At 43.1% G+C, this 121896-nt stretch overlaps 3 protein-coding genes across 7 annotated transcripts; 1 reads left to right on the forward strand and 2 right to left on the reverse strand.

Moving 5' to 3' along the window:
- The first annotated feature begins 23973 nt into the window (after positions 1 to 23973).
- Positions 23974 to 46718, forward strand: LOC127582354 (thrombospondin-4-like). Its single transcript, XM_052037518.1, has 19 exons — positions 23974 to 24118; positions 25016 to 25098; positions 28572 to 28623; positions 29600 to 29772; positions 30215 to 30352; positions 30524 to 30601; positions 31242 to 31394; positions 32217 to 32321; positions 32621 to 32728; positions 33596 to 33755; positions 34180 to 34298; positions 35978 to 36030; positions 36399 to 36592; positions 38219 to 38397; positions 40611 to 40659; positions 43423 to 43619; positions 45160 to 45332; positions 45529 to 45668; positions 45972 to 46718. Exons 1-19 carry the CDS (start codon positions 24043 to 24045, stop codon positions 46019 to 46021), a joined length of 2280 nt encoding a protein of 759 aa, XP_051893478.1. The 5' UTR covers positions 23974 to 24042; the 3' UTR covers positions 46022 to 46718.
- Positions 46719 to 55855: 9137 nt separating this feature from the next.
- LOC127582586 (CREB-regulated transcription coactivator 1-like) lies at positions 55856 to 103061 on the reverse strand. 3 transcript variants are annotated; one of them, XM_052038010.1, is made up of 14 exons: positions 102935 to 103061; positions 92806 to 92922; positions 85995 to 86132; positions 83867 to 83928; positions 82527 to 82627; positions 77989 to 78074; positions 72658 to 72701; positions 72224 to 72444; positions 71668 to 71810; positions 67762 to 67974; positions 61349 to 61450; positions 58194 to 58274; positions 57609 to 57786; positions 55856 to 57020 (listed from the first exon to the last, which is right to left on the reverse strand). In XM_052038010.1, exons 1-14 carry the CDS (start codon positions 103058 to 103060, stop codon positions 56809 to 56811), a joined length of 1824 nt encoding a protein of 607 aa, XP_051893970.1. In that variant the 5' UTR covers position 103061; the 3' UTR covers positions 55856 to 56808. The 3 variants fall into 3 exon arrangements, with proteins under 3 accessions (XP_051893970.1, XP_051893971.1, XP_051893972.1); XM_052038011.1 differs by lacking the exon at positions 61349 to 61450; XM_052038012.1 differs by lacking the exon at positions 92806 to 92922 and having other exon boundaries at positions 102935 to 103060.
- An 862-nt stretch (positions 103062 to 103923) lies between these two features.
- klhl26 (kelch-like family member 26) lies at positions 103924 to 113098 on the reverse strand. 3 transcript variants are annotated; one of them, XM_052038014.1, is made up of 3 exons: positions 113036 to 113098; positions 111263 to 111445; positions 103924 to 106162 (listed from the first exon to the last, which is right to left on the reverse strand). In XM_052038014.1, exons 1-3 carry the CDS (start codon positions 113080 to 113082, stop codon positions 104683 to 104685), a joined length of 1710 nt encoding a protein of 569 aa, XP_051893974.1. In that variant the 5' UTR covers positions 113083 to 113098; the 3' UTR covers positions 103924 to 104682. The 3 variants fall into 3 exon arrangements, with proteins under 3 accessions (XP_051893974.1, XP_051893973.1, XP_051893975.1); XM_052038013.1 differs by having other exon boundaries at positions 103925 to 106264; XM_052038015.1 differs by lacking the exon at positions 111263 to 111445 and having other exon boundaries at positions 103955 to 106264; positions 113036 to 113065.
- Positions 113099 to 121896: the final 8798 nt, after the last annotated feature.

Below are 121896 nucleotides of genomic sequence, written 5' to 3' on the forward strand. Positions count from 1 at the left end.
GAAGAGGGAATGTCTGGGGTGGGTGGGGTCTTTGATTATGTTGGCCACTTTACTGAGGCAGCGAGAAGTGTAGACAGAGTCCAGGAAGGGGAGGCTGGTTTCCATGATGTGCTGAGCTGTGTCCACAACTCACTGCAGGTTCTTGCAGTCACGGGCAGAGCAGTTGTTATACCAAGCCGTGATGCATCCAGATAGGATGCTTTCTATGGTGCATCAATAAAAATTGGTGAGGGTTCACAGGGACATGCCAAATTTCTTTAGCCTCCCGATGAAGTAGAGGCGCTGATGAGCTTTCTTGGCTGTGGTTGGATCAGGGTAGGCTATAGGTGATGTTCACTCCTAGGAACTTGAAGCTCTCAACCCTCTTGATCTCAGCACTGTTGATGTAAGCAGGAGCATGTGCACCATCCCTCTTCCTGAAGTCAACGACCAGCCCTTTTGTTTTGCTGACATTGAGGGAAAGGTTGTTGTCATGAAACCATGTGACTAGGCTCTCTATCTCCTTCCTGTATTCCGACTCATCATTATTTGAGATATGGCCCACTACGGTGGTATCATCTAACAAATTTGTAGATGGAGTTAGAGCAGAATCTAGCCACGCAGTCGTAAGTGTATAGGGAGTAGAGTAGGGGGCTGAGGACGCAGCCTTGTAGGGCACCAGTGTTGGGAATAATCGTGGCAGAGGTGTTGCTGCCTACCCTCACTGATTACGGTCTGTTGGTCAGGAAGTCAAGGATCCAATTGCAAAGGGAGATGTTGCGTCCCAGGTTTAGGGGTTTGGAGATGAGCTTGCTTGGAACTATAGTACTGAAGGCAGAGCTGTAGTCAATAAAAAATAGTCTAACATATGTCCCTTTACTGTCCAGATGCTCCAGAGATAAGTGTAGGGCAGCAGGCATTTGCCTTGTAATCATATGCCAGTGAGTTCAATATCAGTAGTAGGGACATTTTGACGGAAAGGATTAGTCTGCACTTGGAGAGGCAGGGATTGATCAGGAATAGTCTGAGTTATTAGATTGTATTTTTCAAGGAGATGGCTAAGCTGACAATGAAGGTAGTGCAGTTGATGCAGTCGAAATGGACTGCCATAAAGCATTTGGCATCCACGTGGGACATGGGCCCATGTGGTGGTAAGGGAAAGGAGATTTAGAGGGGATTTAAGGAAGAAATTCTTCACCCAAAGGGTGGTTAATCTGGAACACACAGCCTGAGGGGGTGGTGGAGGCAGGAGCTCTTATTTAAGAGGTATTTAGATAAGTACTTGAAATGCCATAGCATAGGACACCACTGGCCAAGTGCTGGTAAAAGGGCTGCACAAAACGCAGTGGACCAAAGAGCCTGTTTCTGTGCTGTATGACTCTGTGACTCTAATGAGCAAAGGATTAGTAAGAACAGAAAAAAATGGAGTACAATATAAACATAGCTAGAAATACTAAAAAAAGATTTCTATAGATACTTTGTAAAGAAAAGTTAACAAGGTATTAGTCCAATAGAAAGTGAGTCTAGGGCATTAATAATAGAAAACAAGGAAATGGCAGCTGAATTAAATTAGTATTTTGCATCCGTTTTCGCAACAGAGGATATAAGCAACATCCCAGAAAAAGCTGTAAATCAGGAATTGGAAGGGATGGAGGAACTTGGAAAAATTACAATCACTAAGACAGTGCATCTGCGTAAACATTTGGAACTGTGGATTGACAGACTTCATTCGTGGGCCTTAAAAGAAATGGCTAGTGAAATTGTTGATGCCTTGGTTTTAATTTAATAAAGTTCCCTAGATTCAGGGAAAGTTCCATAAGACTAGAAAATAGCAAATGCAGCTCCTTCATTCAAAAACGGGCGAAGCAGAAATCAGGAACTACGAGCCAGTTTAGCCTAACATCTGTCATAGAAGCTATTATTAAAGACATTATAGCAGGGCTCTTAGAAAAATTCAAGGTAATTAGGCAAAGTCGACATGATTTTGTTAAAGGGAAATCATGTTTCACCAATTTATTGGAGTCCTTTGAAGAAGTAACACATGCTGTGGATGAAGGGGAACTGGTATGTATTGTTCTTAGATTTTTAGCGGCATTTGCTAAGGTGTCACATCAAAAGTTAATGCTGAAAATAAAATTTCATGGTGTGGGAGGTAACATTGGAATGGATGGAAGATGACTGGCTAACAGAAAACAGAGTAGACATAAATGGGTGCTCTAGTTGTCAAGATGCAATGAGTGGTGTGGCACATGGAATTGGTGCTGGGCCCTCAATGTTTTATAATTGTATGACTTGGTTGAAGGTATTATTCCTAGATTTACTGATGGTGTAAAGTCAGGAAGGAAAGTAAATTGTGAAGAGGATACAAGAAAGTTAAATAGGGACACAGGTTAAGTGAGTGAGCAAATAACAACTACAACACAAGCCTTGATGTTAATCTGTGGAGAATCTGCCCCATGATTAAGCTCTTTTTTTCCACATTTGAGATCTGGAGCTGAGTGGTCCTGGCAGATTGTGGGTGAGAAACTGCAGCTTGATAGCACTGTCAACAGTGTTGTCTAGCACTTTACTGATGATTGCAAATGGACTGATGAGACAGTAATTAGTGGGATTGGTTTTGTCCTGCATTTTTATGGAAAGGACATAGCAAAGCAATTCTCCACATTGCTGGGTAAATGGCAGTGCTCTGTCTGTATTGGAACAGCTTGGCCAGACCTCTGTTTAATTCTGGAAGATTTCTCTGGTACCAGAGCTAGAATGTTGTGTTAAGTAGCCTTTGTTGTATCCTGGCCTCTTGGGTATTTCTTGGTGTTATTGGAATGAATCAAATGGGCTAAAGATTGATTCTGTGATGATATGAACCTCAGGAAGCCAAGGTGGAACTTTCACTCAATACTTAGATGAATTTGGTTGCAAACATTTCAAACTTGTCTTTTACATGCACGTGCTGGGTCAACCACTGTGGAAAATGGGAACAACCTTGAAGCCTCCTCTCATCATTAATTGTTTTCTTACCCACCACTGTTGAGAGGACTGCAGAGTATCAACCTGATCTGTTGTCTGGGAGATCATTTTAGCTCTATCTATTGTTATTAGCAAAAGTATGCATGTAATCCTGTTTGTAATAGTACCAGGTCGGCAGCTCATTAATAGCTATGCTTGGTAATGCTTCTAGTAAATTCTACTACCACCTTTATTCAACCAGGGTTGGTCCCCTGGCTTGATGGTAAGAATATAAGTATGGCTGATTCTATGTCTCAAGTCCACTCTGCTGCTACTTCCCTATACCTTCTGATTGATTTAAGTGTCCAATATGATACAGAGAATAAAACTTCACGTGTTCTGATTGCTTTAAGTGTTCAAAAAGATCTGTTGATCTCAGCATTGAACAGACTTACTGACTGAACATGTACAGCCCTCTGAGATCAAGGAGATCAAAGGTTTACAACTTTCTGCGTAATAAAAAATCTTTTGATCTCAGTCCTAAATTGTCATTCCCCTATTCTGACAATGTGCCACTCCAGCCTGGGGAAAGAGCACCTACCCTGTCAATTGCTCTCAGAACCTTGTATGTCTGATGAGATTGCCTCTCTGTCTCCAAAACACCAGTAATTAAAAAAAAACAATTTTACTCATCCTCAGTTCAAAAGACTGGCTCCTCACCCCAGGAATCAATTTCAGGAATCCTTTTTTGTAAGGCAAGTATATCTTCCTTATGATAGAGTAAACAAAAATTCACACAGTACTCTGATCTAGTCTTACCAAAGCCCTTTACAGCTTCTCCTAAAGGTAATCCAATCTCCTTGCAATATAGGCCAACAATTCATTTGTTTGTTTATCTTCTGTGTCCTTTGAACCGTTACACCAAGATCTGACTATATACCAGCAATGGTAGAGTGAGGGATATTCTGGGCTAGAGAGGTGACAGGTGGGATACAATTCTGCTGTTGCTGATGGATCACAGTGCCTCATAGATGTGCAATTTTGAGCTGCTAGTTCTGCCTCTGTGTAGATGGATACCCTGTGTCCCCATGCTGGTCCATGGGGCAATCCTCAAACTCTGTAACTCTCATTCAAGCTCATGTTGAAACCTGCACTGTGTCAAGATATAGCTGAGGTTTGGAGGCAGCGATGTGGTTGCTATTGGTAACTGTGATTTCAATATGATTCACTGTTGTTTTGGAATTCAGTGTTAGTAATGGAGAGCATTTATCGTCTGCGTTGTTGTACACATTTCCAGCTGTCTGCTGCAGTTAAGGATCTGATTGTAAGCTCCAGTTATCGAACATCTGATTGCCGATTAATGCCAAAAATGTACTCATTTAATGTTACGTTTGGCGAGGGGAATTCATCTGAAGTAGCTTTTATTATATTATTTCCTGTGATTGTACCTCCCATGAGGCCTTTAATGAAATTCCATGAACATCCTCGCAACTCCAGTAGGAATTGAACAAATAATTGTCTCTATAAACTCTGAACAGGCAGCAAGAAAGATTTGGCAACTTGGAACCAGATCAGAGTACAGGGCTCTGAAGGTTAAGAGAGGTTTATAAACTTGAAAGGATTTGTGAGAGCACATAATGCACCATTCTTTTCTATTTGTTGGCTAAACAGTAACAAGTTACTGAGAGGATTATCACAGAAAATTAGGGAGATATTTTTGCACAGAGGGTTATTACAACATGGAATGCTCCTTGATAATTTAGTAGGGCTCTCACCTCCAAGTTAGAAAGTTATAGCTTGATCCCCATTCGACATTTGAGATATAACGCCAGGCTGCACTTTTGGAGGAACAGCACTGAGGCTATGTTGGTCTGTTGCACTCTTTGAGGGACGAGTACTGATGGTGTGTTGCACTGTCAGAGGGCTGGTATTGTAAGTGTGCCACAGTGTTGGGGTTGTGGGGGTAGGATGGGGTGTGATACTGAGAAGGTGTTGCAGTGTTAGAGGGACAATGCTGAGGGAGCACTGCCAAAGGGGCAGCATTGAGACAGAAGAGTCTAAAGCAAGGTTTTGTCTGCCTTTTCAGGTGGTTGTAAGATATCTCATAGGACTGTTTTGGAGAAGAACAGAACTCGCATAAGGCTGTGCCAAATAGGAAAAGGTTATTCAGCTCCTTGAGCCTCCTCTGTTATTCAGTAAGTTCATGGCTGATCCAAATTTCCTCAGGTCCATTTTAACCACATTGCTGCATAATCCTTGATTCCCTTACTGATTAAAAAATCTATCTCAGATTTGAATGGATTCAAAGATTTAGTTTCTGGGGTAAGGGATTTCAAAAGACTCCTACTTGCCATAGTATCATACAAAAAGAATTGATCTGCTCTTTCATTTACTGCTTATGGGAGTTTGCCGTGTGTATGCTAAATGAATAATAATTGTTCAAGAATGATCCTTTGAACATAAAGCATGTTGGGGTTCCTGAGGATAAGATAGGAACTTCAGAAATAAATTTGTATCCTTGTATTCTGCCATTCCAATGATGATGAATAAAACTGTTTTCAACTGCCATATTGCAATGTGCCTGAATGTTTCACTAGTGAATGGTTTTCTAGAGTGCAAAACAGAAGTTAGGACAAGAGGAACATATTGATCAATAGTTCAGAGTGTCCCCATCATTATCACCACCCTAAAACAGACCAACCTTTCAAACATTCATGCCTTGTGGCAGTACTTTTGAAGGAGATTTAATTTCAGTTGAAGACAATTATAGTGTGGTGGAAAAAACAGTGAGGCAAGAGAGAGATTTTGTATTTGGTGTTCCTATAGCTGTAATTGTGGTAGAAACTGTCTGTGTCAGCTGTCTGAAAACCAGCCACCTATTCACACAGATGAAAGTATGCAGCCCAAATAATCACTTATACAAGGGCACAAATTATAAGGAACAAATTATGTGAGCTTGGAGACTATAACATGGTAACCATTTCTGAAACATGGTATCATGACAGTTGGGATTGGAAGGTAAATGTACCAGGCTACGAGATTTGCAGAAAAGAAATGGAACGTAATTGAAGTTGGGGAGTAGATTTGTGGTTAAGGATTAAAGCACTTGTGTGGCAAGAAAGATTGTAACCAAATGTAAACTGGCAGTGGAAAGATTGTGGGTTAAATTAAGAAATAGAAAAGGATTTAAGGCTCTAGTGGGAATTGTGTATAGGCCACCAGTAGCATCTGGTTAAATAGGTACATACAGAGACTGGACAAGCATATAGCAAAGAAGGGGATTTCTAGGGGGATTTTAACTTAAAATAGCATGGGATAAGGAGGCTTATTCATTTCTAAGAGGTTCTGAATTTCTGCAGCTTGTCAATTTCATTAACCCTTCTGTTTTATTAAGTTCACCCCAACTCTGGAGGCTGGTAAGAATGAAACAGGGTGGCACTGGCACAGCTGGTTGAGCCGCTTCCTCACAGCATCAAAGACTCAGGTTCAATCTTAACCTGGGGTGCTGACTATGTGGAGTTTACATGTTCTCCCTGTGACTGCATGAGTGGTCCGGTTTCCTCCCATCTCCCAGGTTAGTAGGTTAATTGGCCACTGTAAATGGCACCTATTAAGTGGGTTAGTGTACAATGTGGGGGGGAATGATGGGAGTGTAGGAATAGCAAAATGGGATTAGTGTAGGGTGAATGTAAATGGTTGCTTGATAGTGAGCTGAGGGGCCAGTTTCTATGCTGTAAGACTCTATGTCTCTGTGTCTATCATTTATATGGCAAATTCAGTTAACAACCTAACAGTGTGCGAGCATTTATTTAATAGCAATTGTAACAAATAAGTTCTTTTTGGTGTTCAATAAGGAAAATGTGAAACGGCTCCTATGATTCTACGTTTGGGTGAAACTGATTTCCCTGGGATGCTCACGGTAAGTTGGGCAAATCTACTCATAGTTAAAACAACAGTAGATCAATCGGAAGTCTTCAAAAAGAAATTAATGAGGTACAGGACTAGTTTATATCCCTAAGGGGCACGATCTCTACTTGACAAAATAAATAGGCATGAATATCTTAAAAAAATAGGGAGCAATATAAAACTGAAAAAACACACACAGAGAGACAAAAACTTGTGTAGTTCCTTGAGGGTGAGAGAGATACAAAGAACAGGAAGGTGACAAAACAGGAACAGGAAAGCTACCGAGGAGGCTACAAACAGAAACTTATAAGAGATACCTGAGTAAACACAAAAACATTTTGTATTAGGAAAAGTAGTATAGTAAGGAGAAATGGGGTGATACTGCAAATGAAAATGGAAAAAAAAATCTTGGTTATTTTTTTCAGTATTTATGGTAGAGGAAGAGCTTGCTATTTGGTAAAATGAAAGCCAGAATGGATTATAAAGGGTCAATTTTACCTTCATAATGCAATTGAGTTTTTTGAGGAGGTGGCTAAAATAAAGGAGAGAGGAGAATCAATTGAAGTAATTTATATGCACCCACTAAAGGTGTTTGATGAAATCACTACTAGTTTGAGATTCAAAGAGACAGCTGAAGGAATTGAAGGCAATTTATTGAATCAGTCAGACAACTAGCTGAGATACAAAATATGGATAAGGAGAGAGGTGCTTAAATTGGCAAAATGTGATGTCGTGCAAGGAATTAAGTTGAGGCAATGTTTTACTGACATAGGTGGGATAGAAAGCCACGGATCTGAGCTTGCCAATGACATAAGGATATTTTAGGCAGTGTAAATAGCAGCATTAAAGCACAGTGTGATATGAATAGATTAAGCAAATGATCAAAGGTGTGGCAAATGTGAGATTCAAAGAGACTTGGGAGTCACGTACATAGATCATTAAATTATTTCAGGAGTGAAGGTTGGAAACACATCTGCATGCAGTGTGGCGGAAATTTGGAACTCTCTTCTGAAAATGGCCATCAATACTCGGCTGATTGTTAATTTGAAATTTACATCCTTAGTTTTTGTTATCCAAAGATATTAACAGATATGTGGATACATAGTTATTAGAGTATATATTGCATGAGAGAATAAAGCACAGAGCTGAAGGATCTCCTGCTCATATGTTTTGGTAATGGAAGATGACCCTGTGCAGTGCCAGACACTCAAGCAAATTCCATCCCCCCTTTCTTCCTTTCTCCCACGCAATGAGATGGTCACTCATTTGAAACGGTCTCGTGTGAGAGCTGCTGTACCTTGAGTATGTGACGCCCATGTAGATTTGCCTGAAAATCTCCCCTTGTCACCACAAGCCCCTTCTCTTGCATAACCCCTCCACCACCCCGATATGCCCATTAACATGGGTGGTGTAGGTGTCCATTCATTGTTCCAAATGATTCCATGCATCTTCTTTTTCATGCTTACTCTGAGAAGACGAGCAGTGCCACTATGACCTACTACTCTGCTTTTGTTTATGCATCTCCCTCAATCCAGCTCCTACTAGCCCCTCAACCCCTTCCCAGAAATTTCTTTACTTGTTCACACAAAGAACTTCTCATACAAAGTCCCCACACCCCCAACCTACCCCCATCTTGCAGGGAATTCACTTCCCCCTGCACCATTCCCCAACCTTCATAAAGAATTTTCCCTCTGCAACCCCTAGAAGAACCGTGCAGGCAGCTTGAGTTGCCAAACCTCCAGGATTGTCTTGAAGACTCAAGGAGTTAACAGTTAATATACTGGAGTCTCCTGTGGGCTACTGCTGGAAGAGCAGCATCAAGACAATGATCCCTACACCCTTCAAAGCATGTTTATTGGCTACTATACCTTTTGGGGTTCTTGAAATCGTTCAAGATGCTATGGTGTCATGATTTAATTTGGAACATGGGGGGGAAAAGTGATGCAGAATGATCCAAGAAGATAATCCATATACCAATTGGCCAGAAGTTGGTTTAGTACGAAGATGCACATATTTTGTGACCATGAACAGAGGTACTTGGGGGAGGTAGTAGAGAGTTGAGTGGTCAGAGGCAGAGGTTACATAATGAATTCTCCAGAATTATGCCAATTTGCTGATCAGATAGAGTGTTTAAGATAATAAAGGGTATTCAAAAAGTAGGTGGAAATATACCATCTCTTTAAAGAATTTGAGTTTAGAACAAGTGGTTGTAACCTTAAAATTAGAGCTAGTCCATTGGGAGTGATATAAGGAGGAGCTTTTTCCCACCAGGGGCAGAAGAAATCTAGAATTTTCTCCCCGAGGATCTGTGGATGCTAAGGGCCAATTGAAACTTTCAAGACTGAGATCAATAGATTTTTGTTGGGAATAGATATCAAAGGATGTGGGAGCAGATGCTCCCTTGGAGTTGTGTTGCAATCAGCCACGATCACATTGATTGGTGGAGTAGGATTGAGAAGGCTTTGAACTTGCATTTGTATATCTCATTCACATAATAAGTATATCCCAATTTGTTTCACAATCAATAATTTTTGCAGTAATGCGGACAATTTTTACACAGTATAGCCCTGTAACAATTGTAAGCAGTTGACATGTTTGAATTATGATGGTTGATGTTGGCCAAAGTAAACGCTGGAAAATCGTTCCAAACTTCTTGGGCATTTAAGTGGCAAATAAACTTTTAACATTGGTGAATATAAAGTTTATACTCTGAACAAATATATTACTGCACCTTGGCAAGTAAAACAAAGCATTTCAGAAAATAAGTATCTTGAATGAGGTTGGAGGGCAGAGGGATTGAGGGCAACAAAGTCACTCAAAGCATCACCTATGCCAGCGAAGCAAGTCAAAACCTTAAAGCGCCACATTTTATATTTCAGTGTAAACAATGGAAAAGTAGTGATCTTATGTTAAATGTATAAATGTACGGTGCTACAGTACAGCACACTGTTCTAGTCACACATGCACTGGAGCACTGGAAAAATTTTATAAGAATAATGTGAAAATCAAGTAAAGTTGGGGATTTTTCTTTAATAGAAGTCTTTAAGGTTATTAGTGGGACTGTGGACAGAATAATCCCATTTGTGAGCAAATCTGGGTACAACATCAGCAAGTCAGTTACTTCCTTTATTCAGTGAGTGGTTAGAATGTGGAGTTTGCCATCACAGGAGGTGGATGAACATGTATAGAAAATATTTGTAACTAAATAGACCAGTGCATGAGAGGAAAGGGAATAGAAAGAAATGCTGAAAATCTGAGATGAGATGAATAGAGTGGGAGGGGACTCGTTCAGAGTGTAAACACCACTTCAGAATAAAAGCAAAAAAACTGCAGATGCTGCAAATCTGAAATAAAATCAGAAAATACTGAGATACGCAACAGGTCAAGCAGCATCTGTGAAGAGAGAAACAGGCTAACATTTCAGTGGATGACTTTTTATCAGAACTGTTACCAGCTCAGACTGGTTGTGCTGAATGATCTAGATATTACATTTTATTTAAATGTGGTATTATAGGATGTGTGAGGTCCATCTGGATAGGTAAATGGGAAATACTTCTAAAGGCAACACCACCCACAGCACAACACTACCTCTGTACTGGTTGTCAGATGATGCAAAACTCCCTCATTAATGGTCTTCTGACAATACAGCCCTTCACTACTGTCCCCCTGAAAGTACAGCATTCCTTCAGTAGTGTACCTCTAACAGTACAGCACATCCTCAATACTGACCCTCTGACAACACAGCACTCCTTCCATGCTAGCCTTTTGACATGCAGCAATCGCTCAACACAGCCCCTCTGATGGGACGGTCTACATTGACCCTATATTTCTGACCTGCAGTGCTCCCTTTCACTTGCAGCTCTCCCCTTCAATACTGTCTCACTCTTGGAGGGCATTGCATCCTTAATACCATTTCTCCAACAGCGCAATGCTCCCTCAATATTCCTTCAGTACTTCCCCTTTGACAGTGCTAATTCTCTTATTGAAACACTGCTTCAGTACTAACATCTGATTGTGCACCATCTCTCAACAGTAGTCCTCCAACTTCTCCGATGTAATTCTCCCTCATTAATACACTAAGAGCATCATTCTAGACCATGCAATCAATTCTATTGATGGAGTTTCCATGAGGAATGTCAGCTGATATTGACTTTCCCAGAAATGTTGTGGAATTTTGTTCTCCATTTACCAAAATCTTGTCTATTTCATATGTTGGGAATCTGATGGATATGGAGTATAAATCAGCAAACAATGTACTTAGAAACGAGACAGTTAGCAAGTCTTTAATATTCTCCTGGGGAGTGGGGAATCAGACATTGTGCAAAACAACTTTCAGGAACCACAAGCATTTGAAAATTACCTGTACTTCTTACTCACTTCCTCCTTACACTGTGTCATGGGCATGGAATGGAATGTGGTATGTTTTTGGTTTGTTGCTGTTCGGGAAATGAAGGCTGGATTTGAACAGCAGTCTGAGGAAAAGACTGCGTCTCTGGTCTCTGCTAATAGTCAGCCACTTGTCTTTTTTTTACCCCTTTTCTCTCTCAGTTTATTGATGTTGTGGACTTGGATTTTTAAAAGGTCTTTGTTAAAGTAACACATAGCAGACATTAAGCAAAATTAAAACCCACAAGGTGAAAGGGGCAGTGGCAGTGTGGATACAGAACCGGCTAAGGATCAGAAACCAGAGTAGTGGTGGGCGGTTGTTTTTCAGAATGAAGGAGGTATATAGTAGTGTTCCCCAGAGGTCGGTATTACGAATCATGTTTCTTTTGATATAAATGAATAGCTGCTCTTGGGTACACAGGGCATCATTTCAAATTTTACAGATGACATGAAACTTGTAGTAAACAATGAAGAGGATAAAATAGACTGCAGGAGGATGGAGATAGACTGGTGAAATGACAGATGGCACATGAATTTCAATGCAGAAGAGTGTGAAGTGATTTATTTTAGTAGGGGAGATTATGAGAAGCAAAATAAACTAAATGGTACAATGTTAAAATAGGTGCAGGAACAGAGGGAGCTGGAGGTGTGTGTACTCAGATCTGTGAAGATGGCAGGATAGATTGAGAAGGCTGTTTAAAAAAAAGTACATGAGATCTTCTACTCTAATAACAGAGGTATGGAGTACAAAAACAAGCAAGTTATATTTATCCTTTATAAATTACTGGTTAGGTTTCAGGTGCAATGCTGTAGTTATATCCAGGTTTCACTGTAAGAGAATGTCAAAGCCTTGGGGAGGATTCAGAAAAGATTCACCAGAGTGATCCCAGGGATGAGGGACTGTGGAGTGAATGGAGGGGCTGAATTGTTCTTCTTAAAAACAGACTGATACAAAGAGAATGAGAAAGGGCAAGCAAAGTTCTGAATAATTCTGATATCATTAGAGAGAAAGTCTGGGATAAAACAAAAGGGGGAGGACCAAGTATGGACAATCCCTTGGACTTGACAGCCTAAATCCCAGATTTCAAAAAGAGTTGGCTCTTCTTAGACAGTCAAGGATGATATGCTTCCAGTTCACTCTGAGTTCACCAATGAGGCCAATGTAGGACCTGTGGACTCTGCTACAGGTGGAGCAAGATTTGGGAGGTAGTGCATTGCTCTTGCCACTTACACTGGGCTTCTGTGAGCCCTTGACTTGAAGACTCAAGGTTCTCAAAGCCGTCTGAATACTCTTTCTTCATGTTTAAGGGCCTTGTCCCAGGGATTCTTATGAGTAAGTGGGAGTGTTACATTTTTCAAGGAGGTTTTGGGAATATCCTTGAGTTGTTTCCTCTGTTCTAATAATCTCTTGACATGACTAAGCTTGGAGTAGTGTCTGTTTATGGAGCATGGTATTGGGCATGCGAACAACATGGCATACCCATTGGACCTGACTGAATGCAATTAGGGTCTTAATTCTCTAAATGTGGCCTGGGAGAGAAAGCTAACATTAGTTCACTCGGCCTGCCAGTGGATTTGGAGGATTTTGTGCAGCCACCATTGGTGGTATCGCTTCAGTGTCTTTGATGTACCTGCTGATTAGTAGTTCATGACTTTGAAGTATAGAGGAGAGCAGGAATTGCTGTACCCAGTAAACCATGAGCTCTGTGCCAGGTTTGAAGTTTTGATCTTCGAATGTCCTTTTTCTCAGGCAGGAAAAAGCTGTACTGGCTCATTGAAGGTGATGGCGATTTTTTTTTCGTCTGCCTTCATTGTTAAGTGGCTCAGATATGGGAAGTGGTCCACATTTTCCAGGTCTCATCATGGACTTTTAATGTCAGAAAGTAGCATTGTTCAGTAGCGTAAAGCTGGTAAAGGACATTGCACATGTTGAGTGTAAGGCCCATTCTCGTTTATGCTTCATTGAATGAGTTGATGATACTTTGGAGCTCATCTGAGTGTCCACATATACAAGCATTGTCTGTGTACTGCAGCTACATTACTGAAGTTGGGATGGCCATGATGATGGAGTGGAGGTAGCATAGACTGAACAGTTCTCATTACTCTTGCAGGCTAGTACCACTCCACAGAATGCTTGTTAGATGTGAGGTTCAGCATTGCAACAGGGAAAATTGAGAAAAACTATTGGGGTAATGATGCAGCCTTGTTTGTTCACAGTTTGCACTAGGATAGGGTCCATTGGGGACATGTTGCCATCATGAAGCAGATGGACAATGGAGAAAAACTCTGTGGGCTGCCAAATTTGGGAATAATGCTTCACAGTGCCTCACAACTATCAGAATAAAATATTTTAGTAAGATCCATAGTGATTGATGCTGCACCTTGTATTTCTTTTAGAGCTGAGTGTGAAGATCATGTCCATTGTGCCTCCAGATGGATGGAATCTACACTCTGATTTAGGGAGCAGCTCTTCAGGTACTGGAGGAAGAAGTTGTGACGATTTTACAGTAATCAGATTTGCTGATAGTCATGATGTCAAGATGGTCACAACTGAGGTATCTCCAGGGTCTCCTGGCATATCTTCATCTTTGTAGCTGTTGGAGTGGTGACCTTGGATTTGTGAACGATGTTTTTTTTCTCCATCAAGTTTCAAAACTTCAGCAGGGATCCCATCCACTCCCAAGGTCTTGCTGTTATTCTTTTGACCTGTGGTCTTTTTGACTTCTTGAGTGTCCCAGGCCCAACTATCTTCAGCTGTTTCATCAATAACCTTCTTTCCATCATTAGGTCAGAAATGGGGATGTTTGCTGATGATGGCACAATGTTTAATTCCATTTGTAATTCCTCAGCAAATGAAGTAGTCCATGCCTGCTAGCAACGAATGTAGTCAACATTCAGACATGGTCTAATAAGCACCACAAAAGGCATTGACCTTCTCCAGCAAAAGAGAATCTAAGCATCTACCCTTGACATTCAATGTTGTACTATCACTGAGTACCCTAAGATTAATATCCTGAGGGTCACTATTGACCAAAAAGTTAACTGGACTACCACATGAATACCATGGCTACAAGAGCATAGTGGCTGATATCCTATGGCAAGTAACTCACCTCCTGACTCCCCAATGCTTTCCATCATCCACAGGCACACCAGGAGTGTAATGGAATACTCTCCACTTGCCTGGAAAACTGCAGACGCAATGTCTCAAGAATCCTAACATTACCCAGGACAAAGCAGCCCACTTGACTGGTACGCCATTAACTATCCTAAGCATTCATTCCCTTCACCGCTGGTGCACAGTGCCTACAGTTTGTGCCTTGTACAAAATGCACTGCAGTTGCTTACCCAGACAATTCTGGCAGTATTTCCCAAACCTGTGACTTCTACCACAAAGAACGACAAAAAGCAACAGGTGCATGGGAACACCATCACCTGCAGATTCCCCTCCAAGCTGTGTGCCATCCTATCTTGTATATTGCTGGTCCTTCATCGCCATTGGGAGTACCTTTACAAGAAAGACTGCAGCAGTGCAAGAAGACGGCTCACCACCACCTTCTTAACGGAAATTAAGGATGCAAAATAAATGCTGGCATCGCGGGCAGCATCCAGATCCCAAAAATGAATATAAGTAAAGAATCTGGACCTGATAGGTTGCTATGGGATGGAGGCAAAGGTGTTCATGTCAAGAAGAGTTAAGCTGAGAAGTTCTTCAAAATATTCCTTCTAGCGAGCACTGACTGCCTCTCTATCTTTGATAAGTTTACCTCAATTCTAGGCACTCAGTGGAGTGAGCCCTTGGATGTTTGGGCCATGGATGGCCTTCATGGCGCTGAAGATTCCATGTATGTCATGGTTATCAGCAAGTTGCTGGACCTCCTGAACTCTTTCCACCCATTCAAAAGAGTTGGCTACAAGGATGTTTGTGTTTGTTTGTGGGGTGCATTTGTGATAACTTTTAAATTCTGGAACCACCCCTGCAAATTGGAAGTTAACTAATTTAACAGAACAACTAAAGAAAGAAGGGAAAGAAGAAAATAAGGAACCACAGACCTGTTAGCCTGACACCTGTTGACAGCAAAATGCTGTAATCCATTACTAAGGATGTTGCCACAGGACACTTAGCAAAGCATAAAATGATTACAGAGCCAACGTGCTCTTTTTTGAAGGAAAAGTCTTGGTTGACATATTCAATAGAGTTTTTGGAGGATTTAACTAGTTGGGTAAATAAGGGGGAGGCAATGGATGTAGTATATTTTGATTTTTCAATGAAACATCACATAGTTGCTAAATAAATACAGGATTGGGGCAACAAATTAGTATGGATAGAAAGTTGGTTAAAGGACAGAAAATAAACTAGGAATACATGTCCTTTTACAGGTTGTCAGACGTCTCATTAATATCAAATAACGCTAGGGAGGAATTAAATACCATTAACACCACCAGAGAAATAATATTAGGCAAACTAATAATGCAAATTGCTACTGAGATAGTGGATGAACTAATCATGATCTTCCAAAAATCCTTGGACTCTGGAGAGTGCCAGGGGGTTAGAAAATTGCCAATGAGACACCCTATTCAGAAAAAGAGCAAGGCCAAATGCGGGTAACTGGACTGTTCTCCTAATATCTAAAATGGCAAAAATGCTAGAATCAATTATTAAGGAAGTAATAGCAGCATTTAGAACATTTAATCCAGTCAAGCAAAGTTGGTATGCCTTCATAAAGGGGAAATTGTGTCTAACAAATTTATTAGAGTTTTTTAAGAGAATCTCGAACAGAACGGATGGGGGAAGTATTGTATTTGGACTTCCAGATGACGTTCGACTGGCTGCCTCATGACAGGTAACTGGCTAACAGGCAGGAAGCAGCGAGTAGGGATAAGGGGGTCAATTTCAGGTTGCGACAAGTGGAGTACCAGAGGGATCATTGCTAGAACGACGACTATTTATAATATGTTAATGACTTGAAGGAATGAAGTGAATGTACAGTAGCCAAGTTTGGGAACAATATAAAAATATTGTTCAATTATTATAAATATTATAAAAAATATTGGGAAGGCAAGTTGCAAGGAGGATACAAAGAGTTAACAGAGAGAGAGTGATAGTTTAGGTGAGTGGGAAAATAGTTGGCAAATCGAGTATAATGTGTGAAAATGTAATGTTCATTTTGAAAGGAAGAACAAAAGAACAGTATTATTTAAATGGTGAAAAGCTGCAGAGTGCTGAAACACAAAGGGATTTGAGGTTTGTGCATGAAACACAGAAAGCTAACATAAATGCAGCAGTAATAGAGAAGGCTGATGGAATGTTAGTTCAAAGGATTTGCAGTATAATACCAGAGAAGTATTAATGCAACTATGCAAGGCACTAATGAGATCACATCTAGAGTACTGTGAACAATTTGGGGCCCCTATTTAAGGTAAGATATTATTTCACTGGTGACAGTTTAGAGGATCCCAGGTATGGAGGGGTTGTCCTATGTGGAAAGATTAAATAGGTTGGGACTCTACTCACTGGAATTTAGAAGAATGAGAGGCGATCTTACTGAAATATCTAAGATTCTTAGAGGGCTAGACAGTGTAAATGGTGAGAGAGAGTTTCGTCTCATGAGAGAGTCCAGAAACAGCGGGGCATAAAATCTGAATAAGAGAGTGCCCATTTAAGACTAAGATGAGGAAGAATTTCTTCTCTCAGAAGATGTGAGTCTTTTGAACTGCTTGCCACAATGAGTCTAAATGGCCAACCCTTTATGGGGCAAAGTCCTTGGGTATATTTATGGCTGAGATAAACAGATTTCTAATTATTAAGGGAATCAAGAGTTATTGAGAAAGGGCAGGAAAGTGAACTTGAGGAATGTTGGATCAGACATGATCCTATTGAATGGTAGAGTAGACTTGAGGAGCTGAATGGCGTACTTCTGTTCTTTATGATATTATAGATGCCAAAGGGATCAGTAATGGACCTTCAGTCATTCACAATGTAAATAAATGACAGATGAAAAGACATTGTGCAATGTGTCCAAGTTTGCTGATGATACAAATCTGAGTGAGCTGTGAAGAAGATGCAAATGGATATGTGTGGATGGCAGATGGACGATAATGTGGGAAAATGTGAGGATAATCACACGGGAAGAAACTAGTAAATGTTTGTGTTCAAAGGGATTTTAGTGTTTGGCAGAAAGTAAATACACAGATACAGCAAGCAATTACAAGACAGATGATATGTTGGCCTCTTATGGAAAAAAAGGTTGGACTGCAAACATGGGGAAGACTTGCTGAGATTGTAAGTGGTGAGGCCTCATTTGGAGTACTATTTCCTGTTTTGATCTCCTTGCCTAAATAAAGATATATTTTCCAGATCAGAGTCATTTCAGTAGATTGAATCTTGGTATAAGGAGGTTGTCCCATGAGAAGATAGTGAGAAAAACTGCTGTCTACTGGCATGAGTTTGGAAGGTTCACAAGGCAAACATGATTCTGAGACAGACTGACAGGGTAAATGTCAAGGAGCTGTTTTATCATTAGGAAGAGTCTGGAGCTAAGGGGCATAGTCTCAGAATAAAGGGTTGGCCATTTAGTACCAGGAAGAGGAGAAATTTCTTTATGCGGAAGTTTGTACATCTTTAGGATAGGGCTGTGCCCCATCCTGACTTGGAAATATATCACTAGTCCTTCATAGTCATTGGGAGTACCTCTGCAAGAAAGGCTGCAGCAGAGCTGAGTTCAATGGATTTTTGGACATCAAAATAAACAAAGGGTGGGAACCAAATGGAAATGTGGACATGTGTCGGATCAGCAATTATTAAATGTTGGAGCAGACTTGAAGGGCTATATGCTATTTCTTACATTGTTATCATTGAGTAAATAAGGAGAAAATGTTTTCACTCACTGAAGGATTGGTAATCAGAGGATGCAGATTTAAGATAAGAGGCAAAGAACCAGATGGAAGACGAGGATACTTGTTTTTTAAAGATAGAAAGTGCTGGAGAAACTAAGCAAGTCAGGAAAGAGAAAAAGAGTTAACATTTCAGATCAGAGATCCTTTGTCAGGATTTTGTTGTTCTTTCAGATTTCCAGCATTTGCAGTACTCTTGATGTTCAAACTTGCTTTTTGGTTTGCACGGTTCTTGTGATCTGGGATGCACAGCTTGAAAGGGTGGCTGAAGCAGAATGGAGGCAGAGTAAGACTAACTGGATGATAGCCCTTTCACAAAAGCGGCACAGGCATGATGAGCCAAATTCACCCTTCAGCATAACATTCTATGCCTCTCACGAGGGAGTCAATTACATGCACTGGCTGGCCTATCGTTTCTTACAGTCCTCCATGATTATTCTTAATTTGTGAACCTGGACAGTGGCATTTGACAGCATGTTCAACAGTGGAAGGCATTACAGGCAGAGTTAACATTCTTTATTTTATTTTTGGGGTACTTTCCTGGTTTTTGCTGGTGTTCAACAAAATCTGTGTCTTCAGGATCTTTAGAAGGTCTGCTGTATGATGCACTGAAGTACATTGTTAAAAGTGGAGACGTGTATATCTAATTAGTATCTGTCACAAACAAAGCTGGAGGGGTTCTCAGTGCAGTATACAGAAGCTTGAATATGACACTGGCAGTGGGAACTGTTTTTCTGAAGTAGTGTTCAGGATAGGGAGAACCAGGTTAAATTGTGCAGTATTTTAATTGGACAATATTTGACAGAGTCAATGGGAAAGCTGTTATGACCCAGGCAGTGAGTCATCGGTTAGGCTGTGTTGTGTCTGGGTCTTTCATCTGGTTAAAAAATCTATTAATTTGTTGCAGATGGGTTTGGCCTGCTGAACCTTTCTTGACCCACAGAACATCTCTAAACCCAAAACCCATTCTGCCTCTGACTCTTCCTAGACCCACAGTTCCTCCGTGATTCCCAAACCTTCTCTAAACTTGACCCCAGCTCCTTCCCTGACCTCTGCCACCGAAAACCTCACCCTGAGTCGTGTTTCTTCGCTTGCCCCTCTCCGACCCGCAAGACCCTTTCATGACCCATAATCCCTCCCCAAGACCAATCTGATCTCTCCCCACTGATCCTTCACTGGTCTGTTGATGACACTCCGCCCCCCCCCCCCCCCGCCCCCGCCCTTCATCATAGCTTCCTTGCTGATCCCAGATCCCTCCCGAAAACCACTGACCCCTTCCTGACTTTCCAGACTCCCTCCAACCCACAAATTCCCCTCCGACCCCTCCCTAATCTTGGACCTGTCTCTGAATCCTGCTCCCTTCCTGATGCTTCATGTTTCTTTTAAACTCCCACAGTCTTGTGATGCCATATTCCTCCCCGATACTCAGTCCCTTCCCTGAACCCCAACAGATCACAAAAACCCTCCCTAATCCTGGATGTCTCCTTGTCCTCTCGACCCTTCAGTCACCCTGGTCTCCAGCACTATGGGGTTAACTGGGCTTTGTTTGCTCAGAGTGACATGTTTATTTCAGGGATTTGACCGCCTACTGTTTTCATCATGGTCCTGCCACTGGCAGAACGGATGCGGAATCTCTGGCTCTTCCTGCCCTGGGAATTATCCATCTCCCGGGCACGTCACACACATAAAACCCACGCAACATGGCCATTCTGGGTCCTTCAGCTTTTGCTGCAAACTCCTTCCAGAAAATTCTTCAGGTGTCTGGAAACTTCATTAACTGATCGAGATGGTGGCCAAGAGGCACTGGGCAGAGCAGCCAAGCTCCCAGCTAAACACTCAGGAATCTCTGGCACCGGCTGGAGCAGACTAGGTTTCAGAAAGGTTTTACAGATGCGCTAGAAGCACCAGATTCACCACCACTTCCCAGCTCTTTTCATCATCCTCATCCTCTTGCATTCACGGTGCTACAGATAATAAATCTCCATTCCCCTCTCAGTCTCCCCCATCCTTGCTCATCAACCTTCCCCACAGCTGGCATTGGCACACCCCTTTCGCATTTCTACTTCCCATTCCTGCTACACCCAAACCTCTGACCTCTCTACTTTAGTGCCTGGTTCATTCTGTTCCCTCTGTACACTGTGTCCTCAACACTTCTGCACGGTAGTGTAGTGGTTAGCGTAATGCTTTATAGCGCCAGCGACCCAGGTTCAATTCCAGCCGCTGTCTGTAAGGAGCTTTTATGTTCCCCCAGTGTTTGTGTGGGTTTCCTCCAGGTGCTCCGGTTTCCTCCCACATTCCAAAGATGTACATGTTAGGGAGTTGTGGGCATGCTATGTTGGCTCCGGAAACGTGGCGACGCTTGCGGGCTGCCCCAAAACACTCAACGCAAAAGACACATTTCACTGTGTGTTTCAATGTACATGTGTCTAATAAAGAAATCCTATCTTATATCAGAAGGACACACAATTCCTGTTATCCCACTGGGTTTGATGGCATAGAGTGGAGTCTTGCCATCTCTTATGGTGAAACATATGATGCTGAGAAGCCCTGACAGGGAAGATGCCAGGAGGATGTTTCCCCTTGTGGGATAATCTAGAACACAGGGCCATAATTTTAGAATAATGGGGTTGTCCATTTAGGACTGAGGTGAGGAAGGTTTTTTTTCTCTCTGAGGAATTCTCTATCTTAGTGAGTTGTAGGGGCTGACTCATTGAATACGTACAAAGCCAACATTTTTGGACTATTGGGGAGCTAAGAGTTACGGGGAACAGGCAAGAAAGTGGTGCTGAGGCCAAGATCCGATCACCTGTGATCTTATTCAATGCAGAGCAGGCTGGAGGGGTTGTATGGCCAACTCCTGCTGCTATTTCTTACGTTTTTATGTTCTTATGTCCTCTAGCTAGACATCCTCTGTACCATGACCATCCTGGAAGTTAAGGATACACCAAGGCTCCCCTCCACCATGATCAATCAAAGCCTCTTCTGCCCACCTCACCCAATACCAAAAGACCTGTGAAATTGTTTTCATCAAAAACATTCCTCTAACCTCAGTTCTCTCCTTTCATCATCTACCAACCATGCAATCCTGGCTCTTCACCACTTCTCAGTTTCTCAACCATATGCCCTCTTGTCTTCTCTTCCATGAGACCCCACCTTCACTGCATTTTAATTGGCACAACTGACTTGCATTCCAGCTGGGATTGGCACTATCCATCTCCCTTGCAAACAGTTGGCATCTTCATTGAGCCAAGACCCAGCCAACCATCCTGTCATCTCTATGCTCCGATTCCTCTAAGTTTCTGGCTTGTCTTGTATTTTCACCCCAGCTCCACACTCATCAACATTTAACACCTCTTGGTTCTAGCATGTGCTGAGTGCTATCTAACCAACATCTTGCATAACATCCTCTGTGGCATTGACTGTTTTGAGTTTGAGTTAGAAATAAATCCTGACCTTGCAAGGTACCAACACTTCTCCAACCTTTTCCACGCCAAAGACCTTGACTGTCCTATGCTCCATAAAATTGATATTATCCAAAACTCTGCTCCTGTGCTTGCTAACTTAGACTGGCTCCCATGGTCTGGGTTTCCCTACTTTGTAAGCTCCTGCTATTAAGATATCTATCCTCCTCTAATTCTTCTCCATTCTTCATTCCTGAATTTAATCCCTTCACAATTGTTGACTGTATCTTCAGTGCCAAGGCCATAAGCTCTGGAATTTGCTTGCTATACAAATATGGTGTAGGTCTGGACACAATCTCTGTTCTACTGGTGGGTTAGACCCACCAGAGATAGCACAATTGCAGTAAACAAAGGAGTAAGAGATCCTGGAAGTTGTCAGTATTGATTCAGGACCCCATGTGGTTCAGAGGCAAAGTAACCTCCTGATGATTACCAGCTACTGCCCTGCCTATGCTAATCAATCAGTACTCAGTGTTGAACTTCATTTGGAAGCAGCACTAAGCAATAAAGGAAATATAATGTAGTCTAAGTGGAGGATTTCAGTGTCCATCTCCAAGAGTGGCTTGGTAGCTCCACCACTCACTGACTTGGCCAGTTCCTGATGGAATTAGCTGGCACACTCTCAGCCTCATCAATATACTGCATTGTATTGTTAGGAGTGACCACCGCACATCACTCCCACCCTTTTCCTCCTGCAGTGCCGACACTGACCAGCACTGCCCATCATCTTTGTCCTTTGTTCCCTCCCTTCACCAACTCCTATCCATGATCTCACCTTTAGTGACCCCTCTGATCTCCTCCACCATAGACCCTGTCCTTCACCACTTGTCCCTCTCCCAATGGTCCCCTCAAGTCACCCCTGCCCATTGGTAAGCTCTCACTCACTAATCTATGTTGGTTTGCAAAGTGCCTCCATATGCTGTTATTGCTGTCTAACCTCCCCCACGTTTACTTTGCCTTCAAGGTTCTTTGGTCTCATGCTGCTCCCATTCTTTCTTCACTTCTATCTTCAACTCCTCAGATGATGAAGCAGTCAATGCCCGCATGAGGCAAGATCTGGAAAACATTCAGGCATGTGTCAATGAGTGGTGAGTAAAATTCATACCAGTGCCAGGTAATGGCCAACTTCCAACAGGAGTCTTGCCCATTTGCCCTTTCTATTCAATGGCTTTACTGTCACAGGGTCCCTTATCATCAACATCCTGGGGAAACATAACCATTTGAAAGCTGTGGCCACTAAAGCAGGTCAGAGGCTGGATATCCTGCAGTGAATGTCTCACCTTTGATTCCCCAGCCTTTCCCATCTGCAAGGCATAAGCCAAGAGCGTGATGAACTACTCTTCAACTGCTGGGAGTGCAGCTCCAGCAAGGCTCAAGAAATTGAACACTATCCAGCATCAAGTGCACCCCATCCAGCAGTGCATGATGCTTGTAATACGTGCCATTCATAAAATGCACCACAGCATCCAGCTCCTTCAACAGCATCTCCCAAATTCATGACGTCCCCATCTGGAAGGGCAGGTGGAGCAGATGTATGGCAACATCACCAAGTTCCCTCCAAATCATCTGGACTTGGAATTGTATTGTTGTTCTTTTGCATTGTCACTGTGTCCAAATCCTGGAAATCCCTATCAAACAGCAACGTGGGAACTGCTCACACAGTCAGCGATCCAAGAAGGTGGTTCTCCATCTCGTGGGCAGTTAAGGATGAACGATAAGTGCTGGCTTTACCAATCCCTGAATACAAATAGTTAGCTTAAGTTGCCTGGCAGGTAATTTGTATCAGTGAATCTTGCTGCTGTAATCTTTAAACGTGACTGGTTACTCTGAGTCTCAACAACTCAGTAGTTCCACCAGCAGAAGTAAAAATGAACCGCGGAGTTGGCCCTAAAACGCTAGATAGGTGCAACTCCCGGAGGTATCGTGTTGACGATGTTAAACCTGTGAGAAGGATGGAAGGAGGAAGACAGGCGGGCAGAGACAGAGAGAAGGGAGAGAGAGAAACAGATAAAATGGAGGTACAGATAGAGATAGAGAAAGAGACAAGGTGGCAGATCAATGGCGTTGAACTGCAAGCAAACGGCAAACAATACGAAATTATTCAGAATGTAAGAAATGGAAGCAGCATAGTAACGTTTGAGAGCGCATTCCCAGCAGAGACTGCGCCTTTAATAGAAAGGAGGAGAGGGCTGGTGAGATGGGGCAGGAAAGGATAGAGTGGTGCATTGTCCCAGACGCACTAATATGAGTTTTGTTTTTGTTTTGGGATAGGTATTCTGGACGGAATGCCAACACATGATGTCACTCCAGCTGGAATCATCGGCAATTTAAAACGCCAAGAGTAAGTAGCAGCAAACATTTGCAGCTAAGATTTAGAGAACGAGCAGGAGAGGAGAGGGGGTGCTTTCCGATTTACCAGTTGGCTGAGATTTGAGGCAGGCTGCGAGAGCTTAATCCAACAATCCGCAAAGGCAAAATGATGCTCAGTATGTTCTTCTTGATACTTAGTTTGCACCTCTGCTTTCGAATCAGCTCTTGTCAGCGAAGTGGAGGTAAGAAATTTTGCTCGTTTCCTTCCATTTGTGCAGAGCTCCTCTGGCTTGTGAGAGCATCGAATCTGCCCTTAGCCCAAAGGGCAGGATCCTCGGCCGTCCTGATCTCAGAAGCACATGGGATTCCGCAAACATTTATCTCATCATTTGAAACGTTTTGTGGAGCAAAGTACTCCAATTTACACACTGTTAATGCTGTAGTTAAATTGATTCTTCTGCCCCTCTATGTGAAGATTCCAGCCTATTAGCCACCTCCGACAAGCAGACCCAGTCTATGACTATAAAGACCCGCATTACTCTGTTATTCCTGGGTCAATAACAGTTGCAGGTCTGTCTCTCCGGCTTCAGTTGTCCCTCCTGGATATCCTGGATCTAATGCTTTCCTGCTTCCTGGATCTGTCCCTTCCTCGGTCCCAGCTCTCTCCCCGTTGAATGCATCATTCCTTCACTCCTGGTTCTCACTCCAGGATTCTTCACAATGTTACCCCGCCGCTCACCCCTGGACCCTCACTACTGCCTCCATTCCTTGATCTGTTTCTCCCTGCTCCGGCACCTGGGCAGAACATGCGGCTCACCATCAACTATCCAGTTAAAAACAAGGTATCAATACAGTGATTCCTGCAGAGTAAATTTTACTTTTTAATATATTTCTGTGTGAAGAGCGAATTCCGAGAGAATTGGATTATTATCAGTAGAAATGCAGTCATGACAAAGGATGGTGGGGAAGGGGTTTTATGTGTGACAACGTAGGGAGCAGAATTACGATCAGTGAAGATGCAACCTGTGGTGCAAGGAGGTGGGGAGGAGAGGTTATATTGTGACAGAGCTGGTTTAACAATATTTATTGGTATTGGTGGTAGAATCAACGGTGCTTTTGTCCTTATTCACTACCTTTAGGAGATTTCAACCATCAGATGCTTTCTCAGATGATGCTAACAAACCAGGAACTGGCAGAGATTAAAGAGCTGCTTAAACAACAGGTAAAGGAATCCTACCTGACCCATTGTGTGCAGCCCACCCTGCTGCAGAGCTTCAGTGTGCCCTTCTCCAGACCCTAGCTTTAACCCTTTAATGACCATAACCATTCCCCTGACCCTGCCAATCACCCATTTATCACTATTGCAGATCTTTTTAAGCCTTGTGATTAATTACTATTGCTGGGATATAATGTTCAAACTGTGGAGCCTGACCAGCTGTTTATCTGAAAGAGGTCATGGTACTTTTTAAAAATGTATTCATTTGCAGAGCTGGGCTTCGCTGATCAGAGTAGCAGTAAGGGCTCTTGAGAAAGCGGTGGTGAGCTGCTGCAATCCAAGTAGTGAAGATATTCCCACCAGGATATTATAGAAGGAATTCCAACATGTAGACCCAGCCATGATCAAGGAATAGTAATATATTTCCAAGCCAGTATGGTGCATAACTCAAAGGGCAATCTGCAAGTTGGGGTGTGGATTTTCCATGTACTTGTTGCTCTTGTTTGAGTTTGGGAGGTGCTGTTGAAGGAACTTTGTTAAAATTCTACAGTGAATCTTCTAGGTGGTACACACAGCATTCACGGAACACTGATGCTGCAGGGAGTGAATGTCCAGGGTGGTGAATTGGTTGCACTCACGAGGAGTGTTTTTTTTTCTGGCTGGTGCTGAGCTTCTTCCATGTCGTTGGAGCAGCACTTGTCCAGGCAAGTGGAGAATGTTCCATCAAATTCTTTGTTTGTGCCTGCAGATGGTGGAAAGGCTTTGGGGAATCAGGATTTGCGTCACTTGTAACAGGATACTTGCTCTGAACTGCACTCAAACCTCAGCATTTTTGTGGCAGGCTTAACTTGTAGTAAATAGTGATCACTCCTCCTGCCATGTTGATGGTTGGGGAATTGTCAGTTAATATCAAGTGAAAGTGGTTAGACTTTTTTGTTGTTGATCACTGATGAGTTTTGAAATCACCCACCTCTTTCAATAAATGGATCCTTATCATCCTGTATAGATAATGGATACTTTGGCTACCATCTTCCAAAGCTCTATAGATCCTGGAGTAGTTCATGTGGATTGGAGGATAGCATGACCCCGCTATTTAAGGAAGGAGGGGGAGTGAAAACAGGAAACTACCAACCTGTTAGCCTGATGTCAGTCCTAGACCAGCTAAATGTATACAGAATTTTATATTTTTATTTTAAAATTTTCCTCTCTCAATTTTACATTTCACCTTTTGTGTATGAAAGTGAAATACAGAGCCAATCTCTTTGTCCTGGCCCCTTGCATGCCCAGGGCCAACACACTTGGGAGATTGGAGGCAGCTGATTCTAATCAGTGTGCAGCACCTGCCCTGCAGTGTGTTGGAGGCTGGTGCAGGGAGGAGCTGGGGACAGAGGGTTTGCTTCCATTAACGTTCACTGATGAAGGAAGAGCTTTTCAAGATCACTGTTGTGCAAGTATGAAGTCTGGATGGGAAGACAGCTGGGGGAGAACAAAGACACGTTACATTGTTGGATGGGGCTGCCTGACTCAACAGGGAGGCTACCATCCTTCACACGAGGGAACCCCCTCCCCATCCCAATTGCCTGGCCCAGGTCAAGTTTTATACCTCGAATTTTGGAAATGCTGACCAATGTGATCTACTCCCACTGGCATCCCTCACGTCTGGAACCTGGTCCATCATTTTTAGAGGGCTGGTAGGTTGGGGAAGGTGTCTGGTAGGGTACAACACCAATACCTCTTCAGGGTTCTGTGCAAGTTTTACAGGCCACATTTCTGAGTCTAGGACTGACTTCTGTACACTGGATGTCTGACTAAAGTGAGTGGTCCTTGAATACACCCCTTCTGTTTAGAAGGGAAGTGCATCACGGATGTCCCCATGTGTGGCTAACTGGATAACTTTTGCTTGGAAGCAATCCTGTGTTATCAAATGAGGATGCTTTTGGATTTGGCTCTGCATGGGCCATGCATGGAGGTCATCCTCTTGGCTTATGCCATTCCTGTTCCTCATGGTTGAAGATTCCAGTGACTTGGAAGGATGTGTGAGCTCAATAGGACTTTCCTGCTACATCCTTCACAAGGATCAATAAGGAGAAATGTTCTGGACTCCTGGCAGGTCGGTGATGGATTGGTTCCCTGCATGAGAGAGAATATTTTCCACAGAGGCACTGCCTTCGAGATGACATGAAGTTGTCATTAGTGAGTGCTGTATGCACCTCTCTGAGGGAGTTGCTTGTCTGTTACTGGGATCTTTTCAGAGTCAGGGATGTGGTCACCTCTAGACAGAGTGCTCCTACACTGGCGAAGAGGATACTCAACCTGTCAGGGTGACTGGATGTGGGGATGCACCAGCGGACAGAGCCGCTCATAGTCAAAGCCTTCAGAACCCCATCGCAAGGGGGCTCAAAAGTATGATGGAATCTCAACTGAGCTGACCCTTCTTCAGCTGGAATTTGTCTTCCTGAAACTCCCCCTGGGAGCTGCCACCTCACGACTTAAGCTCTCTCTCAGAAATGCCTGCTCTGCCTTTCCACACTGCATAGAGGAGTTCCCTGTGCAGGTTGCTCTTGTATGTGTTCTATTTTCTTGCAATTGTTAGCCATCCGGGCACACTGTCTGTTCTGCTATCTGGCAATGAGACAGATCCCCAATGAGGCCCCTCCCCTTTTACACTGAACCAGGGTTGCAACAAGTTGAACAGAGCTGTCCCAGGCAATGTATTTTTTAGCTGGCTCACGGACTCCGAGTGCCTCTAATTTCTTGATGAGTGTGTGTTCCATGAAGTTATGTATTGCTTGAGGTTGCGATCCCTATTTGAACATTTATGGGAGACAAAATACTCAGCAGGTCAGGCTGCATCTGTGGGAAGACCCTTTGTCTTTGACCTGAAACGTTAACTCTATTTCTCTTCCCACGGATGTGGCCTGGCCTGACCCGCTGAGTATTTTCAGCATTTTGTTTTTATTTTAGATTTGCAGCTTCTGCAGGATTTTGATTTGCTCATTTAGGGAGCTGCTCCCATGGTTCCAGCTGCACTTCAGCCACTTGCTCCCGATCCTTGGGCAATGGAGAGGTTGGGGGAGGGGGGCGCGCGTGGGGAGGCTGGACTGATGCTGGACCTCCTTGTCGTTTTGTTCCTGGGTCTGACAAGGTCATTCATGGGTCCAGACAGTGGGCCTTCAGGAGGGCCAAACACCCTGACTGCCTGCCCCTCTTCTGATGTAATGTCCGTCCTGTGTCCTCCCTGGAGAGGGAATGCTTGGCCTACTAGGGGTCTAGTTGGTGGGCATCGTAGGGGATAGCGTGCATTCTGGATTCCGAGGGGAATTTATTAAAGTTACTTAAAATCAAAACACAATATGGGGGCTTGGGCATAATGTCACAAAACCCAAAGCATGAGTTACAGAACACACTCCCAAATACTCTCAACATTACATAAAATCTTGTTTCTTCCATATCACTCACGTTGCTGCACTTTCTCACAGATAAAAGAGGTCATCTTTCTGAAGAACACCTTGGCTGAGTGTGATCTCTGTGGTGAGTAAACTGACAGAATCGGCAGGAACTCTGTAACTCCCCCCAAAGTATGGGTGCTGTTTGGAAGGGGAGGCACTTGCGCTGAGAGCACAGGAGACCTCGGTCTGAGGGCATCAAAGGGGAGTATGAAGGTTCCAAGTTTTAGTCCAAATCCAGACATCTGAACACCAAATCTAAGCTGAGGTGTGCTGCGCTGTGGAAGGGGTAGTGCTGAAGGAGTGTGGGTGGTGCTGAGGAAGTGTCTCGCTGAGGAAGTGTCTCGCTGAGGAAGTGTCTCACTGAGGTAGGGATAATGCTGAGGGGTGCTGCACTGCGGGAAGGGCAAGGCTAAGGGAATGTTTCACTGTGGGAAGAATACTACTGAGGGAATGCCTCACACTGTGGGAAGAGTAGTGCTGGGGGAGTGCCTCACTGTAGGACGGGCATGGATGAGGGAGATCTGCACTGTTGGAAGGGCAGTACTGAGGAAGCTTTCCACTGGACCATGCTATCTTCCAAATCAGATGTTAAACTGAAGCTCCAAATGCCCCTCAGGAAGATGTTCCAAAAGTGTCAATGACACTATACTGTTTTAAAGGAGAGCAGGATGGTTCTCTCTGATGTCCTGGCCAATATTTGTCCATCAGCTAACACCATTAGAACAGATTACCTACTTACTATCGCACTGCTGTTTGTGGGAGCTTGCTCTGTATCTATTAGTTGTCATGTATCTTAGAACAGTCACTACATGACATAAGTTTTGCATTGGTCTTGAAGAGCTTTGGGACATTCTGGAGTGTGAAAGTACTGTGGAAGTGTGAGAATGCCTTTCTTCTCTGTTTCTAACCCTTTCCCAGGCCAGGTCCCTCCCTCTGCTCTGGATCCTTGTTCCTGATTTGTTTGTGGGCGCTCTGCAGATGCGATTCTGGATAAAGACTGTGGGGCCATTGATGATTCAGCCCCTGTTGATGGGTTCCTTTTATCATTCCGCCTCCAGGTATTCGACAGGAGGGGAAGCAGCCACCGATTACTGTTTATCCATTTGGAAAATGTGTTCCCAATCCCTGCTTCCCCGGGGTGCTGTGCTCTGAAACAGCAAATGGATTCCTCTGTGGGACCTGTCCCACTGGCTTGACAGGCAATGGAACACATTGCACTGACGTGGATGAGGTGAGTACAAGCGTGCGTGCAAGATGGGCAGCAGTAGTGTGGAGGTCAGGAGATCGCGGCTCTGGCAGTTCAGCTGGAGTTGGGCAAGGGTCTGCCAGGATGTTGGGAGGAGGGAGGGGTCGGGCAGTGGTGGGGGAGGGTGGACCTTGGGGATAATTTGGGTGCCGGGTCTTCTGTTGGAGTTAACACAAACTGCGATCAGATTATCTGTTTGGTTATCACATTAACCAATCAATAGGATACCTGCAAGTTAAAAGTGGGATCTGATTGTTTAAATGTGGTTGTTCTTCGTTCAATCTTCATCAAAAGTTCTGAAGTAAAGTGAGGGTTCTCAATAGTGAGGGTGAAGGATGTTCAGACCTTGATAGCCTTATTGACCTAGATCTCACCAGCAGGTTCGAACAGGAGTGGGTTGATGAGCTAATCTTTCTTTCCTCCTCAGTGCCAAATGCAGCCCTGCTTCCCTGGAGTCCGCTGTATTAATCAATCTCCTGGTTTTCGATGTGACCCTTGTCCAAGTGGCTACAGTGGCCCAAGAATCCAGGGAACAGGGGAGACGTTCGCCCGAACACACAAACAGGTAAAGGATCTTGCATCAGGACTGGGCTTTGTTAGACTACAACATTGGCAACCTGATCTCAGTGTTGGCTGTGTGGGGGGAGCGTGAGTGCCAAGTGTAAGCACTGATTGTGAGTGGGTGTGATGGTATGATGTTGTTAACGGTGTCTCATTCACTCTCCTTATTTTGCAGGTGTGCACAGACATCAACGAGTGTGACGATGGGCATAATGGTGGCTGTGATCCAAACTCCATCTGTACCAACACCCCGGTGAGAAACAACACTGGAGAGAGAGAGAAAGACACACACACACACACACACACACACACACACACACACACACACACACACACACACACACACAGAGGGGAGGGTGTCAGGGGGTGCGTGAGGGAGGGTGTGAATGGACAAGCGCTCTCGGTGCTGACAGTGTGTGCTGTGTGTTAAATGTGATTATGTGAAAGCGGGTGTGAGGGATGTCACCCTGAGTGTGAGACTGGACACTGGTGTCTCTGAGTTCAGTGAGAGCATGCCTGCAGATTGCTGCTCAGTCCCTCCAATGTGTCGGATGGAGTAATTTAATCGGTGATGAAATTTCCGACTGCCCCACGTTCATGTACAATTCTGTGCTGGGAACTCGTGCCTGTGAAACTGCAACACAGACAAAGAGCACTTCAGGGACGGGTGTAAAATGGAAGGGCAGGTCAAACAGGAGCAGCTTTGCTCCCTCAGGATTCAAACTTTGACTCCATGCTTTGTAGTCAAGTGTGAAAATGTTAGAGCTTCTTGGATTGGAGCCTAGACTTCCAACATCTCAGGACCTTTGTTTGCTTTACCTAATCTAAACCAAAGGGCAAGGAGAATCTTGGTGTTCTGTGTGTTAACTGCAAACTCCATTCTATTTCCATAGGGATCATTCCGATGTGGGCCCTGTAAGGCTGGATACATCAAAGACCAGGTCAGAGGCTGCCAACCAGAGAGGAGCTGTGCAAATGGAGCACCAAACCCATGCCATAAGGAGGCGCGGTGCATTGTGACGCAGAACAGCCAGATCAGCTGTGTTGTAAGGAAAGATGATGTAATTTGTCAATCACTGGAAAGGCAGAGCAGGAATTGGAGAGAAAAGGTGGAGGAGGGAGAAAGAGGCGGGGGAGATGGAAGGAGGAACAAAATAGAGAGAGCAGGGAGGGAGGGAGTGGGGGGAAGGGAAGAAGAGGGGGAGGAGAGAGGGCGAAGAGAAAGAAAGTGAGGGGCAAGGGGGAAAAAGAGAAAGACAGGATGAGAAAAAATAGAGGGTGAAGATGAAGAGGGGGATGTTACAGAGCGGAGACGGGGCGAGAGAGGGAGGGGATAGAGGGTAGAGACAAGATAGAGGAAGCAATGAGAAAGAGACGGGGAGAAGGGAGGGACAAGGTCATGGAGGGATTTGGAAGCATTTTTAACATCAAGGTGTTGCTTCGTTGGGAAGAGTGTGGGTCAGCAGGGAATATGGGAGTCGACTCGGGTGCAGCAAAAGAAACCTCAGATGAGCAAAGACGGGGACAGTCAACGGTTGTTGAAGACGTAGAAACAGGTTGTTGTTGTGATGGCGATACATGAGGCGCAAAGCTTATCCTGGAGTCAAATATGGCACGTTTACAAACCATTGATTGTCTCAAATGATCGCCCAGGAAGAGGGATGAAGAGGAAGAGGTAGGATCCAAACATGACAGCTTATGTCTTCCTGATATTTTTACAGTGGGGGAAACCATTCCTGCTTGTGTAATACTGGAATGCCAGGCAAACAGTCTGACAGTATAGAGCTAGTGGAGTTAACAGTCTGTTTGAGAGTCATGTCAGGTTGTGATATTAACTGCAATCACCTTTATTGTTTTCATTGCCTCAGTGTGGAATTGGCTGGGCTGGAAATGGCTACGTCTGTGGACCCGACACAGATATCGATGGGTTTCCCGATGCGACACTGGATTGTCCTGAGAGAAACTGCCACAAGGTATGACAGGATACTAAAAGGGAAAGAAGGAGAGATCTAGTGAGGGAAGAGGGACTGATAAGTAGAGGAAATGGATGTCACGTCAAAGTTAGTTTATTGTCGTGTGCACAAGTACACGTATGTGCAGGTGCAATGATAAACTGCCTTGCAGCAGCATCACAGGCACATAGCGTCAGATACACAACTTTCTCAAGAAAAACATAAATTGTACAAGAATGAACATGATTCGAGCACGAGAAAGCAAATGTAAATAAGTGAAGTGAATATTTGTTGATCGATGTGCTTTGCTGCTGTACCAGGATAACTGTGTGTCAGTGCCAAACTCTGGACAGGAAGATGCAGATGGCGATGGGATTGGAGATGCCTGTGACAATGATGCTGATGGTGATGGCATTCTTAATGAAGAGGTTGGTGTTTGATTAAATAAAATACCAGTGGTTAAAAAGAAATATTGGCCATATGCACTGAGTCAAAATATCATGGGTTCAAGTCACGTTCTGGAGACCTGAGCCAATAAACCAGACAACCTCTGCCAGAGCAGCACTGAGGGAGCTCTGTCCTTTGGATGTGATGTTAGACTAAGGCCCTGCCTGCTCCCTCAGGTGAAAATGAAAGACCCTGGAGTAGTACTTCAAAGTAGAGCAGGGATGTTCTTAGTGTCTGGCATCATATTTGTCTCTCTCTGTCACTAAAACAGATTATCCAGTCGTTATCTGATTGCTTTTTGTGGGAGCTTGCTGTGTGCAAATTGTTTGCCATATTTCCCACATTACAACAGTTAGCTCCCTTCAAAATTGTTTCATTGGCTGTCAGGATCTTTGGATGTCCTGGGTGGTGATGGAGAGATTAGTTATTTCTGGTATTCTTTTTAAAGCTGATTTGGTCAGAATACTTAAAAGGAGAAGTTGGGAGGTTTTTACTGTCTCGAATCAGGATGCCTTTAATATCAAGGATTAATTTTTTTTGGATGTAGGTGTCAATGCCAAGGCCAGCACTTATAGCCCACTCCTAATTGTCCTTGAGCAGTGGTGGTGAGTTGCTGCCTTGAAATGCTGCAGTCCATGTGCTGAAGGTACCAGTGGGTGGGCTGGACCCAGCAAACATGAAGGTCCGGCAATATATTTCCAAGTCTGGGTCGCACACAACTTGGAAGAGAACTTTCAGGCACTGGTGTGCCCATGCTGCCCTTGTCCTCCTTGGTGGTCGAGGTGGAGGATCTGGGGCTTGTGCTGGAGTAAAGTTGGTGATATAACTGCTGTGTCTCATTTCCACAGGATAACTGTGTTCTGATACCAAATGTCAACCAGAGAAACACCGACAAGGATAACTTTGGGGACCTGTGTGATAACTGCAGACTTGTCATTAATAACAACCAGAAGGATAGTGATGGTGACGGAAGAGGAGATGTATGTGATCAGGACATGGATGGAGATGGTAAGGGCTCAGAGCAGGAGTGAGAACCTTTTATGGATAATTATCTGCACTTACTCTGGACCAAGGTTAACACAAGACAGTTGGAGAGCAGCTTTGCTGAAACCCCACAGCAGAGCCCACAAGGCTGTGTGGTTCCAGTAAACCCAGTCACCATTGCTGGTTTGTGGCATTTGTGGGTAGGGCAGCAATTAACACTGTCAGAAGGTGTACTGGGGCAGAAGGATTGAGGTATGAGCTGGCCAGAGATTGGGATCTGGAAGCGTACAGATGGTGGCTGGCAGGACAAGTAACAGGATGGGTCAGGACTGATTGCTAGGGGGTGGGGTAAAAATTAGGAGTCAGGGTGATGGTTATGGGTCAGGGTAAAAGTAATTCATCCTCATTCAGTGTGCTTTGGACTTCAATCACTTCCCCCATTTTCCAGGAATCAGGAACCGTTTGGATAACTGTGAGCGTGTTCCAAACCGGGATCAGAGGGACCAGGATGGAGATGGGGTTGGAGATGCCTGTGACAGCTGCCCAAACATCAGAAACCCAGATCAGGTAAGTTTCAGGTAGCTTGCCGTCCTCGCTCAGCGGGCGATGTTCTCATTGCGGATTCAGACCTTGAGACCTGGCATGGGACGTGAATCAAGTTCTAGGCTGACGTACTCCATTTTGAAGTGAGTGGATGTGGGCAGGACTAAAAATAAAAACTGACACCAGCTCGTCCCTCGAGTCTAATGTTAGTGTCAGTTGTTAAATAACAATGGTCATCATTGATAAAATGGCTTAATATGATAAAGTGGCTTAATATGAGAGCAAAACATCATGTAGGAATGCATGCCAGTGACACAAGAGATTCTGCTGATGCTGGAATCTGGAGCAACATACACAAAGTGCTGGAGGAACTCAGCAGGTCAGGCAGCATCTATGGAGGGAAGTAAACAGTCGACGTTTCGGGTCAAGACCCTTCATCAGGACTGGAACGGAAGAGGGCAGAAGCCGGAATAAAAAGTTGGGAGGGGGAGGAGAGCACAGGCTGACGGTTGAGTCCAGGTAAGAGGGGGAAGGTAGGTGGGTGGGGGACGGGGGGGAGGTGAAGGGGAGTGATGTGAGGAGCTGGGAGGTGATAGGTGGAAGAGGCAAAGAGCTGAACAAGAAGGAATCCGATAGGAGAGGATAGCAGGCCATGGAATAAAGGGAAGGAGGTGAGGAACCAGAGGGAGGTGAAGGGCAAGTCGTGAGGGTGGGGGAGGGGAAAGAGAGGGGGGAGGGTGCTACAGGAATGAGGGAAACCAAAGGGGGGGGGGGCGGAAATTGGGGGAAGGGGCTACCAGAAGTTAGAGAAATCCATGTTGATGCCATCAGGTTGGAGACTACCAAGGTGGAATATGAGATATTGCTCCTCTAACCTGCATCTTGCCTCAAAGTGGCAGTAGAGGCGGCCGTGGACAGACATGTCAGTGTGGGAGTGGGATGTGGAATTGAAGTGGGTGGCCACCAGGAGATCCTGGCTGTTACGGTGGATGGAGCGAAGGTACTCGACGAAGCGGTCACCCAATCTGTGTCGGGTCTCACTGATGTAGAGGAGGCCACACTGGATGTGACACCCTCAGATTCGTGCATCTCCGCTTATAACATGGGATTCAATGTGGAAAGGGGGTTCTTGTTACAGAAAATCACGGCACAGATGGTTTTGTAAGAAAGTGACTCCTCCATAACACAGGGGTTTCCTGTACTGAGGGAGTGTTGGACTGGCTGAGGGAGCTCTTGAGTGATGGATCTGTTACTTTTTTTTGAATGAAATGTGAGATTGCTTGGCATTGTTAGAACCAGGGTTTCAGAGTTCTCCCCGATCACTATTTATTCGTAAACCAATGCCTAAAATAAATTATCCGGTCATTATCAAATTGTTGCTTGTGGGAGCAGATTGACTTCATTTCCTCAGACTTCTGATAGTGAAATGTCTCTTGCTGTCTCTCACTGCTGGCTCTGTGTCTGCGGTTCCTCTCTTTCAATATTTGTCTCCTTCATGGGCCCCTCTTCCTCTCTCTCTGGGGTTGTCTTGGTGTCACTTTTGGGAACCCTCTCTCTCGGACTTGTCTCCATTAGGCACTCTTTCCATTGTACTTCTACCTCTCTGCCTCGCTAGGGATCGGGATGTTGGGTGTGGGCTCCAATGATCTGGGAGAGCTGAGGTTGATGCCCTTGGTCTGATGTTATCTTTGATACTTTTCTAGTTGGATGCTGACAACGACCTGGTGGGCGACTCCTGTGACACCAACGCCGACAGGTGAGGAGGAAAGGCACCAGTTCTATCTTTCAAATGAGTTGGGGGGGGGCGGTGCTGCAGCATTGACAACCAGTAATAAGTAAGGCAGATGGAGTGAAGCTGACCAGCCCTGAGGTGTGAGCTTTTCACAGCTTGTTCATAATGAGTCCTCACTGGTGAGAAGCTGCAGTTTCAATAGCAGGGAGAAGGGCGTGTGTGTTAGAGGAGAGGTGTGGTTGGTTTACATGGGTGTTTGTAACTTTGTGTGAGAGAGTGAGTGTAGCCCTGTGTGTATGTGTGTAGGTTTTCTGGCTGGAGGTGCATGGGTATTGCAGGGCGGAGTGATCCGCAGTAACTAGAAAGTTCTCTCTCTCTCTCTGTGCCCTCAGTGACGGAGATGGGCATCAGGACACCAGAGATAATTGCCCAACAGTCATTAACAGTGCCCAGCTGGACACTGACGGAGATGGGCTGGGTGATGAGTGTGATGATGACGATGATAATGATGGAATCCCTGATGCACGTCCCCCTGGACCAGACAATTGTCGGCTTGTAGCTAATCCAACTCAACAAGACCTTGATGGTGAGTAGTGACTGTCAAGCTCCAAGCCATTGATTCAGGAGCATGGGCTGAGCAAGAAGGAGGGATCAGAAAAGCAAAATAGTGCAGATTCTGAAAATCTGAAATAAAACAGAAAATGCTGGAAATACTCAATTGGTCAGGTAGCATTTGTGGAGAGAGAAGCAGTGTTAACAAAGTCAAAGTCGAGTTTATTGTCATACACACAGGTGTGATGAAAAACTTACTTGCAGCAGCATCACAGGCACATAGCATCAGAGACACGACATTCACAAGAAAAAACATAGATTAAACATATTATACAAAATTATACAAGAAAGAACACAAAAAAGTCCATTGTGGTGTAAAGTGGTCACAGTGTCACTGTACTGAGCTAGTGATTAGGATTGTGCAGGTTGGTTCAAGAACCGAATGGTTGAAGGGAAGTAGCTGTTCTTGAATTTGGTGGTGTGGAACTTCAGACTTCTGTACTCCTGCCCAATGTTAGCTGCGAGAAGATGGCATGGCCCGAATGGTGGCAATCTTTGATGATGGATGTTGCCTTCTTGAGGCAGCGCCTCATATACTTCCTATGGTGGGGAGGGATGGGCTGAATCCACTACTCTCTGCGGCTTCTTGCGTTCCTGTGCCTGTGGATTGCCGTACCAGACCATGATGCAACCAGTCAGGACACTTTCAACAGTACATCTGTAGAAGTTTAAAGGAGTGTTCGGTGACATGCTGAACCTCCTTGGCCTTCTAAGAAAGTAAAGACGCTGATGGCCCTTCCTTGTGATTGAGATCACAAGATCTAAGAGTTTAGTTTGCATTTGATATAGGGCTAATGGGACAGAGAATGGGGCATTGGGATTTGGTTTGGATTTATTCAAGGGTATTGGGGAAGAGTAGGAAAGTGGAATTAGTTTGAGTTTGATACAGGGTTGTGAGAGAATTGAGCTAATCTTTAGAACTATTGAGAAATGATTTAACCTATGGACACTGCACTCCAGAACCAAGGTCTCAAGGTGAGCTGCAGTGTGCAGACAATGTTTGTATTTGCACACATGCAGAGGTTGAGCTCCTAGCTATTGTCGACTCGTTCACTGAAGCATACGAACGGATGGGCTTTACACTCAATATCCACAAGAACAGAGACTTCGGGGAGGTTTGATGAAAGTGTATAAAATTATGAGAGGCCTAGAAAAAGATGATCAGGAAAGGCCTGTGATCCTCAGGAGAGAGATCAATAACAAAGTTAATTAGTAAAAGGACCAGACGTCAGTTGAGGAAACATTCTCTTCACCCAGAGTGTGGAGGGGACCTGGAACCCCGCCACCTGAAAGGGTGGTGGAGGTTCAAACCCACATCACATTCAGGAAATGCCCTCACCTACAATCTTCATCAGAAACTGAGAGCTGAGTGTGGGAGCAGCTCTTTGTGGCACATTCCCGTTGGGTTTACTGGCCTTTTGTGATTAGATTGGATTTGACACAGTGTTGGGGAATCATTCAGCGGAATTAAGTTTAAGATTACTTTAAAATAAGGCTAATATAGACACACTAGGCCATTTGAGATGTAAGGAATAATTATAAAAGGTTTTGAGTTAATGTGAAATTATTGGAAGAACCTTTTGTGTGAAACATCTGACAGGTAATGGGATTGGAGATATCTGTGAAGGAGATTTTGATGATGACAAGGTGATTGACGTCATTGACGTATGTCCTGAGAACGCCCAGATTACACTCACCGATTTCCGAGCATTTCAGACCATCGTCTTGGACCCTTTGGGAGATGCACAGATTGACCCAAATTGGATCGTCCTAAACCAGGTACCTCATCATCCAATCATAAAGCACAGAGGCAGGCCTATGGCCAATTAACCTACTAACCTGCATGTCTTTGGGGTGTGGGAGGAAACAGACGTCTCTGGGAAGCCTGTGTGGTCACAGGAAGAACATGCAAACTCCACACAGACAGCACTGGAGTTCAGGACTGGACTTGAATCACTAAAGCTGTAAGGCAAGAGCTCTATCAGCTGTGCCAATGTGCTTTGAAAGACGTTCCCTGAAATATCATTGGAGTCATCTTCAGCTAATCTGTAATTACAATGAGACTCCGCAGGACAAGTGGGACCTATACATATCAGACAGATTACACTTAGCTGGACTGGGACCGATATCCTTGCAGGAGGGTTTGCTGGTGCTATTGGCATGGGTTTGAACTTGGTAAGGGGGATGGGAAGCTTAGGGAGAATTCAGAAATGAGAGAAACAAGGCAGGAAGTGGAAGTTAGAGAAATAGTAAGCTAAGTAAAGAGGCAGAGGCAACAAAAGACAGGCAGCAAATGGGGTCAAGGTATGGAAAAATGTTAAAATGGCAAAATTAAAGGTGCTATATCCAAATGCTTTTAGCGTTTACAATATGGTAGATGAATTAATGGCACAAATAGAAATAAATGGTTATGATCTAATAGCCATTACAGAAACACAGCTGCAGGATGACCAAAGCTGGGAGCTGAATGTTCAAGGATATTTGCCATTTAGAAAGAAGAGGCAAGATGGACCAGGAAGTGTGGTGGCACTGGTCTCCTCCCCTTCTTTAGTAGGGGAGGAGATCAGTGCAGTGGTGAGATGTGACCTTAGCTCAGTAGATCCTGATGTAGAATTAGAGTAATTTGGGTCAAGCTAAGAAACAGCAAAAGGAAGAAGACACCTAGAGGGAAATGTTGATAGAGCATCAAATAGTAGATGCAATATTGGGCATGGCATAAGTTAGGAAGGTGCATGTAACAGGGGTTATACGGTAGTCATGGGGGATTTTAATCTATGAAAAGACTGAATTCATGGAATATAGACCGGGGTTTACGAGGGAAAAGATTATTTTGTGCAATGAGAAAGTTAATTGATAATCTTGTTGTAAAGGGGTCTTCTGGGAACAATAGCCATAATATGATAGAATTTTGTACTGAGTTTGAAACTGATCCAAAACTAGGGCCTTAAATCTTAACAAAGGAAACTGTGAAGGTGTGAGAGAATTAGCTGTGGTTCAGTGGGACAATATTGAAAGATTTGACAGTGGAGAGGAAATGGCTAGCATTTCAAAACAAAATAATGCATAAACTGTGGGGAAAAAAAAGTCCTGTAATGCAGAAAAACCCAAAGGAAAAGTAATACATCTGTAGCTGGTGAGAAATTAATGATAGTATAAAATCAAAGGATGAAGCTTATGAAGTTGCTAGAAATAGTAGTTGATCTGAGGATTGGGAGCGCTTTAGAACTCGCCAAAGGATGACCAATAAATTGATTTTGTTTTAGAAAAGGCAAGGTAGGATATGAGAGAAGGGTGATGAGAAACATGTAAACAGATGTAAGAGCATTCTAGGTGCGCAGAAAGGAAAAGACTAGTGAATGGAAGCAGGCCATTTGGCCCATTTAAGTCCTTGCCAGCTTTATGTAGAAGCAATCCACCTCATTTTCCCCCCCCCCACCCCCTGCCTTCTCCCCTTGCTCCTCCCCGCCCTCCTTCTCTCCCCCTGCTCCCCCGCCCGCCTTCTCCTTCTCTCCCCCTGCCCCCTCACCCCCCCCCCACCTTCTCCCCATCTGTCTACAAATTCTTTCCTTTCAAATACTGACTTGGCTCCCTTTCGAAGTGTGTAGGATAATTGAATCTGCAGTGCATTCCAGGCCCAGAGTCCTCGCTGTGTAAAGTAAGTTTTTTCCCCTCATGTCACTTCTGGTTCAATCACCAGCTGCCTTCATTCTTTGTCCTCTGGCTCTTCACTCCTCTGCCAGCGGTAGAGCGTGCAGGTTCTGTTAACTGATTGCACAGACTGACGCTCTGATGTGTTTCAGAATTTATCGTGCCGTGACAAAAAATTATCGAACCATTTATTATAACTTACTTTGGGTTTTGAGGACTCGTGCAGCTGAGATTGTGACTCCAGCATTTCAGATGTGCCACAAACTCTATTTTGAAAAGATTTTCAAGTTATTTTGTTTGAGTGCTTAAGGGTTGTATTACTCATGGTTAATGTGATGTTGCAGGGAATGGAGATTGTACAGACAATGAACAGTGACCCAGGCCTCGCTGTTGGTAAGACATGCCATCTTTTAACTTTCAATATATTTAACCGAATGAGAGGTATCAATACCACACTGCCACAGATCGTTTGACCTGGCATTGTAGCAGGATTTAACTCCGTATTTAGTCCATGCGTTCCCTGCCATCGGAGTGATCGATCAGGGGTAGCATGGGTTAACTCTGCATCTAATTTTTTTTTTAACCAACTTTAAATATTCAAGTCCATTTTACAGTGTTTACTCAAACATACCATCTCAAACAATGTTCTGCATTTAGTGCAAACAAGGAAGACAAATGGTGTATTAGTCTTTCTGACAAGAGGATACAAATACACAAGTAAGAAAGACTTGTGTGATTATACAGGATCTTGGTGAGACCACACCTGCAGTATTGTGTACAGTTCTGCTTTCCTTACCTGGAGAAGGATGTACTTGCCAGAGAGGGAGTGCAGTGAGGATTTCTCCAAAACAAATTCTGTGTAATTCAGTCTCCATGTGTTGTTTTCAAAGAGTTTAAAGTCCTTTCTGTCAGCTCCTTGTCATCGGCCCAGGGCCCCGAACCGTGCGTCCCCTCTACCATAGTGAACATGGCCCTTGACTGCATCTCATCTATTTCCTGCACCTCTGCTCACCCTCTCTCCTGGACAGAACAAGATCAGAGTTCCCCTGGTCCTTACCTTCCACCTCACCAGCCTCCACATTCAATGGATCATCCTTGCTGCAACAAGATCCTGGCGCTTCACGGGGTTTGCTCCACTCTTCCATCCCCATCATTCAGTCACCATCTTGTGGCAGTTTCCCACGTAACCACAGGAGATACGACACTTGTGCTTTGGGCTCTTCCCTTCCCACTATCCAGTCACACAAACAGTTTTTCCAGGTGAAGCGGTGATTCATTTTCAGTTCTTTCAATCTAATGTACACAATGTGGCTCCTTTACATTGGCGAAACCAAACATGGATTGGGCGATCGCATTGTGGAGCCCCTGCGGCAGTCCCCTGGAGTGATCCTGAGCTTCCAGTCACCTATCATTTTAATTCTCCATCCCAGTCCCATTCTGACCCCTCTGTCTGTGAACTCCCACGCTGTTGCAGAGGCATAATGCAAGCTTGAAGAACTCCACCTCATCTTCTACCTGTGTACGCTGCAGTCTTCTGGACCCAATACTGAATCCTCCACCTTTAAATAATTCATTCCTTCTTTCTTTCTATCTGTATCAGAGCTGACTGCTTCTGCCTGTTATCATTTTGGCTCAGTTCTTTTGCTATTTGTATAGCTTGTCCTGCTGGGCGTATCCCACAGCCTCGCTATTAACAACACTTTACACAGACAAAAATGCTGAATATAATCCTTACTGTAGCTCTGCTGCTACATTTAGACATTTAGTCTCGTCCCATCAGAGATACTCTCTTTGTTCTACCCATTCTTCCCCCACTGTTTCTGCTACTGAAAACTGGCTTGTTTTCTCTCTTTCTGAAGGATTAACCTGAAACGATAACTGTTTCTCTTTCCACAGTCACTGCCTGACCTGTTGAGTATCTGCAGCATTTTCTTTTTATTAATGGAGAGTCTGGAACCAGGACACAGTCTCAGGGTAGAGAGTTAGGGATTTGGCACAGAGAAAGTAGAAGAGGAGTAGGCCCTCTGTTCCTCATGCCTGCTCTGACATCCAATGAGATTGTGACTGAATGTTTATCTCAGTAACACTTTCCTGTACTAATCCCAAATCCCTTCAACCCTTAAAAATCTATTCATCTGTCTTGATTATTACTCAGCAACTGAGCTTCTACAGTCCTCTTGGTACATAATTCTTAAGATTCTCCACCCTCTGCGTGAAGAGATTTCTTCTCATCTCTTTCCTAACTGACCTCACTTTTATTTTGAAACTGCAACCTCTGGTTCTAGACACCAGGGGAAACTTCATCCCCACATCTACCGTGTCAGCCCATTTATATAAAAAAAATCTTGTATGTTTCAATAAGGTCACCTCAACTTTCTAAACTCAAGACAATGGGGCCAGTCTGCATCAGAAAAACACCCAGTGAACCTTCAACCCTCCACCTTGGGTATGTCTTTCAACAAGACTTCGGGCGCAGGAGAGGAAATTTGGTCACAAACTAACAGCTCATCTCCCATGTTTGGGAAGAGGACATGCATTCAATGCCTCCTCAAAAACAGTGTAATACTTGTGGGAGTCCCTGGCCTGTGACCACCCAAAGTGGAGGCAGTTAGGGATGCCTTTGAGAATGTATGCCCTTTTGTCTGGAGAACACAAATCCAATGTGAAGGGCAGAAGGAACATATCACCTCTCAAACTATCCACCTGCCCGCTCCATAAAGCTCATCCTGCCTCACCTTTGGCAGGAGCTCCTTCAGACACCTTGGAGCCCCCAGAACCGGAGAGGAGGCAAGTCATCTTCAACCCTGAGGGACCGCCTAAGAAGAACATCAGCCTTCCTTGGGTTGGAAGACCAGATCTGTACCCAGCGTTTTTTATGAAAGGAAGTTAGTTTATTCAGAGGGTTGTGAATCCTTGGAATTCTCTGCCCTGGAAGGCTATGGGCCCTCATTCATTAAATTCAAGGCTGAGATCGGTAGGTTTTTGGATGCCGAGTTGTCCTTGGCAAGAATGGGGAGTTCAGGCGGAAGATCAGCCATGATCTTGTTGAATGACAGAGCAGGTCTGAGGGGCCGAATGGCACACTCCTGCTTCCATTCCTCGTGAATATTCATGTCGCCGATTCTTCTTCATAAGCAGCCTGTTCTTCCTCCTCAGGGTACACAGCTTTTAATGGTGTGGACTTTGAAGGAACGTTTCATGTTAACACAGTGACGGATGATGACTATGCTGGATTTATCTTTGGCTATCAGGACAGCTCCAGCTTCTACGTGGTAATGTGGAAACAGACAGAGCAAACTTACTGGCAGGCAAATCCTTTCCGTGCTGTGGCTGAGCCTGGGATCCAACTCAAGGTGAGCGATGTCCCCGCCTTGCAACACTGTACCACTCCCCTAGCGCATCATTTCCACTCTGTACGTGCTCCGCTGTATCATCTCTTCCCCTTATAATTCCAGGGTCCCACACTGTACTGTCACCCCCTTACTCTGTACATTCTACCTTGTACCACGCCAGTTTCTTCTCAGATTCTGTGCCACTCCTTCCCGTCTGTCAACCCCACCATCCATTACTCCTCCCACTCTCATTCCATGTCCCAATCCCCTCAAACTGTCACCCGTCTCCCACCCCCAGCCCCCATTCCCTCTCCCACTTCTGTTACAATACTTCTGTTGTCTGCCCAAAGCTCTCTATTGATTGAACTGACCCCTGTGCTTTTGCACTCAATCCTATCGGAATAAACACTGAGGATTTGTTTGCACTTGAGGCCTTTTCACTGTTTTTATCCCTTTAGTAATTTTCACACCTGGATTTCCAGATCTCTTTCCTTTTCTCCATTTCATTCTTGTAAATCTACTAGGGAAAGAACAAGGAAGGGGAGTAATTTGAAAGCTTTTCCAGAAGACCAGCACAGTTACAGTGGGTTGATAGTCCTCACTCCGTGCTTTTGGAGCATCATGAATTTGATTGTATAGCCAATGTGAGATTCTTGGAATGAAATGCCTACTTTAGTTGTCATCAAGAGTTTAAACAGTAACGTGGCTGAAAGTCTGGGGAAGAGGAAGAAAAATTTGCATCGCAATATCCTGAAATATAGACCCACAGATTATATTTCAGATTAATCTTTATTCTGTAGAAGAAGAGTCCTCCTTACTAACAGTCCATGGAAAAAGATTGAGTCAGAATCAGTCTGTCAGTGGCTGGGAGATGATGTGGGATCAACAGGTTTGTAACTATGATACAGGAGGAGATAACTGGATCTCCGTGGTTTCTCAATAGATCTCAATGCACAGACTCATGAATCTGATCAAACATTTTAGAGGAACACAGACTGGATCACTGGGGGCCTCTGTTCTACTCTTGCTGAGGCTGGTGTAAGAGAAATCAAGCTGATAGACTTTCCGTCTGCTGATAGGGATATTGATTCTGGCAGGGTCCATGTGTAAATTCTCTGCATATGAAGAGTTGTTTTATATTTCTTCATTGATGTATTTTACTGAGGAGGTGGATGCTATCTACCCCTGAATGCAACTATAGAATCAAAGCACAGAAACGGGTCCTTTGGCCCATCGTGTCCATATCGACCATCAAACACCCAGCTCTACTAATCCTACGGTGATCCCATTTTATTCTCCCCACATCCCACCGACTCCTCCCAGATTCTAACACTCATTTACATGTTAGGGGCAATTTACAGTGGCAATTAACCTACAAACCTGTAGGTCTTTGGGATGTGGGAAGAAATTGGTGTACCTGGAGGAAACCCATGTGGTCACAGGGAGAACATGCAAACTCCACACATTTCTAACAGCTCCAGTGAACCACCCTAGGTAAAGAATCCTCAGTAAACCCAATCAATTTCTGTACTGACTGAATATCTCAAACTCCGGTAAACAGGCAGTGAAATCACAGACCGGTCCAGGACAACACTTGCGGAATGCGCTCTGGCACACAGGAGACACCAGTGACCAAGTACGGCTCCTGTGGAAGGATCCCAGGAACATTGGCTGGAAAGACAACACATCATATCGCTGGTTCCTGCAGCACCGGCCACAGGTCGGGTATATCAGGTACGTCTCCCCCAGGGAAGGGGCATCAAGTGGGTCGCGTCTCCCCCTGGGGGAGGGACGTCTGCTGGGCCACATCTCCCCCAGTTCCCCAACTTCAAGTGCGTCACTACCTCTCCTGGGGTTGTGAGACGAGGAGACAACAGCAAGTAGGTGATGGTCTTGCTTACCTGCATTTTTTTTGTCCCTCCCCTCATAGGGTGCGGCTGTATGAGGGGCCAGAGATCGTGGCGGATTCCAGAGTGATCATCGACACCACAATGCGTGGAGGGAGACTCGGAGTTTTCTGTTTCTCCCAGGAAAATATCATTTGGGCAAATCTACGCTACCGTTGCAATGGTAAGGGGTGCAGGGTGTGATAGGGTGAGGGAGGAGTAGAGGAAAGAGTGTAAGGGTGCGAGGTAGCCATGGGGAATTGTATTATGAATGTTGTTTAAAACGGTTAAATGGGTGAGACTTGCAGGTGTCGGTAAAGTCTCCAGAGTAATAAGGGAAAGATGCAGGATTGTTATCGCTGGGCTGGAGTGCAGGAAGTATCCTAGGATAAAGTTCTGGTTAGATGCAATTTGGAATTCTATGTTCTAACAAACCCAACACTCACCACCTTCAGCTGCCTCTAATTGCTTCACTTTTTCTCCTCAGACACGATTCCAGAAGATTTCCGCCCGGCACAACTCCAGTTGCAGATTTGAATGTGACCTCTGAACTCCTGAACCTTTGACCCTTTAAACCTGACAAGTAACAATCACGTATCACACTTTGAACCGCGCTTCTGCTGCCTTCCCTGCAGTTTAATGGGCATCAGTTGGAACCTGGAACGGTAGGAAACACCAGATCTGGGATGAAGGCTGAATGATTAATGATCCGGCTCCTGGATTCTCCCATCAGTTGATTCCTTTGTGTTGAGGAAATAGTCACAACACCACAATCTCACGGGATGTCTGGCAGCAGTAATGCAAAGTGGGAGCAGGACAGAGCAAAGGGGAACAGTGTGTGGCCAGAATTTCTGCTCAATGACCAAGGTGGATTGGTAGAAATGTATAGTGTAGGTGAGGCCATTCTTGGCTAACATACCTGTGCTGGCTCTTCCAAAGAGCAATAGTGCTTAATCCACACCACTGCTTTTTGTCCGTAACCCAGTAATTCCTTCATCTGTCCAACTCCTTTCTTAAAATTATTAATAAATTCATCTTCCACTTTTTCAGGTAGATTTCAGTTTCTAACAACCAAATGAAAATCATTCTCATCTCCTGCCTGACATTTTTTAGTAATGATTTTAAATCTCTGACTTTCACTCTACTAACCAGAAGTAATGGATTTTTTCGAAACCCCTTATTTTGACATTTCCTGTATCAGATATGCGGAGAATATTTCTAGTCTCTGCTTATAACTGAAGTCCCTTGTATCTGGCAACAAGTGCTGTGTTCCCTTTCAGGGACCTTTCTATTTCTCCCACTTAAAGGGTTGGAAGTACTATCAAGCCCTTCAGTCATTCATCTGCCTGACTTTGACAAATCCTGGTTGTTAGGCTGAGTGAGGAACTGGTGATAGACCACTGCACTGATAATACTCCAAGAGCAAAATCCATGTAGCATTGGAAAATTGCACAATGAGCCTGGTCCCAGACTGCATGTAATAAACCTTGATTATTCAAGAGATAACCAGCCTTTGGGTAAGTGTGGAGACAGTGTCTGGGTTTAATGGTTGGGGTCCTAGGTTCAGACATTAAGCTTCAGGGGTCACGGTCACTAGCTGTGTGTGGTGGAGGGTCTTTTGGTCACGGTTATGTTTTTTTTTACTGTTGATATCATGTCCAATTGATATGCTATTACACAGATAAACTCCAACAAACAATGGCTACTACACTGTTTGACTTTCAAAGCTCCCATAATCTGTCTGATAGCCTGGGTTCTGAACACCAGCAGTATGAATAATAGAAATATGTCATTCAGAGATAGATGGAAAGTGTTGCCGTGAGCAATGCAACAGCCTAACAATAATGTTTGAAACAGGCAATTTTTAACACATCCATCTTTTCTGAATGTTTCTGCATATTTTTGTTTCACATGGACTTTAATGACATGAAATTTACTAAATCAAAGATGGCCCAAATGTAATCTGCACTGTACATTATTTTAATTTGCTGCAAATATTTTCCAAATATAACTAAATAAATAGTCCCATTTTCTGCTCAAAAATGCTTCTTTCAAAGCTAATTGGAAAAGTGATGTGTGAAGATGATGATAGTCACAAGTTGAGTGAGTGGGCAAGGTGTCAGGTGGAATATTTAATGAGGGAATTTGTGGGGATCCATCATGAGAGGAAAGAACAGTTAAACACTGAGAAACTAGTAAACATTGGTTTCTAGAAAGGTCTGGGTGTGCTGGTCCAGGAATTGCAACAAGTAAATGTGCAGTACAAATAGGAAGGTAAATTATAGTTGGTTATCATTATATGTGGCAGAGTACAAGAGAATGGATATCTCAGCAATTTAACACTGCTTGGTCAGTCACTTCTTGAGTAGTGTGTGCAGTTATTTTCTCTGTCTTGGAGGAAGTACAACAGAAGGATAATTTTTGGATTGCCTTGGTATTTAGAATTGCCAGGTTTTCCTTATGTTACCAATCATCATCTGTCAACAGTTAATTAACAGAAACAGTGTGATTAATTCTCATTTTCTAATTTCTGGTGAATATTCTGATACTAATGCAAAGATATAAGGTACACTTTTTCCAGTGTCAAACACTCTCCAAACAAGTACTGCATGCACATTAGATAGTCTAGAGAGACCTTAGCTCTGTATCTAATCTCACACTCACCAGACAAGATAGCATGAATTGAATACAAGGTAAAGCTTCCCACATGTATCACAGCAAACACTTCCAGGTCAGGGACAGCTCAAATTGGATTTATCTCTACAAATCAAGCTACATGCAGAGTTAAAAGACAGAAGTTATATACAAAGTAAAACTCCCTTTATGTTGACTTGTCAAACATTTCTGAGTCAGCTACAGCACAGATCAAGAGAGTAAAGCCCCCTCTACACTGCTCTGAAAACATTCCTTTGTCCCACCTTATTCATGTCTCATACCTTTACCAGGTTTTGAACATGTGCTGAGCATTAGAGGAAGAAGTGTATCAGGCTTCAACGGGGAAAATTACAATAGAAAAAGGTGCCAAGGACTGCAAGCAGAAAACCGTTTAACTTTTATTACATTTCATTTACAAAGACAGAAGCCTCCACACAAACATAAACTTTAAAAAACATTTACATTTTAAAATGAAGATCCTTTGACAGTCGGTCAGTACAGGTTATTGGTTTGCAATACATCTGAAACCCTCTTCAAAATTTCAAAGTTTATTTATAAAAACCAAGACGTCAGAAAAATAAATAAGTGTTGGCGAGTTTGAGGACGGAATCTGATTGGTGACCCATTGGGGGAAGCTGCTTTGCTGCATCTCCAGGGAAAACAAAGGATTTGCTGCCAATTCATTTCTGAGTGTTTTCTGGTGGGAGTGAGGGTGTGAAATGCACAGGGTTTTGTGCACACACAGTTCTCAAGAAGGTTCAAGAGGACAGGGCAGCCACAGGTTAGCACTAGGTCAAACAGACCTTCCTAGCTGAAGGAAACACGTTAATGTGATCTGATTGTAAAGTACCGTTTTGTGAGTGTTTGTTATTCAGAATTTATGAATTACACAGGATAAGTGACTTGACTGAATCATGAAAGTACAGATTATTCAAAGAAGGTTTATTAAAGGATCACAGCCAGACTGATGGGCAGGAAGCTGGAGGTTAATGAGTTACCTTCTGATTTTACCTGAGCATCTATGAGAGCTTTGAACCATTCTTGGTCCATTTTGACGAACATCCTTTCACAAAAATTACACTTTAGGTTGAAAAGGAGTGCTTTTTTTTTTACATACAAGATGGTGAGCAAAAAAATTTACCTCATTTGGTTCCAGGCTACCTGTAAATTTTTGGTTACTCACAATCTGAAGTCAATCTGGATTAAAAAGCAACACCGATTGGTTTTAAACCTTCTAACCAATGAGGCCTTGACTCCTTTATTGTAATCCTTCAAGCGGTTTATAAAACAATCCTGTAAACAGTTCATAAAATAATCACACAGTTTCTTCTTCCCCATTTTAAGCACTCTCAACATAAAGCCACGGTAACCATCATGCATTGACCCTAGTCCCAGAATTCAAATTTACACTGGATTTCAGAACTACAATGATTGCTCACTGACACTGGTTAAATGGCCCAGCACTCACTACAGCCTAGCACAAACTAGATTGTAATGAACTCAAAGATACAACTGGAAGTCTGAGAAATGAATCACTCCCACCATCTCTACAAGGATGATCCATAGCATTTGGCTTTAAAGGCACAGCCTGCCTTCTTTATCATATTGAACACAGCACACTGGCCCTTGGGTAAATGCAGTGCCCACACAGAATCAGCCTGGACAATGCAGTGTAGTGTGTGCAACACATCACCACCCAGTTGATATACAGAAGGTACATGGGTAGAAAATACATCACCAAAATCAACATCAGAATACCAGAGTTCAGTGTCGTTTTAAAGAGTTTTTTTGTGTGCAGTGTGAAGACAACTTGCAATCTGACACTGACACTTTTAATTAGTGGCCTACAATCTTCTGGTTAACCACCAGTAGTAAATCAATCTCTATACAATGCAGCATTAGGATGACAGCAGAACCAGGCAGTGTTGTAATTGGGTGGGCGTGCCATGATGGGAGTGGGTAGGCCAGAGTCTGCAAGCCTCTTATGGTTGAAGTGGGGAGAGTTAGTGCCAACAATAGAGAGTACATTAAATCTGTAATCAGTAGCTGCAGTATTGCAGAAATATTGAATGATAATGATATAGTATGGCATTCAACCCACTGTGCCTGGTCCTAGTGCTTGGCCAAAATAAAATTAATTCCACTCCTCTGTTCTTATCCTACAATCTTGCAATTTTATCCTTCAAGCTTTTATCCAATTCCCTTTTCAATCAACAGAGTAAAATAACACCTCTTCATCTCCCCTCACCACAATCTTTCCATCCTGTATAAGTTTGAACCTCTCTTATTAAACCTCCTCTCATCCTTCTCTGCTGCAAGGAGAACTCCAGTCTCTCCATATAACTGAAGGCCCTCTTGCCCAGGGTTGTTCTGATATATCCCCTCCGAAGCATAGACTTCCTTTGTAAAGTGCACTGTCTGGAAGAGGGCACGATACCCCATCTCAGGGCTACCAGTGATTTATAAGATTTAGCATAACTTCCTTCTATTACGTGCTGATTTTAAAAAGCCAATTATCCATGAGCTTTTATAACAGTTTTCCCAACATGTCCCGTCACCTTCAGTGATCTGTGTACACACACCCCCAGTCCTTCTGTTCACACATCCGCTTTAAATCTGCATGGTTTAAATTATCTTTCTTTTCTTAATTCAACCTATCAAAATAAATTACTTCACACTTCCCCATGTTACATTTTATCTACCATAAGGCTGCCCATTTCACCAGCCTGCATTTTCTCCTTAAGTATTTAACTACATCCCTCAATGCTTACTACGTTTCACAATTCTGTGATATGTAATCTTTGAAGTGGTACTTTGAATAGCAGGATTAGATAATTATTACATAAAAGATACTGGTTCTAATACCTGGGAAATGCCATTGCACACTTCCCACCAGTTTCTGTAACAATCATTTATCACTAATATCTGTTTTCTGTCCCTTTCTGTATTCATGCAAACAATATCCCTTGAAGCCCAACAAGTTACATGGTAACTTTCTCCTGAAACTCTATATTCATAACCACCACCCTCATCAAACTGTTATTTCATTCAAGTTAGACAAACATGATCTCTCTTTAACAAATATTCCCTGATTAATAGCCCAGACTTTTCCAAATGACAATTCATTTTGGCCTTGACTATAGACTCTAAAGTTTTCTTGATCAATGTTAGATTGACTGGCCCGTAGGTCCACTTCTTTCAATGAGTAGGTTTACATTTGCAATCCACCAGTCTTCCAATGCACACACTCATCTAAGGGAGCAAACATCCAATAAAGATGTGATTACTAAACCACTAGAACATTGCCCACTCCATAACACCAAATATTTGTCACAGATGACACCTTCAGATATACCCTATTCCTAGTGCCTGAACAGTGACCACAACTGAAAAGGAATCTGTTGATAATGAAGCAGCTAGGAGTGTCCTCAGGAGATGATGCTTAAATGCAAGCTCTTTGCTGCTTTACTTCCCAGATCATGACATTTGACCAAAATAAGACCACCCTCCCAGACATGTCACAAGCACACATTTTAGAATACATCAAGAGATACTTTGTGTTAATAACTGTTAAGAATATTCTAGATGTAAACACTTTGGTGCACATTTGGTCCCAGTAAAATATCACGGTTACTCACTCCCCTCCCAATTATACAATCATCCCTCAACAATCCCATAAGAACTAAGACCATTGCTCTGGATTACAACTGGGAGTTCAGCCTTGGTGAAGTTACCTGAAATTGCAGCCAGCACACTGAGCAATGGGCAACACCATGATTGATGCAGAACTCATAACAATCTCAGTTACCCTTCCTCAGCACCAAAGATCAGATGATACCCTCAACTAACCACACAGTGAAGACAAAACAGGAAGAACTTCTGACAAATTGTTTAAATGCATTCAACAACTTCTAAGTAAAACTCATGTTCTTGCTAGAAGCTTCACAGCCTGAGTTCACTATTTTGGACAATAATCTCAAGGATAAAGTCTCATAAGCACCCATTTAATTAATGACTACACTGCAAGGAGCACCTTCAATGTTTTGCTGCTCATCTCCAGGGTAACTACAGAACAAAAATCCAACTGATCACAAGAGTAATTACTTCCACAAGTACATCAAGGAACCTTAATACTTAGCACACTGGATTAACCCTCACTCAATTCACAAGGAGATCGCAGATATCCAAGAATATACTGAATATCTTCGGTTAACATAGCTCCTCAAAGAGCCTAAAATCTGGATTAATGCAGTTACTCACAAAACCTGTGACCTGGGTTAATGCAGCACTTCCATGAACCTACGAGCTGGGTTAATGCTAACGCCTCACAAGGCTTAAAACCTGTTTAATACAACTGCTCATAGAACTCAAGGCTTGGGGTAATGTAGTTCTTCACTGAGCTTGGGATTTGGTTAGTGCAGAATCTGAGTTAATGCATTTGCTCATAAAATCCGAGACTTGGGTTAATGTAGCACCCCCTTGAACTTAGGACTGGGTTTATTAAAGCTACAGCACATAGGGGCTGGAATCTGGGCTACTGCAGCTGCTCACAGGGCCCCAAGGTCTGGGTTAATGCAGATCTTCTTTGAACTTGGGATCTGGTTAATGCAGCTCCTCACTACATTTACATGCTAGGGAATCCCCTGTATGTTGCACTGGGTCTCCACTCCTGATTGTCCGAATGTCACCAGGGGTTTCCTGGCTTCAAGGACTGAATTAAGACTGAATTAAGCAACAACTGTATCCGATTCTCATTGCTTCCAGGAGGGAAGTCCAGTGAAAAATAATACACGAATTCAGCACAAGAATTGTACACCATGTAAAAGCTAGTGATTGGTTTTGCTTCACTCATGTACATAATCTGAGGGAGTGAGGAGGTAGAAGGTTGATGTTACAATAACATCTGTGCTCCTTTTTAGGAGTCTGCAGCACATTCAGGTTATTTCAAAATCTGATCTAACCATTTTTCAGCTTCCCAAGCCCAAGCCTCACTCAGTCTTTCCAAGTTCCCATTCATTGTATCAGATGGAAAAGATATTTGATTAAACACCTGTACAGCGTTTTCAAATTATGCATCAACAAGTTATGAGAATGTTATTCTCATAGAAATTAAATATTAACTACTTGATACTTTGATATCTAAAACTAAAAACCAATGATAAATATCCCAGAATGGAACTATCCAGTGACGGATTGTTGACAGCTGTAGCTTTTCCCCTCATAAATTTGTCCAATCAACTTCATCAATTTTCTTTATTAAATAAGTCCCACCTGATTCATACAGAGGTGAGGTGAAGCACTTAAAATTTTCTCTTCAACATGCAGAAATGATGTTATTATGAGAAAAGTGCAACATTGCAGTAATGCAGCAGAAGTCAGGCAGTGTGCATTGCAGCAGTGTGAAGTGAAGCACACTACAGTAATGCAGGACATGGCAGGCAGCACATTACAACACTGCAGCAGAGGTGGAGGCACAACACATTGCAACAATGCAGCAGAGGGCGAGGCACAACATTGCAAAACTGTCACAATGCAGCATTGTGGGGCACAGTGCATCACAGCAGTCCAGTAATGCAGCACAGCGAGGCACAGCTCATTGTGACACTGCAGTGATGCAGCTCAGAGAGGCACAACAGAGTGTGAGGCACAGTTCATTGCAACACTGCAGGAATGCAGCACAGCGCCAACCTGGTAACAGTACAAATCTGAGATTTGCAGCAAATAGCACTGAGATCCTGGCCAATTCTGGCCACATTACATCAGAGCAGTGGTTTAAACTATGTTCAGATTTGGCATCTAAACTGGAAACCTGTTCCCTTTCCCTTTTCTTTGGGGAATGAGTCAGGGAGCTGACACAAAAGGACTGACAATGAAATGACAATTGGTTGACACTAAATCAGGCAAATATCAAGAGACTACCAAATTAAACAAAATCTGTTCTAAACACCCCAATGGCTGCAGCATTTAGGGCAGGTACCTGGAGAAGGCTGCACAACTCAATGCCCACATGGGGAGATAGAATGGCACACTATTGGGATGAGCTCTCTCAGTGCTTGCTGGCTGATACTGCACCAGGACACAAATATTCCACGTCCCAATGTCTATTACTCAGAGACCAGCAGCTGTAGTTCTGATCACACTGTTCACCACACAAAGAGTGGTGAAAAACCTGCTATGTAGTTAAAGTGGAATTAGGAAAGGAAGACCTCGACTCTGCTCCCCATTCAATTAGGGCATGGCTAACTCCACTTAATAACCCTTTGCCCAAATATCTGTTGCTGCATGTACCCAAAAATCTATCCACCTCAGTCTTTAAAGCTCCTTTGGGAAGGGTTCCACTGTTCTGCGAGTAGGAAGAAGTGCTTCATGTTATCACCTCTGAATGGCCCAGATCTAATTTATGACCCCTTGTTCTGGACCTCTGTAAAACCCCCACTGAGGAAACAGTTTCTATTCAGCCTTTCATATCTTTCAAACTTATCGATCAGATCACCAATTCTTCTTCTAAACTCAAAGAATACAAACCAACTTTGTCCATCTTCACAAATTAACCACTTTATTGCTGTTATCATTATGGTGAATGTACTCCCTGCCTGTGGCTATTTTCCCCAGAGGTGCTGTGCTCATAAATGAACTCAGTGCTACAGATGGGGTCTAATTCTGAGCTTTATATGGTTGTAACACAACTTTGACTCACTGCAATCCTGCCTCTTTCAAATAAAGGCCAACATTCCACTGCCTTTCAATTTTTTATGTTTCCACCAGCTTTTAATAATTGCTGTACTTGGAGTTTTAAATCTTGCTCCTTCCCCACAGCTTCCATTCTTTACTATCTAGAAAATATCATGGAAGATATTTCTTGGAGCCTCAACAGGTAAGGTCATCCTGAACACCATCTGGCACAGTTAGACCCATTGGAGTCTATCCCTTCAAATATGTTCTAGTAAATATAATAATACACTGATGTCCCAGAACATATCCCTGGATACCTTATAAAGGCATAAATAAATGTTGGCTGAATTGTTGCAGTTACAAAGTAGGATGTGACAGAGGATTCATTCAATGGACAACAGAGTGTGATGGAGGATTAACCCCACATGAGAGAGTGGGTCTACTGTGTCTGCCCAGTTCATCAGGGACTGGGGCAAAGGAAGATGTCCCAAAGGTGCCTGTTTTTGACAGGAACCTGCTATAGCTTTGAAATGTTTAGCAATCACAGATAAAACAATCTCTGGGCTTTATATAATTTGTATTTAGTGCTGGGAGATACGATGATTTAGTGTTCTCTCTAAGAGACCTTAGTGGGAGGTCAGGTATTACTGTGGCTAGGCAGACCAGCAGCACCTTAGTGTCTTGAATTAATATTTGTGATTCTGTTGCAGAAGACAATTAACAGTTAAAAGTTTGACAGAGTTTTAACTTGTAGTGGATGAGTTGGGAGAAGAATCCCGGTAGTGTATTACTTTAGTGAACTACCCTCTGATGTTGTAGACCAGCCCCTCTCTTGGAACTGAAATAATATTTTCTTTGGAATTTCTTGTTTTGATGGACAATGACAAGCTTGGACACGGCTATGACCAAATGCAAGGGGCTGAGGGAAGAGTGACAGTTCTCTCCAGTGCATCCCTGTCCCCAAATAGTTCATAGCATTACACATCACGTACCAAAGGTAGGGAGGGGGTGGTTACATACAGTCTCGCCCAGAAGGGAAGATTATTGTCTTCTAAAGTTAGGCCTTGTTGCCAAGCCTCTGAATGTGAGTGGTTATAGCTGGAGGGCAGGAGAGCGAATTACTCATTTCTCACAGAGAGAGCGAGAATGTCATTTTCTCACTGAGGGAGAGTGAGAATATCAGTTTCTTATTGAGGGAGAGCAAGAAAATCAGTTTCCCTCTAAGGGAGAGTTGGCAGCAAACACTTGTCTCTGACCTGCAGAAAATGTGAAACTATTTTTCAAATGCTGCTAGAAATGAATAAATGAGAGGGACGCAACTGGGAGCGAGAGCTGCCCCCCCCATGAACATTGGCAGTAATACAATTTCTGTCCATACACTTAGCTCGTGTCAGATCATTCTCTCAATCACTATCTCAGCAACATACAACAAGGCAGTGGCTTTTGCTGAACACAAACACAGTGAAGGGAACAGGACAGGGGAGAGAAATCACAGACAATGTAAAAATATAAATAAGAATTGAGCAGCATGGGAAATACACTGGCAACGATGCAGTGACGCGATCCTCAGACTAGTGACTTTGGTTTAAATAACATATGTCACCAGACTGTTGGCCTGGAGCTGCCGTGTGTTGTTGTTACCTCACACAGAGAGATTCCACTCTTCTTGTAAGTCTGCCGATGAGAGTGATGCACTTACAGCCCACCGTGGTCAAGAGGACAATATTAACAGGGCTACGGAAAATAAAACAAGAGGCCTAGGTATGAAATGGAGTCAATGAGACGCTGCAATGGAGGAGCGCGCCACACAGCTGCAAGCGCTATACTTGGTTCATTCAGGGTCGCAGTGCTGCAAGCTCAGAACAAGAAGCGGAATTCATTGCACGTTACGCTCTCACGCTAACATCATTCCACCAATCGTACTCGGTCACTTGATTTCCACTCCCTGGTGGGGTTTGGCTGCCTCCCCGATTTGTCCTGGGTCCGAGTGTTACTTATTACAGACGATCCATGCGAAAAGTATCCTCTGTAGCGGGGTCCGTCAGCACCATGTCTGGGTCATTCAGCATGTGCAGACCATCCAGCGTTAAAGGGTCAATTTTCAGTTCATCGAGAGGAAACTGGGAGTCGGTGTCAAAAGCCACATCTCCAACACCCGCAAGTGAATTGGTCAGCTCCTTCGACAGAGTTGGGGGAGACTCTCCCGTCACTGAGTGGCAAAGACAGATAGACAAAAGCAGCTTTACTCCAGTAGCTGTATACAAGCATCAGTTCCCAACCTGGTAACCCCAAACCCAGGCAACCTGGCCCCAGGAAACCATCCAAGCCCACACTCCCCACCCCTCCTCTCTAGAAACTCACCCAGCCCCTGGAACATTTCCTTTACATTATGGTACCAGGGACAGCAGGGATTAGATACTGTGTAAAGCTCCCTCTCCACTTCTTTATCATACCCCTACTGCAAACATTCTTGTCTAACTGTGCCAAGGGATATTTTGCTAGATTAACAGAGCTTTACAAATCCAGAGCAATGACTGTGCTCTCAGCAGATCACTTGATCTACCACATCTTGAAATGGGGAGCCATATAACAGAAATATTGTGGAAGGAGGGCAAAGGTTAAAATGGTAAAGTGTCAGATCATTGAAAAATTCAGCAAGATAGAAGATAAATTAATGACTGACACAGTGGGAGATCCCCAGCCCATCTTGTTGCATTGCATCAGCAAGCAATGATTTAATTATTTGACCAGTATGAGGTCAGAAGGGTTTGGTACAATGCTGTTGGAAAGTGCTCACCAGTCAGGATGATATTGGGTATGTTTCCATGGTTGGTATAACTGAGCTGTGTGTCATGTAGATTCCCGTGGCTCCCTGTCAGTCCCATCATCGCTGCCTGAGAGTAGTTCAGAGTCGAAATTTGGTTGTAAAGGCTGTTGCTGCTGCTCGGGCTTTCAATCATATTAAACTGTTCAAGCTAAAATAAAGAACAGTGAAAGTTAGTCTTATGTCCTAGACTGTACCCACCAGCCCCCTACCCAGGAGGGTGAGAATGCAGTGTACCCTCAGCTTAGCACCATCTGTGCTAACTCCAATCAAATGTGAGTCACCATATAAAACTGTATGAATTCTAGCCATAGTTTAACCTTACAATCACACCTGCAGTCTCAAAGAAAATAATTTGGATCTTAAATTAAAAACTCAAACAGGACAAATCAAAGCTTAAAGAAAAAGACCACCATTTCCAACACTAGAACTGTATTTAAAACTTGGTGCCCTGAGGAAGTTGCTCAGCCTCCGATCTGGTGTGACAGCAGGTTGCTATGTGTATTGTGGGTTTGCCCTGCTTGGGTGTTTTACCTGGAGTTTGCCCTCCGTGCTTACCTGGTGTGACAGCGAGTTGGCCTGCCTGCTTGTCAGCTGCTGATCGTAGTAATCGCCAAATACACTCCCAAGTATGGATGTCTGTAGGAAAGACAGCAGAGTTTATTGCTCAGAGATGTATCTTTTATCATATACTTATCATCCTGTGATGGGCATGCACTCACAGACATGCGCACAAATGGAGACAATTACTCAGTCACATACTCACTCACTCCCCAGTTCCTCTCCATCCTGCAGTGTACAACACTGTTCCCTGGTAACTAGAGCCATCATGTGATGGGACATCTGTCCGAAAGGCCAGACAAACTTCAGTTGCACCCACACCCTAGCCTTATTTACTTTGTGTTTAGTATCAGGACCAACAGTAGAGCTGGCCCATTATGGAAATTTGATCGTCTACATCCTCTAACTCTATATACTGCCGGGGTTTGGATAAGTGAAGAAGGATGAGGAGGATCAATATGATGAGGGCAACTTTCTTGCTTCGGCACTAAATGCTACCACATACTGGTGGGCTGAATGACCTGCTTCTGTTACAACTTCAACAGATTTCTATAATACTGATTCAGATGCTGCCACTGAGCTTTCATCCATTGAAGCTTGAGGTTTATCTGTCTACCAGTGCTAAATTACAAAGCATGATACAAAGGTAAGCACACCGTATATTAGCCATAAGCAATAAGACTACAATAATGGTATCAATACCTCCAACATACATATATCCGAACTAGGCAGAGACCCTCATAAAGTTAACACAGAACTCAGCAGCAACAGCATCACAAACCACATACCATTCCAGGGACCTCTCTCACCATCCCCAGCGAGAAATGTGTTACAGAAATATAAACAGGATTTGAGATTCATTTGTTTGTGACACAGAATGTCAGCCTGTACTGCCATTCTCACTGTTTAGTTCCCAATTACCACTTGTGATGGGAACTGATCTGTATTACTCCTCTAGCTGGTTACAAATAACAGGTACAGTGGGGGACTGGGTTGGTTGGGGCTGAGGAGAAGTTGTTAGTCGGCTACATACACGCAGCTTTCTGCTCATTCTCTCCTCAAGGCAATGTTCCATAGTCACACTCACAACAAAAGATGTTTCCTGCTCAAACTAGCTCCCAGTGTTTGTTTCCTGCTCACACGCAGAATGCTTCCAACTCGCACTCACCTCATCTCACAGGAAACTTTCAAGCTACACTTACAGCCAAGGGTAATGTTTCCTATTCACACTCAACCCTCAAGCATTTTTTTCTTGCTCACACTCAACCCTATAAGGGAATGCTTCTTCTCATATTCATCCTGCTCAAACTCATCGTCAAGAATATGTCTTATAGTCACCCACATCATCAGGCAACTTTCTGACTCACATTCAGCCCCTGCTCACACTTGCCCCCGAGGTTTCCTGCACACACTCACCCATGAAGGAAGGTTTCCTCTGACACACCGACAAAGGCTCACACTAGCACCCAAATACTTCCTGCTCACACTCTCCAAGCAAATGCTTTCTCCTCACATCCGTCTCCATACGAATGATTCTTACTACCCTCACCTCCCAGGGAAGAATTCCTCCTACCACTCAACCCCAAGGGAAGGTTTACTGTTCACATCACTCACAAGAGAATGTTCACAGCTTACACTCACCTCAAAGAAATATTTCTTGTTTACAACTCCCACCAAGGGAGGGGTCCTACTAATACATCTCCCCTACAGATTGTTTCTTAATCACTTGCCCCCCCAGCCCCCCAAGACAATGTTTCCTGCTCACAGATCACACCAAGGAATTTCCTGCCTAATCCTAATGCATCCCAATTATACTTGCTTTCCAACACTATGTTCCTGGTTCACACTTGCCCCCAAGGCCATGCTTCCAGCTCACACTCACCGCAAAGTGAATGCCTCCTGCTCACACTCACTGCAAAGTGAATACTTTCTGCTCACACATACCAAAGTAAATGCTTCTTGCTCAAACCCACTCCAAGCTAGATTGTTTCTTGCTCACACTTGCTTCCCAGGGAACGTTACCTGCTCCCATCTCCCAGCAAACATTTCCTACCAAAATCACCCCAAAACAAATATTTCTTGATAAGCTCCCAACCACAAAGAAATATTACCTGCTCACACCTGCCCCCAAGCAACTTGTTTCCTGCACACTCAGCCCAAGAGAATGATTCCTGCTCACACTCACTCCCAAGAGAATGCTTCCTGCTCACACTCACCCCAAGCAATTGTTGTCTCCCTACATTCACTTGCAAGGGAATGCTTACTACTCACTCACCCCTAACTTATATTTCCTATTTACACTTACACTATAGGAATGTTTCCTACTCAGTCACCTCCAAGCAAATTTTCCTACTCACACTCACCCCCAAATGAATGCATCATTCACAAACTTGCTATGTGAGGTAACGTTTCTTTTCTGCTCACACTTAACTTCCACAAAGCAATGTTTGCTGTTTGCACTAATATCTCAAGTCTCACAATCGCTTTCCATGACAGTTATGCTTAGCTCCCCAGTTTCCTGTTCACACTTGACTCCCAAGGGAATATTTCTTGTTCATAGTCACACTCCCATGTGAATGTTTCTTCCCTGCATTCCAAGGGAATATTTCTTGCTCACCCATAGTCCAAGCGGACATTTCCTGCTCTTATTCACACTGCCCCCACCTCCCCAACAACACACACTCTAAGAATGTTTCCTGCTCACTGTCCCTCACAGTCTGCCAAGGGATAAGTTTTCAGATGTGACAAATCTCATTTGTAAAATCATTTGCTCTGACTAACCTATTTCTGAAACTGTAGTATTTTCCATAAGCTTGACAGCCAATGATCAAGTCAACACAAGACCACGTCAGAATCTCTCATGTATACATACACAGTAACATGCATGCAGAAATATACTAATATAGAAAATGCACAATAGTACATGTACATTGACATGCATGCAGATAGTGTCCTGAGTAGAGGTGCACACACACAAACCAACATATAGTGACAGAAGAAGCATGTCAAAGGTTCATAAATAGTTATCAGTAAAACAGAGAGAAGCGCATGACTAGTGAACTGTGATAAGGGGCAATTCTGGAAGAAGACAAATGCAAATAATGAATCAGTTACAATAGCAAGTGAAGCACTGGAAACAACGGTTCCCTTACTTGAGGGGAGCTGCCTGGAGAGAAGCCTTGATTGGAGACAGGAGAGGTGGGAGACTGGTTGGCTGGAGATCCAGCATTACTGCGGTACTGCTGGAGGGAAGGCTAAAGAACAAGAGAGTTAAAAGCGACTGCTGAGATATGCAGAGCATAGCAACCTGGGAATTAAACTCACCTGTTAGATAAAGACCCAGGTCCAACTATTGTAATCAATTCACATCTACTTAAGACTAGTGTTGGATCTAAGACTCTGAAACCAGGAGTTATTCGGTTTTCTGTCTTCTTTTGGAAGATATCAGAGGGTGGATTCCAAGGGACCTACTGTGATTCAGTGGATACAATGAAACTGAGGATCCATCGCCCTCTGTTGGCCAGCTCACCTGCATCCCACACTCTAGCATCACTCCTAGGATCATCTCTACACTTCTTAACCATCTTCTTTTTCTGGTTTACAGACCCCATTCTTCTCCATCACTCTTTTCTCACCACCATGTCTGCTTGAGCCCCTTCTTTCATGTTGCACTTTTTCCTTTATCTTTTCCTCCTTCCTCCCTTCTTTACTGGGCACCCCTATTCCTTGTGCCCCTTGCCTTCCTATCTCTCTTACCATCACCACCACTCTCCACCTTCTACTGCACTTGATATTTCCCTTCTTCAACATGCCCTATTCCTCACCACCTCCACGTTCGCATTCATTGTTCCCCCTGCTCCTTCTCATACCAACCTCTCAACACCTCCAGCCACTACTGACACAATGCTCTCTCACTCTTTTAACATGGATTTCACTTGTTTCAATAGCATCATTCCAAAAAGTGCCAACATCTTCTCCCTGTTAACTCAGGACTAATATTTGTCTCAACCAATATCACTAAAATAGTAGTATTTGGCCATTTTCTTCATTCCCATTTGTGAGATCTTGTAAACAAGATTTCTGCTGCATTTCTTCCAATGTGTGAATACAGCTTCAAAAACTACCATAGCTATGAAGTGTCTTGGAATGTCATTAAATGGTGAAAAGTACAATGTAAATTCAAGTCCTTTACTACAAACCTGACTTAAAGTGGTAGCAAGGTTTTATAGCTGTATATCAACCTGCAGTGTAGGAACTTCTCCATTCTTTTGTGGGGCCTTGTTTTTAACAGGGCCTAATTGTACAAAGTTACTGCATTCTCAACATCTCTACTTTATGAACTAGCTACTAAACCTTTGCCAAGGAAGAAGATGCTGCTGGAGTTTCAGCAAAATAAGGTGTAAATGAAATTCTGGAAATTGATACAAAGACAAACCACCTGATCCTGGATAATTTTGGGAAATGAGAGAAGAAACTGTAGAGACCTGGCCATAATTTTCCAAACATCCGTAGATTCAGAGGTGATGCCTGAAGACATGATAATTACAAACATGATTTTTCAAAATCCCAGTTACTACAGCCTAGTCAGTTTTACCTCAGTGATAGAAAAGGTTCTAGAAGCAAAAATCAAGGACATAATTAACAATCACTTGGACAAGTAAGGATTGATTAAAGAAAGCACCGTGGATTTGTTAAAGGCAGATCATGTCCAACCAACAATACCGTTTCTTTTTGATGAAGGAACATATTTAATAATGAAAATGCAGTTGATGTGGTACATCTAGATTTCCAAAAGGCATTTGGTATGACTTGTCACAAGATGGAATGAAAGGGGCTGCGGCAGAATGGAGAGGAAATTGGCTAAGTAAAAGAAAACAGAGAGGAATCGTTTTTTGGATTGGAGGGACTGCCTGGTCTGTATTCTCAGATGACCTGCTCCTAATTTTCATATTCCTGTGTGGAAACATAGAGCAAGCGAGAAAGAGAAAGTCAGACAGTGAGCCAGACAGAAATAGTAAGTTAAAGCAAGACAAATAGAGGGAGTGGGAGAGAGGGAGAATTAGAGAGAGAACCAGAGGCAGAGAGAGGTACAGGCAGAGGCAAACAAAGAAAATAGAGTGGGAGAGAGAGAGGGAAAAAGAATCAGAGACAGATAACCAGGGAAAAGAAAAAGATGGAAAAATCACATGGTAAAATAGGGAGATTGAGTAAGGAAGGAGAAAGCCAGAAAAGGGAATTAGAGTGACATACAGCTGAACTGCTGTCATTTGCACTCCATTTGTCTCTAACTGCTCAAAAGTGTGATTGTGGTACATCTGCTGTTTAAAAGATCTTATTTCAAACAGGATATAGATCAGCTGCAAGAACTGCAGTAGAAGAACCAAAAGGTTAAAATTGTCAGGAAAGGCTGAACAGGCTTTTCTCTAAAAAAAAGGGCAAGGCAGGGATGTGATCCAGTGAAGGTTTTTAAGTAGAGGAATGGGATATTCCAGGTGGCTTTCAACTAATCTGATTGGAAGTCTGTGACTAGTGGTGAGATCACTGCTGGGACTCTTGTTTGTAATTTGTATTAACAACATAGATTTGAATATAAGAAGTATGATTAGTAAGTTTGCAGATGACTTGAAAGTTGGTGGTGCTGTGGATACAGAGGAAGGTTGTTTTAAGGCTACAGCAGAATGTAGATCAGATGGAAAGTTAGGTGGAGCGTTTGCAGTTGGAATTTAATTCCGACAAGTGTGAGGTGATGCATTTTGGGAAGTCAAACAGGGGTAGGACATATACAGTAATTACTGTGGCACCAAGGAATGTTGATGAACGGAGGAACCTTGGAGTTCAAGTCCATAGTTCCTTGAAAGTAGCAACACAGGTAGACAAGATCATGAAGGCGGCATATGGCATGCTTGCCTTCATTGATCAGGATATGGAATATAAAAGTTGGGACGTTATATTACAACATTTTATTGCAACTTTACAACCCACTAGTTAGAACATACTTGGAACACTGTGTGCAGTTCTGTTCGCCACACTACAGTAAGGATATGATTGCTCTGGATAGAGTCCAGAGTCTCATCATGAGGTTGCCTGAATTGGAGGACTTTAGTTATGGAGAGATTGGATAGGCTGACTTGTCTTCCCTGGAGTGAAGGAGGCTGAGGGGTGACCTGATAGTATTATATAAAATTATAAGTGGAATAGATACGTCAGATAGAATCTTTTCCCCATGGTAGTGATATCAAAAACAAAGGAGCATAAATTTAAGGTGGAGGAAGGAGATTTAAGGTGGAGGAAGGAGGTTTAAAGGGGATTTGAGGGGAAAGTTTTTTTTTAAACACACAGAGTGGTTGACACCTGGAACTCACTGCCACAGAAGATGGTGGAATCAGATACAACCGCTATGTTTAACAGACATTTAGAAAGACACTTGAATAGGCAAGACATTAAAGGATACCAACCTAATTAATACAATAGGATTAATGTAATAGGCAAGACATTAAAGGATACCAACCTAATTAATACAATAGGATTAATGTAGATGGGCAAGAAGGTCAGCATGGACCTGCTGGGCCAAAGGACCTGCTTCTGTGCTGTACCACTCTATGACTCTATAATTAACCTAGCCAAATTCCTAGGAGCCACAATATAGAATAAAATTAACACACACTGAGAAAGACAAAGGTTTTTCCAAGGATAGCTAACAGTGATTTGTAAGAATCAAATTTGTGAAATTTACTCAAGTTCTTTGCAAAAATAACTAAGCACAGGCTAAAGTTAATGCAATGGATGTTGAGCGTATGGATTGACAAAGGTATTTGGAAAGGAAGATGTCGAGGGACTGTGGAAGTGGGATTAGGAAGTTGGTGATAGGGCAACAAAGGATTGGTAATGGTAATTTCTTAGGCTAGAGGGACGTGAATAATTGTGCCCTGAAAGTGAAGAATACACTCTGAAATATTTCATATAAATATCATTAAACAACAGTTAAATAAGCCAAGTATCAACATCTACAGAAGACACACAAATAGTGAAACTGCAAAAGAGTGTAAGACAGGAAGATTAATATTGGAGAGAAATGGCAGAGAGAATAAGAGAGGGCAAGTATATTAAATGGCAGAAAATTAGAGAGTTGGGGAGTTAGACACACAAGCTGACCAAGGTCTTAAAAACCTATAAAATCCCAGGTTTTATAAACAGAAGTATTAATTACAAATGAATGGGCACAATAAATTACAGATCATTGGTCAAGCTACAGTGAGAATATGGAGACAAGAGACTGCAGGTGCTGTAATTTGAAGCAAAAACCAAACTGCTGGAGGAACTCAGCGGTTCAGGCAGCATCTGTGGAGGCAAAGGGTCAAGCTCCTGCATCAGGACTGTCCCTTTGCCTCCACAGATGTGGCCTGACCTTTTGAGTTCCTCCAGCAGTTTGCTTCCTACAGTGAGAATTTATTGTGAAAATTTCTAGGCATCACAGAATGGTAGCTGGCGTGAGAGATTTTTGTTTTTGTGGTAGACTAGAACCCCACAATTGTATAAGAGTTAACTCTTTTCTCTACCAAACTGGTTTTTTTTCTGAGGCAGGCACAGTAGTGTAGCGGTTAGTGTAACATTATTACAGCACCAGAGACCCAGGTTCAATTCTGGCCACTGCCTGTAAGGAGTTTGTACGTTCTCCCCGTGTCTGCGTGGGTTTCCTCCGGGTGCTCCGGTTTCCTCCCACAATCCAAAGACGTATGGGGTTAGGAAGTTGTGGGCCTGCTATGTTGGCATCAGAAGCGTGACGACACTCGCAGGCTGCCCCCAGAACACTCTATGCAAAAGATGCATTTCATGTGTGTTTTGATGTACATAAAGATACCTTATCTTAAATATTTCCAGCACTTCATGTTTTTATTTCAGATATCCAGCATCTGAAATTCTCTGTTCTTTTTTATTAGAAATGTACATTACAGCAGCAGGCCATCAAGTCTGTACCAGTGTTCATGCTCCACATAACCTTTCTCTTACCCGACTTCAACTCACCCTGTCAGAATATCTTTCTATTCACTCTATGTTTATCCAACCTCCCCTTCAATGAGACTCTACTATGCACTTCAACCACTCCCTGTGGCAGTGAATTCCACATTCCCACTCCTCTCAAGGGAAAGGGATTTCTCTTGAATTTTTTGTTGGATTAACCTTGTATTTATGACCTCTGGTTTTGTCCAACCCCATGTGGAAACAACTCAATGTCTACTCCATTAAACCCTTTCACGATTTTTAAAAATCTTTATTGTGTCAGTTCTCAGCCTAGCCTCTAGCCTTTCCTGGCAGCTTTAATCTTTTCATTGCTAGTATTTTTTTCTGCTCTATATTCTATTTGTAAGAATAGGAGATACAGAACAAATTTAAAGCGTGTCAATAACGAGCATTCAGGGCAGAATTTGTTCAGTGAGAAAGCACAGGTTCAATGGGTATAATGGTACTCCTGTTCTGTGAAATACAAACAACTTGTTATCTTAGTCACAGGTCTACTTCCCTTGTTGTCCACAGGATAGCTACTCTTCGTCAATAGTTATATTTCTCCACAAAAAGTAGAGAACATCCTGCAGCTAAAAACACAACAGAACTGTTACTGTGCAGGAGGAGGGCACTTCAGCCATTGAGTCTGTGTATCTCCTGGTAGAGCTATCCCGTTCACCTGACCTTTTCCCAGAGCTCTGCAAATTATTCTTCCTCAACTGCCTATCCAGTTTCCTTTTGAAACCTCTGATTGTTTCTGCCACTCCTACAGGCAGCAAACTCACCTGCTCTAAAATCATAAGGTTAGTGAGGAAATTTTAAAAAAATCACAGTGTGACATAAGCAATGTAACTTCACAGAATTATGGCACAAGAAACAGAATGAAGCAGAAGTGGGGTGCACTCATCAAAATCAATCAGTTCAACCTCCAAACCATACAATAGGGAATCTCATAAAAATTCCTTACAGAAATAACCATAACTGGAGACTAGAAGTGTATCTGATTAATGTCAAACTGTCCACACTTACAGAACCCAAGCAAAAACAAAAGGTTACAACAGGAGCTAGAGCACAACTAACTCTGTGTGCTGATGGGACTTAAGAGGTTTCCATTGTACTCTAGACACACAAGGTATGAACCAAGGAGCTTAAAATCCTGTAATAGCACTCCCAAAATGGAAGGCAGGTAACAGACACTTCTTTTGCCCTCCAAAGGGAGCCTTTATATTGTCTGATCCCCAAAGGCCATGGAGCAAAGCTCCAGAATATGCTTCTACCCTCACATCTCTATGATGAAACCTGGAGCGCTGCACCTGCAGTGAGACAGGACCTACTGTGTCTGTGAATTACTCCAGCTGGGATGAAGCACGACTGTGGGTTTTTATTCAGTTCATGTGGCATCCAATGAGCAATGACCTGCAAAATGTACCAACAATTACATGCAACTTTTTACTGAACTTATTTCACTCTCACAGAACTTTTCTCTATGCATAAAAATCCAGGATGGGCAAAGATTGAGAAATGATGATTTTTACCAGCTTTGCCATATCCCCCCTACACTTACCGTGCTGATATCCATTCCTATTGGCGCCTGCGTTTGGTTCATTGGAGGAGATTGTGGCACTGTGGCTGTCTGCTTCTGCCCACTGCTCTGCTGTACTTGTGAACTCTGACCCAGGTTGCTGGAGCTCTGTGACTGTGGCTGTGTTGTCTGTTGCGTGAAAAATGGATATGCAGGAAGGTGCTGCTCCAGTGCTAATGCATCCATAGCAACAGCCTACAATAAAACAGAAACTCATTACCCTGTCACACATTGCACAATACAACACAGATCAGATTTTCCAAAGTACAAACTGAATTGGGTCACTCACTAGAAAGGTAACAGGTGCTGTCGTTGTCTGCACTGTTAACTGATCTCATTGTGTGGTGAATTAGTGGGGAAAGGGAGGCAGGGGTGCTTAATTTTTTGTTAATTTATTCATTTATGGACGTCACTGGCACTTATTGTCACCTCTCATTGTCCCTGAATTGTGGAGGTGGTTTAGGAGTTCACTACATCAGGTAAGAATGGTAGATTTCCTTCACTAAACCACATCAGTGAACCAGATGGATTTTTTTACAACAATTTGCTAGTTTCATTGTTACCCCACTGAGACCATTTTTTGGGAAAATTCCATATTTATTTAATTACATAAATTTAAACTTCCTAGCTATCATGGTGGGATTTGAACTTGTGTCCCTGGATCAACAATACAAACCTTTAGACACTAGTCCATTAATTTAACCACTAAACCAATATACTTTTGGTCTTGTGTTTTTTGGCAAGTAGAACAAAAAAAAACAAAATCCAAAGATCTATGGAAAATCAGACAAAATTCCTGCTCCTGAAATCTAACCAATGCAAAGACCCATGCGCAGATGTCTGGTTATCTTGCCTTGGCAAATTGCTTCTATAACAGTACCTGCCAAATCCTCAGCCTCCACCAACTTAAACAGCATGGGCAGAATATACAAGGAGCCACTGCCTGCAAGTTCCTCTGCAAGTCACACATCATGCTGAGTTAGAAATATATCACCATTCCTTCATCATCACTACATCTAAATTCTAGAACTTCCTACAGAAGGGCAGCTTTTCAAAAGGCAATAAATGCTGCACTTGCCAATAATGCCTATGTCACAGAGTTTAAAAAAAACAGGCACAGAACTTAACCCAAGTGTAAGAAGGCAACTGTATATGCTATAAATCTGATCTAAAACAGAAAATGATGGAAGTACTCAACAAGTCAGGTAGTCTCTGCAGTGAGATAACAGGCAGCTTATTAATGGAAGCCAAATCTGTGTGGAGGAGGTGGAAGTATGAGGGGGGGGGGGGGGGGTACAGGAGAGAAACAAATAAAACATGCTGACATTGTGAGATACAGAACACAGTAATTGCTGGAATACTGAAATAAAGGAAATTCTGAAGGAGAATGACAGGTTAACTAACATCTATAAGTCTTCTTCACCCTCTTTCAGGATACACCAATCTGTTTCATCTGTTTTCCCTTGGTCTACACCAAATCATAGAAATTCATGTTGTTGACACTGCCCACCCCTCCTCTGCAACTTGTTGTTGCTTTATACGTTTTCCCAGTTCTCATAAAGGTTCTGGACCTGAAACATTAACTCTATTTTTCTCTCCACAGATGCTGGCTGACCCACTTAGTATTTCCAAGTTTTCTGTTTTCAACCTTGGTGTGTTTTTTTTGCAGCATATCATGGTTGCAAACGTGAAAGGGTTTGACTTTTGAGATTCTATCTATCAACTCATATCAAACCCATGGCTCAAAAAGAATAAACTGGGACATCCAATAGTGAAGTACAGAGCTAGAAGTGTGAGGCCATGAAAGGATTTAAAGAAAAACTTATTGTGGAGTGAGAAAGATGGTCTTGCCAGGGAGTGGATGTGTGACAAAAACTCAAACACAATAATCAAAATTTCCAATGATCTGCTCCAGCCTGATGCACCAGGAGTGATGAACTTGGAATGAAGGACAGAGTGGTTGGTAGAGACGGAAGAGGTTTGGTTCCAATCCACCATTAATTGTCAGTCACTAATTGCCCCTGAATAAGTGTTATGAGCCACTTCCTTGAATTGCCGTGGGAAAAAGCTCTGAGTGTTATTTGGTAAGGAGTTCCAAGATGGTGAATTGATGGCAAATACACAGGCTATTTTGTCCTGGATAGTGTACATTCTTTTACGTAAAGGTGCTGTCAAACACCACCACTTGGAAGTTGCCCTCCAACCCACACACCATCCTGACTTGGAAATATATTGCCATTCCTTCACTGTTGCTATTAAATGGTGAAAACATTCGGCAGGTGACAGGTTGAAGACTCCTCATTAGACTGGGAAAGAGAAAACTTGAGACATTAACTCGGTTATTTTTTCCACAATTGGTGCCTGACCTGCTTAGTGTTTCCAGCATTTTCTGTTGCCATGATGAAGGGTGTGCTTAATCTCCAAAACTATTGTGCCATATTTAAGCCTACTAATGTTGTCAAAGACGGATGAAACATCAACAGAAAGATCAGTGAGGATTACGTACATCTAAGTAGGGTTCTTACCCTTGTTGCTGTTCTCACAATTGGGTATAGGTCCACTCTGGCTGCTACGTCCTTCAGAACTCAGCCAATTTGGTCAGGGATGGTGTTACCAAGTTATTTTTGGTAATGGATCCCGAAAGCCTGTATCAGAGCACATTCTGTCTTCCTGCTGCTTTCAAGTGCTTTCTCCATGTGGTGTTCAACATGGAAGTGTACCAATAGCTGAGGGAGGTCATTAGGGGCAAGCAGCAGCAGCTTTTATTGCCCATGATTGATCTAATGTCATGAGACTTCATCAAGTCTAAATGTTTAAGTTTCTGAAGGTGACTGCCTGTAGGGTGAAAGGTCATGGCTGTCACGTGACAGTGACAACACTGACCCCATCTGGTCGGATGACAGTATTGCTCATCTGGTCAGAAGACACACCACTGTCAATCAAGGTCTGGCTCCACCTACCTATTAGCATACACACTTGACCATTGGCCTTTGTAAACACACCTTTGTACCTGGCCCTGAGCGATTGGCTTGTTTAAATTACCTGGGCTGGCTCCACCCAGCCCTCCAGCAGTATAAAGAGTGCCACGTGCTTGTTTTCTGCCCCTTTTATTCATCTCTGAGGGATGTGGAGTTAAGCTGTGCACTACTTAAGAGTAATTAGTTGACGATCCCTGGGACCATAGAGCCAATGCTTGCACTGAGTCAGGGAGAGTGGCAGGTGTCGTATTGTTTCTTCCTTGATTTGTTTGTACCCAGTTTGTTTTTTGTGTGTGTGTGTGTGTGTGGGGTGCTCATCTCACCCTTGTTGAGACTCCCCCCCCCATGTTTGCGATCATCCGTATGTGCATGTGTATTGCCCCCGTTATCCTGTCCTGCGTTTCTCTTTGTGAATAAATCATTTTTTAAACTCCAAAGACTGTGTCCAGAGTACTTTGCCTTTAAGACCTCAAAGAACCTTTCTTACAACACTGCCCCATCACTACCTTGTCATACACCTCCCACCAACCCTCCCCAAACACATCAGTCTTCTACTCTGTCTCCTAATTCAGCATATCACAGCATCGTCATGTCTGGTGGGTTCATTTTGTCTTTAGGACAGGGAATATCCACGGATGGTGATGGAAATGCCTGGGTTAATAGTTGTAAGGTCTGATTCTTTGCAATGTAACACTAATCCTATATATACTGTGGTATAACTGAAATTGTGTGACAGTGAAGAGTGGGTTGTACTGACTCTTCATTGCCTGACCTCAAGAATGAATAGGAAGCCTGAATAAATTAAATTGCTAGATGCTTAGTCTTTATCAATTTGTTGTTCTCTAAACATATTATTTTATAAAAACAAGCCATAAACTGGGTGCAAAACCTTCTACCTCACAGACGGTACCTGCGTGATTGGAGAGAGTGGTGAGAGAGCTGGTGACAGCTGTAGTTGTTGCTGCTGTCTTCGTGAGTCTGTGCTGACTGGTAAGGTGAGAGGGGTTGCTGTGGGTTGCCGGCTCTGGAGTGACCCTTGTGACGATGCCAAACCTACAATCAATGCAAAATGTTAACAAGATTGGAAAATGACAGAGCGATCAATACTACTTTGCAGGAACTCTGCCCTAGTTCACAACCACTGCTCAGAGAGCAGCCAGCTGACCAGTCAGGGCTGCTCTCACTAAGAGAGCAGATAAAAAGCAGATACGAGCATTCCTCACATTTGTATCTTTACTGCCTAACAATATAAGGCCCATCCGGGTCTTCCCGGAAGAGCAATCGATCTTCCATTCACTCACTTGCCTTTCTTTGCTGCTCAGCCAAAGTTGTCCAACATTCTCCCAAGTCAAGATACAGCATATTCCCCACATAGCTGGACTAATTCCACCCTGCACTCAACCTGGCTGTTGGTGCAGAGAACCCACACATAACCTAACAATTGCCACTTAGACCCTTTCACGTACCCTGACTGTTAGTGCTGAGTCCCAGATGGTTCATGTTTGCTGTCAGGTTTCCGGTACTGTTTGCACTGCCCAAGGTTGGGAATGTTGACTCCTCTGGGTCTAATGGGGTGGGTAGGGGTGGTGGGAAGTGGATATTTGTGAGGTCTGGCAGGGATCCACCAGTGTTATGGGCAGCAGGAATCAGTGATGTGGTATTTTCTTGGTCTGCAGATGGGAAAATACTGTAAAGGAAAAACAAAATATTTGAAGTTTGGAACTGCAGTACATATATACACACACACACACACACACACACACACACACACACACACACACACACACACACACACACACACACACACACACACACACACACACACACACACACACACACACACACACACACACACACACACACACACACACACACACACACAAAGAGAAAGTCAACTCACTTGATTCCTGGGACTTCACATGATTTCGGCCGGGATGACACAGACTGTGGGTTAAATTGAGAAATGGATTAAAATAGTAATCAGCATAGCTAAAACCAGCAAGAGCAAAACCAGTGATCATATCAATCCTTAATCCTCCACTATTCTAATTCCCTCCATTTGGAGGCTTCTTAATTTCTTCTTTCCAAAACCATGCAAACGTTACCTTAACACCACCTTAACTCTAAATGAATTAAGTTCCTCGTAAATTAGACAGTGGATTACACAGTGTATGAAAATCAAACAGGAAGCAACACTTTCCTATTCAAAAATAAATAATATGATCTTAGTACTTTAACAAATTTATTTTATTCTTTTTAAGAAATAGTTCCAGAGCAATGGAACTCTGATGCTGAATCCAGCACTTTTGCTTCCACACTACTGTAACAAAATATCCAACATGGAATCATGAAAATCCTATGGCACAGGAGCCTCTTCAGCCCATCATGTCGGAGATCAATGGAAAAAAAGCTAACCAGTCTAATCCACCTTCCAGCACTTGATCTGCAGACCTGTACTGCAAAACTGGCTGCAACTTTAGATCCAAATATCACAAATCTAATTAAGCAAAGTCTAGTTTCCAAGAGACTCACTTGACTGCAGCAAACGTTCACCAGATTAATTTGTTAGAACATAAGTAACAACAGCAGGTGTGGGATTGGTGACCCCTGAAGCCTGTTCTGCCATTCAATGAAATCATGGTTGATCCAAATCTTGGCCTCAACACCTACTTTCCCATTCTCCCCCATATCCTTCAACTCCCAGCTAGTTTAAATATCAATCAATCTCAGGTTCAAATAACATGACGTCCACAATGATCTGAGATAGAGAATTCCAAAGAGTCACAACCATCTGAGAGAAGAAATTCCTCCCTATCTGTCTTAGATAGATGACTCCTTATTCATAAACTATGCCCCTAATTCCAGTAACTCTCTACTGCTGAAACAGTTTCTCAGCATCCACCATCAGAATCTTGTGTTTCTGAGACCACTTAACTTTTTACTAAGTTCCAATGAGCCTAGGCCCAACCTGCTCAACTTTTCTTTTTACATCAACCCCTTCATCCCAGGAATCAATCTAGTGGGCCTTCTCTGCACTACCTCCAATGAAAGTACATCCTTCTTTAAATATAAAGAAGGAAACTGCACCAGTGCCTTGTAAATTTGCATCAAATGTTCCCTGTTTAAACTTCATTCCCTTTGTGATAAAGGCCAACATTTCATCAGCCTTCTTTAATTACCTGCTGTACCTACATGTCAACCCTTTCTGTTTCACATTTTGTAATCATTCCGTCCAAATAATAACTTGCTTTTTCAATCTTCCTTCTAAGGTGGATAATCTGACATTGTCCTGCATTATATTTCTTCATCTGCCAACTACTTTCCCATTCACTTAACCTATCTATATCCCACTGCAGACTCTTTGAGTCCTCCAAATAACTTGCTAACCCACCTATTTTTGCATCATCAACAAATGTGGTTACAGTACACTTGATACCTTTATCAAAATCAATAACATAGACTGTAAATAGTCAAGGCCCCACCACTTATCCCTGTGATACTACAGGTTTTCTGTTCCTCTGGGACCTCTCCAGAATCTAGAGAATTTTGAAAGATTACAACTAATATATCCACTATCTCTGCCCCACTTCCACTGGCTCTAGGATGCAGGTAATTATGTCCAGGGGATTTATCGGCCTTTCACCCGGTTAGTTGCCTAATTTTTCTTCAAGTGAAAGAAATTGTTTTGAGTTCTTCCCCCTCCCCCCAGCCCCTTAATTATCTATTAATATTAGAATGCTTTCAGTGTCTTCTAACATGGACTGATCCAAATAATTATTTACAATCTCTGCCATATTTCTATTTCCCATTCTCATTTTTAAAAATACCAACTCGGATCCCTGGTCTGGTGGCTTGCCCTTCAAGGAAAGATGAGGTAGATTGGGTCTACAGGTTAGAGAATTAGAGGTGATCTTACCAAAACCTACAAAATTCTTACAGGGCTTGACAGGATAGATGCAGAATTGACAATTCCCCTAGCTGGGGGTGTCAAGATCCAAAGGTCTGTCTCAAAATGACTGATCAGCCAATCAGATGAGAGGAAATTTCCTCACCCAGAGGTTAGTGATCTTTGGAATTCTCTTTTTAAGGGAGCTGTGGAAGCTCAGTAGCTAAGTGCATTCACTGTAATGAGAACAGTAGATTTTTAAATATTAAGGGAATCAAGGATGAGGGAGTTAATGCAGGTAACTGTAACAAAGGTAAACAATCAGCCATGATCTTTATGAATGGAGAAGCATGCTCAAGGGGCCAAATGGCCTACTCCTGCTTCTATTTCTAATGTTTTTATGCAGGTCACAGCAAGGACTTTTTAAAATGGGACCTAGTACCAAAGAGGGTAGGTTAATGCTCTAGAAGTCAGAAATAGGACCATTGATCCAGTAACATGTCCAAATCCCACCATGACAGCAGGGGTGTTAAAATTTAAGTAATTATATAAGTCTGCAATTAATGTTATCTCAGTAATGGCAATCAAAAAACTATTAGATTATTGTGAAAATTCACCTGCTTCACTACTGCCCAGCACAGAAGGAAATCTGCCATCCTTTCCCTTTCTGGCCTATGTGTGACTAAGGCTCATCAAGATAGTTGACTATTAACTGATGCCCCAGCTCAGAGAATTTAAGGATGGACAATAAATGCCAGATTGTCTAGAAAGAGCCATGAAGAAATAATTAAAATTTTGAATGTGATGAGGGATTCTGCCTCTACTGCCCATTTGGCATGAGATCTAAAATACTATCAATTTGAGTGAAATATATTTTCCTCATCTCCCCTCTAATCCTTTGATCAACATGCAATGTACAGGCACATCAGTTACAAACAGTTCCACTATCCCTGGAAGGGGGAGGAAAAGGAGAAGTCTGACTAGATCCCAAGAAGAGCTAGGGAAGAAGTAAAAAATAGTTATGGCCTGATTTAAGTTCAGTCCTTTCAAAGAAATGATGACCACTCCCATTAAATAAAAGACAGGTTAGATAATGCAGCAGACAAACTTCCAAAGCATTTTTAATAAGGTGGTGCATGGCAGACTCAAGACTAAGAAGAGAATGTATGTAATTGGGACAAGAAGCAGAATAGCTAACAACTTAGCTACAAAATCAAGAGCAGGGCTTAAAGGTGGTTACTCAGACTGGAAAGTGATGGCCAGTGGTGTTCCACAGGGATCATGCTGGGACCACTGCTGTCCACTAGGGTTCATTTCAAGAGGGACTGAACTGAAAATCAGAGAAACCAGATCATGTTTCATCTGAATCCACCACCCCCCTCCCCTTCCAAGAACAATCCCATTGTCCTTGGGCCGTACTAATTTTTTGCATTGCCAAGAGTTAAATCAAGCTTGAGGCCTCTCTACTGTGACTATCCCCACAAAGCAGAGTGGTCCACAAACAACTAGGTCTCAAGCAGTGGGTCCCTAAGGCCTTGCACTTAATATTGCCCTGATGGCATTTTTAACTGTTTCTAAGTTGGTTCTAAGTAAGACTCAGTTAAACTGGTATCACACTTCCATTGGACCATGAAGGACTATGATCACTTGAGTACATATATTTAAAGGATATGAAGGAGATTATAAAGTGTGTGGATAAGGTGCAAAAAAGATTAATTAGAATACCAGAACTGAGAAAATAGTGTCTGTGATTAGATCCTTTTCTCCAGAAAAGGATGTGTGTGTGGATGTGTACTTGAGAACCGTGGCCTGCAGGGCTTTGGGCTTAGTGCCGAAAAGATGGGATTAGACAAATAGGTCTTTTTTGACTGGAACATACGTGATGAGCTAATGGTCTCCTCTTGTCACATAAATTTTCTATGATTTTTCTGACCATGCAGATGTCATTATAAATAAGTTTGATAGACTAGACACAATGGAAATGTTCCACTTACAGTCAAAGCTAAAAGTAGGAACACAAGTAAAAGATTGTCTCCACCACATCCAACAGCAAACTTACAACAAACTTCATTACACAAAGAATCACTGCATTGCAAACTTAACAGCACAAGGACTGACTGAGGCAATTAGGAGAGATGCATTTAATGGAAAAAAATGAGGATGAAATGAACAGAATAATATGGGATAGGGTTGGACGAAAGAAATGGGATGAGGTTATTGTGGAGCAGAAGCACTGGCGTAGACCAGGTGGGCTAACCATCTTCTTTCTGTGTTGTAAATATATGTATTTTACAAAAAAAAACTAATCTTCAGGTGGCTCTACAAAATACTTGCAATCCATATCTGGATTAATGAGAAATCTAAGCTAATAGTTGCAGCTATATAACTGCAAAAGGGTTCTCAGAATGTGGAATGGCTCCTGTTATCAGTTTGCCCAGATATTGAGGCCAGTGGCTGAAACAGCAGATGGCTGCCTCCTCAAAGGAAGCCTCTGCCTCCTGCATAGGGTAATCTCAATCTAGCCTATTAAACAAACCTGCCTCTAAACCACACTCAAACAACTTTGAGGCCATATGATTCCTTTTATGGTCCTCTGCTACAATAATGGGTACTATGAATTTGAGATTAAAGCAGTACGTCTAGCTGATTTAGGAATGCTTTAATCTGATAATAAATGTATGAAGTGAAAAATATTCCTTCTCCACTCTCCTTGATCTGCACAAATCCTAAAACTGGTTACCCAGTGGTTTAAAGGTGAGATCAATAAACTCGGTAGAATGCAGGTTTAATAGAAGTGTTTTGGTCTTCCTGCCCTTCCCTCTCAGTAACATCTCCTGGAATATAAATCTGAATTTAGAATCCAGGTGACACTTTGATGCAGCACCAAGAGAACGATGCAGTAATGAAGGAGGTGACTTTTGGAAATACACTAATATCTGAAGTGTCCTCAACAAAGGTCTTTACTCAACCAATATTACTGAAATAGTTTAACAAGACATCAATTCAGAAATTAATTTAATAGGCATTGAGTGAATTGGGATGTCTCAAACCTGCAAAAGCTATCATAAAGAATACTTCTTGGAGTGCAGTGCAATAGTGAGGAGAAAAGTAGGATTTCCTAATTAATCTGATACAATACTTAAAATAAAAATTGATGCATCAAAAATAAAGAAAGGAATTTAATAAAAGGGGAGAGAAGCACTGACAAGTATTGATATTAAAGGTGAAGAACCTATTAAATGTACCCATGTTCAAAGATACAAATCACGAGGTTGACAGCCAGGCTTCATTTCCTGTGTTTCCAAGTCAAGCTTGACAAATTAAATGATTAATGGCTTACTGTACCTTTTTGTTGTCCCAAAGCTGTTTGGATAGGGATTTATCATTGTCAGACGTATTCTCCTCCATCCCAGGAACCGTTAACAGTAATACTAAGTGTTGAGAGAAAGAGGAGAGAGAGAGAGAAACATACAATAAATGGGCATGAGGGAGGACTTGCACTGCGCAGGAAAGAGGGGATGCGCTGCATGGGGAAGGGAGTGCACGTAGTATGGGGGGCAGGGGGGAGGGGGGGAGGAGGAATTGCACTACAGGGGAGAGGATTGCCAGTCCTCCATGAACCACATGCTTTTGAGGAGAATGCACTTACAGGAGGTGCAAGGCAGATGACTTATGTCTTAAATGATAAAGTAGTTAAATAAAACAGAGGTTCATGGCCTGGAGATGGCCAAATCCAGAAACCATCTGGGACACAGAATGCAACTCACTTGAGACTTCAACCATTTTGCTTTATTTTTCTGGCTTTTATTCTTCCACATCCTGCACCAGGTCCCTGCCAGGGGTAGTACAGTAATTCCTTCTAATGCCCATATCTTCTTTGGTCTAAGATCAGTACTGGATTAATGTAAGTGGATACTTCACGGTTGGCAATGGATTCAGCAGTTTGCTACTTTCAAGGTGTATGACTCTAACTTTTGCCCTTAAAGCAAACACTCTTGCCTTGTGTCTTCCCCTGCATTCATTCAGCTATGCTGACACTTGAGGCATCATTACCTCAGCACAGTCCCCAACAGAGAATTATGTAATGCTGAAATGTTAGAGTAGCTGCCGGCTCCAATGCACTGTTCTTATGCAATCCAATGCCAGTTCATACAAATGCATTTCCCACTATTGTCATGTCATCTTTAGGTGCAAAAAGTCTGCAACTCAAGCAGTAGTCCCAAGGTTACAGAGGGGTAACAGGCTGAATCCACAGCCCAGGCTGTGCAAGAACCTGGAAGTGGAAATGGCACAAATTAAAATGGAAGGTAGCTCAAGATAAAGTACCACCTTCATGTCACTGGGTATGGAGTATAAAAGTAAGGAAGTCTGGATGCAACAGAGCATCAATGAGACCACAAACGGAGTAGTGCGTAAAGTATTGATCTCCACATTTAAGGAAGAATATGCTTGCCTTGAAGTTAGTGCAGAGAAGGTTCACTGGGTTGATTACTGGGATGAAACAATTAACATGTTGAAATAGATTGAGCAGGTTGGGCCATTACTCATCAGATTTTCGAAAAGGTGACCTTATTGAAACATACAAGATTCGGAGGGGGACTGACAGGTGGATGCTGAGAGGATAAAACTAGGGGGCACAGCTTCCAACTAAGGGGGTCACCATTTCAGACAGATATGAAGGAGAATTTCTTCTCTCAGATGGTTGTGGCTCTTTCAAATTGTCTACCCCAGAGAATTGTGGAGGTAGAGTCACTGAATATACTCAAGGCAGAGACTGGTAATTATCTGTACTACGTGGGAGTCAAGCGGTACAGGAAGAGAGCAGGAAAGGGTTGCTGAAATGGTCACAGAGCTCTTCATAGTTGGCAAGAAGAGGAAGTGGCTAAACAGATATATCATAATTATGGTCTCCGGCAAATGATGCTGTTGGAGGTTTTCTTATGAATTAGATGTCAACTGCAACTATGTTGGGTCTAAGATACTGCCCTTTGTGCATTGCACAGGATGGGAAGATAATCCAAAGCTATGTTTCTGCCATTCAGTGCAAGTTGGCAGAATGCAGAGTTATTTAGATTAAATTGCCCTCAGACATAATGTAATTTGTCTGCAGCTTCCCCAAGGATTTGACTTTCTTGCCCTCTTTCATTTTGAAAACTTAAGAAACAGGAGCAGTGGGGCTGTCAACCCTCAATAAGATCATGGCTTTAACACCCCATTTCAGCAGGTACCACACTGACTCAGACTGGACACAGAAACATCATGTCTGAGATAGGTTGCACAGGACTTTTCCTTCCTTCCAGATGCTTCTGGAAATCATTCCTTTGAAAATATCCAGGATTGTTGTCCTGTCAGTATCAACTGCTTTTCATTCTTATTTGATTCCCATCAAAATGGAGCTGTTGTCATAGGAAGGCCATAAATATCCTGACATCTGTCACAAGCCTAGATCCAGAGTGCCCATGTGAAGGAGAATCTCGTCCAATCATGCTGGCAACTAACATTGCTTTACAGCCTTTGTCGACCTAGTCAGTGAGGGCAATTCACAGCCTAATCCTATCATCACAAATATTTTCCAGCACGGATCACATGATTGGGTTCAGAAGTAAGAATTCTGGTTGCATTACAATAAGGTGGAAGGGGAGCAGGGATTAATTGCAGTGACCTTGGATGGATCCTCCCCTAAACAGTGATTCTTGCTTTTCGTTTTCACAATAATTTAAACATTAGGTTCTTTAAAAGGAGATTGAGGCCCAGGGGGACAAGCCCAGCCTATGCAGCAATCAAAGAGTACCGGGGAAGAAATGGAGCAAAATTAATTAAATATTTCCCAAGATCAAATGACATTGTCATTACATCACTGAATACTCCTCTCATAATGAAATAGGTTGAGCAAGTCAAGTCCTGGGAGAAGGTGACAGATACGTTACAGGAAAGCATTTTGAAGGGACTGTTCCCTTTGTGACTCCCTGATCCATTCTTCTGTCCCCACCACCTCTTGCCACCTTATGGCACTTCCCCATGCAAGGGCAGGAAGTGCCACACCTGACCTTTTACCTCTTTCCTTCTACTTTCCAGGAACCCAAATATCCATCCAAATGAAGCAGTTAATTTGCAAATCTTCCAGTCTACTGGGGTACTGCATTCAATGTTCACAACGTGATCTCCTCCACTTGGAGGTTAGGGACAGCCTTGTGGAACATCCTGCATTCAAAACTCCCTGCTACCTGTCACTTTAATTGTCCATTCCACTCCCACTATGACCTAAGACTGCGACGTCCTGCCTTTTGTAAAGGATGGCCAGACTTGAGGAACAACACCTCATTTTCTGCCTAGTAACATTGCAGCCATCCAGACTCAATATCTAATTCTACAACTTCAGGTAACATTTTCTCTCTGTATTAGAATTGTCCATTTCTGCTTCAACTAGCTATCTGTGATATTGGCTCGCATTTTCTTTCTCCATTAGCACAGTCTGACCTGCTGGGCATGTCATACAGATTTTTTCACACCTTTTCACATTCCTTATCTGTATTCTTTTTCTCCAACTGCATTCATCTCATAGCTTTTTTCCCTAATTTTTTTCTTTCTCTACCCCATTAAACTGTTGACCGAATAACCGCTACAACTTATCCCCAGGGCAATCTTGGCATCTCCACATGAGAGAAATTCCCTCTATCCTATCTATTCCCCCCACCTTCTCTGTATTTTAAAACCAACTTGTTTTCTCTCCTTCCCAGTTCTGACAAAGACTCTTTGATCTGAAACAGTAACTGCTTCTTTCTACAGATGCTGCTTAACCATTGAAATAAAAACAGAAAATGTTGAAATATTCAAATAGCCAGCATCTGAGTTTTCATTGATTTTCACATAACAACAGATGTCAGTTTAACCTAAGCCATCTGCAATACTAGCAGCCTGCAATAATCATCTCCCAAAATTATTCGTCTACATTAAGCCTATCCATTAAAACTTTCTGAATCCAGTAATTCATGAACCAGATCCCCTGGATATTAATTTAGATGGTAAAGCTAAAAGGATCAGGATTGCGAGCTTTGTCCAGGGCATATCAGATAGTTAAGAACTGCAGTTTACATTGTCAAGAGGGAGCCCAACATGGCTCCAGTCTGATTAAACCAGGAACTGCAAATCAGAGAGACTCTCCTTCATTACTGCAATGACGGAAATGTTCAAACTGACACAAAACATCCTCACTGTTACTCTGCCAGTTGATCAATATCCACTCCCTGTACAGTCCAGCCAATCAATATCCACTGCCTCTATAACCTTGCCAACCTTATCAATATTCACTCCTTGTATAACTCTGTCAACATGATCAATATGGGTTTCCTCTTGCTAAGCTGACACACATTGATAGGCCTATTCTATAGGGAGTGCCAAATCCCCTGCAAATTCTTGCCATCCAATTCTTAATAGAGCTTGGGTGCAAGAGTGCCTTGGCCTTATGCTGGATATAGAAATGCTAACGGTACAAACTCTTGAGTTTGTAGCTGTGCATCTAAAGATTATATTGAGAGCAGATGCTGTAATCTCCCTCTCCTCAGAACTGCTGAGAAAGGCATCAACCTGAAATGTTAACACTGTTTCTCTCTCCACAGATGCTGCCTGACCTGCTGAGTATTTCTAGTTTTTTTTTAAATTCTGAGTTCCTTAATCTTTTGTTGCCTGCTTTTTGATGCCTTCACAAGTCTGTGGCTTTGAGTGTAGAACCTGTTAGTTTATACTTGCCAGTGCACACATATATTTTATTTATTGAAGTTTTGAATTTTTTGTAACTGGGTATGAGAGGCTGGCCCTAATGAGTCTCTGCGTAGGATACTATTGATCAAAGAGGCCAGTGCCCTCAAAGCAAACATTGTTCTCACCTCGCTTGTGCTGATTTTGTGTTTCTTGGGTGCTCCCATTAAATGGATCCTGTGCAGTGGGATTCATTGTACTCTGGTGCAGAGCAGAATCTGAATTGGTCCTGAAAGTAAAATACAAGTATTATTTACTCAATCCGTGATAAAATCCAGTACCAAATGTACAAGTGTGACAGATGAAAGAACACATCAGTTTAGAAAAAAGCTAGAAGTGTTTAACTCTAATCATGGATAGCAGTATGCACAAATGACACATGATACAATGACAGTCCCAAAGCACACAAAAGTATATCATAACAGTCCCAATGGACACATTACAGAACAAGGAAGATCCCTGCACATGATAATTACAATCCCAGTCATGGAGCACAAGACAAGGATAGACCCTCTGTGTGGGTTGCTGGACAACCAAAGTTCCAGTGCAAAAATGACAGGACTAAGTCCCTATACCTAAATCTTACAGCATGTACTGCAGGAAAATAACAGTACCTGCACCCTTATCATGGAAGATGACAGCCTCATAACACATATTACAAGACAAGGACAGGCCAGTTGCATGTATTGCAGGACAAGGACAGATCATGAATTCACATAAGACAAGGACAGTCTGCTACCATTTTGGCATCAAACAATCCCTGTATGTCACACAACAAATGAAGTCCTTGCCCTTTCTATGGAAAGTGGGATGCAGATCAGTGTCATGTGCTACACTGAGTAAGCATCAAAAATGTGGCTGAGAAAGAGCAGACATTATTGCTACAATTCCACAAATGCACAGAAATTTAACTAATCATTTCCATAAAATTTTCAAGTGAACATCCTGCACATCAGAGGTAAGATCAAAATGTTACTGAATACTCAGTCAGAGGAGCAGCTTTGCCCCAAACATCCCCATCCTCAGCTACCCAAGCTTGACCAGACATCCCCAACAGCCGAGCCATTTTCCAACCACACCTGCTGCAGCGGTCACTTCCCCCTCTCAATTTTACAACCCTCCCCCATCCACTCCCCTCAAGCAAAGCTGTATTCCCCCACAATGCCCTTCCCTGAGCAAAGCTATTCTTTCGTCCTTGGAAGTAGATGCATTCTCTATTCACCATCCTTGTGAGCAGAGGAATGCCCATCTCCCTTGCTTTCTTACTCTACAACTGAAACTGCCACCCTCCCCTCCCCCTTGAGTACGGTTGTTCCCACTTCCCCAGGAGGAGAGCCCAATCAATAGGATTGAAGCATAATGATCTTCTGAATTTTTTACTAATTCCATGAGCCTATAGCTATTACAAAGAGCAGGATCCAATAAGCTAATGATCTGACATTAGAGCTTTTAGTAAAGTGTCTCTTACCTTCTCCAGCTGGTATCAGGTGGCGGCGACAGATAGATCGAACTATATGGACAGCTGTCTGCGTGCTGCAGAGTCAAGGAAACTTCAGAGAACAGAATGGATTCTCTAACAAACTGTTAAACTGTGCAGAAAATTAAATATTATACACAGAGCTCCTGTCCTGTGGAGCAATACCTATAGAAACAATATCCACATAAGCCTTGATGTCCTACTTGCCCCTTCAAAACTTCCTACACCATATGCTCTCAATCACTAAGAACAGCTACCACTCCATAATATTGCTCAAACCACAGCCTTTTCACTGCTGAAAGCTTCACCATGTATGTTACACCGAGTTTAATAAAATGATCCAGTACCAAAGGAAGGCATTTGACCCATTACATTCTGGCCCATTTAGACAGCAATACATTTATCCCATTATCCTATACTTTCTCCAGTGTTATTCACCTTCAAGTATTTATGAAAGTTAGTAATGAATCAAGCAATGCATTTGAAATCCTAAAGACTAATTGCATAAAACCCTTTGATCACTTTTATTTGCTATTCAACAATTGCCTCTTAAACCTGTTCTACTACCTTCAAAGATTGTATTAAACTTTATCTGCTACACGTTCACCCATTTCACCTGCCATTCTCCTCTTGAAGTCTATTAGTATCTTTCTGTTTACTGTGCTTCTACATTTTGAATCACTACCATTTTTAAAATTGTGGGATCACCCCAAGGTCCATGGTAATCTCTGTCAAAAGGAGCGGTGGCCCTAGTACTGAATCCTGTGGAGTTCTTCTGTATATCGCCTCCAATAAAAAATATTCACAACTCTCAGTTTTCTGTCCCTTAGGTAATGTCCTATTCATGATGTTGCCCAACCCTTGGGTTCAAGACTAGACAACTATTTCAAAGCTTTTCTGACAGGCTTCCTATCTTGCTTCCTTTGTAAGTTGGATCTCATTCAAAACTTTGCTACCTGAACACTAACACCGAGTACCCATCAGTCCTGTGTTTGCTAACTACATTGTTTTTGAAAAATCAGAACTACTTGATTTCAAAATTCTCATTTATGCTTTAGAATCCTACTCCTATCTCATTGTTCCTATCCCTGACACTTTCGCCAGCTTTACAATTCCCTGGGTCATTGGCGCTCCAGGAATACTGCCCATCCCTAATTGTTCTTGAAATGAATGGTGTTCATTTACACTTCAGTGGGTTTGGAGTCACATATAGGCCGGAATAAGGCAGCCAGCAGATTTTGTTTCCTATAGGCCAGAATCAGATAAGGCAAGCAGATTTTGTGAGCCAAAGGTTCTGGTTCCGTGCTGTACAACTCAATGACTAAAGGACCAAACGGATCTTCTCACCAATCTGATACTTTCATATTCACCATTACTGATATACTTTTTTCTTGTTCAGGACTGTTTACCAATTTAAACTTGTGTCCTCAAATCATTTGCCACAGCTGGATTACTAGTCCAGTAACATAACTGCTTAAATACTGCACTGCTTTAAGATGCTCCTTAAAAAACAAGACCAGGTTGTTGCTTACCTATTCTACCATTCTAAGATGGTTTGATACCAGATTTTATTTTATTAGGCTGCTCTGAAGCATCCTGAGAAGCTTTACTACTTAAACCATAACATAAATGCAAGTTGCTGTTGTCATGACAATAATCATTTAGATTTATATATCAAGACATCAGTTGCAAGATGATTTATTTGTGCACAAGTCAATATTATATCTGGATAACGCAGAAAATACCAATAATCTTTAAAATTGTATACTGCACCTCAAAGTGCTTCACCCAAAAAAAATGAAATCACTGGTGTTGATAGTTCAGCACAGAACCACTCAACGTTTCTTTTGGAAGCAGTATCAAAAAGAAGAGTTCTTCCGTAGTTGGGTGACTGATAATCTTCCCTAGTTGGGTGGCTAGGTCCAAAAGCCAAAAATCTATCACAGGAGTCTTCAGGAATAAACACTAATGCATTGAAGTCATGTGACTCCTTCCACTGCTTTGTGAGGCTTTACCTGGCAATATGGGTGAGACAATTTCACGACTGGTCATTTTCCTCAGTATTTCTTGCTCTGGACCGGATCTCAGCATCCACACCCCCCTGACACAGGAAGGATATCTGACGCCCATGTTTGTCAACAGGAATGGCACGGCGGTGTGGTGATCCCAGCCGACTTTTGTCCCTGTAGACCCGATCGACCAAGCCATGGTGCCTGGTTGTTCTACTTGTGTCCAAAGCAGATGACTGGAACGGAGTCTGTAACACAAAAAGGGTGAATCTTTTCCTCTGTTCTGGAGATAGTCACTCTTCAGTCTCCAAACTCATAGACCATCAAACTAACTTAGCAACTGCTTTCAGTAGGATACCACATAAAATACTGCACAAGAACTTATGCCATTGGGGTGATATAAAAGCATGGATTGGTCACTGGCTATCTAACTGAGAACAGCTAGCTGGCCTGGGTTATTTTCAGGCTGGAAAACTCTAATGTGGGGTGCCACAGACATCAATGCCGACGGCCTCAACTAATTACAATCTATATTAATGATATAGATTAAGTGACCAAGTGTACTGTAGCCAGATCTGATGATACAAAGATAGATAGGAAAGCAAGTTGTTAGGAAGATACAAAGGCTCTGCAAAGGGACTAAGTCATGTTGAGTGAGAGGACAGAAATCTGACAGATGGAGCATCATGCAGGGAGACATGAGATTATCCAGTTAGGAGGAAAAGTAGAATCCACAGACAGGTTTTTGGACTATGAAGGAGTCAAGTCATGGGTTATGGTGTTGAGGCCAAGATCAGGTCATCTATGAATGGTGGAGCAGGCTCCATGGACTGCACGCACTACTCCTATTTCTAATGTTCTTATGGTTGACAGGACCTTTGACTATTTCCATTCCAATTCCCACACTCCTGCTCTCAACCTTTTTCTCCCCTCAGAGAACCATAATAGGGCTTCCCTGGCCCCACCTTCACCTCACTTCATCTTCACTTCTATCACAGAACTGCTAACTCCTTCTTCCATTCTCTCATTCTGAAGGGATCATTTATTCTACATTACTTTGGTTCATTCCTCAATCACCACCAATACTCCACCTCTTTGCATAGAACCTTCCCAATAAAGTAACACCTGCGTTTTTAAGTACTCCCCTCACATGTCAAGGTCTCCAAACACCACTTCTACCTGTAATTTACTTGTATTTTTAATTTAATATACCATACTTGCTGCTCACTATGTGAGTTCTGCTAAACAATCTACAAATACAGGTCAGAAATCAGATTGCTGAACACTTTATTTAAAATTTAATTTTATTGGGAGTGGCCAGGTCAAGATTTCTTGCCCTCAACCAATTGCCCTTGAGGTGGGGGAGGTGATTCATCTTCTCGAACAGCTGCAATCTGTAATTGAATGGTTCCAGGATTTGGATCTGGCAGTGATGATGGACTTGCAAAATATTCCCGGGTCAGGACAGTGTATTGTGGGGGGGGGGGGGGTGATCTACAGGTGATATTCCCACCCACCTTGACTTTTATAGATGAGGTGTGGGATGGTTGTGGGAGAAATCTCGGGTTACTGCAATGCCCTTTGGAGATAGTATCCACTGCAGTCATGATGCACTGTTAGTGGAAAAAATGAATGTTAGCAATAGGCGAGGTGGGGTTCAAATGGCAGAGGGCTGCTTTTGGTTTAGAAACTTTTGGGTGCTACTGGAAGAACATTCACCCCGACAGCCCTGTGCAACTGCAATCATGACTTGAGTTTCCAATTGCATTGAATCTCTACCCCACTCCCACAGTGATCTCTCTGCTCTTGGCATCCTACATTCCAATGAAGTTCAACGTAAGCCTAAGGAACAACAATTCATCTTCTGCCTAGACATATCACAGTCCTTAGTACTCAATATAGAATGCAATAATTTCAAATGATTAGTGTTATCGTTTACAGCTCTAGACTCATCTTTTGTTTCTTGTCCCATCACTACATTATTTGCTCTGTACCATCATCCCTCCTGACATACTTTCTATTGTACTCAACCCAACATTGAACTTGCCCTTTGTTCTTTCTTCCTTTCCAAACACGCCCTACATCATAAGAGTTTTTCTACTCCTAACTTTTCCTATATTAAGCTGAAACGTCAGTGAGTTGAAATGGTATCTCTATCTCTTGCCACTGATGCTACAGATCCAGTTGAGTGTTTTCAACAGTTTTTTTTATTTAAGTCCTCATTCTAGTGCATATTAGGTTCAGACTTTACGCAGTGAATATGAATTCACAAGCGCTTTTTATCTTAAGGATTAATAGAGAAGAGTTTAGGTTATATGTCAAGTACATAGCCAGAATTAGTCCCTTCGTAGCTAGTTTTAAGGTTTACTTTATGAGGAATCCCACCCATTGAGCTTGATGTAGCCTTGTGGTTTACTATAACCCTTGGCGATCACAGCAGCTCTTCTACAGCCAGACCCACGTCCTATATAGTGTACAATTAGACAAGTCCACAAGAGAGATTAAAACACAGAACATTATATTAATCTTAGTTTTGAATATACTCAACAAATGGGCATTCAGGCTATTGGGACAAGAATGCAATCCTCTGTGGGGGGGGAAAAATGAGGTTATTTACTTAGATAGGAAGAATATAACTTACAATCCTCCAATTAAAGACATTTGTTTTCATCTTTATTCTAAATGACAGTGCTAGACTCTCAGCCTTATGAAATGGTCTCAGTGTGTATCCTGTCAAACTCTCCCAGAATCTTACATGTTTCAAAGAAATCACCTCTCTTTCTTCTGAACTCCAATGAGTATGGGCCCAAAGAGGGCAATCCTCTCATCCTAGAAATCTATCCAGTGAATCTATCCTGCACTAGATCCAAGGTAACTACATCCATCTTTTAGGTACTTAGACCAAACCTGAATATATTATTCTAATTGTAGTCTCACCAAAGTCCTGTACAACTAGAACAAAACTTTCTTACTCTTATATTCATTTCAACCCTCTTGAAATAAAAGCTGTCTATCAATGCATTTACATTCCTAATTGCTTACTAAATCTACATAATAACTTTGTGTTTCACGAATCAGCACACTCATGTCCATACCAACACGTTTAAAAACTGCTTTTATATTTTTCCGGTACAAGTAAATAACTTTGTATTTACTATACTCCATCCACTACATGTTTGATCACTTACTTAGTCTGTCTGTGATGCTTTGCATACCTCTTGCATTCACCTCAATGTAGTTTCATGTTACCAGCAAACCTGGATACATCAGACTCTATCCTTATAACCCACTGGTAACAGCATGCTATTCTAAATACGACCCATATATTTTACACTCTTATGAGCAACCAATCTACATGCCAGTATTCCAATCCCATGAGCCTTTATTCTAACTGAAAAACACTATGATGCTGGAGGAACTCAACAGGCCAGGCAGCATCCGTAGAGAAAAGCAGGCAATCAACGTTTTGGGTCAGGACCCTTCTTCAGGACTGAAGATAGGAAAAGGGGAAGCTCAATACATAGGAGGGAAAAGCAGAGCAATGATAGGTGGACAAAAGAGGGGAAGCAGGGTGGGCACAAGGTGGTGAGAGGTAGATGCTGGTTAGTTAGTGATAGGCAGGTGCAGGGGAGGAGGGGAGAGCAGATCCACCGGGGGATGGGTCAAAGGTAAGGAGGAAAAAAGGGCAGAAGAAAGAGAAATAGGCTAGGAAAGGGAAGAAGAGGCATGGATGGTGAGGGTAGGATGGGGGGGGGGGGGGCGGGTTTGAAGGGATTACTTAAAGTGGGAAGATTCAATGTTCATGCCATTAGGCTGCAAGGTTCCAAGACAGAAAATGAAGTGCTGTTCCTCCAGTTGCGCTTGGACTTCTGGCAGTGGAGGAGGCCAAGAACTGACATATCTGTGACGGAGTGGGAGGGGAAGTTGAAGTGACTGGCAATGAGAAAATGCAGATCGTGGTTATGGACGGAGCGCAGGTATTCTGCATTTGGTCTCACCAATGTAGAGAAGGCCACACTTGGAGCACTGAATGCAGCAGATGATATTAAAGGAGGTGAAGGTAAATCTCTGTCTCACCTGAAGGGACTGTTTGGGTCCCTGGATGATGGAAGTGGTGTAGGGGCAGGTGTTGCACCTATAGCAGGGGCAGTGGAAAGTCCCTGTGGTGGGAGTAGGATGGGTGGAGAGGGAAGAGTGAACTAGGGAGTCATGGAGAGAGTGGTCCCTGCGAAAGGCAGAAAGGGACAGGAGGGGAGGATATGCTTGGTGGTGGGGTCCTGTTGGAGATGGCGGAAGTGACAGAGAATGATGTGTTGGATAATTAGGCTGGTAGGATAAAATGTGAGGACAAGGGGGACCCTATCCCTGTTGGGTCTGGGGGTGAGAGCAGGGGTGCAGGAAATGGCAGAGATGCAGATGCAGGTGCGAGCTCTCTCAACCACAGTAGGGGGGAAGCCACGGTCAGTAACGAAGTTGGACATCTTGGATGTCCTGGAGTGGAAAGCCTCATCATGGGAGCAGATGCGGCAGAGGCAGAGAAATTGAGAAAAAGGGATAGCATCCTTGCAAGAGACAGGTTGGGAGGAGCTGTAATTGAGGTAGCTGTGGGCATCAGGGGGTTTGTAGAAGATGTCAGTGTATAAGGAATCTCCTGAGATGGATGGAGATGGAAAGATCAAGGAAGGAGAGAGAGGCATCAGAGATGGTCTAAGTGAATTGGAGAGCAGGGTGAAAATTAGTGGCGAAATTTATGAAACTGTCGAGTTCCACACGGGTGCAAGAGGTGGCACCAATGCAGTCGTCGATATAGCGGAGAAAGAGTTGAGGAATGGGGCCAGAGTAGGCTTGGAACAGAGAGTGTACAACGTGGCCAACGAAGAGGCAGGCATAGCTGGGGCCCATGCAAGTGCCCATGGCTACACCCTTGGTCTGTAGAAAGTAAGAGGAATCGAAAGTGAAGTTGTAGTTGAAGTCAAGTGAAGTTATTCTAAACCTTATCAAATGCTTTATGAAAATCCAGATATTTTTAAATCCTTTGGCAACAATTTATCTATCCTACTGGATTGAGGCTCCCTGTTTGTTTCACCCATGTCTGCTATGGAACAAGAAACTGAACTGGAGGCTGCAAATAACTTTAAGGAATGGCAAACTGTCCATATTATAAACACAGAATTCAACTGCAGTTAAGGTCATCAACCTGAAACGTTGAGTCTTCATAGATGCGGCCTGAAATGAGAATTTCCAGCACATTTTTATTTCAGATTTTCAGTACCTGCAGTATGCAGAAACAAGAATTTGAGAGAAGTCGAGGCCATTTAATTTGCTTACCACACTATGTCTCAAATGTGTGGGGGTGGATTAATGTTAGTTCTCCCAAACACAGTCTGGGTTGATGCATCTACCACAGCATGACTAAAGAAATCCAATTATATCTATAGTTTAGGCTTTTTGTTTAGTCACATGATGGATAATGGAAATACTAAACTCTTGGGCATTCTCTTGAGGGTAGGGTAGTGGTGACTCTCATTCTAACATTGGCTGTGGTCCAGGAAGCAGACCAAAAAGTAGAAGGGACGTGTCTGCAGAAAAATAACAAATCAACAACTCAAACAGCATCCAAACACACAGGAAAATTCACTCAGTCACTCAACAGCTGCTTCACTCTTCACACTCTGCTTGAATGCCAGTCATTCTGATTTTCATTTTTGTTTGAAAACTGAACATTGTAATCAGGTGACTTTAGTAGTCCTTGGTTTAACTAATTAATGTTCACACTACAGGATCACTGGAAACAAGCAACTAATTACTGAGCAATACCATGAACATAGAACCCTGGGCAGAACAGACAGAAGACACAACCTATAGGTAGCTGCAAATATCATTAGTGGATGGAAATTCCATCATCTCATGACTCCATGTCATCTGAATTCGATCACAAGCAGAATTCACACTGACCTGAGTTACATGTCCCTGAGGGGTAGGCAATAAGGGGAAGAGAGGTGTTGTTGATTTGGGGAAGAGAACACATACTGTATATTATATGAGGAAATTTTGCTTCTTTTAAAAAAAAGTAACCACATAGCGTGACCAGCAAAATGAGCCAGCTTCTCAGTCCCTTTTATCCATCAAGTGCTATGAATTGTTTTGTTGATTCTTAAGTAAATCATTTCCCCTCCTCCCTTATAACTGACTAAAAGCTCGAGGCTCAAGACAGTACACACCTAAGAAGGGATCAAAGATTCTCAATGACCCATCTCTTGTGATGGCTGTAGTGACAACTCTTTGTTTTTTTTACCAGCCAGTACCCACTGACTTAGAGAAGTAAATGAAAATTAAATAAAAATGAAGATGCTGGAAATCTGAAATAAACACATAAAATGCTGGATAAACAAGGAGGCCAGGCAGCATCTGTGGAAAGAGAAACATTTAACATTTCACATCTGGGACCCTTCAGCAAAACTGGGAAGAAGCCCTTTTCTCTTTTCACAGATGTTGCCTGCTTTGCACAGCTTTTCCAACATTTTATGTTTTCATTCAGAGGGGTTCTCAGCCAGTCCAGGCAATCCAAGACATTGAGATGAGAACCCAAACGTCAAACTTCATTTTGCTGAGGCATAATGTATCTGCTACAGATACGTAGAGGCCAAGTACTTTTAACAGTGGCCTTGGGCCCCTATAATATTAATACAGTGAGTAAATTAGATATCTCCCTCACTATCCACTGTGTACTCTGCAAAATTCAGATTAACATACAAATTCAGCATAATCTTCTGATTAGGACATCATCCTCTGTAAAACATTAACCCTGTCTTTGTTCATTTTCTTTCCAATGTCAAGGGAGCTGCAATGCATATCAAATAATTTCTAGTTTTACTTTTGGGATGAGTAGTTTGCATTTTAAAACCCCTCAGAGAAACTCACCTGAAAAGGCAGGTCCAGAGTGGTGCTTCCTATCTGGTTGACGTTGGGCAAAGAGCCTCCATAGTACTGACCCCGGCCCTGTCCCAGTTGTAGGTACTGAGATTTCTGTAACTGTAACTGAGAACAAACAGGCCTATTATAAATAGGCTAACATCAGCTGAGACAGTGCTTGCCCAATCTTCTAGACTCTTTCCAGAAAAGATAGGACAGGATGATCAACATCACATATAAGTGACACCAGGCAGTTAGTGTTCCTGCCGAGCTGAACAAAAACTTTCGGAACATGGTACAGCAAAATAAATACCTGGAAAGATGTCTTGGCTAAAAATGTTAAACCACAAAATTAGTTTGCATAAACTAGGCTTTTATCCCCTAGAATACTAGCAGCATTCACATAGAGAGGAATATAAAATTACAATGAGCCACTGATACAGCAGCATGCAAAAGTTTGGGAAACCATGGTCAAAATTTCTGTTACTGTGAATAGCTAAGCGAGTAAAAGATGACCTGATTTCCAAAAGGCATAAAGTTAAAGATGACACATTTCTTTAATACTTTAAGCAAGATTACTTTTTTATTTCCATCTTTTACAGTTTCAAAATAACAAAAAAAGGAAGAGGGCCTGAAGCAAAAGTTTGGGCACCCCTGCATGGTCAGTACTTAGTAACACCCCCTTTGGCAAGTATCACAGCTGATAAACGTTTTCTGTAGCCAGCTAAGAGTCTTTCAATTCTTGTTTGGGGGATTTTCACCCATTCTTCCTTGCAAAAGGCTTCTAGTTCTGTGAGATTCTTGGGCCATCTTGCATGCACTGCTCTTTTGAGGTCTATCCACAGATTTTCGATAATGTTTAAGTTGGGGGACTGTGAGGGCCGTGGCAAAACCTTCAGCTTGTGCCTCTTGAGGTAGACTATTGTGAATTTTGAAGTGTGTTTAGGATCGTTATCCTGTTGTAGAAGCCATCCTCTTTTCACCTTCGGCTTTTTTTTTTACAGACGGTGTGATGTTTGCTTCCAGAATTCGCTGGTATTTAATTGAATTCATTTTTCCCTCTACCAGTGAAATGCTCCCCGTGCCACTGGCTGCAACACAAACCCAAGGCATGATCGATCCACCCCCGTGCTTAACAGTTGGAGAGGTGTTCTTTTCATGAAATTCTGCACCCTTTTTTCTCCAAACACCTTTGCTCATTGCAGCCAAAAAGTTCTATTTTAATTTCATCAGTCCACAGGACTTGTTTCCAAAATGCATCAGGCTTGTTTAGATGTTCCTTTGCAACCTTCTGGCGCTGAATTTTGTGGTGAGGATGCAGGAAAGGTGTTCTTCTGATGACTCTTCCATGAAGGTCATACTTGTGCAGGTGTTACGCAACAGTAGAACAGTGCACCACCACTCCAGAGTCTGCAAAATTTTCCTGAAGGTCTTTTGCAGTCAAACAGGGGTTTTGATTTGCTTTTCTAGCAATCCTATGAGCAGTTCTCTCAGAAAGTTTTCTTGGTCTTCCAGACCTCAACTTGACCTCCACCGTTCCTGTTAACTGCCATTTCTTAATTACATTACGAACTGAGGAAACGGCTACTTGAAAACGCTTTGCTATCTTCTTATAGCCTTCTCCTGCTTTGTGGGCATCATTTATTTTAATTTTCAGAGTGCTAGGCAGCTGCTCAGAGGAGCCCATAGCTGCTGATTGTTGGGACAAGGTTTGAGGAGTCAGGGTATTTATAAAGCTTTGAAATTTGCATCACCTGGCCTTTCCTAATGATGACTGTGAACAAGCCATAGCCCTAACAAGCTAACGAAGGTCTGAGACCTTGGTAAAAGTTATCTGAGAGCTCAAATCTCTTGGGGTGCCCAAACTTTTGCATGGTGCTCCTTTCCTTCTTTCACTCTAAAATTGCACAAAAAAAAATACACTAATCTTGCTTGAAATGTTGAAAAGAATGTTTCATCTTTAACTTTATGACTTTTGGAGATCAGTTCATCTTCTACTCACTTACCTATTCACAGTAACAGAAATTTTGACCAGGAGTGCCCAAACTTCTGCATGCCACTGTAAACTAAATTACTGGGCAAAACCATAGCAAGCAAAGTTCAATGAAGGTAAGTATGAGGACATCCATTAGTACCTATGCAGCATATATCAAGTATTAAAGTGTGAACATCCATGACAGTGAAATTTCAAATAGGTCTAGGGGCCCATGTGCAGATTACTAAAATGTAGTGGTTGGGTAAAAAAATTAATAAAAAAGATAATGAAATATTCATTTTTATAACTTGCAAGCTACAGCTACGAAGTCCTGGTTAGTCTGCATCTGGAGTACGGAGGATACATAAAGAAGAGAACATGTATATATAGAAGGTATATATTGGTCTGTGGAGACAGCTCATCACAGATTCACTAGAACATATTAAATGATTGTACAAACAAGGTTTACATTCTCTGGAATACATAAGATTAAGAAGTATAATTTCAGAATTTTCAGATTACATGACATGCAAAAGGATAGCGAACAATGAGAGTACTAACAGATATCAGAAAGACACAGGCTGCTAAACCAGCTGACCTAAGGTAGATTGATTAGCAAAGAACCAGTGTGTGGGAGAGGTTCACAGAAAGAGCTATGACAGGAGAGCGAGCAGGCGCAGGAACAGCAACCACCAGGCGGTCTCACTGACTCAGTGAATGAGCGAGTGAGTCTGGTCAGTGTTCTCAGCTCTGCTAGCTTGACCCAGCCCCCAATTGTTGCAGCTTGGGGAAGCGGTGGGGGTGAGGAGAGAAGGCACTCAGAAATGCCCACTCCCACCCAATAGAAGATGGCTGCAGCTCCGCAGCAGCCAGCAAATCTATCCCTATCCATCCTGCTAGTCTTCCAAATGCACGTTCGTACGTCTATGAGTCAGGCATTCGTAACCTGGATAGGACCTGCATTTTGTTAAGTGAAATAACGAGAGGCAACATGAAATAAATGGTAAAAATTTAAAGGTAGTGGAGGAACAGAGAAATCCAAGGACCTTTGAAGTTGACAAATTGAGTCAAGAAGGATATTACAATAGCATGCAGAATCCTTGGCTTTATTAACAGACCCCACAAAACTGTTCCACAATCCATTGAGATCCTACTTGATCTGTTACTTAACTCTGTATACCTGTCTTTTCTCCAATTCCCTTAATACATTTTTCAACAAAAATCCAATAAAGATTTGAAATGTACAATTGATCCAGCAGCAATTACATTTTATAGAGATTAGTTTTAAACTTTATTCACGAAAGGTCCAGTTCTAAATTTCAGACAATGCACCTTAGTTCTGGAATATTCTAGTGGTAATGGTTTCTCTTTCCAGGTCCTCCCCAGGTTACGGCAGAGTTCCGTTCCTGTAAACTGTCCATAACCAGGGCAGTTCGCATGTTGGTAACGTGGCCAACAAACAAGTTCCCAATATGGAGAAATGCCTGAAGCCCCGCAGCAGTCATCAAATCCATATCGCTGGTCTTCCAAAAACTCACTCGTATATATGGGCTGTGCACAAGTCGGGTGTTTGTAAGCTGGAGAGGACCTGCGTTGTCAGTTGCTATTAGTATCTTGAAAACTTCAACCAAGTCATTCCTTAATTTTCAAGATTCCACATACAGCAACCCTTATTTGTGTAATTAAAACTTACCATTGGAATTGAAGTATCTGCGGAAAATCTACCACACTTCCTTCAAGGCAATACATTCTTCCTAAGGGATGGTCTCCTAAATTACCTGCAGTACTCTACCTCACTGTACTATAGTCCTTTCTATTTGAAGACCAACATTCCATTATCTTTTTTGAATATTTCTGCATCTGTGCCCATGGTATTTTAATGATCTGTGTTCATGGATCATCAAGTGATACCATTTAGAAAGTATCTATTCTATTCTTTGCAAGTCCAAAGTAGACCACTACACATTTACCTCCATTAAAATCCATTTGACTGTTTTTCCAACCTCCATAAGTTTTTAAAATCTCTTTATAGTTTAACATTTCCATCAATACTGCCTGCAACATCACATATCTTTGTATTGTCAGCAAATTTGGATATGTAGCTGTCCATCCCAAAATATAAGTTTTGTATAAATATGGGTAGTAGTTACAGCCTCAACATAGACCATTGTAGGTTACCACTATTTATATTTTGCCGATTTGAGCACATCCATTATTCCTGCTTTCTTTCTCTGCCCACTTACCCAATTTTGTAGCCAAATCAATAATTCAACTTAGCTAATAAGTTTAAATGTGGTACAATATCAAATGCCTCTGGAAGTCCACACATACATAACAGTTATTCACATACTGCCCACCCAACCTGACACTAACCACCCAGTATTTAAATCAACTCCTGAAAAGTTCAATGCAGATCATTAGACATGACCAGCTCTACAAATCCATGTTGCTTCTCCCTAATCAGCTGAAAACTGTTAAGTGTTCAGCCACCCTTGATTAGATACGATTAATTTCCTGACTGGAGATGTTAAACTAACCGGACTATAATCCCCCGGGTTTCCATCTCGCATCTTTCTTAAATCGTGAAATTACTGATATGTGCAGATTTCCAATTAAAGGAGCCTTAGAAGGTTATAGTTAGAGCATCTGCAATGTTTTAATATACTCATTAAAACCCAAACCATCTGTCCTTGAGATATGTTACTTTTTGCTGCTTTTATTTTTTTCCTTTCTAATAATTTACTTGCATTTATTCTAGTAAATCAGCATCCCCCGCACCACCCCCCTCCCCCCCCCCCCACATTCATGATATTGACAGGTGCAGCACCACTAAGGCTAGTCTAGTAGCAACAGTAATGCAAAGTAATATTTCAGTATGGTCACTACTACCTTACTTTTCTGATGTTATGTTTCATTAAACCATATCATTTTTTTTTAGGTTTTGATAGTGCTTGCATTTTATTTAGCTCTTGAATGTTTAGCATTTTTTGCTATTCTTTGCATCTCCCCCAGTCTCCAAGATCTGTACTAGATTCTTATATATCTCTTTATTTTTGTCATGCATGGCTTTTTTTTGTCAAATAAACCTCTTGGCCCATAAGTTTACTAATTGTATGATATGTGTGATATTAAACCCTTCTTGAAAGCCTTTCACATATCTAGTGTTACTTTACCCATTAACAGATATGCCCAGTTTGTTATGGATAGTCTTTGTCACTTCACTTGGAGGTTAGACTTACCCAAGGCTAATCCAGAATCCATTTTGCATTTTTCTTTTCTGAACAGTACATCAAACTGGATTATGTTCTGATCACTATTTTACAGATATTCATGTGCCATTAGACTGTTAACAAAATCTTCCTCCAGAAATGTATCACCTTTCAGACTTGAATTAGTTTGCTTATCCCAAAACATCTCAAACATAATATCTCCACCAATGCCATCCTGCCTTTGCTACATTCTTCTCTAATTTCTCCATTCTGCTAATTTGCTGTTGCTATACCCAACTCTCTCCAGCATCTTAAATAATTTTCTATTTCTTAACTGATAGCTAAATTCTTTTTATATTCTCTCTCATCATTGATATGGTTTACTCCTGAATCACTAAGGGTATTCCTACCACTTTCCCTGTCCTTCTTGTCAACTGTATAACTTAGTACATTCACTTCCCAGCCCTGACCACTTTGCAGTCCCATCTCAGCTGTTACCACGTACTATCTTTCTGACATATCCACTTATGCCATCCGCATGCAAGGGAATGATAATGGCATTAAATGTCAAGGGGAAGTGGCCAGACTTTCTCTTGTTGGAGAGGGTCAGTGTCCGGCAATTATTTGGAATGAACTTAACTTATACCAAACCCAAATGATGCCTATGTGTAGTTGGGCACAGAAACAGACTGTCATTATACAAAGATTTACAAATGGTAATGATATTATAGTCATGAATGAACATGTAATTTCTGAAATGAGTAAGGGAAAGCCAAGAATCCCATAATCAGAGAGGTCATTTGGCCATCAAATCAGTGCTAGCTCTATTCAAGACCTATTCTGCTTATCCCACACCCGCAACTTCTCCCCATTGATCAGCAAAACTTTTTAGCAAGCACTTATCCAGTTTCCTTTGAAAGCCACAACTAAATCTACCTCCCTTACTCCCCCTAACAGTACATTCCAGATCCTAAGAAATTGCTGCAAAAAAAAAGTTGCTCGTGTCACTTTTGGTTCTTTGGCCAATCACCTTCATTTATAACCTCTGGTTCTTGATCTTTCTGCCAATGGGAACAGCTTCTCTCTATCTGGATCCTTCATGATGTTAGGTATATTTATCAGGTTTCCTCTTAACCTTCTCTGGTTAAGAGGAAACAACTCCAGTCTATCCATGTAACCATTCAAGTATGCATACGAAGTTGGTTGGGACAGGGATCTGACCTTGAGGAACTCCTGCAACTGCCACCAACTAAAACTATCTTCCTTTGTACCAAATGCACCAGTGGAGAAATTTTCCCTCATTCCTCTCAACTTCATTTTACCAAGGCTTCTTGATACTATGCTTAATCAAATCTCATCTTGATGTCGTAGGCATCAACTCTCACCTCACCTCTGGAATTTAGCTCATTTGTTCATGTTTGGATCAAAGCTATAAGGTTTGAATTAAGTAGCCCTGGTGGAATCTAAATCAAGTATAGTTGCCACGTGAACACCATCCTTAACATAATCCATCATTTTGCTAATGACTTAAAGTCAAATGAACAGCCAGTAATTGTGTTGCTTTTTGAGGACAGCATATATCTGAGCAATTTTACACTTTGTTGTATTGAAACTGCTAAGTAGAAGATGTACCTAGTTCTGGAATACAAGAGTTTGATAATGAAGCTGAGATGCTGGAAGCCTATAGCCTGCCTGTCTACATTTAGTTGGTTTGTGAATTGTGATTTGTGAGGAATCAAATTGGTTGTAGATTGGCTTCTGTAATGATGGAGACCTCAGGAGGCCTCCATCAACTAATCAGCAATTCTGACTGAAGATTGCTACACATTCTGAGCTTTGAACTCACTGAAAATGAGGATGATCATGGAGCCTCCGCCTCATACAACAAAGAGAGCCAGGTAATGTTTAATTATTCACCATCACATGGCTTGCAAGTGACTAGTTTTAGGGATGACGGATTTGCCATACAAGGAGAAATTGTGAATACTAGGTTTATGTTCCCTGGAGTTTAAACAAATGAGAGATCACATAGAAATTTACAAAATTTGTAAAGGACTTGAGAGGATAGATGCAGGGTATGTGTCTCCTGGCTAAGGACTCTGGAACCAGGGTTTACAATCTTAGAATGTCAGGTAGACTGTTTAGGATTGAGGTGAGGACTCTCTCCCACATCCACCCCACCACCACCACCCCCCCCCCCCCAATTAATAGGGGAGTGAATCTTTTGGAATTCTCTAACTCAGAGAGTTGTGAGGTTCATTTAAGTTTGTTCAAAACAGAAATAGTTAAATTCTGGATAATAAGGGAATCCAGGCATATGCAGATAGTTCAAGAAAATGGAATTGAGCAACAAGATCTGCCATGATCTTGATCAATGACAGAGCAGAGCTGAAAGCCCAGATGGCCACCTTCCACTCCTATTTCTTCTGTTCTTATGTACAAGTTAGCATCTCATTTTAAAATACACCTTGGACTGTATCCGACCTCCTCTTCTACTTTCCCCATTGAACCCAGGTTATTCTCCCCCTCTTCCCCCTCCCCCCCCACTATGGCAATGGCAGAGTGAGGGACATCAGGTTATAAGATTACAGACCGTCACGGAGTATGTTGTGGCTTGTCGTGCTGCTGCTGATAACCCATAATGCCTCATGAAAGTCCAGCTTTGAGCTGCTACATTTGTTCTGAATCTATCTTTTCAAGTACAACTGTAATGCCATACAACATAATGAAAGGTGTCCTCTGTGCGAAAAGAAGATTTCATATAAAGGTGGTCTGTAAATTGGTTGCTCCCATCAATGTGTCATTAACAAATACATCTATGATAAGTAAATTACTGAGGATGAGATTGTATTCTTTTTCTTGTGTTGCTACACGTATCACCTGCCACAAACTGATAGCTTTGTCCTTCATTACTTGGCTGCGAAATCCTGCCTACTACTTCTTACGTTAGTAGTTCAAATACAGACTGAATCCTCCCTCTCCTCCATTATCCCTTCAAGCCAATTTAAAATGTCCCCACCTGATAGACAAAGTACAATGTTTACGAAAGAAACTATCTGGTCCTTTAATTATAGAATCCTGCAACTACCACATTTGCCCTCTTCCCCACTGTTCCAAGTTGTCACAATCAGCATACTGACTATCCATCCAACCAACAGTGTTTATCCACGCACTCACAGAGAGCAAGTAGAAAGCTAAGCCATTTAGAAGTGATCTAAAAGCTATGACAAAAGGTCATCAACCTGAAATGTTAACACTCTTTTTCTCTCTCTCCCCGATACTACATTTCATTATTTTCTGTTTTGTTTCAGAGGTATTGCCAGAAAACATTTCATTGCTCTCTCCCTCAAAAGTCAAAATCAATTGCATATTTGTAAACGGAGATTGATGAGTATTCAAGATCATAGAAGCATGCAAATAAATGCAGTTAAATATACAGAAATACAAGTCCACTTCAAAGGCTCAAGGTGCAGAGTGGCCTACTTCTGTTCCTCAGTTTGTTTGCCAATTATCTTTAATGTGTATCCTCTGCTTACTGATCCTACTAGTAAAAACAGTTTGTCCTTTGATCAGATATCGATCAAATCCACAGCCTCTCAGGGTTTCCACATCCCATTGCTGCTTTTCATCAAGACTGTGCAAGTGAAGCAGCTGCACCTAGTGTTCACACCATTCAAAAGAATCAATTTTGTTGTTGACATTGTTTAGCTTGTTGCTGAAATACAAATGGCCATTCACATGGAAGCAATGTTCTGTTGATAAAAGGTGGATTTCCTAAAACACAAAGCCAAAAGTCCAACAATACTCAAAACAAACAAAATCTGTGAGTTTGTTAGGTGGCAGGAAAACAGTACAAGCACTTTAACTGACAACAAACTGCACCAACTTTCAGTTTCTGGGAATCTGTTTACATTTCTTGACACATTCCTCCATCTGAAACTAAAGCAGCCTGTTTCACTCAACACATTGAAAACAATCCAAAACTTCTGTACCAAGAAATCCAAATAAAAGCACTGGCAACCAAATGTACAATTAGCCTCAGAACATAAAATCTTAAGAATTTCACTAAGAGGAATGCACAGCAGCTAGGACAAGGTGAGAAAATTATTGTAACAAACTAACGAGGGCGGGGGGGGGGGGGGGGGTGCGCACGGAGTGGGGATAATTGCTTTGGTGCTAGATACTCCTGAACAAATATTTATTCTTACGATCTCAGATTGGTGGGCTATGGGGTGAACGTCTTGCATTTATATGGCATCTTTATTCTGGTAAAATATTCCACAGTGCTTCACAAGATGGTTATCAGTATGGGGTCATGCAGTTTTCACTGTGCGGTAGTGACGAGGCTCGATGTGATGTTGTGGGAGTTAGGGGCGTTCTCTGCAGTCAAGGAGTCAGTGTAGGATTGTTGGGGTTTAACATGGAACAGAGGGGTGTCAGGCTGTACAATGTGTCTAGGTATTCATTGCAGAGTTGATGATTTGGGGGGCTCAATGTGGTTGGAGATTTCAGCGGTTCAGTGTAGGGTCATCGGGTAGGGTGCGGTGAGATCTGGGTTCAATGTGGAGTTAGTGGTGCCGTGTGGGGGCGGAGTGTTAACTGTGGGTCGAATGGGGTTAATGTGGGGTGGGGGAGAATCAGCATGTGGCGGAGGGGTAGGGCTGGGGCTGAGATCTGGGAGTTCAGTGTGGGGTCGGCGGGTTCACAGGGGGATGCAAATCAGCAATTAGGCCCGGTCTGGAGGCCGATGACGGCCGCTCCTGCAAATGTCCCCGGCGGCTCAGGAGGAGAGCTGTGACTACGCGCTATTGCCCGTGGACACTCGGCTCCTGTCGCAGCTCAGCCAGCGCCGGCCCCTTCCCACGGCCTGAAGTCCGGGGGCTGCCGCATCCCACCCCCAGCTGCAGCCTCCCGTGGACAGCGAGCGGCCCCCAGGCCAGAGGCGCGGACTCACTCGGGCCGCCCGGGTGATGCTCAGGTCCTTCATCACTTCCTCGAAAGCCGCCGTCTCCTCCGCCTGTTTCTGGGTGTGGAGCGCGATCTTCTCGCTGAATTTCCGCGGGTTGTTCGACGCCGCCATTTTCCGCAACCGCCTCCTTCATCCTACGCGACCACGCACGCAGCAACCCCTGCGTCAGCACGCACGGGGACAACAGCCTGGTGGAGGCTTCTCGCTCGACCTATTCTCCCCGAAGTTCATCCCTCATCTCGTCAGCCCACAGCCCTCATTCCCCATCCCCCGGACCCAAATCCCCTACGGCTGCCACCCGAGCAAGTCTACCCTTCATCGATGGAGATACAAGAGACTACAGATGCTGGAAATCTGGAACAACACACAAAGGAGCTGGAGGAACTCAACGGGTCAGGCAGCATCCATGGAGGGAAATGGAGAGTCCGGATGAAGGGTCTCGACCCGAAACATAGACTGTCCATTTCCCTCCATAGATGCTGTGTGACCCGCTGCGTTCCTCCAGCTCCTTTTGCTGGTTACCTCTGATCTATCCCGTCCACTGCCCATCAGCTCACTCCGCCACCCCATCCACTTCCCCCAGTCCCTGCTCCCTCATCCTTACACCCCAAAGCCTCACCCATCTTCCCTATTCCCCTCTCAGCGCACTCTCTCCCTTTCCGACTCCCACAAATTCTCTGCCTCCATTCTATCTGTTCGACTCTCTTCTAACACCGTTCTTTCAACCTAATCTCCATTCCTTCCCTCGCTGATCCTAACTCCTCGTAGTCCGTCCATCTTTCCGAAGCCTACATCCCACTAGCTCAGAGTTAACAAGAATGAGGAGTGGTGACAAGGATCCAGCCTGAACTTTGGGGATTAGAATGCTACAGGTAGCAGTAGCTCATACCTCAGCTGAAGGTGCAATATTACATTTTGTATAGAAAATGGTTTAAATTAGTGGCAGAACAGCATTCACTTTCCACAGACACAAATAATTCTCAAATATTATATTAGTGTTGAACATTCAATGCATTTTAAAATAGATTCCACACTTCATTTCCAGATGTCATAATCATAGTTTGATTAATTTGTGGAAAGAGGTCTCAGTTGCAGCAGAATTCCATGAATTTTGAACAAGTTCCAGATTTCTGAAGGATTCCAATTTGTTCTTCTGTGCATTAGAGTGCTTTCAAGAGACTTGCATCAAAACCTGATAATCATTCAATGATTTAAAAATCAATTTGGCTGGGAAGTAGAGGATGGGAAGACAACACGGGCTGGCATGCAAGAGTCGTGGGGCAACATAAGCTGTAGTGTGAGACACAAGGCAACAAGGGCTGCAGTGCGATCAACTCGCATTTTGATTTGCTTTGCTACACATTCACAGGCTGCAATCACATCCTTCCAGATCCATTGGCTTCTTGGATTTTTTGATTCAAGTAGCAGCTAAATAGGAACTTACTACAGTGAATGGAGCACCATGGAAATATTGAGCCCATGTATGGTGCAAAGCAAAGTAGTGAAGGCCAGCTTGGTACAGCAGTCAGCCGCCTTTTCATTCCCGAAACCAATCAAAGGCTCTGGTTGCAAAGTGGCTAGGTTGCTGAGCAGTGAGAGCTCCTGGGTAAAACTGGCTTTGAACGGATTCTTTACAATTATGGACAAGTAGGTCTGGTGATGTCATCAGATCCATCAGGCTCCCTCCCAGTCTCCATTCCAGCTGCTTAATTTATCCAGGAGCATTGTCATCACTATCTCTGTGCCGAAAGCTGTGGAAGGATTACAGGAGCACAGGCAATCCCTGCAAAGGATTCGGGGAAATGCAGGTCCCTCTCCCACTCATCCGTGCCAATGTTATAAACCTGCACAACACTGGTCACATTGTTTAAGTGCCAATTATAACCTCCCACCACATAGATCTTTCTCTGTAATACACAGCAACCTGCTTCAGACTGGCCTGTCCTCATTGGACTGACACTGGTCCACTGGTCAGTCTCAGGGATGTAATATTCAACAGCCAGGACATCAAAGCAGTGGTCAACATGGTCCATCCGGCCACCTAATGCATAGATCCTCCCATTTGCCCCAACCATTGAGTGAAGGACCCGTGGCTCATTCATTGGAGTCTTTTGTTCCCAGAGGTCTGTTTCGGGACTATAACAGTGAAGAGATTTCTTATCTTCGATGGTAATACCATAGCCTCCAGAGATGTAGAGCTTGCCCCCACTGGATGTGCCTGCATGTCCCCATGTCCGCCGTTTCAAGCAACACACATTGGTCCATTCGTTCCGTCGTGGGGAATAACGCTCAACTGTGGAGAGGCTCCCAGACCGATTACGGCCTCCAGTGGCGAACAGCATCCCCTGCAGCACATCCAGCTGGAACTGAATGCGTGCCTCCTGCATGGCACAAATGCGCAGCCAATGACTGAGATGGGGGTCATAGCGGAAACACCAGCTCACTGCCCCTTCGCCGCTCCGGTACTGCAAGTGCTGACCTCCCACTACATACACAAAATTGTCCAAGACAGCTACACAGGCGTGACTGCACCCGAACTCCATCTCCGGCCGCTCCGTGAACTGACGGGCATTCCCATCTGCAAGAACAAAGACTTTGCGGCTGACTGTCCTGTCGTTGTCAGTGTACGGAGTGCCACCGAAGGCAACGAGGGAGAGGGTGTCTGAGCGGATCATAGTTCGGGTGGACTGCATTTCATGTTGTCGGAATGGCAGAATTTGGTAATTAAAGGCTTCCAACAGGTATTGGCGACACATGGGATCATCTAGCATTAAGCTCTGCGTCTGGACGCTGTCCACCAGCTCAGTGGACTTCATCAGAGGGAATCGAATGTGGCAGAGGACATGGCTGGCACTAGCTTGTCGCGTCTCATCATACTGCAACCACCTGATGGCAGCGTGGAACAGGTCAACCTCACTGCAGTTCTTCAGCTTGTTGCTTTCCAGGAAGAAGACAAGTCGCTCGAGGGGAAGGTGCAGGAAATCCTCCTCCTCTGCAATTTGTAAGAAATGGGCAAAGGTAAAGGCATCCACTGACTCTTTCAGGGAGGAGAGGCTGAAAGTGGTGGCCATCTGGCCAATGTTGAGGCAAGTCTCCACACTCATGGCCGACTTTAGGAACTGCTCGCACAATTCAACCACAGGCACAATCTGCAGGAAGACAGCAGCTCCTAGCACGTCTTGTATGCAGTCAAGGTCCAATGTCACCTCAGCACTGTATGCAAAATCAATGATGTGTTTCAGACCCCTGGCAGACACCCCTTTCAACTCAATGACATCCTGGCCCGCTTCCCGCATTCCCCCTGTGAACATCGCCCTGGGAAGAAACAGATCCAGAAATGAACCAAACACATAGCAGATGGATGATCATGTCATTACCACATTGCTCAATGTAGAGTTTGCTGTGAATAAATCAGCTGCCTCATTTTTTACATTACAATTCTGAACGTCACAAATCCCTCCCAAACCTTCTCTGCTCCAAGAACAATCTCAGCTTCTCCAATCCCTCCACTTAACTGACACCACTCATCCCCAGGACCATCCTGGTAAACTTCTTCTCCAAGGGTTGACTTCCTCCAGCTGAGGGCTAACCAGCAATCTGTAATGTTTTAGCTTGACTTCACTGTTTTTCTATTCACTAGACCAATTTATGAAGCCTAGCATCCCATCTACTTTCTTAGATCACCTTATCAGCTTGCACTTCCACCTTCAACGATCAACAAAAAACATCTCCCTCCTCTGGCACCCTGTTTCACGTTGCCACTGCCTATCCATGTTATTTTCCTAAAGTGCATAACTTCACAGTTACTGGTATTAAAATGCATCTGCTATGTGTCAGTCCATTTTATTGGTCCACTTTTTTAGTTCATTCATAGGATGTGGGTGTCACTGGCAATGCTGACATTTATCGTCCATCCCTGATCTGAGGCTGTTAAGAGACATCCACATTAGTAAGTCTGGAGTTACATACAAGCATCCTGGTTAGGGATGATAGATTTCCTTCCTTGATGGTGGGTTTTTACAATAATCCTGTAGTCCCAAGGTTGTCATTACTGAGATGAGCTTTCCTTTTATCTAATTCATTGAACCTAAATCTCCCAGCTCCATAATGCAATTTAAACTTGCATCTCTGGAACGATGGTCCAAGAACTCTGTCTGTTAGAGCAGTAACTTAACCACTATGTTCTTGAAATGTACCTCTCATTTTCACATTTTACCACTTTGCCAAATCATCAATCAGCAAATGCTAAAATTGTACTCCCTATCTCCGAGTCAAGGCAACTTAAACATAAAATGTGCACTAATCACGGGTAATTAAAATTTCCTTCCATTCATCACCATCTCCTTTCTAATAGCCCTTACCATTGCCCCCTGATATGTGTTTCTATTTTTGTAGTAAGTCACTTCTGTTGTATTTATTCAAATGCCTTTGAGAGTCAATAAATAATAAGCATCTATTACATAACCTTCACCATTCCCTTCTACACAATTTGTGCTCAACAAATGCATGCTCAATTCTCAAAAGGAGAATTGATTTCATCTTTGACGAATCTTGTTGTAATTATTTTATGCTGGATCTACATTGCCTTTTCATTTTAATGCCATCCATCATTGGTTTATTTTTATTCCTCCCTCACTTTCCCACCCGCGCCAGACAGCACAAAGGCTCAATGCCAATTGCCAGGAGGGAAAAGAAGCTGAATCAGACAGATTTCTTCTATGGCCTCAGCTTAAAGATTTGACCTGCAAGCTGGGATGCAGCACTGAATTTCCTCTGTAAACATGGCTTGCAGTAATCAATACCTGCATTTCCTGCCTCAGTTGCAAGCTCACAGTCTTCCTATTGAAACACATCTGTAGTGCTCTCTTCTAAAGCATAAGTATCAGAATGCAATTCAACTCTCCCAAATACACTGCCAGGGTAATCCATTTGCTCTCAGTATACCATTTTTTTAACCAAATAAATTTATCGACTATGAAAGGCATTGCACCTTAAAAAAACACCACAATGTGTCCTCCTGTTTAACTCATATCACTGGATATATCTGAAAGGTTGAGATTGAGGTCAGTAAGTGATATCACACCCAGGCCTACAGTGCAGATGAGACCGTGAGCAAGATCAAAGTCGGGCTCTGATTGCTTAGTACGGTGATCTTCCTCATGCTCGCTGGGATATCACATTGCGGTCTTGTCAGAAAGAACACATTTATCCAGTGCTGGTACACTACAGCTTAGTTTCACCCAATGAATGACAGAGTAGTCAGAACTGCAACTCAGAAGATTCGCTTGTTCAGCTCAGTCCCCATTCATGCCAGTTTATGCTGAATGATTCACTATTTACCTCATTGCCAAAATTTGTATTATCAACAAATGTTTAAATACTATTCCCTACATCCAAGTCCACGTTGTTAAAATATAACAAGAAAAGCAACAGACCAATTTGGCAGTTACATTCGACATGCTCCTTTTAAAATCAAGGTCAGTGTGGCAATAAATATTCCTCCTTCAACAGATGCCAAGCCCTATTATTAGGCGGCCATCACTATGAAGTGGGAGCCATTCTCATGACTCTCTGCTCATACCCCACCCTCTGGCATCATTTCTGTTCACAGGATGTGAATGTGACTGGCGATGCCAACATTTATTGTCCATCCTTAACCGTCCAGAGTCCCAGGCATTATAAAAGAAACAGTTAAACAGGTGGGATACAAAGGATCATGACTGTCTTCATTGAAGAATGCTTACAAAAAATGGGAGCATAAACCAAGATACTTCCATTCTTTGAAAATGCTTCTGCGACAGTCTACTAAGTTAAAGGTGCTACATAAACAATTTGCCAGGCTGTTTTCAGTTAGACAACAAAAGAAAATCCCAAAATTAAAATCCAAAATGATTGTATAATTAATCGCCTTGCCAACCCTTTGCAAGATATCACCCATCCACACCATATATCCTATGCCTATCCACATCAACACAAAGCAATCCTGGAGGTTATATTGGAAGTGTCTAGATGGGTGGGATTATAAGAGTCACGACTGTTTTCTGCAGTCAAAGCATCCAGATCAAAGAGCCAGGGGCAAAAAAGTTAAGTGCAAGGAACTCAAAACAACAAAGAAGTCAAGGCTGTGGATTTTGCTACCAAGTAAGAAGTTAAAACAGAAACTATGTCAACATTTGAGATTAGATTATGACATGGGGCAGGAGGGAGATTGGGAATTGGAGTGATGCTGAAGGAATCAGTATCACTGACCGAGCAGGTAAATGTAAATGGAGCTATATCGTCACATAGAGGGGAAACAATGCCCTACTCTGGATGAAGTGGCCTGTTTCCATATTCTAACATATGGACATCTGTAAAGAAGTTAATGCAATATTCACTGGGAGGAAATAAATGCAACATGCAAGGCAATAGGAAATTACATGATTGACATCCTTTCATGGCACTCAAGCTCTAAATCTCATCAACAGACACTCTGTAGCTTCAATATATACTCGCTCATGTATGCATTGCAGCAACAACTCTTCACAGCCTGAAGAAACTATGGATTCAAGGATCACTCCAGAGATTTCCCAGCGTCCCAGGCCAACACTTATCCTCCATCCAATATATTAAAAAATCACTTGGCCACTGATTGGTAGGAGCTTGCTGTACACTAACTGCTAAAACATTTCTTACATTGATTATTCTTCAAAAGCACTTCAATGGCTGTAGAATTTACAATGACCAGTGAAAACTACAATATAAATGTAAGCCTATCCTTCAATTTGAACAGTACCTCACATCCCTGTGACCTCTGCTTCACAGCAGGAAAGCCCTAGGTGGACAAGATCCTCATTCTTAATGGGTCAGATCATGGGACCTTTTGATCCAACATGACAGCTTGAATAAGAGTAACTACAGTTAAGAGGAATGAGGGGATTTCATCAAAAGATACACGACCAAGTCCTGTTGCATTGTCCCATGCTCTCTACATATTTATCAGGTCCATGCGCAGAGAAACTATTTTATTGACATGAAGCATCCAGACTCCATCAAAATGGTATGTACAATAGCAGGGCCTCTGACAATGCCCTGAAGAAACCCCAGTCCTGAAACCTTTGACGGTCAGCAAAGCAGTAAACAGTATTTAATAATTTTTAAATCTCGCTATCTATTAAGTAGAAATAATTAAAAACATCAAACTGAAATAATTAAAAATAAAACTTACCTTCCACTTTGCTTCTTATTTACATCTTCATTGGCACAGGGTTTAAGAGGTAATTCTCAGTATAAATGCTGGGGAATCTCAGCAAAACTGGTTTGACTATTGAACTCCTTGTGGAGTCCAGCTGCACTGAAAGATTCAGAACACCAAATCTATCAGTAAGTTTGGGATTTCCATGTTTGAAATCCCAGACCAGCTTCCAATTAAATGGGTTGATGCAGGTGGTTCCAGGGTTGATGCTGAGAGACTTCTTCAGACTAGAGAATCTAGAACTGGGTCCATAATCTCAGAATAAAAGACTAGACCTGCAGGCCTGCGTTGCAGAAAATTTTCTTTTTTATTCAAAAGCAGACACCACTGGGCCAAACAGTGGGAACCACTGACCAACCTCATGCAAAGAACGACATACTCCTAAGACTAGGGCCCACCCCAACTCAGAATGAGGGATAAGGCACCTCCAACCAGCACCACCCCAAGAATAAGGGAGAAGTTGACTCCCAATCACCAACACCAACACCAACCCCCCACCATAAAACAGAATGAAGAGCGGGACTGGGACTTCATCCCACTCCGCCACAAACACAGAATGAGGTATGCGATGAAACTCACCTTTGAATGAGGGATAGGGTGACCTCCCTCCCCTACTCACTCCAGAATGATAGATGGGGCAACCCGCAACCCAATCACCCATCCCTTCATCACCCTCCATTCCTGAAGAATGAGGGATGGAACCCCACCCATCCTGTTCTCCCCACAGATGAGGGCAGGTATCACTTTTGCTCTCCCCAGAATGAGGGGTGGGACCCTACCCTTCTTGCCCTCACTCCAGAATGTGTGGAACCCACCCCTCCCTACCCTCTTCTTCTGAAATGAGGGACAGGACCCCAGCCTTCTTCCTCTGCTCTCATAGAATGAGGGACAGGACTCCAACCCTTCTCCCCTGTTCTCCCAACCACAGAATGAGGGATGGAACCCCACTTTCATCCATCTGAAACAAGGAATGGGTTCCCTCCAGAATGAGGGACAGGACCCTGCCAGCTCTACAGAGCCTGCTCAGCACCGATTCCCTGGTAAACACACAGCAACCTGAAGTGATGCAGGGAACTCACCGGAAATAGTCACTGCAGGCGGCCAACACTGCGCGGTGTACCCGGAATATCACCGTGTTCACCATTAGCACCACGTCCAGGAGCTGCTCATGGGCTCGGAGTGCCGACAGGCCCTGCAGGAGGCTGGCACTGTGCCCTGGGGCTGAGAAGGTGTGGCGCAGGGCACTGCTCTTCGCAGCCATGCTGTGGGGACAAAGAGAGCAAGGAGGCAGAGCATCAGTGAGCGTGGCCAACCCTCACCCTTCCTACACTAACCAGGGTCTGGAATCCTCTCAAATCCACTACACCACACCCTGAGGTGTGATCCTAGGGGAAGTGGGGGGGTAGGACAGTAGACTGGAAAGAGAAGTGGAGAGGCTGGGGGTGAGGAAGGAGAGAAAGGTGAAGAGGTGGAGATGAATGGGATGAACAAAAGAACATAAGAAATAAGAGTAGACCATTCTGCTTTTCAACAAGAGTAAGGCTTGTCTTCTGCGTCAATGTCATTTTCCTGCCCTACCCCGGATTCCTTTAATATTCGTAAATCTATCAATCCTCAATTATCAATGCAACCAACAAATGAGCTGTCACAGCTCTCCACAACACAGAATTCCAAAGATTTACCACCATCTCAATGGAGAAATTTCTCTTCATTTCAGTCCTAAATAACCTACTCCTTATTTTGAGACTGTGGCCTTTGGTTCTAATACTCCTTATTCAGAGGAAACATTCTCCCCCCTCTACACTGATGAGTCCTCTAAGACTTTTGTATCTCTGAAATTCTAGAGAATGAAGGCCTAACTTGTATACTCTCTCCTCATTTGACAGACTTGCATCAGAGGAAACAGTCTGGCGAACCTTTGCTGCACACCCTCTCTCATGAGTATGTTTCCAGATGGACTAAAAGATCAAGTATTCCAGATGTGGTCTCACAGAGGCCCTTTAAATAAGACACCTTGACTTTCATACTTGCAATGAAGGCAAACATACCATATTTGCATGTTAGCTTTCAGTTATGGGCATGGGACGGCAGCGGAGGGGGGTGGAGCAAGGAGCAGCAAGTGGTGGCAAGCACTAGGGGCAGGGCGGCCCTTGTGTTGGGTCAGGGATGGGGGAAGGGCTCTGTGTCCAGACGCAGGGACATGTCTCTAGATGGTGTTGTGGGGATGGAGGCGTGCCTGGAGCAGGCAGGTGGGGGAAATAAGGTGTGGGCTGCCAGCAGGGTTGCAAGTGGGGGGGGGGGGAAGAGTCAGGTTGACTGGACAACAGGAGAGGGAGTGGAGTGATGGGGAGGTGGAATGGGGTGAAGAGAGAGGGTGGGGTGGGGGTGATAGAAGGGGGTGATGGGGAGTTGGAGCAGAGTGTCAGGGAAGTGCAGTGGGGTGACAGAGGGGTGATGGGATGGAGTGGGGTAATGGAGAGGTGGTAGGGTAATGGGGGGTGATGGGGAGGTGGTCAGGTAATAGGAGTGGGGTAATGAGGAGGGGTGATGGGGAGGGGGAATGGGGTGATGGGGAAGGTAGGGTGAAGTGATGGGGAGGTGGTGAGCTAATGGGGTGTGGGGGTGGGGAACGGAGGGTCGGCTGATGGGGTTGGGATGACGGGGAAGATGAGGTGAGCCGGCGACCGGCGCTGGTGTGTGAGGCGACGCAGGTGAGGAGTGAATCGGTGCCGCTTCTCCCATTGCTCGAGCCGCCGTCTAGATCTCGGCCTCCCGACACTCCGCAGCCCGTCCGCGAACCGCTGACTGCTCCTAGGGCCTGTGCCGGGCTGAGGCCTCAGGCTCGCCTTTACCTGTTCCGCCGCTCGGCTGGGAACTCGCCGCTGCCGGACTCAGCCATCTTACCCGAGGGGCGGGGCGACTGCGCGGGGGCGGGGCCTGTTCTTTGGGGCGGGGCGGGGAGGGAAATGGGCGGGGCTATATTGTGGCTGGGGAGCCTCCTGGAGCAGAGGGTCACCTGAGGGTTTGGTCACTGAACGTGGCAGGGTATTACCCTAAATATGATCTCTCATGTTTAAAATTACTGAGGAATTCTTTTGCGGCAGTCTCTAGGGATCGAGGATGACTTCTTTCTCAGTTTGGTATTAGTATTGGTTTATTATTGTCACTTGTACCGAGGTACAGTAAAAAACTTGTCTTGCATACCGCTGGTACAGGTCAATTCATTACAAGTGCAGTTACATTGGGTTAGTACAGAGTACATTGATGTAGTACAGGTTAAAAACAATAACAGTACAATGTGTCACAGCTACAGAGAAAGTGCAGTGCAATCAGGTGCAAGGTCACAACAAGGTAGATTGTGAAGTCAGAGTCCATCTCATCGTATAAGGGAACTGTTCAAAAATCTTATCACAGTGGGGTAGAAGCTGTCCTTAAGTCTGGTGGTCCGCAGGGATCGGTTCTGGGACCTCTACTTATTGTGATATTTATAGATGACTTAGATGAGGGGTGGAAGGCTGGGTTAGTAAGTTTGCGGATGACGCTAAGATCGGCGGTGTTGTGGATAGTGTGGAGGGCTGTTGGAGCTTACAGAGGGACATTGATAGGATGCAGAGCTGGGCTGACAAGTGGCAGATGGAGTTCAATCCGGAGAAGTGTGAGGTGGTACACTTTGGAAGGACAAATTCCAGGGCAGAGTATAAGGTAAATGGCAAGCTACTTGGCAGTGTAGAGGAGCAGAGGGATCTGGGGGTTCATATTCACAGTTCACTGAAAGTTGCCTCACAGGTGGATAGAACAGTTAAGAAGGCCTATGGGATGTTAGCTTTCATAAATCGTGGGATTGAGTTTAAGAGCCGCGAAGTGATGATGCAGCTTTACAAAACTGTAGTCAGACCACACTTAGAGTATTGTGGTCAGTTCTGGTCGCCGCATTATAGGAAGGATGTGGAGGCGTTGGAGAGGGTGCAGAGGAGATTTGCCAGGATGCTGCCTGGATTAGAGCGTATGGAATATGAGGAGAGGCTTAAGGTGCTAGGACTTTATTCACTGGAAAGGAGGAGGATGAGAGGAGACATGATAGAGGTATATAAAATATTGAGAGGAATAGACAGAGTAGACAGTCAGCGCCTCCTTCCCAGGGCACCAATGCTCAAGACGAGAGGGCATGGCTTTAAGGTTATGGGTGGGAGGTTCAGGGGAGATGTCAGGGGGAGGTTTTTCACCCAGAGAGTGGTTGGTGCATGGAATGCACTGCCTGGGGTGGTGGTGGAGGCAGATACATTGAACAGGTTCAAGAGTTTGTTGGATAGGCATATGGAGGAATGTGAGATAGAGGGATATGCGGGAGGAAAGGGTTAGATAGTGTGAGGGTGGTTTGATGGACGGCACAACATGGTGGGCCGAAGGGCCTATTTTGTGCTGTATGGTTCTATGTTTTTTTTCTATGTGCCCTCAGTCTCCTGTATCTTCTACCCAATGGAAGAGGAGATAAGAGAGAATGACCCGGGTGGGTGGGGTCTTTGATTATGCTGGCTGCTTCACCAAGACAGTGAGAGGTAAGGAGGGAGGCTGGTGTCTGTGATGTGCTGGGCTGTGTCCACAACTTTGTAGTTTCTTGCGGCCCTGGGCAGAGCAGTTGCCATACCAAGCCATGATACATCCAGATAGGATGCTTTCTATGGTGCATTGATAAAAGTTGGTGAGAGTCAAAGGGGACAAACCAAATTTCTTTAACCTTCTGAGGAAGTAGAGGCGCTGGTGAGCTTTCTTGGCCATGGCATCTACGTGATTTGACCAGGATAGGCTGTTGGTGATGTTCACTCCCAGGAACTTGAAGCTCTCAACCCTCTCGACCTCAGCACCGTTGATGTAGACAGGTGCATGTCCACCGCCCCCTTTCCTGAAGTCAATGACCAGCTCTTTTGTTTTGTTGACATTGAGGGAAAGGTTGTTGTCATGACACCATTCCACTAAGCTCTCTATCTCCTTCCTGTACTCCGACTCATTGCAGTTTGAGATACGGCCTACAACAGTGGTATTATCTGCAAACTTGTAGATGGAGTTAGAGCAGAATCTGGCCACACAGTCATGAGTGTATAGGGAGTTGAGTAGAGGGCTGAGGATGCAGTCTTGTGTTGCGAATAATCGTGCCAGAGGTATTGCTGCCTATCCTCACTGATTGCGGTCTGTTTGTTGTAAAGTCAAGGATCCAGTTACAGAGGGATGTGTTGAGTCCTAGGCCTCGGAGTTTGGTGACGAGTTTGCTTGGGATTATTGTATTGAAGGCAGAGCTGTAGTCAATAAACAATAGTCTAATGTAGGTGTCTTTACTGTCCAGATGCTCCAGAGCTGAGTGTAGGGCCAGGGAGATGGCATCTGCTGTGGACCTGTTTCGGCGATAGGCGAATTGCAGTGGGTCCAGGTTGTCTGGGAGGCTGGAGGTGATGCGTGCCATGACCAGCCTCTCAAAGCACTTCATGATGGTGGATGTCAGAGCCACTGGTCGGTAGTCATTGAGGCATGTTACCTTGCTTTTCTTTAGTACTGGGATGATAGTGGTCTTCTTAAAACATGTGGGAACCTGAGATTGAAGCAGGGAGAGGTTAAATATGTCCGCAAATACTTCTGCCAGCTGATCAGCACAAGATCTGAGCACCCGGCCAGGGACACCATCTGGGCCAGATGCCTTCCTCGAGTTCACTCTCCAGAAGACTGATCTTACGTCCTCAACGGTGATCACAGGTTCAGCTGTATTGGAGGCTGTCAGGGTGGGTGGTGACAATCCACTTCCCTTCTGTTCAAAACATGCATAGAATGCGTTAAGTTCATCAGGAAGGGATGCGCTGTTGTTAACTATGCAGCCCATCTTCGTCTTGTAGCCTGTTATGGCATGTAAGCCCTGCCATAACTGACAGCTGGTCTGGGACTCTATTTTGAGTTTGGGACTTCCATCCTGAAGAGCTAACTCTTCCTCTTTCCTTGGATGCTGTTTGTTTCCAACATTTAATGTTTTTATTTCAATTTCCAACATTTGCACTTTTGATTTTCATTACTTGCTTGTACTCTGATTTTGTGGGAGCTGTGGTGACTGATGAGACCAATGTGGGAACCACAGACTTTTTCTCAAACAGGGCTGTAAGGTGGGTAGTTTGTGAGGTGGTGTGCTAGCTTCACTTCCTACTGAAGGACTCTACCTGCTCATCAATGCATGGTCTTGTGGTTGCTATCCTGAATACCCCTCCTCCACTTTGAGCAGTTTAATGGCCAGAGATTCCCAGGAGTCAGTAGGGGATATTGCATTTCTTCAAGAAGACTTTGAGCACATCCTTGAATCTCTTCCTCTCTTGAAGGGACCAAACGTATGTTCACAAATTAAATTACAAATTTATATATACACACACACATATATAGATAGATAGATATAGATATATACACAGCTTCCTTCTAAAGGCATTTCTGCTATTTGTCTCAACCACTTCGTGTGACAGTGAGTTCCGTACTTCCCCTATTATATGGATAGTAGTTTCTCCTGCTTTGTCTGTTGGATTTGTCGTTCTTTCTCCTTTATTGACAGTGTGGAGGTTTTGTCCCTGCAAGTGGAAACATCTCTGAATCTTCCTTTGCAAAACCATGCATGAATTTGAGAAGCTCTGTTGGTGATGGCTGGTTAGAGGCACTTAAACTCATAAAGTAGAACAGAAAGTGCCGGAAGTACTCAGCAGGCCGAGCAAGAATTATGGAAGGAGAAATGGAGCTAATGCTTCAGGTCAATGACCTTTCATCAGAGTTTTTGTACTGAAACTTATAAATGGTTCAGTGTTTTTTATTCAAGTATATCCTCTCAGTTTTCAGATGAAAGGTCATCAATTAAAATGTTAATTCTATTTCTTACTCCACGGATTATCTGACCTACTGAGTATTTCCATCATTTTTTGTTTTTATTATCAAATAGAACTTTGTTATAAAGTGGGAATCACTTCTTTTTCAGGCTCACAGTCTATACTTCACCGTTGAAATCAATCCTTCTTAGCTGGATTAACAGCTCATGGTCTGTCTTTATCCATCTCTGGCATTACACAATGCTTCATTTTTGGAGCAATTTGAGCTCTCTCAGTGTCTTGGATTATTTGTCAATCAGAAATGTTCCTCCTGGTGGGAACTAGTACCAAAAGTGAGGTAGCAGGTTCAGTTTGGGTGGTAAGATCCACGCTCCAAAGGAGAAATACTTTGGATGCCAGAAAGCTGAATCAGAAATTGGGAATTTTAAGTCCAATTTGCCACCTTCTATAGGTCCTTGGGTTTTTACTTTATTGTTCAAACTGCCGTGAGGATTTTTGTCAAATGCTTGCTAATATAGTACATCAAATGCACTACTCTCATTCACCCTCCTTGTTACCTCCTCAAAGAATTTGATTATTTTTATCAGCCATAACCTTTCTGTAACCTGTGCAGATTTATATGTCCTTTCCCCACCCCCCAATATCTTTCCCACCATACCAGGGTGACTAGTCTAAAGTTACTCAGTCTCTACCTTTCACTCTTTTAAATACAAATAGGCCTAACCTAGCATCTTGTCCTTGCATGCCTGCCACCCTTTCTTTTGCTGTTATACACACTGCTTATATTTCTCTGCCTGCAAGTCTCTCTCTCTCTCCCCCCTCTCTCTCTCTTCCCCCCCTCTCTCTCTTCTCCCCTCTCTCTCTCTCTCTCTCTCTCTTTCTCTCTTCTCTCCCCCCCCCCCTCTCTTCTCTCTCCCCCCCCCTCTTTTTTAAGTCTCTGCCTGCAGGGCCAGACCCAACCCAAACTTAAATACTTCATGACTAAGCACACTCGGCATGTCTCGTTGGGTCTCCTTATCCCAATTGAAAATTTGTTTTCCTGGTCTATCTCCAACCTTTTCATTACTGTGCTAACTCTAATTCAACAATGGTCATCACCACCAAAATACCTTCCCACTGATATCTTCTCTACCTGCCATTTCATGAAGCTGAGGAATAGTGGACACACTGATTGTTATCATCCAAAATTCCATAGATCCTAAAATGGTTTTGATAGATTTGATAGATTGGAAGGTAGCAAATGTAACCCCACTATTTAAGAAAGTTGGAAGAGAAAATGGGAAATTACAGATCAATTAGTCTGATTTCAGTAGTAAGGGAAATGCTAGAACCTATTACTAAGAAGGTGGTTACAAGGCATTCAGAAAATAATGATAGGATTGGACGGAGTCAACATAGGTTTATGAAAGGGAAATCATTTTCAACAAATCTATTAGAGTTTTTTGGGGTTGTAATAAGTAAAACTAGTGGCTGTGGTGTATATGAAGGCCTTCAATAAGATGTTACACAAAAGGTTATTAAATGGGATTGGGGGTAATTTACTGGTATGGATTGAGGATTGGTTAATAGGCAGCAAACAGAATAGGAATAAATGGATTATTTTCAGATTGGGAACATAAGAACAAAAGAGCACTCAATAAAGTCATGGCTGATCCACATTTTTACCTTCTCCCCATACTCTTTGATTCCATTCTAATTTAAATGTTTGTCAGTCTCCACTTTGAATATTGTCAATAACTACCTCCATTGCCGTCTTGGATGGAGAATTTAAAAGATCCATTATCCTCTGAGAGAAGTTCCTTCTCATTTCTTTCATAAATGGGTGACATTTTATATGGAAATTATGCCTCTTTGTTCTAGATATGTCTATTAGGAGAATTAACCTGTCAGCATTCACTCTGTCAATCCCCCACGGAATTATATATGGTTCAATGAAAACACCTCTCATTCTTTTGTACTCAAAATGAGTAAACTGTACATGCAACCAACCAAACCTTTCTTCATGCATCAAATCCTTCATCCCAGCAATCACCCTAATTTACCTTCTCTGCATAGCCTACAATGTAGGTACATCCTTCTTTAATTATGGAGAACAAAACTGTATGCAGTCTCCAGTGCAGTATCATTCCTGTAATGTGGTGACCAGAACTACACACAATTGCTCCAGGCATCACCCAACTCTTGTTTTATGAAGTTGTAACATGACGTCTCTGCTCTTATATGTGGTAGCTGACAACAGCAAGCATCCCATATGCCTCTTTCACCACCCTATTTACCCATGCTGCGATGATCTATGGACTTTTATCCCAAGGTTCCTCTGTTCATCAATACTGTAGTAATACTATATTTACTTTCTATGCCCTGTCCTTATTTGACCTTCCAAAATGCATTACTCCAAACTCATCAGGATTAAATTTGATCTGTCATAGCTCTGCTCATCTATCCAGCAGATCAAAATCATAACGTAGCCTAAGGTGATCCTATTCTCTTTACAACATCACAAGTTTCCGTTTCACCTGCAAACTTACTAATCTTACCTCCTATGTTCAAGACTTAATGTTGAGTCTCAGCACCAATCCTTCTGGTACACCACTGGTCACAGACTTCCATTCAGCAAAGCAAACCTCCGTCACCACTCTCTGCCTTCTACTAGCAAGCCAATTTTTGATCCAATTTGCCAGATTACCTTGGATTCCAATGCTCCTAATCTTTTGAGCCAGCCTACCATGTGGGACCTTGTCAAAGGCATCACTAAGGTCCATGTAGACATCTACTGCACTGCCCTCATCAATATTGTTAGTTACTTCTTCAAAAAATTCAACCAAATTAGTGAGACAAAATTTCATGAACAAAGCCATGCTGACTATCCTTAACCAATCCTGCCTTTTCAAGTGTAAATAAATCCTATTCCTTACAATTTGTTCCAATAATTTCCTGACCACTGATCTTTAGTTATCTGGCTTATCTCTGCTGCCCTTCTTGAATAATGGAACCACATTTGCTATCCTCCAGTCATCTGGCCTCATTTATGGCTAGCGAAGATGTAAAAATCTCTGTCAGGGTCCCAGCAATTTCCTCCTTTGACTCCCATAGAAGCCTGGAATACATCGCTTCAGGCCCCGGGGACTTATCCACCTTTATGTTCTCCAAGACATCTAACATCTCCTCCTTCTTAATGCTAACATGCTCTAGAAATCACAATCCCTCTCCCTGAACTCTTCATCCAATATTCTTTCTCCGTAGTGAATACAGATGAGAAATATTTAAGGCTCCACTCACATCTCGAGGCTCCATGCACTGATTGGCTCTTGGTCCTTAAGGGAAAGTTCTTTGTCCCTGGTTACTCTCTTACTCCTATTATACTTATAAGATGCCTTGGGATTCTCCTTAATCTTGCCTGGCAATGATATTTCATGGCCTGCCTTTGTTTTCTCAACATTTTTTAAGTACTTTCCTATACTCAAGGGTGTCTCCAGATTTCATTCGCCTATACCAGCCATGTGCTTCCTTCTTTTTCCTCATCAAAGCTTCAATATCCCTTGTCATCTAAGGTTCCTTAACTTAACATCCTTACTTTTCGCCATTGCAGGAACATGAGTTGGCCCTGAACTCTCACTATCTCACTTTTAAAAGACTCCCAAATGTTCAATGTCATTCTACACAGAAGCAGCTTCCCCCAATGTAATTTTGCCTTCTCCCAATTTAGGATCTTAACTTCCAGACCATCCATTTTCCATAACTATCTTGAAACTTATAGAGTTACAATCACAATCCCCAAAATGCTCTCCCAAGACATTTCCACCACTTGTCCAGCCTCATTTCCCAAGATTAGGTCCACCTCTAGTAGGACTATCTATTTATTGGTTCAAAAAGTTCTCCTGGATACGCAAATTCTACTCCATCTAAGCCCCTCTCTTTAAAGCAATTCCAGTCAATGTTGGGTAAGTTAAAATCCACCACTATTATAATCCCATTGCTCAGACACCTTTCTGTCATTTGTGCATATCTGCTCCTCTAATCTCCTACAGTGGCCTGTAGTATAACCTCAGCAAAATGATGTTCCTGTTTCTACCCATACAGTCTAATTTGAAGAGTTTTCCAAGACATCCTCCCCGAGAATTGCAGTGATTTTACCCCCTATCAATACTACAATGGCCCCTCCTCTTTTACCTCTCCCTCTATCATGGTTGAAACTTATAAACCCTGGAATATTGAGCTGCTAGTCTTGCTCTTCTTTCAACCATGTTTCTGTGATTGCAATAATATTGTATCCCATATGCTGATCAATGCTCTAAACTCACCTTACCTTTCTTTGCATTAAAATATATGCAGTTTAGCCTACCAGTCCTCCCATGTGCCTTATTATGCCCCTGTCTGCTTTGCTTACTGGACTTGCTTCATTTATCTTCTTTATTTGATATTTCCTCACCTGTTGTAGTACTACTCTGTGTCCCACCCCGCTGCCACATTAGCTTAAGATCCTCCCCAACAGGATGAGTAAACCTGCTGGTCCACCTTTATCCATGCTATTTGTTGTAGTCTCAAAGAATTTTAGCAAATTTGTCAAATTGGATTTCTCTTTCATTAAACTATGTTGACTCTGCTTGATTGTCTTATGATTTCCTAAATGTCCTGCTATTACCTCCTTAATTATGGATCCCTGTATTTTCCCAATAACTGATGTTATTGGTCTGTAGCTTTTCGTTTTCTGCTTCCCTCCTTTCTTTGACAGCGGCGTTACGTTTGTAGTTTCCAATCCCCTGGGACCTCTCCAAAATCCAGGAAATTTTATTAGATTACAACCAAGGCCTCACTATTTCTGCAGGCACCTCCTTAAGCCTCCTTTGAGAGACTGCAGCTGTGGGCTGCTACAG

The sequence above is a fragment of the Pristis pectinata genome, chromosome 24 (assembly GCF_009764475.1).
Source record: "Pristis pectinata isolate sPriPec2 chromosome 24, sPriPec2.1.pri, whole genome shotgun sequence".
Classification (NCBI taxonomy): domain Eukaryota; kingdom Metazoa; phylum Chordata; class Chondrichthyes; order Rhinopristiformes; family Pristidae; genus Pristis; species Pristis pectinata.

Excerpts from the sequence above, each read along its gene's own strand:
- LOC127582354 (XM_052037518.1), top strand. The coding sequence starts at position 24,043 with ATGATGCTCAGTATGTTCTTCTTGATACTTAGTTTGCACCTCTGCTTT. Across the intron at positions 36,031-36,398 it reads TGTGACACCAACGCCGACAG|TGACGGAGATGGGCATCAGG; the intron begins GTGAGGAGGAAA and ends CTGTGCCCTCAG. Across the intron at positions 36,593-38,218 it reads AACTCAACAAGACCTTGATG|GTAATGGGATTGGAGATATC; the intron begins GTGAGTAGTGAC and ends AACATCTGACAG.
- LOC127582586 (XM_052038010.1), bottom strand. The coding sequence starts at position 103,060 with ATGGCGGCGTCGAACAACCCGCGGAAATTCAGCGAGAAGATCGCGCTC. Across the intron at positions 72,702-77,988 it reads AGCTTTGGGACAACAAAAAG|TCTGTGTCATCCCGGCCGAA; the intron begins GTACAGTAAGCC and ends TTTAACCCACAG. Across the intron at positions 61,451-67,761 it reads TAGGAATGGATATCAGCACG|CCTTCCCTCCAGCAGTACCG; the intron begins GTAAGTGTAGGG and ends CTTGTTCTTTAG.
- klhl26 (XM_052038013.1), bottom strand. The coding sequence starts at position 113,082 with ATGGCTGAGTCCGGCAGCGGCGAGTTCCCAGCCGAGCGGCGGAACAG. Across the intron at positions 111,446-113,035 it reads CCAGCCGAGCGGCGGAACAG|CATGGCTGCGAAGAGCAGTG; the intron begins GTAAAGGCGAGC and ends TTGTCCCCACAG. Across the intron at positions 106,265-111,262 it reads GCCTGCAGTGACTATTTCCG|GGCGATGTTCACAGGGGGAA; the intron begins GTGAGTTCCCTG and ends GTTTCTTCCCAG.